This window comes from Puma concolor, chromosome A1 (genome assembly GCF_028749965.1).
Source record: "Puma concolor isolate L17-30 chromosome A1, mPumCon1.1.hap2, whole genome shotgun sequence".
Classification (NCBI taxonomy): domain Eukaryota; kingdom Metazoa; phylum Chordata; class Mammalia; order Carnivora; family Felidae; genus Puma; species Puma concolor.
This window is the reverse complement of record NC_141667.1, coordinates 183,183,900-183,328,078: the sequence shown is the minus strand read 5'-3', so window position 1 is coordinate 183,328,078 and position 144,179 is coordinate 183,183,900.

The window sequence follows — 144,179 nt, the reverse complement described above, 5'->3', positions numbered from 1 at the left end:
GAGAGTAAATATCAATACTCTCTCCCTGCTTCCCTTTCTACCTTCCATCTGGATTTGGAAATGATTTATAAAGAGTGAAACAGAGATAAAAAAAAAATATCAACTTAATTATTCGCAAGGACCTGAGTTGGAGATTATAACTCACATGTAGAAAAGTGACACCCCTGAATTAGGCAAATTTATCCATGTAGTCATTGGCATAGAAGAAAAATTCCAAGTAGCTTCTATCAAGGGGCAGAGGGCAGGCCAAGGTATAAATGCACTCTAGAGACTTGCCTATAACCAAATAAGGATCCAGAAGAGTTTCACCACCAGAAGAATCTCACTCATGTTCAATTCCTTTCCATTGAAGAACAAGATTGTTGTCCAGGAAAATCCTCCCCCCACCCCAAAAACAAAAAAAGAAAACACAAAGAGTGGAATAAAGTAAAAGTGACTTTATATTTTAGTTAGCAGAAAACAGATCCAGCTAGCAGTGTCTATTGTTAATAGCGTTCACTTCCACTCCCTAAAATTCCTTAGTGATCCTGGGAACACATGTCACCTCTTAATATATTAATACTTTTCCTCTTTGCCTTTGGAAAGACTTTTCTCACATGGGTAAAGGATCATTTAATTTGAAAACTATGTATTTTCAATATATACTTGATTCTCATGCAGGAATAAGACTGATTTCAGTGTCAGTTTAAAATATGAGTAGTGTGATCTTTTAAAAATATTTTCAATTACTGTATTGTAAAAAATATATAGAGCAATTAAAATTCTGGAGAAAAAAGTCCTAATACAGAGAAAAATTTGTAAAAGACTAGACAGTATTGACAGTCCCATTACTCACTGTTATTTTAATTAGGTGGTTTCCACTCTTGCCTGTATTTTTCTCTGACTGCTCAGCTCTGCTCTCCAAATTCTCTTTTCTGTTCCCATTTATATCATGAGATATTACCCTCAACAGCTCTTGCTCTCAATTTTGTAAAACTGCCCGAATCCCACAAATCAACATTATATTTTATTCACTTTTCTTTAATGATATAGATAAAAGAAGCTTAGTATGGTAAAACTCAAATTGTGAGAAATTATAATGTTGTACATAAAATTGGCTGCATTAAATTCAAATTGCCTATTTGATTTCCTCACTTCATCAGAATTAGTTATTAGGTATTTTGTATGAGTTATTCAGGTTAACTCATTTAAATTTACTAGACTTGTTTGTTAAATTGCTTACACAGAAATTTTTTTTTACTTATTTTAATAACTAAAAAAATAAACCTTTTAAAACAGGAAAACGTTTCTTTTCGTGTTCATGCATAATTATAAGCTTCTACAAAAAGCATGTTTTTCTACAATGCAGAAAAGCTCTGACATACAGGCCATAATTTTCCTTCAATGAACTTCTTTACTTTTTATATATTGTCAGAAATATTTAATTCTTTAATGATACATTTTATATTCACTGGTTTTTCCCTTTTAATCATTTATATTGCATGCAAGTTGATCATGTTCCTTTGAACTGTGGATTATATGAGATGTTTCTTTAAGAATAAAAGCACAATAGCTTCAGATTTTTAGTGTTTTAAAGATATTCATCATCTCAAAACATACATTTTCAAGAATGTAAATTTTTGAGGACACAATACAATGATCAAAAGAGACATAATTTTTCTTTAGTGTTCATAATAATATACTGTACTTCCTAGAAAAAGTATTATATCTCTGAATTATATACAAAAAGAAAATGAAAAATAACTACTCATTGAAAATTACATTTACTTACTTGAATATTTTGCCAATAAGTAGAAGTGATATTTCTTCAAACACGTAACACATAAAATGACCATGCCCAGATCAATTACTGACAACTCCATAAGAAAAATAGTATTAATATTTGTTTTTTATAGCTCAATTTTTAAGTGCAAAATCATCGTGGTGCAGGTTGTTAACTATTTTCCCATATTGATTTTTATTTTCTCCCTTAATGTTATAACCTTCAAATTTTAGCTGATGTCATGGTCTCCAGAATAAATAGTACACTTCACACTCTCCCAGAAGAATAACCATGTGACCAAATTCTGACCAATGTGAATGAATGAAGAGATATAGCTTCCAGAGTCTTATCTTTGAAGGGAATAGACATACTCTCTATTTTCCTTTAATTAGAGCACAAATGTCATAGGGGAACTTAACAGATATCTTAAATCCAAAGGTAGAGCCAGTCTGTAAGAAATACTTCAGGATCTACATAGCTTTCATTTAAGTAGTTGTGAAAGAAGAAAGAAAGAAAGAAAGAAAGAAAGAAAGAAAGAAAGAAAGAAAGAAAGAAAGAAAGAAAGAAAGAAAGAAAGAAAGAAAGAAAGGAAGGGGAAGGAAAGGGAAGGGAAGGGAAGGGAAGGGAAGGGAAGGGAAGGGAAGGGAAGGGAAGCGAAGGAAAAAGAAATAGCTCCCGTAGGAAACACATGGAACATCAATTTCCATATTCTCAATCACCTCTCTTAAAAAATATACTATTTATCAAAGGAAGGGAAATCTTTACCATGAGGGCCAGCCTGGTACAATAGCATCTCAATTTCCTTTCTCTCTCCTTCTTCACCAGAGTCAAGTTTCTTCTTTCCCAGTTTGTGAACTACATTAAGAAAAACAGCTACATGAGGTGATGACTAACCTCCACTATAAAGTTCAAATCATATATTTGCACTTGCCATCTTCAACATATTCTCCACAATCCCAGGTCCCAATCAATCACCACATAATGCAAACTGAGAATTGATGAGTCATGTGTGGAGCCTAAGAAATCAACAACAAAATTGAAGAGTTCTGCCCTGACACCCGTCTAGATTCTACCATGAGAGAATGGCATGATGAACATTCACAACATTATAAAGACAGAAATGAACTTGTCCAACTCATTATTATGGCCTGTATTAGAGCAGCCTAACAATAACAAAGCAACACAAAAAGAGTAAATATCAACTATATTTACAAACTTGCAATTATTATTCATGAAAATATTGTACATTCATTTATATCTATATACTTTATTTACATATGCATTTATCCTTATATTCCAATTTTACATAATCATAATTTCGCTATTGGAAGTTGTTCTTTCTAAAAAATTGCAATTAAAGTAATTTGAATATTCATGTTTTGAAGTAAATTTCAGGGTTTCAACATAATTTTCTATGAACATATTCATTTATCCTAAATGAAACTTTCATTAGCGAATAGATACCATGTGTTGTAACTAACTACTATTGTAAATGTTGTGTTGTGTATCCATCATGAGATATATAAGTGTTTCCCAAAATAACTAAAATTGAGAAGTTTATGTTTGGGTACCTGCCATTATCAATCTAATTCTGTATTGTGTGTGTGTGTGTGTGTGTGTGTGTGTGTGTGTGTGTATTGTTAAAGTAAAAAAAAATACATTAAATATGTGAAACATGAAGTCATAATCTGTACTATGTCTTGGTCTGAAAAACAAAGTTTTATTTATCTTTTTTTTTCCATATCACTTTAAACTTATCTTATGTTTCACATTTTGTGAAAGCCACATACAAGAAAGACATGGCCAGAGCTATGAGGATAAAGTGAATAGGCAAAGAAAAAATGTTCCATGTCTATTTTCAGGCACCACTTTGTTCCCTTAGTTTTCCTTTGAACTTTATGCTGGATAAAACATGCAGGCCATAGTGATATAGAGCTCTATATATTCCCTGCAGAAAAAGCAGTACTTTAGCCTTCAAAACATTGTTAAACTAAGTTATAAACCAGAAACTATTTGCTTGAAGTCTATTTTGAAATAAAACACATTTATGCCTCAATTAAATAATAAGTACAGTCACAATAATAACTATTTATTATCTCTCTGCTCTAGTCGGAACACCTTATTTGATTCAGCCATCAACATTATGAAAGAAGAGTTGTCATTAATCCTTTAGTTTCCAAAATGAAACCCAGCACATTTACATAATTTTCCCAATCCATTCATAATTTCAAATCTCAAGCAGGGGTGCCTGGGTGGCTTAGTCAGTTAAGCGTCAGACTAAGGCTCAGGTCATGATCTCACATTTCCTAAACCCCACATTGGGCTCTGTGCTGACAGCTCAGAGCCTGGAGCCTGCTTCAGATTCTGTGTCTCCCACTCTCTCTCTGCCCCTCCTCCCACTCACACTCTCAGTGTGTATGTCTTTCTCTTTCTCAAAAACAAATAAACATTCATCGCTTACATACAACAGCCAGTGCTCATCCCAACAAGTGCTTGCTGTATGTAAGTGATGAATCACAGGAATCTACCCCCGAAACCAAGAGCACATTGTATACAATGTATGTTAGCCAAAGTGACAATAAATTATATTTAAAAAATAATAAATAAACAGATCCCATATTTAAAAAATAAAAATAAAGATAAAAATAAAATTTTTAAAAACAAAGAATTGGGGCGCCTGGGTGGCGCAGTCGGTTAAGCGTCCAACTTCAGCCAGGTCACGATCTCACGGTCCGTGAGTTCGAGCCCCACGTCAGGCTCTGGGCTGATGGCTCAGAGCCTGGAGCCTGTTTCCGATTCTGAGTCTCCCTCTCTCTCTGACCCTCTCCCGTTCATGCTCTTTCTCTCTCTGTCCCAAAAATAAATAAACGTTGAAAAAAAAAAACTTAAAAAAAATAAATAAATAAAAACAAAGAATAATAAATAAATAAACAAACAAACAAACAAACAAACATTAAAAACAATTAAAAAATAATCTCAAGCAATAAGACCCTAGGACCGTCGTTTTTAGTTAACAAATTATATTAGCATCTAAAACATTGGCATTTGGTTTTGCAAAATGAATAAATTAAGGAGTCATTAGTTACATCATAATTACTTTGTTTTTAAAACCATTGGCATCAAATTTCAATTAAATAGAGTTATCTTTAAGCTAATAAAATGTTGAAATACTTCCCAAAATACCTCTGCTCTCTTTCAGCCTTCAAACAATTACATACATTGTCACTGATTTTGTGTCAACAGTATATGGTTAATCTTGCTATTATTCATATTAAGTAATATCCTAAACATTCTGGACTGAAATTCCTTTTCAATCCTTTTTTTCCTTTCTTTCTTTTCCTATTTTTAATCTGATGTATTCAATGCCCCCTGATCCAAAGCACGGACATCAGTGGCATCCATCCTACTTGCCAATCACAATGTATTCTACCTTACTACTCTAAACAAATTATATACCAGAGGGTGGCAAATCCTGTCTATAAAGGACTATAGAGTAGGGGCACCTGGGTAGTTCAGCTGGTTAAGCGACCGACTTTGGCTCAGATCATGATCTCACAGTTCTTGGGTTTGAGCCCCGAATTGGAGTCTGTGCTGATGGCTTGGAGGCTGGAGCCTGCTTTGGGTTCTGTATCTCCCTCTCTCTCTCCCCTGCTCATGCTCTGTTTCTGTCTCAAAAATAAACATTAAAAAAATTGGGGGGGAAGGGACACCTGGGTGACTCAGTCGGTTAAGCATCCAACTTCAGCTCAGGTCAGGATCTCACAGCTCATGAGTTCTAGCCCCATGTCAGGCTCTGTGCTGGGAGCTCAGAGCCTGGAGCCTGCTTCAGATTCTTTGTCTCCCTCTCTCTCTGTCCCTTCCCCACTCATGCTCTTTCTCTCAAAAATGAATAAACGTTAAAAAAAATTCATTTTATTTTTTTTTTAATTTTTTTTTTCAACATTTATTTATTTTTGGGACAGAGAGAGACAGAGCATGAACGGGGGAGGGGCAGAGAGAGAGGGAGACACAGAATCGGAAACAGGCTCCAGGCTCTGAGCCATCAGCCCAGAGCCTGACGCGGGGCTCGAACTCCCGGACCGCGAGATCGTGACCTGGCTGAAGTCGGACGCTTAACCGACTGCGCCACCCAGGCGCCCCAAAAATTCATTTTAAATAAAAAGAATTATTTTAATTAAAACAAAAAGACCGGATAGTAAATATCTGTGGCTTTGTAGGTTAACGAGGTAATGCTAAAGTAGCCATAGGCAATAAGTAAACAAAAAGCAAACTAATAAGTGTGTATACACATACCTATATACAAAAATATGCAGAAGTCAAATTTGGTCAATAGGCCAGTGTTTGCCTACTCTGTTCATACATTTTGTACCTTAAATGCCATTCAAATTCACATATTCTTATTAAGAAGCCCTGGTTATTTTTAACTTTCAAAACAAATCTGTTTCTCCATTAGGCCTCCCCCGCTCTCCTTTCTGTCTGCTCTGCCATATCAACCCCTCTCTGATACGGTTGCATTATGAAATTGCACTTTTTTTAATATTACAAATTATAGTAGGCCAATAATCTTAGTTACTTGTGCATGTGTGCGATTACTTTTTGTTTTCAACTACGGTTATTCAGCATGATATACTCTACAATACCAAGTAAGCATAATGCATTATTCAAGTGAAGAGTTTAATACACACACACATTTGTTACATTTAAGTGAATTATTTTTTAAAAAAAACATCTCTACCATTGTGCAGATCTGGGAATTTTGTACAGGAAGTAAAGTTGCATGCTGAGGTTGTATCCACACAATGCCAAAACATCTAGATTAAAAGCAAAACATTCGGTCAACCATGACATTGTTTCCAAGTATCTACATGCTTGGCATTGGGAAAGGAAAATGTTTAGATGATGGATGTTACTTTTTATTTTCCATCTGGCTATTTTGGCTTCATGTAGACAGAGCCTCTGACAGTCAACATTGATGACAAAACAATTTCAGGTTTTAGATTTGGTTTTAAGCCCACCCACATGGAGGTAAACAGATTAGCTTGAAGAAAAGAAACTGTTGAACGTCTAATCACATCTATGCTTTCAGCCAAGAGAAATCTCTGAAGAATGATGATCTGCATTTACATCTCCCCAGCCTGTAATTCAACCCTGTTTCATAGAAGAGAGTTTGCTTGGAAAAATCCCCAGCTCAATTACCCAGACATATCAGGAATCTCCAATAAGAGTCATGTCAGTCTGGGGCCCCACATCCAGTGAACAGAAAGAAATAATTCTCCCCACTGTGATCAAAACTGAGAAGGATGGAATATAAGGAGACATGTTTTTTTTTTTTGGATCATTCTAAAAAGGCTTTGAATTCTGCTTTGTGTAGAAGCCAATAGAGATAAGAAGTAAAATATCAAGGTACTACATATTAATTGTGAAATAAATCCACTTAAAATATCTATAAAACTGAAGAAAATATTTGAACTGGCTTCAGAGTGATTCTATGCAGCAGAGAATTACCAGAGTGAACTGACAGTGAACTGTCAGTCAACTGTAGGATATTTAAAAAACTTTGATGAAATACTCACCCTCTGCCCCTCACTCATCATGTGCATACACACGCACACACACACACACACACACACACACACACACGCACACACGAAGGTAAAATTTATACATACTAGAATATTTGTACATACACACACATAAACTTTTGTACATACATAATTCTATCACAATTGGGTTATCTTAAATGAGAAACAGTTTAATCTTTAGTATTTATTTGCATATAATCTTCTATCAAATAGCAGAAACATTATTGACATTAATCATGATGCTAATCCTAAAACCATATATCTTTAAACAATATTTAACAGTAAAACACTTTGGGATTAGTGATTTGATCATCAGATGAGGATATTAAAAGTATGCAATTTTTATCCTTGCTAATAGAAATATGGGATTCAGCTATTTTTAGCCTTCCTAACCAGTCTTAATCTTTTGTCTCATACATCCAGAGAGTCATAAACAAGAAGCTCCTATCTAGATTTATATAGCCAAGATTATTATCTAACTGAAAAATGTATGTGGTTGAACTGATAACAGTGCTAATAATATCTCACAAGTTAGATATGTGTAATTGGCCCTAATAAATAGTAATAACTTTGTTCATTTTTAAAAAAAATGTTTCTTTCTTTATTTATTTTAGAGAGAGCGAGAGAACACAAGCAAGAGAGGGACAGAAAGAGAGAGAGGGAAACACAGAATCTGAAGCAGGCTCCAGACTCTGAGTTGTCAGCACAGAGCCCAATGAGAGGCTCAAACCCAGGAATGGTGAGATCATGACTTGAGCCAAAGTCAGATGTTCCACTGAATTGAGCCACCCAGGTGCCCCATAAATTGTCGATTTTAATGTAGGTAATTGTGTAATTGGATTATGCAAATACTAGTGAATATTATATACAATATTTTTCTAAAACTTAATTTATTTGCTATCTTATTTGCAGCATGTTATTTCATATAGGTAAGTAGGTAGAGGGAGAAAAAGAGAGAGATGATAAATAGATAGATGTCAGACGCTTCATATTTGTAGGTCATAAATAATAAGGTTACTCAAAACACTTAACATGAATATTTGGAACTATTTTAAAAATGAGGGCTGGCTTTAAACTCTACTGTCTATTATAGTTATGATACATAAATTTAGAATAATATTAAGCCACTTGCTTTTTAAGTTAATTTATAATTCTAAACTTTTTACTGTTCTTAATACATGCAGTAGTGTAAGTGTACTCAATTATCAATTATCAGTTTTTGCATGGGATAACACCATGTGTCATATTCTCCTCATGTTAGTGTGCTTGTGGTAGCAAATAACATACAACACAACTGTTGGTGACTTAAGTTCTATGGATATTTAGTATCTCATATGACAGAAATTTTGAGATAAGGCAGTGGGTTAATCCAGCAGCTTGAAGAGACATTCAAAGACATAGGTTTTTGTTTTTGTTTTTGTTTTATAAGCTCCTCATATCTTTCTGTTATCCATTCTCCTAGTTGGCTAGCTTCTCTCCTGAGCTACACTCTAGATATCACTTCCTCACATATCAATACTCAGAGATTTGAAGATTATGCAAAGTTAGACAGCAACAAGCCCTATGTTGGACTATGATCTGTAAAGCATAATTTCCTCATCCACTGTTGTATATCCCTGTCTTTGGAGGCAATGTCCCATGAAAGATGATGGGATTATGGGATCCTTGAAACTTGTAGTAGGTGACTTGAAAAGATGAGTCTCTCTACAGTTCAGTCCCTTTGTCTGAAAAAGAAACAAAATAAGTGCCTCCTCCATAGAGTTATCCTATCCTACTTGGTTTATTAGGTAGATGTTGGGAGATGAAAGAAATTCCAGTAAGATTGGCAGGCAGAATTTAAAATACCACAACTCAAACTCGGGGAAACAATATGAGACTATAAAGTCAAATGTTAAGAGATTATTTTCATATACTGACATTTAAAAGTGTTTATTACTCAGAGCACCTGGGTGGCTCAGTCAGTTAAGTGTCTGATTTAGGCTAAGGTCATGATCTCACAGTTCGTGAGTTCAAGCCCTGGGTAGGGCTCTGTGCTGACAGCTCAGAGCCTGGAGCTTGCTTCGGATTCCGTGTCTCCCTCTCTCTCTGTTTCTCCCTCACTTGCACTCTCTCTGTCTCTCTCTGTCTCTTTCTCTCTCTCTCAAAAATAAATAGTAAAACAAAAAACAATTTTTTAATTGTTTATTACTCCTAAAATTCATTACCTTATATTTTTGAGGTTTGTGTCTCATGGCCTTGAATCCCAAACAGCTTTTTCACCCTCATTTTACCTTACAAATGTAACATTACAAAAATGTTTAAAGTATCTTCAAAGTTAATCTCATTTATTAGTTTTAATAAGAAACAGAATGTCTAAAAGACATAGAGATATTTACATTTACATAAGTTTAATGCAGTGTTCATTTAACCTGCCTTGGGAAAGTGGTTCAGTTTTGTTTTATTTTAGTCTTTATCAGATTACTCTGGAATATGTGTAATAGGAAAATTTAATACTAAGCATGCATACATTAAAGTATTCAAATTATGCTGATATATAATCAGTCTGAATTGATAAATGGGTACTTTCTGGAAATGGATTATACATTTGGTAACCTTTAAATCTTTCTACCCATTAGCAGGCAATTTTCATTTCCCCTAAAGAAATCCCTCTAGGATCCTCTGTTCTCTTCCTGATGAGTGAAATGTATACACAATAACTGTAAAGCAAGAGTCTAAAATGAAATACCTGCTAGGACATTCAACTAACCCTAATGAGTTAAGTACGCCAGGTGAGGATTGCGTGAATCATGAAAACAACATGTTTTTACTAAAAGGGGGATGCAATATTCAGTTCCAGGGAGCTTTGGCTTTTAAAAATGCAAAACAGGATGACATAGAGAATGTCAAATATGTCAGTTTTTTCAAGGGAAACCGAAAATCTAGAGTGACCTTCAAGCTTGATTATACTGCTTAAAATTGACAAAGGAACTCACTCACATGAAAAAAAAAAATTATATATCTGTGTGTATATAGATATATATACATAAATATTTAAATGGTGTTTGTGGCACTCCTTTCTCTCCATTATGACCTTTTTGAAGAGCTTAAATGCTTTATATTCTATCCAAATAAATAGAGTTAAAGAATCACATGTCAATCACATGTACAACTCTCTTACCTGTTCCATTTAGTCTCAGTGGAGCTTAACTACAAATCTCAGGAATATAATATATTTATAAACTGAGATCTAATAAAATGCACATGCCACCTGCAATATGTGTCCTTATGTTCCCCACATATGTCTGATCAGGACAATCCACCTATGCTGCTTATTTAAAATCTTTATTCAAAGGTCCCAGGGATTGATTCAATTAGTCTAAAAACCTATCGCTCTCCAGCTCCAGCTAAATCCAGACCATGGTGTTTTTTGTAGTTTTAAAATACAATAAATACTCATCATCTTCCCTATTTTGTGTGGCCACTGTCTTATCTCAGTGGCAATGTGGAGTATTTGCGAAAGAGATTATATGGCCCACAGTGTGGAAAATATTTATTATCTGGCACTTTACAGAAAATGTTTGCTGAACCCTGGTCTAGAGCAAGATCCAGAAATTTAAATATCTTAGGAAGATTCTTCCTAAGTGACTATTATAATCAAACTACTTTGACTTTTTCTATTTATTTTGTATGCCAAGTTATTTATCACAGTGCTTTGAAACACTTAGGTTGCTGTTGAATGATATGAGATAGATCAAATTTAAGAATACTTACCTATCAATGGTACTCTTTTAAGAAACTGATCTTTTCCCTGTGAACTTTTAGGAGAATTCTATTAAAACAGTCTAGAATCTAAGTGTACTAAAATTAGTACTGAGTGTACTCATATCATTTTGTTCATTTTCTATTTATACCCAGTTTTCAATGTATGAAGAACAATAGTGGAACAGGAGCAATTACCCTATGTTCATAAATGCAAAAGAGTACAATAGAAAATTTATATACATAGCTCAAAGTTTCAGTAATAGGCTTTAAAATCACTTATATTTTATTTTTTTTATTTTTACACGAATACATACATACATACCCAAAAACCCACAATTGTAGGGAAAAGGAGGTAAGTAAAAAAATCACATTCCAGAAAAAGATATTTCAAAAGCATCATATTTTAAAATATAATTATCAGTAAAATTATAGAATATAAAATTCAGATAACTCCTTAGTGTTTATTTTAAACTCCCATTCAATGAAAGGAATAGTTTCTATTTTCTATACTTTTTAAATTTTGTGATTTATTTTTCAATATTTTTACTCACATATTGGTTTAAGAAAAATTTACATAAGTTTTATTCAACTTTCCTTCCACAGAGTAACAAAATTATAATAATGGCTAGCATGTACAAAGTCCATACTACGTGGCTGGCAGTTTTCTAAATTTTTCTCATGGCACAATCCATTTATTATTAGCTTAGTAGATAGATTTTATTACTATACTTATTTTACAGCTTTGGTAATTAAAGTTTAGGAAAATTATATTACTTACCCAGAGTGATAGCAATTAAGTTAGAATCAAGGAAGCTTGACATCAGAATGCAAGTTCTTAGATATTCTCCGTTGGTTTTTCTTGAATGAGAAATCTTCTGTTGAATCACTCTTCCTATCTCTTTAATCAGATTAGAATCTTGACCTGTTCTTAATAGTATCTGTAAATTCTACTTTCTGGGCCATCTCTATTCTTGCCCCTACTTACAACATTAAAATGGCTGGGTCTTACGTCAACCTCACTAAAATAGTAGTGCTTATAAGTCTCTCAGGATCTTTGCGAGCTTAAGATAACAGAGTAAGTTGATATTTTGGAGAATTCATAATTAAATGACTAAGGTAAATTACTTTATACATTCAGTAATACAAATGTATTTCTGTTAGTGGTATCTGCATACTCTGTAGAAGATATTTATGGTATTATGCTCAACATACACTAACCTTAGTTCGGGAACTCTCCATCCAGATGGATACACAGAAGTCGCCATTACTGTGGCATGATTTTGGCCCTCGAGTTACAATTAATTAGTTTATATGTGAATATAAGACAAAAAACAGACCATTTAAAAGTTTTCTCCATTTATGATTTGGAATCTCAGTAAATGAATCAGAATATTTCTCTTAGTTAAAGCTTTAACATATAAATTTTGTTTGCTGATAGTGCCCATATTTTCTTACTTGAAGAAAAGGTGTAAAAACAATCAGTGAGGGAGAGAGAAAATGGCAGGGCGTTGGGGGAGAAAGAGAGGATCCAGCTACCTCATGCGAAGTTGTGGTTTCAGTTTTTCTTGAGGCCCTTGAAGTGTACAACTTAATTGTTCCTTAAGTTATCCAACATCCTTATAAGTAATATAGTAGCAGACTAAATTTAGAATTCATATATTTTGTCTTGTACTTCCCAAAAGAACTATCTATCCCTTTGAAAGAAGTGAATAAAAAAGAGTTCTATTAGCGCAACTTTGAAGAAAATAGAGTCCTCTACCTGTTGTTCTCTAGTTTTCTGTCCAAACCAAGATAGAGCTCTCCTTTCTCCCTACAGAATCTAAATAAAGGAAATAGAAATGCGAGAATGGGTTTTATTTCAGATAGCTTGTTTTGCTGTTCAAGTCAAATCTTAAAAAAGAAAAGAAAAGAAAGAAATTGTATCTGGGCCAGAGAAAATGTTAAGTATGCAATAATGCTAGAATATAACAATGATGCTTTAAGTATTAAAATCTAAAAACATCCTGTTCTTTCTGGGATTAAAGAATCTACTTTTACTTTATATATATTTTGTTAGTCCCTCCCCCAACCAGGAACTCTAATAAACACAACAAACTATTCACCAATTTTATCATTTTATGTTCTTAATTTGTAGGGCTTTAGCCTCTCTTACACTAAGTGTTTAAGAATATTTTCCTTTTTCATAAGTAAAATTTTTAACTTACTAAATCCTTCAATTTGCTTTTTTAAAATTCTTCTCTGAAGCAGTAGTATTTCAATTATGGCATTATCCAATGAAAATCTTAAACCTATCCTGAACAAATTGACTGAAAGAAATGTCTGAGATCCATCAATATAATAATTTCATCTGAGCATTACTTTGGCAGAGAGTCTTTTATCACGAGTCACGTCAATCAGTTTGAAAACTAGTGAGCTTCCTTGGCAGGTAACCATTTGAGAATTATTTACGAACCACCAGTACTATTAGATGAAATAGTAAACCCTGAAAGTTCACGAAAATGTAGGAAAACCTACCACACACAGTCTTAATGGAAATTTCCTTTACTTCTCTCAGACCCATCTGAGAGTGGGACCAGCTGTACATATCTTTGAAGTATATAGTCTATGCACTATTACACTTTTATCTTTATGTACCACAGGAAGATTCAACTATTAAGACATGAAATGCCTTAAACAGTATATTCACTTAATAGCTGCAGCTGTTTTTTTTTATTTTGTCACTCAAAAACAATTTTATATGTATATTTTCCTCACAAATTTTAAAGCATAAATATATGAATTTTATTGGCACTCAAATAATCTGAATAACTCTTCAGTAATTATTTCTAATGAATCAATAAAAATCAATGCTATGAAGGAGATAATTGTTGCACAAGAGGTGCTAATAAGATATTGAATGTTTCTATATTTCTATTGACATGTTAACACACCTACTCAAAAATTGTGTGTCTGTCTGTTAAAAACAATTTGCTTAAGAACACATTGACGTTTCTTTTATTTACTTTTTTCTTCCTTTTTATTAGCCCCTTGGTTATTTTGCTATTGTTAATCAACTGTAACTTTTCAACCATCCAATAGAAAAATATGAATAAGACAACCTAAAAATGATCAGCCTCTAGTGATACCAATTACAACACTTGGAACCAACTCAGTCTATGTGGTGTTTCAATATTTACAAGCAGTGACATTTGCATTTGTGAGCAAGACCTTTTACGGTAATCCTTGATTGACAGTATTTACTATAGAAAGACTTAGAATTAAATGGATAAACATATCCAAAAGAGTCTGTCTTTGGCAAACCCCTAGATTAGGCTGTTTGTTAGATTAGATGTTTGTCTAGGGCCACAATTTTCAATCACTGCTTTTTCCATAAGCTGCTGTTAATCAACTCCTGTTGCTTTCCCAGTGCAGCATATTTTAGGTAGCAGTCTCTCTCCCAGTAGGATTGATTCTGACATTAAATGTGTTACATTTATTTAGCACTTACTATATGCCTAGGACTGCACTATACTATTACCTCATTTGATTCTCACGCAATCCAACTGGTCAATCATCTCTTTCCTTCTTTGGCCTCATATCCTTGAACCTTGAATCTTGTTTATTTGTATTGTAACATGCTGGACTTCTTTTGAATCCTAGAATACACAGGCTTTTTGTGGCCTTAGCACTTTTCTCTGCTGGAATATTCTTACATCAGATTTCAGTGATTAAATATGCCTCTACATAAAATGGTGCTCCTATACCTATCCCCTCCACTGTTACTTTACTTCATGCTTCACCCCACCACTATATGACATATATATGCATTTTTTATTATCTGTTTCATCATTTTACTCATTTGAATAGAAGCACCAAGAAAGATAGGATATGATTTATTATCCCCTCATAAATCCTTGACGAAGAGGAGAAACCTGAGAGATACTATTTTAAAATAATACAGAATGAATAAGTTAACATCTATCTGAGATGATCATAGTTGGGTAACCATTGTACAGAGTAAGGAATTGTGCTGTAGAGGAAAGGTTAATTTTTCCACATTCATGTAGCAAGTAAGTGGCAGAACTAAGAAATTAGACCCCAGGTCTGACACCAAATTTCCTATTGTTATTACTCTTTTTCTTGGCTGTGGGTTTACCCATTATCCTAAGGCAGTAGCAAAGATTGCATGAGCCAGGAAAGTTTTTTCTTATACTCACAAAGTAATGTATGAGAGAAGGATAGTACTTACTCCTGAGCTATCATCATATTTTACCTGGAATCATAATTTATTCAATTCTGTCTTTAATATATTTTTCCAAATTTTTAGAATATTAATTTACTTAAAAACATTTCAGCATGTGTAATGTTTATGTGTGTGCTTTTCAGGTTGAACTATAACCTAGGTGCTGATAACTGTCTAATCAAGGATGCATAGTCAGTGGTGAACTTCTGGCATTGCATTAGAATGTTCACACTCCACAGGCAGCTTTCTGAGAAGCTCTCCTACTAGCATTTGTTCAACCTTTACTTACTGAATCTCTTTTTTTTTTTTTTTTAATTTTTTTTTCAACGTTTATTTATTTTTGGGACAGAGAGAGACAGAGCATGAACGGGGGAGGGGCAGAGAGAGAGGGAGACACAGAATCGGAAACAGGCTCCAGGCTCCGAGCCATCAGCCCAGAGCCTGACGCGGGGCTCGAACTCACGGACCGCGAGATCGTGACCTGGCTGAAGTCGGACGCTTAACCGACTGCGCCACCCAGGCGCCCCAACTGAATCTCTTAATAAATGTCACAAATATTTTTATAAGGGAAAATAGTATCCGTTATCTAGTATGATGCATATTAGTTATGGATAGTATTGGGAGCATTCTTTACCCTCTAATATGTGACTATTTTATGAATGCAACCTTCCATGATTTAAAAAAAAAAAGTAGTGCTATTGTTTCGTCAAAAGCAAAGTACATGAAGCATTTTGGGAATTGAATGCATTTGATGCCAGATTAATTTAATTTGGGACTTTATTCTTTGTTTTCTTCAAATCTTTGAGGCACCTCTTGGTAAACAATAAATTAATCTTCTCTTGCTTACTGAAACTAATTGCAAAATTCTTATATGACTATTTGGCACATATATCTCACTACTTGGATTTTCTTTCTTCTTTCTTTCTTTCTTTCTTTCTTTCTTTCTTTCTTTCTTTCTTTCTTTCTTTCTTCCTCTTTTTTTCTTGACAAATTCCAAAATGTCAGGATCTCCTGAGCACATGGTTGGGATAATATAGCCAAAAGTGTTTTGTAAATTGCAAAATATAAGCAAATATTCATATACTAAGGAAAAAATACAAAGCTCTTTCTTTTTTCAGTTTCAAAATAAACTGTCAGGCAAGACATTAAGAATATAAAAACTAGTACGGCTGAATTCCTCCTCTCAAGAACCAAAAATAAACAGCATATTATAGTACCATACAGTGATGCCTATCATAGAGTTTAAGCCCAAGATAAAATAGAAACACATATGAAGACCCCTGTAGTCTAAACTTTGGGAAATTTTTTAAAAGAGAAAAAAACAACTAAACAAACCTCACAAACCCTTTAAATCAAGACAGAGACAAACCTAAATTTTCTTGCCAAACATCATTTATAAATTGCAAAATTATCTTCTTGACTCCTACAAAATTTTTTTAAAGCCAAAAATGATGATAGGAGTGGTTACACATTAAAAGTTTATTTTATTTCTGTCTTTTCCAACTTAACTATTCAGCAAAGGATTTTACTTAGGGCATCCAGGGATATTACCTAGGGAAATCAATTTCTCAAATGTGTTTGCTTAGGCTCTTTAGAGTATGCCAGTTAATAAAAGTTGTGATTGCCAGAGCTCGGTGTTTTATTATATAAAAGCCTTTTTATCCATTCCTTTGGGTCAGCTTTATAATGATGAACTGAGCTTTTTCTTAGAAGCTCAACTGTCAAGTGGAGTTGGGTTAATTTAGATTATATGAAAAGAAGCAGGTACTAGTAAATGGAATATAAAATTCTTAATGGATTCCAGAAATGGAATCAGACTCTAGAAGGAGAAGAAGTGATATTGAGAAGAATAAGAATTAAAGTAGAACGACAGGTGATTTATCCTGCCTTTTGGGGCAAGGTGTCCTGCATTCAGGTAAATTACCCCAACGCGTAACACAAGATGTTCTCCTGATATGTGCTTCTTCTTAATACATTTGCACCATAAAGATTATTTTAAATTATACTTTAAAGATGACCCAAAGCAAACTAGGAACATGACACTTCTTAAATTATTGTTATATCTGAGGTGGAGATGAAGAACCTGAAAAATAAATGTAATCATTATAGCACTTTGACCACATATTTCAAAAAAGTCAGTCATTTGTGCTCAAGTAGTTAGGTTTTCTTCATTCCTTTAGTTTTCTCAGAAATAAGGAATTTGAAGGAGACACTAAATATTTGCACACTTTTGATAGAATTAGACTCCACTTAATTTGAGCCTAATATTAACGTATATGACTGCATATACATTAGAGTCAAGAGACAGACTAAAGCAACACTTAGATTGTCAGCGACAGCAGTTTAAATTATGCAAATGACCACAAAAGCATCCTGGCAGCTGACAGTAAAGGAGGAGATAATGAAATGTCTGGACACAAACTTGCAACTGAGAATAAACCTACTCAGTTGAGGTTAATGGACTCTGGGACTTGCATCCACATGTTTCTTTGCCAGCTCTTAGAAGCTCTTCAGCACTCCTGCACTGTTGATGTAAATATGAAGAGCCATAAAGTAAACAATAGCTCTTTTGCTTAGAAAATGTAAAAGTGGTAAGGATTAGTTGAATTATTTACAATCTTTAAACTACCTTAGGAAGCATCTGATTCTTAGTCCTTCTTTTACAGAGAAAGTTGGCAAGACTAAATGATTTAACTAAAGTCATACATCTAGTTGATTGCTGAGTATTAATAACAAGGGCGTCCTCATTCTTTTTGTCATGATGCTAATAGGCATTGTGAGCATCTATGCCATATTATCAACTGAAACATGTAACCATAATTTAGGAACTGTGGTGGAGAAGAGAAGGGATTATGTAATGTTTATTATTTTTCTGCAACACAAACATTGAAAAATTGAAATAATGCTGATTCTATGTATATGTTAATTTGTTTACAGATTCTAAGCAAACTCTTTAACATCTTTCCTTCTCTAAATTTTTCTTTCCCCCCTCACAGAGACATTCTAAGTGTATATTGGTAGGTTCGGGAATATTTATAAACATAAAAGATGATTAAGTTTGCACAAAAATAAATAATTAAACGTCAAGATTGCAAAAATATATTTTCTAAATGGAACATTAATCCATGGAGTTGATGAGATTAATCAACAAACATACATAAAAAGGATCCAAGATGAACATCAATTTTTTTTTTTTTTTTCAACGTTTTTTTAATTTATTTTTGGGACAGAGAGAGACAGAGCATGAATGGGGTAGGGGCAGAGAGAGAGGGAGACACAGAATCAGAAACAGGCTCCAGGCTCTGAGCCATCAGCCCAGATCCTGACGCGGGGCTCGAACTCACGGACCGCGAGATCGTGACCTGGCTGAAGTCGGACGCTTAACCGACTGCGCCACCCAGGCGCCCCGATGAACATCAATTTTAAAATAAATGAGGAGAAGGAGTACCTGGCTGGCTCAGTGGGTTAAGCGTCCGACTTCGGCTTAGGTCATGATCATGCAATTTGTGAGTTCCAGCCCTGCAAAGGGCTCTGTTCTGACAGCTTAGAGTCTGGAGCCTGTTTCAGATTTCGTTTCTCCCTCTCTCTCTCTCTCTCTGCCCCTCCCCCACTCACGTCTGTCTCTCTCTCTCTCTCCCTCAAAAATAAACATTAAAACATTTGATGGGGCGCCTGGGTGGCGCAGTCGGTTAAGCGTCCGACTTCAACCAGGTCACGATCTCACGGTCCGTGAGTTCGAGCCCTGCGTCAGGCTCTGGGCTGATGGCTCAGAGCCTGGAGCCTGTTTCCGATTCTGTGTCTCCCTCTCTCTCTGCCCCTACCCCATTCATGCTCTGTCTCTCTCTGTCCCAAAAATGAATAAACGTTGGAAAAAAAAAATAATTAAAAAAATAAATAAAAAAATAAACATTAAAACATTTGAAAAAAAAATAAATGAGAAATAACAATGACATTGAAAGAAAGTGAAATTATGCATGTGGACAGAAATGTAGGGAATTACCGGGGAGTGTAAAGGAGTGGAAGATAAAAGAGAAGGTATTTCAAGGAAGAGAGAGTTGTCCATAGTTTCAGATGAGGAACAAAAATGCAATGAGAGTCATAAAGGGTACATTGTAAATAGTAACAAAACAGTAGTGCTGTGTTATTTTTTTCCATGGTTATCAGAGAAATTTTAATGAAGTTTTCTGATGATTATTGAAGAAATAAAGCTGATTGAAACCAGATTTGGTGTGTTGAGGAATAAAGGGATTACTGATAGATAGCAGAGTAAGCTTATTTTCAAGAGAGTCCCTTATGACATGGAGGGGAGATGAATTGCATAGCTGAAGGAGAGGATGGGTCTGGAGGGATGCATGGTTCCAGAAAGAAGTTTTTTTTTTTTTTTTCTTGTTTTGTTCCAAAATGGGTAAACTTGAACACAGTTAAATGCTGCATGAGAACACACAGTAGAAAAAAAGTGGTTAGAGAGGTTATATTGTACAGGTAATAAAACATTGGTGGGGGGGAGAAATTCAGTGTTTTGAGAAAATAATGCCAGTCGTATGTCAGGAAATGGTCTTGACATACAAAAACTTACTCTCATGTATAGAGGGCACAAATTAGGAAATGATTTGTGTATACTGAAAAAGATACAGTGGTTGAGAGGGGGAAATGCCAAGCAATTAAGGTCTATTAGTTTCTATTTTGTCTGTGAAGTGGAAAAGGAAATTATGATCGAGAGTGATGGGATGATCCCCCAAGGAACTTTAAAAATAAAGTGGAAGGGCTTTAAATATCCACTGCCCAGGAAGCAGAGTGCATTGACTAAGGATACATTGAAGGACTGACTGATGGCTGAAGAATAAGAATTAATAGTGTTACTGGGAGGCAGAACTATAGCATTTTCTCAAGTAATTCTTCCTAGGTGGATGAATGAGCTAAAGAAGCAAATATCTGACCTAATTCTAGGTGTGTTTTTCCTTGTGTGGGCACGACAGAACAATAATGATACAAAGAGTTGAAAACATAAAAATTGTGGATCATGAAATATATACTGGATAGGCAAATAAATGAGAAGGGACCAGGATACTTAATGTACTTTAATGCTGTCACAATGAAAAAACAATAAATAAACACCAAATAGCATGGCAGTAACACTTCTTCAAAAAAAAAAAAAAATGGTTTACTCTGTACAGGATAACATCACTAGTGTTGGCTTAATTTTAGCAACAATCTCTTCCACTTTTGATATTTGGTTTTGAAGGCTCTTATTTCTGTGTTAACTGTATTTCTGTTTTTACTCATCTTTGCAATTCACAATTTTAATATTTATTGAGGGACACTTTCCACCACCAAATGGATCAGATATTTAATAAATATTTAATAATAATAATAATTTAATAATAATAATAATATTTAATAAATCAGATTTATTAAAACTCTGTTCTTTTTAAAATTGTTTAGGAATATTAAAATTCCTAAATCAACCCTTTGATATTTTACCTTGTTGATAAATCAATAAATGTCTTCTTTGCTGGCATACCCTTATGATAGCCTGGTAGGTCTGAGTAAGATATATAAGCTGTAATAGTTCATTTTCACTTGAAAGTTTTTCACTTGATAACAGAGAGCTTAACTCAGTGAAAGAAAATCACTAACAGTGCATGTTTTCTAATATTCACTTCAGTAGCTTTAGTACAATTTATTAACTCTCATATTTATAATACTTTTCAACATTTTAATATAAATTATAAGTGCTGTGAAGACAAGGATCTCAGCTAGCGTATATACAGTGTCTCTGGCATATAATCCAGTCAGCACTTGATAAATTTATTGAAAATTAAACCTTTTTACAATTACTGGATTCCCATTATATTCAGGCCTTGCTAATACCATAGTGATTTCAACTTACTGTAAACTTTTCAGTTCTTGAATCAGAAACAAAGTTTCAAATGTGATTTTTCCCTAAGTTACCAAGTTAAAGGCACAGACTATAACAACCTTCAAAAATTTCTTAGTAAAATCTTGACAAAAGAACGTGGCAAAGAAGAGTGCTATTCATGCAGAGAGCTGAGGACACGTCAAGATTTCGATAGAATAGGTATGAAAGATGGAACGTGTATTAGTATGGTTCAGAAAAGAAAACTTACGAAATACACTGGCAATTCAAAAAAGTAAAACAAATACGTATTAAATAATGATCTGATTGTTCATTACTAAGGTGGGGACAACTATGAATCTTACCTTTGTACCAGAGATGAGTAACAAAATCTACATTCAAATAGTTACGGTTTACTTATGAATTGCTGGAGTAGTAAATATTTTGTCAGGTTATCAGTTAAACCATGTCTAAGTGCCTGAGTATAAAACCTGGAGATGGTGGTGGATGATCCCCAATCTATGGCACTTTTGTCTCTGGAAAATTGGAGAGATATGAATTGTCAGTTCTGAGTTTTGCCAAATAAAGTAGAACCTAAGAAGAATAAGGAAAAAAAAAAACCATATAAGTAATTATTTTTACATTACTACAGGACATTATTCTTTTTTTTTTTTTTATTCTATGATATTCAAAGCAGATATTTTCCTGCAGAGTATCATTTGTAAAAAGGATTTTAAAAGTATATTATACTTTGGCCCATTTCTGCTGTACCTTGACAATGAAGCATATCTAGAACCTTTGTACTTTTTGTCATTTCTGATATCAGAAAATGAAATCATGATTTGTCACTTTTCTAGTCCATTTTCAACAACAAAATATAAGTTATAACCACAAATGACAATTTGAACTTTGAGAAATGTGATGGAAGAGAACCACACTATTTTTGGGTCTTTTTTTCATTTTCTTGACTTTAGAGTCAAAATACATCTTACTGAACTTTTAGATCTATAGAAAGGGCTCTTTTTTTTTGTCAACCCACTATGCATTTATGAAAAATAAAATTTAGACTTATTTATCCAAACCCTGGAGTTACAACATATGCAATTTTAGTAAATATGTAAATTTATTAACCCTCTGATAAACATAGTTTTTAATCAGAACAGATTTCATCCCAAATTTACCGCTACACATTTTTTTCTTATTAATAAACCATTAAGCATCATCTTTTCTAGGCTAGTGTTATTACCTAGCTCATTTTAACCTGACAACGTCCTTTGATTAAGAGTAAAAAGCTTAAATCAGTTTAAGAAAAATCACTTAACATCACATATTCTTATAATATTTTAAGAAGAAAATTTAGTGCTGAAATAAAACATTATATAAAACATAAAACTTGATAAGCAGAGAAAATAGTTAAAAGAAAAAATTTCAACAATAATAAATGGATGCATTTTTTGATAGAGATCTGAGAATAAGTGTTTGGGGTAGAAATGGGTCTCAGCTCCAACATCCTTGTAATTTCTTCCAAGTTTTTGGTAGTACTTACTATTATTAAAATTATTTCTCTGATTGAGATACAGCTTTTACCAGGGAAGATATGACTTATTAGGAAGTAATTTTCTTGGGTGTCTTGGTGGCTCTGTCCGTTAACCATCCAACTCTTGATTTTTGGCTCAGGTCATGATCTCACAATTCATGAGATGGAGCCTCACATAGGGCTCTGACAGAGCCTGTTTGGGATTTTGTCTCTCCCTCTCTCTCTGTTCCTCCCCAACTCACACTCTCTTTTCCTCTCTCTCTCTCTCTCTCTCTCTCTCTCTCTCTCTCTCAAAATAAATAAATAAATAAATAAAAGAAAATAATTTTCCTATCTAACTTTCTAGTAGACCCTAGTAAACTTCTAGCTCTCATTAAACTCAGTTACTATAGCTCACAATGAAAGCTGAAGGTTAGTGATTTTTATTTGAAACAAACAAACAAACAAAAAAGAGACCAGTTTTGCATTTACAACATCAGAACTTCAGGCCATCGGTCCATTTGCTTCCTGTGCTCTGGCTTTAGCCACTCTGAATTTTCTTTTCCCCTCTGAATTGTCAAGACCTTAGAAGTTCCTGTAGGTTCACTCATAACTTCTGTCTTGCTCAAGATCTACTTCACTTCTACCCTTCTTTCTGGATTAAAGCAACTTTACAACATATGTTACAGGTTTTAGTACCATCTATGTATTATTTCTTACTCACTGCTCTTGTCAAGCCTCATAGGGCCTATCACTAATCTTATTTACTTTGCCACTGACAGTAGATCTGTAGGGTCACCCTCTTCCTCCTCATGCCAATGTCTTAGAATCATATCTAAGAACCACACTAAAGGATTTTCTCTAATAGATCCTCCTCAGATAACAGCAACAACAATAATCGGATTCTGAGGAGCTGACATATAAAACAGGAATATTGGATTACTAAACTTTAATTTTATAATGATATGCTTTCCAGAAATAATGTGACAAGAATTCAAATTAGATAAAGTCATATAATGCTCATAGGAACTAGAACTTAGAAAAAAATAATGTGTAATGACTAATTAGCTAAAGTAAAATATCACTTCTTTTTCTTTGGAGATGTTACTAATTATCTTACCTGAAATAAATATGTTTGAAACAAAGACAACATTAAGTGAACGATAGTTCGTTTTAATATGGTAAAGAGGGGAAAGTTTTGAACTTTCTCTTTTTGTTTTTGTTTTTTTTTCATTTTATTTATTTCAGAGAGAGAGAGAGAGAGAGAGAAAGAGAGAATGAGAGAGAGCAGTAGCAGTGGAAGGGCACTGGGAGATAGAGAGAGAGAATCTTAAGCAAGCTCCATGTTCAATGCAGACACCAACATGGGGCCCAATCCCATGATCCTGGGATCATGACCTGAGCAGAAATCAAGAGTTATACACACTCAACCAAATGAGCCACAAGCGCCCCTGAAAAGTTTTGAACTTTCATTTGGGATGTGGCTTTTCTATAATTAGGCACCGTCCCAAACAACAGTGTTGCTTGTTCTCAACTGTTTAGTTCTGGGTTATCCATGAGTGATTCTTGGTGGTAGTGAAATGTGACCACCTTCCAAAAAAATTGCCTGATCCTTTGGTTGCAGAGAACTGAAGAATATAATTACTAACAAAGTCTCTCTCTCTCTCACTTGTCATCTCATTCATCATCCACCTATGTATCTCCATTCCTGAGGAACTAATCATATGCACATCTATACATGTATAGCACTGTATTTATATATCACTGCACATATATTTCATTTAGTGTATACATATATTATTTTAAGATAAAATGATAGCTTTCTTGGGGCACCAGGGTGGCTCAGTCATTTGAACATCAGATTCTTGATTTTGGCTCAGGTCATGATCCCAGGTGGTGGGATCAAACCCCATATCGGGCTCACTCTATGCATGGAGCCTACTTAAGATTCTCCTTCTCTCTCTATCTCCACCTCTACCCCTGTCCCTCACTTGCTTTCTATCTCTAAGATAAAAAATTTAAAAAAAATGATAGATTTCTTCTATGAGAAAATATTTAAAATCAATTTCAAAGTCCCATTTTTTGTCTTAAGAAAATCAATAACTAAATTTATACCATTACATTAAAGAATATGTTTCCTTTGACCCAGAGCCACATTATAATATATTGAAGTTTCTAAAAGTTTGTTTTTAACGTAGGTTATAACGTTATTTTTCTGTGGAATTAAACCAGATTTCCTTTGTGCTTATTTTTTTTTTTTAAAGAGCAAATTGCAACTCAGTCAACAAATCTACATGCATTCAATACCTACTATAGGTTCAGCATTTTATTAACATCATTGGTATTTCCAAAGAGCTTAGAGATTCTTTAGAAAAGATTGACATGTCTAAAATAAGGAAGCAGTGTAAAGGTAAAAAAAAAAAAAAAAAGAAACAACTAAGTCTGACTTTTTATTGTGATTTCATCACATCAACTCATGGCCAATCAGGCATGTGCTTCTGTACAAGATATTTTACATACCTGAGATTCAATTTCCCCAATTATAATACTGAGAATATCAGTTATTCTGAAATACATTTAATCCCAAAATTCTGATTCTGAAGAAAGAACAGTAGACTAGAGTGTAGAATCAAGAACTGGGTCAAATGGGCAAAACATATAAGATCTTTTGAAATTTACAGGAGAGAAAATTTGATATGAATTGCAGAGATGAACTCAGTAGAAGATCTGAAAACAGAAAAGGAATAATTTCAGGTTCTAATATCTCCTAAAACCCAGACATAAAGCTGATGGGTGCACATTTTACTGTAGAATCTATTTCAGCGAAGGTAAACTACACAATTTTCTTCTCTTTTTAGCCTACTAAGTCATAACTAATAATATTTTTAATCGTAAAATTGGAACAGATTGACACAGACAGGCTTCTCAGTATAGATTCTACTAGTGACATATTTTAACAATTCTTTATAAGACAAATTGAAAAAAGAAAGTAATCTAACAAAAGATATTTATGTTCAACACTTAGATTCATAAACTTTAAAATTGTGATGGCCATATACCAACATCCTGCTCATTAGATAGATAGAAAGATAGATAGATAGATAGATAGATAGATAGATATTATATACATTATATGGATATTTATGTGTATATGCATATACACATATATGAGTCTATATATATGTGAGAGAGAGAGAAAATAATTTCTATTGACAGCAAAATCAGAATACAAAAAACATTTAATGATTATTTCATCTAATTGGTAAAATTTAACAGAGCTTATTATATTTTTAAATACTTTGACCAAATATTTTTAATTGATGGGGCACCTGGGTGGCTCAGTTGGTTAAGTGTCTGACTCTTGATTTCAGCTCAAGTCGTGATCTCATAGATTATGAGTTCCAGACCCATGTGACCCTGTGCTGACAGTGTGGAGCCTGCTTGGAATTCTCCTTTTCTCCCTCTCCCTCTGCCCCTTCGTTGCTCGTTCTCTCTGTCTCTCAAAATAAATAAATAAACTTAAAAAAATATTTTTAATTGATATCAAACCCTTTTTGATACTAATGCTTTTGGCATTTTTCCTATTGTGAATTTCCTTCATTCATTTTTCCAATCAAATGCCTCTGAATGTTTTCTAGTTAACCACTAGCCCTCTTGCACAGAATGCTCATAATGAACCACAATATTACTATACAGTCTGTTGTTATTTTAACATGGTGTAAAATTATATTCAGCTTACACAATATTCTATCTACCTGGATTTATAATGATGTTTTGGTCAACCAAATGTAGTACACACTTATGTGAACTATTGTACAAGCCTTATTTCCAAAAACCTGCTTCTGTTTGATTGAATATTTGAACTTAGAAACACTATTTTACATTTATTATTACAGAAGTTTATCATTTTCACTTCAGACATCTATTTTAGCCTAATGTGATTACTTGAATTGAAAAAAATAAGATTTATTGCTTCATCTCTTGTACATTTGTGTCTTCTTCAAATATAATATATGGTATTACATTTGTATCTTCTTCAAATATAATATATGGATTTTTATTTAATAATTCATTTAAGGGGCGCCTGGGTGGCGCAGTCGGTTAGGCGTCCGACTTCAGCCAGGTCACGATCTCGCGGTCCCGGAGTTCGAGCCCCGCGTAGGGCTCTGGGCTGATGGCTCAGAGCCTGGAGCCTGTTTCCGATTCTGTGTCTCCCTCTCTCTCTGCCCCTCCCCCGTTCATGCTCTGTCTCTCTCTGTCCCAAAAATAAATAAAACGTTGGAAAAAAAAATTAAAAAAAAAAAATAATTCATTTAAAATAAGAAGACTGGCGACAGGGAAAGTCTAAGAGGAAGTCCAGACTGACCCAGACCATCAAAATTATTTGCATTTATTGGCTAACTGATTTTCAATCCATTTTGTAACCCTGCCATTGGGTCCACACTTAAAAATGGCAGTTTTTTTCTCACATGTTTTGTAGAAACCAAACTAAATTATGTGTATAGTATGACCCTCATCTTTGAATTTAGCAACTCAAGAAAAAAAAATTTTTTAGGGGGAAAAAAAAGAGAAAGAAACCAATAAAATTTGGCATGAGTTGAATTATTTTGGCCCCGAATCATCACTCAAATTGCCTATGCAATATTTACTCTGTATATTGCTAAAATTATTTCTATGGTTACTTGTTTACAGAGTATAGAATCAACCTTTCTCAACTTTGGAAAAAGAGATTAGTCTGCTATTTGTGTTTTTGACTCTCTTCTAATCTTCTACTTCTCATTGATGAAAAACAGGCTCCACAATCATTTGGGGGTATATTTTGTGTGGGTTTTGATATTGAACTTACTTTAAATGCCTATAGAAGTTTCAATTACATTAATAATCCTTCCTTTACTGACATCCATACTTGTCAGCTTACTCTTCCAAACTCAGCTAAAATGCCATTTCATACATGAAGTTTTTTGAATTTGAACCTCATTTGATAATGAACATCTTATCCTCTCCCTGTTTCACCTGAAATACTTTTATAGAGTTTAATTCCACTATGAACTTTTTATTTATTTATTACATCTATGTTTTCTATGTTGAATATTTTAAAAATACATTCTTTCTTTTAAATTCTTTTCAGCCAATTCTAATACCTCCCATCGTTATCGGTCTGTTTCTATGGTCTATTTTTCTCTTGTTTTTTGGACCTGTTGTCCTTTCTTCTGCATGCCAAATAACTTTTTATGTATGGTATTTTTGAAGTGTGTGTGTCAATTGGCAATTGTGTGAGCCGAGGCTGGTTTCAAAACCTAATAATGTTAGGTCAACCTGCCTTTCATGCCTCTCACTTCAGGACCTTCAACAGCAAAAGAGAAGTCCTGAAATATTCATTGCATCAGAACATCCAGAACTTTTTATCTTAGTCTCTTCTTAAGACTGCCAAATATCCCTGAGCTTCTCTCTTCAGATTCTTAGCCCCAGCACTTCTCATTGTCTCAACACTGTCTGAAGCCTCCGAACATACAGTCCCTGTATTTTATGCAGACATTTTTAAAAGGGATTTTTGGTGTAGTAAAAGCTAACCTACCCTGTCCAACTCAGGAGCCGAAGCTTCTGAACTAATTGATATTTTTTATGTATTTATTCCCTGACATATTTATATTCTGTCTTTCTCTCCCTTTATCTCTATCTCTATGAATGTTTATATATCTATATCTATGCACATGCCATACATGACTTCGTGGGGTACTGATATTTGAGCTACATATATCTAATTAAGGGCACAGAGATAGTTGGATTGATTTTTATATCAGTGATGTTTTCTATTCATTTGAAACTCAAAAATGAATAAATTAGGGGCCTGGGGTAATTGTTCTTTGGTGGGATATCTGAGATTATCTTTCACAAATTAACTAGTTTCAATTGGGCTAACTTGTGTGATGTCTTCTTTTCATTACTTGCCATACTCTCTCACTTACTCAGATTTTTAGAAACTTACGTTCTTTTTATTTTACTCATATTTACTGAATTATTTATTCCAGCTATGATCTACTAGCTCTTTTTAAAACTAATTATTCCTTAACTATTAACTCTTTCACTTTCAAAAAAGTAGTCAAGATTTTACTTTCAGAATAAAGACTTCACACTCATGAAAGAAGAGAATATATTACCACATAATCTACAGATTATTTCAACTGTTCAACTAGATCTAATTCAAGTTTCTAAGAGAAGAAGCAGTTCTTATAAATTCTTCCTGGTAACTGTCAAACGAAATGTCTATTTACGTTTAGTCTGGAGATCTGGGCAACTAACTGCCAGTCAATTCACTTATACCAGTATTTGGAAAGTAACCTATACCATTTCCAACATTCACAAAACCTAACTGGATTCTTGTCAAGAACATCTTTTACCAGAAATTTGGTAGATGAGCAAAACTAAAAATGAGATGTTCTAATTATCTTACTTACGTCTTTTTAACTTTAATTTTGCTGTTTCATAAGCACAAAAGAACTAGTGTCCTTAATTCCTTTTTCCAAAATTCACAATCCAAGAATTTTTTCTCTTATTATTTAAAATGCCACAGGGCACCTTCATGGCTCAGTTGGTTAAAGGACCAGACTCTTGATTTTGGCTCTGCTTATGATCTCATTGTTCCTGAGTTTGAAACCTGTCTTTGGCTCCACACTGACAGCGCAGAGCCTGCTTGAGATTCTCTTGTCTCCCTCTCTTTCCGCCCCTCCCCCACTTGCATGCACGCGTTCTCTCTTTTGAAATAAAAAATTTTTAAAAATTAAAAAAATAATAATAAAATGCCTGCTTGAGCTCCAACCATCACATCTACCATCCAACCAGCAGAATTTTTAAGTGAAAAAAAGACACTTTTAAAATGACATTCCCATTAACCAGGGCACATATATTTTATTTCTCTTATTCTAGAATTTACACATATAAATTGCTGGGAGATATGTTAGTTTAGACCATTAAGTGTCACCTGGAAATCTCTGATGTTACTTCAAAGAGAGAAAGGAATATTCTATGATGGGGTAAGGAACAGGCAGTCTCTGTCACAATTACCCATTTGAAGAGGGTCTCCTAATCCTTTTTGAATTATTTATTTCAATGAGAATTTTATCTTTATTGTCACTGACCATATCCAGGAGTAACAAAATGACTTTTTAGAAAGCATTACATTTTACAACTTTTTAAATAAAGCAGATTGATGGTTTCAGTGCTCAAATGCTATGGGCTCATTTTATATATAGCATTATTTCATAAATTGCTGAATCAGTTTACTTTTTTAACAGAATCCTGCTACCCCAGAACAACCTGGCCTTAGTTTAGATGAGATAATTTTACTCAAGAGAATAACCTTTTATGATATTCCCTAGCTTTTCTGTCATTAAGAAACTGTATGATGAATAAAAATATCAATTTGTCAAGTGCAATCTTAAATGGACAATGAGTAAGTTTTAGTGACTGATCATTATAGCAGGTTGTCCATTTACCTATAGTGGAATATTTTAGCAAATCATCCTAGAAATTAAACCTATAAGTCTCTTTAACACTACTTCAGACACTACCATTAAAATGTGTTTTGGGGCGCCTGGGTAGCGCAGTCGGTTAAGCGTCCGACTTCAGCCAGGTCACGATCTCGCGGTCCGTGAGTTCGAGCCCCGCGTCAGGCTCTGGGCTGATGGCTCAGAGCCTGGAGCCTGTTTCCGATTCTGTGTCTCCCTCTCTCTCTCTGCCCCTCCCCCGTTCATGCTCTGTCTCTCTCTGTCCCAAAAATAAATAAAAAACATTGAAAAAAAAATTAAAAAAAAAAATGTTTTAATGAAATGGCTCTGTTGAGGATGTCACTTACATGAATTATTTTTCAAAAGAGCTACTTAAAATTATTTTTAAAAATGTTTACAATTATCTATTGTTTGTTGAAATGTCCTTGTTTTAGAAAATCAGAAAATTACTTTAATGGATTCATTATGTGACTAACTGAACAAACAACTATGTATACATATCCCAATTTTTCAGAATTTTACCAAGTGCTAGTCCCAGAAATGGCCTTTTATGATATTTAGTCTCTGCTTTGTATATTGCCAAAAATTATATTTTAATTCAGAAAAGGCATATTATATTGCCTTGTATTATAGACAAGAATAAATAATAAGTTGTCATATTGGCACAGTAGAAACTATTGTTGTGATAGTAATTTTTTTCACTATCACAATTAATATAGATGATAGTATAATACTTTGAAGTCACTTTTAGGGAAAAAATAACATATCATTGCATGGTGAAATAGAAAAAAGTCTTGTAAATTCAAACAGGTACAAACAAATTCCTCACTCATATGTATGTGTGATTTCTAAAAGTCCTTATGATTGCAAATATTTGCTTTCAAACAAAAATACCCAAAGTTATAAGGAAAAAGGCAATTTTCTTTTATGATTTTACTAATTAATGGAGAAGTGATGAAAATTTTCAACCCAATGTATTTTTTCTTTGACATTATACAAGAAAACTCAAATAAAACTTGGGAATGTCATTCTGAATTTATATATCTACGAATCTAGAGCCCTATTCTTCAGTTTTTTGACACTGTTGCACTTAACTAGACTTACCAAGGAGTTTGAAGTAACAAGTCATTTTATCTTTAGAATTTGGATGAGTTCTGTATTAAATTGGCCTGTAAAAACGTCAAAATCAGTGACTGTGATTAATGAAAAAAGCATTTGAACTGAGGATAAAATTAAAATAAAATGTATTTCAGAATATTTAAATAAATCATTATTCTACCTTTTTTATTGCTGTGTTTATATTGTTTATTTCCAAACGGATATATATTCACATATATCATCAGAATTAAAAACACATACATTTGTGTATTTATAATAATTTAAATATATGTAACAGTCATCGTGCCATCAAGAAATAGACATACAAAAGACGTAGTTGAAGATATTTTAATAAGGAGAATATTTGCAAAAGTGTAGGGAAGAATAATAGAAATCAACTGAGAATAGTGAAACACCCTGATGTAGCAAAAGAAAAAAATGCCATTATCACCTGTAAGCTGGAAGTAGTAAGGTAGATCAGTAGTAACCACATACAGGAGAGCTCTAGACTTCCACCCAAGAGAAGGTTGTCTGACAGGAAGGATTGTTTTATGAAGACAGATGGATGGTGAGGAAAGATCCAGCACATCTCTCCCTTCAGTTGGTTGATTCCAATGTCCGATTCTAATCAAGACAGCTTGATTGTGGTCTACAACACAAGGAAATGCAAAATAGAAAATGTTGGGGAGTGGATCTGAGGATGAGAATTTATCGGCTATATTCTTTTACATTAACATTGGGGTATTTTCAGAAGCGAGAGAAAGAAATGCCTAGACTAGCTTAAGAAAAGAATATCTTGGATTCCTGGCATATCAGTTTGGGAATTTTTATTACGTTAGGATAAGTTTAAGAAACAAATACTAAATTCTAGAGAGAAAGATATTGGGTTTCTGAAATTGGGGTTAGCTCCACTAAGACTCTCCATCCATCCATCCATCCATCCATCCATCCTTGTATCCATCTCTATTTGTCATTTTTTTTCATCTTTCCTATTGACAGAATATCTTCATGTGGTTAAGATAATAGTGACAGTTTGCATACTCTTGTCAATTTAATGACCCCAATAGGAAAAATATTATTTTCCCCATTTCTACCTATTTTATTTAAAATAATAGGAGCACCTGGGTGACTCAGTCAGTTAAAACTGTCAAAATCATTTTCTGATGTTTTTACAGGCCAGTTTCATACAGAGCTCATCCAAATTTCAAACCGTATGACTCTGAGTTTGGGTTTATGTCATAATTCTATGGTTGGTGAGGTCAAGCCCAACATCAGGCTATGTGCTAACAGCATGGAGTCTGCTTGAGATTCTTTCTCCCTCTCTCTCTCTCTCTCTCTCTCTGCCCTTTCCGTGCTCACTCCCTTTCTCTTTCAAAAAAAGTAAATAAATAGCAATAAAAAATTAAAAGAATAATGCCGATAGCCTTATTTAGCAAATGCATACAGAATAATATGGTTGGAGAGATGTGCATCATTTAAATTACAGGTGAACAAACACATTTTGCAGAAATTCATGTACATGAATTTACATCAAAAGAGGTACCTGGCTGCTAGGTTCCTTGATCTCCTTATCTCCTTTCCTTTGCTCCACTTCAACTACTGTGTCCATTATCAAGTTCTGACACTAGCTATAATCAGTCAGAGCTCATGTTATTTATGAAACAATCCAAAAATATAATTTAGTTAAAAAAAGCATTCTAATTTCCAGCTACCAATTCTTATCCTTCTGGTTCACTTAATTAAGTTCTCTTAATATAGTAGTTCTTTAACCTCTAAGAGATCTAAAACACATGTAATCTTCCATGTTTTAAATATTCTTCAGATACCTTCTGACTTCTGCTTTAGATAGTCTGATTTAGTCATCTTTCATTCATTCCTTTATGCTTTATCATTCTTATCTATGCTATTATCTAAGCATTTTCTCTGTCATTGTTATTTTATATCCATGATCTCCTTAAACCTTTACAATAATATTCAAGAGACAATTGTTATTATCTTCACTTTTCAGATGAGAAAACTGAGACCCAGGATTAATCTGTTCAATAACTTGTAGCTGAAATCAAGAGCAGATTTGCACAGCTCCAGACTCCATAGTTTCCACATGAAATGGAATTATTAATCTATACAAAATCACAGAAAAAAACAAAACAAACGATGAATGATCAGGAAAATGTATTTATAATTTTAAAGTTTAAAAAATGTATTCGTATTCTCCTAATGGAAATATCTATGTTGTAAGGGAGTACAAACTATTTTATTACATTTTTTAAATATGTGGTTTAAAATATACCTTTGTTGTTTCTCAGATTCAAATCATAAGATCAACTTTAAAAATAGCTATGACTGTGCTGCTATGAATTTAGGGGATCAGAAACAGAAGACTATAAAGTAACTTAGATGCATGAGACTACTCTTTATAGCTAAAATGTATTCTTGCCTGAAGAGAGCCATTTGTATATTCCTTTTCTAGGACCAATCACTTCAAATAATCATGTTTTTCTTTCATTTTTACAACTATACATGAAATTACAATAGATACTTAGAAGGGTAGATGAGTTAGAGACAAAGTGCTTATACAACAGATAGTGTGACATAAAATAATGTTCATAGTCTTTATATAAATCTGAAAGTTCATTGCTCACCCTGCTGTTTCCTAGCAGTGAAAAAATTACTTAAGCTCTTCAATTATAATTTACTTCATCTGCAAAATAATAACAGTATATATCTAGGCATTCAATAAATAATCTTGGTAATGATAAATCAATACTTAAGAACACCGAGGATGGAGATTGACAAAAATTGGTAATCAGTAAAATATAATACTAAAATATGAGATAAGTAACATTGAAGTATTTTTTCATGTTTCAAAAATTTTCAGGGAACTATATCTTACTGGAAAAAAAAATACTGTGATTTGCTTGACCTGCTGATTTAAGAAACTTTCCTGTCAAACCAATTTTATTTCTTATGACTGCATTTATGTTCCAAGACAATTAGGATTTGAAAATGCTTTTAAATCCTGGAAGTTAGTCCATCTTCTTTCAGACTTTTTTCTAGCCAAGAGTTGTTGGCTTAGTTGGGGATAAAGGCTTCCAACTACCAAGAATGAGTTTTTTTTATTTTATTTTTAAAACATTATTTGAATCCTGATGCTTTCTACATATATCTTCTATAAATTAATCATTGCTTTTACAAATGCAAATTGATACCACAAAAAGAAAAACCTTGCAAAATGTGTTAGTTAAGTTATCTGGAGTTTTATAAGTGCTTTAAGATTAATGGAAAATGTAGGCACCAAAGTAAAATTCCTTCAATTATCACATTTAAACAGAAGAAAATTCAAAAGGAGAGAAGGTCATATTTTATATTCAACTAGCAAAATATCAAGGATTTTTCTGTCATATTTGTTGAGATTTCTAAGTCCCTTGATATGTAATGCTCTCTAGAATACACAGCTAAAAAGAGAAAGAAATGAGATTAATTAAAATCTAGTTTATTTGGACCTACTGATAATGAAATGCAGCTTTTAAAGAAGGAGATAGAGAAAGCTCTTGGCTTAACAAAGTTAGACAGTAGTTAATTCAAATTTCAGTTACAACAAACCCCTTAATACTTTTCAGGTAGTCAGAGGACTTCATTTTAAATCCCTTTGAGTAGCTTAAGAATTTATCATTTTAGCAGCCACATTGGAAAAATAAGCAACACAAAGGAAACTTCTATTTACTAAGAAAAGGGCTTGTCACAGCTTTAACATGCAAATGAAAACAAATTTAAAGTAAAATACTCCCAACAACAACAACAACAACAACAACAACAACAAAAAAAACAAAGTAGAACTATAAAAGCCAACAGAGAAAAAAAAATCATTTTATCTGCTTTTATATTTCCTATTACTCTGGTGATATTGATCAGTTCAAGTAAAAAGAAAGAAATGCATAAATATATTTTTAAATTATTTATTTCAATTTAACTGTTTGTCCCTCAAGGGTTAAATAAGACTTTTACAACTTTTCAAAAAACAGAATCTACCCAACACAATATAGGTTTGGTGAAGGTTTTCTCAGAAGGGAGAGTAAAAGTAGTCTTGGAAATTTTTTCTTTCACTTTTACTAAAGTTCCCATAGCTGATGCCCTCAGGGCTTTGTTTTGTTGTTGTTGTTTTGTTTTGTTTGTCTCTAGTTTATGGCCAGATTTGCAGTTAAAAATGTGGAATGCTCAATTAAATTTGCAGTTAGTTAATATTCAGCCTAAGAATGCATGATGTAATATTTGAGACATGCTTCTACCAAAAATATACCCATCTATCTGATTTTCAAATTTAATTCATTTTCTATTTTATTTGGCAACATTAGTCCAGTCATGCTAAATTCTTAGTAAGTTAAGATCCTTTCTAGTGTTCAGGGAAGGCTGCTCCTTTAATTTTCACTGACTTTACAAGATAAAGGGCTAAGGCATATCCTTAGCAGGTAGGCAAAGTAAAATAGTGAAGTTACGTTTAGATGGAATAAATACAACTCAGTCATTAGGCCTGTGTTTTAGCTCTTACTTCTTAGTAAGTTTCTTAGTTGATTTCTTCTTATTATCACACATCAATTTTAGGCACATAGTATTCCAAGCTGACTTACAATATTTATCACTTAACCTTTTTATTTTTCCTTTGAAAGAAGAAATTCTTAAATTGGAACACAATTTTGTTCATATTTGCCTTGATTTTTAAGTTTTCTCTGTATTAGAGTAGAAATGGAAATATATAAATAAAAAGAACAGTAAAATGTAGTGTTAGGCTTTAAGGCATGTGGAAATTCTATAGTAGTTTCTTGTTCATTTGCTTTTTATCATTTTTCCTTTTGTTTTAATTAATTTATATAATTAGGAACCTAAGAATCCTATATACAGTATGTTTGCTCCTGAGCAAAAAAAAGTAAATATGGACAATTATTCCTTTTTATTTCATTTCTGATATAGAAGGAATAAATTTTTCTCAGTATTTCTGTTGACATTATACTATTTAATTCCACTTTATTAAATTCACAAAGGACCAAATTCCTGGGTAGAAAGAAGTAACAAGTAACTCCTTTGTAACAAGGCATGATTCCTATCAGGTTCTCTCTTCCTCAGGAAAAGAAAAAAAAAAAGATACATTTATTTATTCTGCAAATATTTATTGAGTGCCTACTGTGTACTAAGTGTTATGTTTTAATATGTTACTAAAAGAGCATTGGGGGTGCATTGTTTTTATTCTAGGAGCAAATTGTCTGAAAATTAAGCTGAAAACTCACCATCAATTGCCAGGATAAAGTTAGCCCTAAGCCTTCTTCTCCCAATAAGAGAAAATAAAGCCATGTTTTGTTTTTTATGAGGGCCATGGCTTTCTCTCTTCACACAGGGGGAATGTAACATCCCCAAATCTCCCAAACTCCAGCTATCCCAGCATCTCCAGTGCTGGGCACTAGCTTTCCACATAACTTTAGAAGCGTTGACATCCATGCCTAGACTTGCGGGTACAAAGCACCTTGCATATTTCTACATTGACAGGACCTTTTCCTCCTGTTGCTTTATTGGAGGAAGATGCATAGAGAGGAGAGTTTTCTCTACAACTAAACTCTCGCATACCCAACAGAAATCCTGACCTGAAACCTATTTCCACAAAATAATGTGGAGCATGAGAACCCAGATGCATCTCTACACTGATGAGCTTCCTTTTTGTTTCTCTCCAGTAAAACTCATTTCTTAATCTAATTTGGTGAAATCTATTTAAACCAACATGTACCAGTGTCAGTCCTAAACACACCTGCCTTTTATGAGAGGTTTTTAGCATCATATTCTTATTTAATTTGTATAAACATTCAATATATAATTAAACTTCCTTTAGATTGTAAGTATGCTATTTCTTTTCTGCTTTTTGATTTGATTTTTTACATTGATTTTTATGTAAGCTAATAAAACCTGTATCTCTCTAGAGAAATAAAACGCAAAATAATGTAAAGCAGAGAGTGTAGCAATCTGTTTTTAACGTGCACGGACTTAAAAACTTGCAGAAACTAGGGGCCCCTTGGTGACTAGGACGCTTGAGCGTCTGACTTCATATCAGGTCATGATCTCAGGGTTCCTGGGTTCCAGCCCTACATCAGGCTCTGCGCAGACAGCTCAGAGAGGGGATTCTGTGTCTCCCTCTCTCTATGCCCTTCCCCCTCTCATTCTCTATCTCTCTCAAAAATAAATAAAGCATTAAAAAAAATGTAAAAAAAAAACACTTGCAGAAACTAAAAGTTTAGTGAAGCAAAATTGAACATATTTTATTATTCTATGTAATGTGATTATACCTTTTTACTGAACCATATTGCACACACAAAACTTCACAAATCACAAATGTACAACTCAAATTGTATAAACTATTCATTAGTTTATTAATAAATGGTTTGTTAAAGTTTTTAAATGATGGATATTTAATTTTATTAAGTTTTATATGTTGATAAAAATGATTATATGATTTTTAAATTCTGTTAACATAATGAATTAAATCGATTGAAGCTTGAAGGTTAAGCTATTATCACATTCCCCTTCAATGAATCCTGTTTAGTTGCATTATAAAATCTTGTATAACATTGATGTCAGTTATTTAATTAAATATTTGGTAGGATTCACTACTGAAGTCATTTGATCCTGAATTTTAATTTGTGGGAAGGCATTGTTAAATGTATAAATTTAATATATATATTAATATATACAAATATACACTATAAATTAAGTATACAAAATATTTATATATTACAAATTTAACATATATATTAATATATAAATTTTTTAATATATTCTGAATATACATCTGAATTCTTTATATATTCTGAATATACATCTTTTATCAGATACTTGATTTACAACCATTTTCTCCATTTTGTGGGTTGTATTTTCACTTTCTCAACAGTGTCCTTTGGACCACATAGGTGTCTGAATTTCAGAAGATAAACTAAAAGTAATAATAAGTATAAAAGCAAAAAATAATAAAATATGTTTTAAAACCTCTATTAAAGGAGACCACCAAAGCTAAAAGTGGTTCTTTGAAAAGAGAATCAGAAAAAAAGAGAGAGAGAAGAACCAATACCAAGAATAAAAAAGCAGACATTACTACAAATCCCACAAATTAATAAAAATAGTAAGAAGATATTGAAAACACCTTTAAATAATTCAATTTGGTTTAGCTTGTTTAAAATAAATTATTAAGATTGACCTCAGACACTAGTCTCCTGTTCTTTTGGTTAGCTTATAATTGGTTAATATTTATTATTCTATTTTCCCCTGTATTATCTTGGTAGCTACACATTATTTATATTTGTTTACTGAAAATTCTTTTAGAAGATAAGTAAGATTTTATGACAAGTTTTCCTTGGCATATCAAATTCTTACGGTAAGTAAATTACTTTTACTTCTCTTTGGATAATACAGAAACATTTTAGAATTTAGATCACTTCAACTTCTTTTACCTTCTCCAATCATGTTATTTTATGTACTTTAAATATATATCTTTAGCTACACGAGATATGAAAATATTGTCTAGTACGACTCCATTCATTATACATAGCTAGGTTTATACCTATCATGTTATTCATTAATGTGAAATTCTGAGGGTCCTAGTGTACCTGTGAAATCATCTTCCCATTGTCTAAAAAAAATCCTTTAGTATTTCTTTCATCATAGGTTTGCAGGTGACAAATTCTATCAAATTTTCATTACCTGAAAATGAATGCATTAAATATTCATTTATTCATTTTTGAAGGATGTTTTCACTTGGCATTGAATTCTAGATTTGCAATTATTTTCTTTCAGCTTGTCAAAGATGTCATCCCATTATCTTTTGGCATTTTTTCTTTTTCCTTTTTCTTTTTTTTCTTTTTATTTATTTATTTTTTTTTGATAAGTCAGCTATCTATCTTATGGGTGCTCCTTTGAAATAAGTTCTTCACTTCCTTGACTCCTACTTTGGCTGATTTTTAAAAGATCTTTTTTTAATTTGTATAACTTTCTACTTTATTCTGTTTGGGGTTCAGAAAGGCTTTTGGCATTGTGGCTTGTCATTTTTTAATTTAATTTAATTGTATTAATTTTATTTTATTACTTTATTTTGTAATAGAAGTCTCTGTTGCTTTTCAAAGTTTATCTGTGTTGTAATTTCCAACTTACATTCTATTGTGAAAATTATTTTCCTGTTATCTCACTTTTCCTGGGTGCCTTAGGAATAGGCTGTGACCGTGAACCTACCAATTAGTATCCGTCCTCAGTGCTTCTGGAAAGTCTTAGATGGACAGTAAGAAATATCAAGTTGAAATTCAGATTCTTTCATCTTCCACTTTCATCAAAATCTTGGAGAATGGCCACTTGCAATATGGTTTGTCAAGTTGGATTAAGAAAAATTTTCTCAAGATTTTTCTCCTAAGAAATGTATACTGTAACTTGACCTAGATCCGAATATCTGAAATAGCTGAACTATCTCCCAGGTGAACAGTGAATTACAAATAATATGTGGCCCTCTCTGTTGGAAAATACATTGAATTATGTCTTTTTATGTCTTTTAAAAATAAGTTTATTTTATCTCATCATGATAAGTGAACTTTTTAATCCCTATCTCCTATTTACCCCCACCCCCTTCCACCTACCTCCTCTCTGGTAGCTATCAGTTTGTTCTTTATAGTTAATTTCCTGGTTTCTCTCTCTCTCTCTCTCTCTCTCTCTCTCTCTCTCTCTTTTCCCCTTTGCTCATTTGTTTTGTTTCTTAAATTCCACATATGAATGAGATCATATGCTATATATCTTTCTCTGACTGACTTATTTCACTTACATTATACTCTCTAGCTCTATCCATCTTGTTGTAAATGGCAAGATTTCATTGTTTTTTATGGCTGAATAATATTCCATGGTATGTATATACTACTGCTTCTTTATCCATTCATTTATCAATAGACAATTAGGCTGCTTCTGTAGTTTGGCTACTGTAAATAATGTTGCAATAAATATAGGGTGCATTTGAATTAATGTTTTTGTATTTTGGGGGTAATTATGCAGGAGAGCAATTCCTGTATCATAGGGTAGTTCTATTTTTAATTTGTTGAGGAAGCTTCATACTGTTCTCCACAATGGCTGTACCAATTGGCATTCCCACCAACAGTGCAAGAGGGTTCCTTTTTCTACACATCCTTACCAACACCTGTTTTTTCTTATGTTTTTTATTTTATCCATTATGATAGGTGTGAGGTGCTATGTCATTGTAGTTTTGATTTGTATTTCCCTAGTGATTAGTGATGTGAAGCAACTTTTCATGTGTTTGTTGCCCATCTGTGTACCTTCTTTGCACAAATGTCTATTCATTCCTTCTGCCAATTTTTTAATTGGATTATTTGTTCTTTGGGAATTAAGTTGTATCAGTTCTTTATGTATTTTGGATATTAATCCTTTATTGGTGTCTTTTTACATTTTATTTAAAAGAGTCAGCCATTATATCTTTTATATCTCTTAGGTATTATATCTTGGATATCATTATCTCTTAGAATTCTTAGATTTTAATTATATGATTGTTGTACCTTTTAACTATATCCCTTGTCTCATGTTTTTTTTTTTTTTTTTTTTGTATATTAATCATTTCTTTTTTGTTTGCTTTATTCTGAATACACACACACACACACACACACACACACACACACATACACATACACACACCTCAGGTCAAAATTTTCCCTTCAAATGTAGTTAATATGCCAGGAAACACATATGCAAGATCATTAATTTCAGTTATAGTACTTTAATTTTTATTTCCAATAGGTGATTTCCTTATTTCCTTTTTTTTGTTTGTTTTTTTTTGTTTGTTTGTTTTTAGTTCTCTGCCAAAACATGTCTTGCATTCCCTTACCTGAAAGTTATTTTTAAGCCCATGTTTGATAGCTCTGTTATATTTCCCCATAGGCCTGTTATTTTCTGTTATTTCTTTGTTTTTTACATCAGTTGTGTCTTGTTTAGTAATGTGCCTGATACTGTTTCATTGTATGAAAGGTATCATACATAAAAAACTGTATCCATACTTTAAAGTTTAGAATAAAGCTTTTTTGTCAGAGATTAATTATAATTATTAGTAAGGTTATTGATTGTTTAGTCCTTAAATTGTTGCAAAGATAGCATTAAAAGAGTTGGATAGACACAGAATTAATTGAGACAAAATTCTGTTTGTTTGTTTTTTCCCACCTCACATATATTACTGAAGAAGTCCCAACATATTAACATTTTTTCAGATTATTTTTGTTAAAATTTTGGTTCTGAAGTGCAATGTGTTCTTTAAAAAATTTAAGATAGTGCATTTAATTGTTGCTAAATAATATCGTACTCTAAGTTGCAATTTTCTCTTAAAAAATTAAGCTAGTGCATTTAAAGTTTTGCTAATATTTCTGGAGCTTTCTTTTCAGAATTAAAGAAAATATACAAGGCCACGCTATAGCAAGTATTACATATGTATATTTATATACATTTTGAGTAAAATTACATAGTTTAGCTCTAAATATCTGTAACTCCTTAAAAAATCAGAACTATATTCATGTATTTTGTTTCCATTCACCCTGGCTCAGTGTATTATCAGACATTTGGGACAATTTTGTAACATTTAACTGTCCTCTCTGCCTCTGATTTTAAACTATTCTATTCTATTCTACATTTAATTCATCCTAAACTACCTCCTTTAAAATACTTTTTTTTTTTCTGACAATCTTTTTGTTGCTTTTGTTTGACTATAGGTTAATGCACATACTCCTTTGCAGACCAAGCATAATAGCTTGCAATTACTAAATCTCTTCCATGGCAGTTGAAAACACATATGTAGCATTCCATACACTTAATCCCTGAAATTTATTCTTTATCCCTATTTTATAGTTGAAGACAGTTATTAAGGTAAATTAATAGTAATTTATACTATTTATTTATACTATTATCAATTAATAGTTTTTAATCACACCAAGCTCATTGACTGAACCAACATCACTGCATCATATCAAGGTATCTGACCCTAACTTTAATGTTTCTCATTTAGTTTTCAACCACAGAATATTGTGATGGGCACTTAAGACATTTTAGCTCTTTAGTTTACTTTAAAGTTCTGTGCAGAAAAAAGAGCTTCAAAGTCAAGCTGACCTAAGCAACCTGGATAGTATCAATCTTTTAGTTCTATTATGATGGAAATAAATGGCTATAAAATAAGTATTTAGAAGAAACTCTGGTCTTCATTACCTCTGCTTCACCCCCAAGTAAATACTAAGGAAAATGACCATTATGTTTTTATAAATGCATTGTGGTTTAGTGGTATTTCTCTGATGTATTTTAAAGGGCACTATAAAGATTCTTTACACTTAAAAAATCTTGGCAAATGTTTGTTGCTCTTTAAAGCTTCTTAATGTAATAATGTATCCCAGGATATTGATTTATCTAATTATCTGTTTGACAGGCATCCATTTATTTCCTTGTGTTTTTATATTATACATATTAACTTGTATTTACTGATTTCAGCATTCATGCATCTGTATCAAAATATTAGATTAGATGTTAAATCAGGGAACACACATTCAATTGTGTTTCTTGTAATGAGATAGCTGTTGCTGAAATAATAATTCAAGGCATTATTCCTGACAGTGGAATATTTACTTTTTTTTCTTTTTGCCAAAATATTAAATGAAACTTTGAGAATTTAGGTAATAATATAACATGCAAAATTGTGTTGTTTACAAACTTAATCCGAGAGAAAAGTGTTATTTTACAGATCAATTTCCTTTATTTATTTCAAAGGCTTAGTTAGTTCCAGATTCAACTGAATCCATGTGACCATGAAATGAACAATACACTTGAGAATACAGTTAAAAGTTTTAGCATCCACATAAAAATGTGTAAACACCAGAAAATCTAGCTTCATCTCTGCACTTCAGAACTACTAATCTCAGTGTTGTTTAAAAAATTAAATCTAATATAAATTTCACCTTTAATTTTGCACGACTTAACTTTTTCTTTATTACAAAGATCAATAAACAGATAATTCATCAAAATGGATACTCAATTTTCAAAAGTATATAAAAAACCATAATCTAAACTAATATGAAAAAAATCTTCACACTGAGTGAAACTATACATATGCATGTATAGTTGATGTGGCAGTTCCATAAATTAGAGATTATTTGAAGGTGATTGGTAAAATCATGAGTGATATTCTCCTTCTCTTGAGATTTCATAATTACTTCAAATCAGTGACATCTGTGTCTTTAATTTGTCCTTTCTCCTAATGAGAAGGGAAGTTTTGACCCTATAACATGATTACATATTGGGCCTATAAGTTTGGAATAGAGGACAGAAAACAATTTTAGTACATATGTCTGTGTACCAAAGGGAACTCCAAGACTTGATAAAGTTCTTACATCATGCAGAGAGCCTAAACTTTGAGCTAGACAAAATGACTGAGTGGGACTCACATTGTCTCCCTGAGGGATAGTTAAGTATGTTCTATATTTGGGAAGGATATCATTATGTTAGATGAAGAAAACAGTCTTTGACAAAGAAAGCAAGGATGTAAAAATTCACATGTTCTGCCACAATTTATGAGTATCTTTTTTTCCCAAATCCCTACCAAGAATTCAAACTCTGAGCCACTTGACTACACAGCATTTTAATTAAGGAAGGGCAATGTTCTTAAAATCCAAGAACTCTGAGAATGAGACATTCCTTGAGTAACTGATATCATGGGGACCCCAATTAAGGAAAGATAAATCAAGACCATTATAGGGAATAGGCAACATGTTCAAAGAACAACAAAGAGACAGTAAGATACTGCCACCAGCAAAAAATGATAGCAGACCCTGTATTTTAATCAGTATAAACATAAATGAACCAAATGCAGAGTCTTTTGCAGTTGACTCCATAGGCCAAGCATAAGGAAAAAGTATAATGAAAGACATCTGATACCCTCTAGTAATTCAGATGAAGAATAATTTACTAATTGCTTAGTAAGGAGAGGTAATTAAATGAGCACAGTTCTTTTACCATCTTATTATTTGTAATATATGGAAATTAACTATCAAATAATGGGATATAAAGGATGTGGCATTGAATGATCGTGTCATGAGAGACAAACAGTTGTTATCATGATTTTGGAGGAAGGAGACATCTTTATAGGTTTTAAGCTTCAAAGAGAACTCAAGGTTTTTGTTTTGTTTTGTTTTTTAGAGGAATCATATAGACACATAGATGCATGGACAAAAGGTAGGGTAGTATAAAGTAGGGCATTATAAGTATAAAACACTTTTAGGAAATAATAATTAGATTTTTCTTAATAGCTGTAAGATTTAATATAATGACTCAGCAAAAGTCTTTCTTTTGACTTGTCTCCAGCATACAAAGAGTCTGGGATGGGTTGGTTTGGTTCGGAGATACAAAAAGACTGGATGCAGACTGTGGTGAGTCTTAATAGAGTTGACATTGGATACCTGGGTCTAATCAAGGCAGCCCTATTTCCAAAGGGACAGAATAGGGCTGGATCAGTGTTTTCAGTGTCAGCAATTTGCCAGTCTTGCAGGTGAAGCTACAGAGGGAATGGTTGAATAAAATGGATGTTTTAATAATGTTCTTTACATAAAGACCCTTTATTCTGGCTATCTACAGGATAAAAATTTCTGCTTTTACAAGACCTTTGTGGACTCTTCCCGGCAGAGTAAAAACTAGTTATTCAGCCTCAAGCAATGAATGACAACTTCTACCTGGAAGTCAACATATGCTGCTGGGAATGTTCACTCAGCTAAGAATTCTTGACCTAAAAATTGGTAAATATAAATTAGTAAATAAAATTTACTAATTTAGTAAATAAAATTTACTAAATTAGTAAATAAATTTTACTAAATTAGTAAATAAAATTTATATATAAGTGAGACATTATAAAATGACTGTGGGAAATTTCAGTTCAACCTTAATGAATTCATAATGTGTTTCATATCAAGCTACCACCCCTAACTCAAAGATGGAAATAATCTACCCATTTTCTGGTTTTTCAGAGGCAATGGAAACACTGTGAGATTTAGCATAAGACAAATCTGGTTTGATTCAGAGTTCCTCTGCTCGGCAGCCACTGTATGATATTCATTTATTCAGTATCATTACAATAATGCATTCCTACTAGAAAACATAATTAATTGCTTACTGAATGCCAAACACTGAAATGGCTGAAGATAGAGTGACTGGGTGATCTCTTTTAGCATTATTTATTAAGTGCACACTCTGAGCTCAGAACTGTTAAAAATTCTGGTGATAATGCCATTTACTGACAAAACAGCCTTTGCTTATGCAGCTTACGTTCTCTCCTCATCAAGGAATTGGTGGCATCTTAAAGAAAAGAGACCAATAAAAGTTATTGTAAAGTAAAGGAGCCATAAAAAGAGCTATTGCAAAATCACTTTTCTTAGTATCCAACACTGGTAGTTGTGAAGCCCTAAACTTTTGAATAACTACTAATCTATCTCAATCTGTCATATGTTCAAAACAAAAACCAAAAAACAAGTCTTATTACGTTCCCTAAAAAAGCACCTAAAGTCAAAAATAATTAAAACTGTGTCAGATAATTGTTTCTTCCTTAATTTTTTTATCCAAAATAGTAATTGCGTAATTAGGAAACTGGAAAGAGTCCTGTAATATAAGAAATTCAAATATAATTTGAATAATTATCATTTGAATAATTTGAATATTTTTTGAGGCATATTTTGGGGAAAAAAACCTTACCATACTTTCATATTTTGGGGACTTATATGGTACATGGTATTGACAATCTCAAGAATAAGTATCTTAGTCTGACATGCTTTATAGAGGAGGTGATACTTGACTTGGAACTTAAAGAATGAATATAGAAAACCAAACCTAGGAAAAATGTGCTCAGAGACATGATTGTGCACAATCAGATCAAAAACTACAACTCACTTGGTAAGAAGGAACATCAGATTCCGGGGGAAGAGCTGCAGGGGAGAAGTTCAGTGGAACAGGAGAATGCAGCTCAAAGAAGGCTTAGTGTATCCTGCAGAGAACATTTGTCACGTCCTCACACAATAGGGAATCCCTGAAAGATTTTATACAGAGAAGTAACAAGAGCAGACCTTACTGATATGTGGGAAAGAGAGGGGAAATATTTAAACCTGGAGGCATAGAATTAACTAGGAGTAGTCCAGGTGAAAGGTTGTAAGAGCTGATGTCAGTGTCTGAGAGGAGGCATGGGAAAGGGAGATGAGAGACTAGATTTTTAGGGTACTGTATAGATACTAAGTAATATGATGTATATATAGAATAAGGTATATTGAGGTAGAATTATATCTTAGCCTCTACTAACTTAAGTTTTTTTTTCTGTTATCTATAAAATGATTATGTTGATTTCACAATGTTTTTTTTTTTTTTTAAGTTTTTAAATGTTTATTTATACTTGAGAGAGAGAGACAGAGCGTGAGTGGGGAAGGGGCAGAGAGAGAGGGAGACAGAATCTGAAGCAGGCTCCAGGCTCTGAGCTATCAGCACAGAGCCTGACACGGGGCTCGAATCCACAAACTGTGAGATCATGACCTGAGCCAAAGTCAGAAGCTTAACCAACTGAGCCATCCAGGTGCCCGTTGACCTCACAATGTTTAGGGAAAATCAAGTAAGACTGAGCCTGTGTATGTTAAAAATCAAGCAAAAAAAGTGTCATAGATGGTAGTTATTCAGTAAATGTTACTTTCCAGAAAGATTTAAACTTTATTACCATCCTTATTACATTCTACTCTGTATCACTATCATTTGACCAAATATCATTTTTCTCTACTCTGTTATGTACATGTTTAGAGGCTCACCATGACTCCATGCTTTGTAGAGTAAATGCACTAACCCTGAATGGAAAATATATTATTGATTAATGTGCAATTAGATGTACTGGAGAAGGACAATTTATGGAATGGAGGTTACACCTGATAGACTGCAATAATCATTCAGAATTCACTTCGTTCAAATAACACAAAGTTCATTAAAAGGAATGTTCATCTAAGTGTGTCTGGGTGGCTCAGTAGTTTAAACGTCAATTTTTAAAGTTTCAGCTCAAGTCATGATCTCATGGTCGTGGGATCCAGCCCCACATAGGGCTTTGTACTCAGCACGGAGCCTGCTTGAGATTCTTTCTCCTGCTCCTTCTACCCCAACCCCACTTGTGCATGTGCACTCTCTCTCTTTCTCAAAATAAAAAAAATAAATTTTAAAGATAGATAGATAGATAGATAGATAGATAGATAGATAGATAGATAGATAAAGAATGTTCATCTGGACATAGTTCATCATATGCTACATCTGCTTGGAGAATGAAAATTGCATTAGGTACTTTTCCGAAATAGAAAAACATACCAGGGTCAAAAGTCTCTCAATACCATATTAAAATATTGTCTGTGAAGTAGCTCCTCATTAGAAATCTGCACTTGTGCCATGTATAGTTCAAAACATAGGTACACATAGTCCTAGTATGAGGACAATGTACAATATTAAGTTTTCTTAGTTACCAGAAAATACTGCTTCTATTTGTCCCTCTCTTAAGTCTTAATTACAAATCTAATGATTGCACGTTGTCTTATTCTATTAGTGAGTGTGTTTGAATTAACAAAACATCCCCACTTTAGAATCCTGAAAGAGAAGTTCAGTCATTATCAGACTAAAACTGCCTCCTCTTTCATCTGTAAAAACATTACATTTATTTCTTCTTCAGTGAACATTTATTAAACTGGCATATTCAATGCCAGTTGTATTTTTGTATTATTTTGTTATGTTTTATATTTATAAATATAAATATATAAATATTATCTCATCTCTCTCCGCAACAATATTATAAAGTTCATAGTGTCTCTGCACATAAAGCTAAAAGACAGTGGTGAAAAACATGAATAAATGTTCCCAAACTGCTAAGGGGACAGCCTTGTTGACCCTTTGTCCCTGAATGTGTCTAACCAATCCACCTGGACCTGAATTCTGCATGCTTAAAAGATCAATAGATGTTTTCATTCAGACACTCAAATACTGAGTAGTAATTGTTGCTTACTTAACAATGATTAATATAAAATCATATATTCTACATATAATATAGAATTATAAGGAAAATTCTAAGAGAAGTACCACAGTTGTTTGCATATTAACTAATAAATTCTCTTTTTCTCATTTTTTAATTAGTCACACTATTTCACTTGAAACCATGTGAAATTATAAATATAAGTAATTTCATTATGATTTAACTATCCATAAACTTTCCATGACTTTTCATTTGAAATTTTAAAGTTCACATATTTATACCAAGGGTTTCTTTGTTTTATCAACTTATCTGTTTTAGCAGATTGAGTTATTATCTAAGATCATTTGCTGACTTTTTTAAATTGTTGTTTCAAAACCTCAGGAACACTGATTGTCACAATTAATATTTGTCCTACACTTTACTTCTGTATCTGTCCCCACTTTCCATACCACAGGAAGCAGATGTCATAAACAAAGAAAATTGGTGGCAATCAAAGTTCTACCAATGTTCTATGTTGGACATCAAATGCCTGACATCTCTGAATATGACCTTGTTATCTGTGCAAACACTTTATTTTTACCTCTCCCAGAATTATAAAAGGTCTAGTAGGAACACTTTAGCTGAATCAAGACTATTTTGTCTTTCATTATCTGGATCAAATTTGGTATTAAGTATAGCTGAATAATGTAAGAATAATATTTAACTATCCTCACCTCCCTGACTTTAAAATGAGCTTCCTAAAAGCCCATTTATTCTAATATAACTAAGGTATCTTTTAAAGTGCATTACAATAGTTGATAATTTTGTTATATAGTGTTCTCCAAAATATAATGGCATTTCCAAAGAAGTATAATTTGCAAATTGGAGAACATTATTAGACGTAAGTCATGCACTCAAAAGCATTTAGTAATTGCATGCTGTTTATGAAACTCTAGTAAAAAATAAGTTGTGATGCCAGTCTTATTGCTATGTTTTTAATCTATTTTTCTATTTATTGTATGTATCCTCCACTTTATTATACACTCCTTGAAGTCAGGGACACTTTGGTTCATTATTATATCTTCAAAGCCAAGGACTTACTATGCCTGGGGCATAGTTGACATTCGATATTGTTAAATTTTTTATGTTTTTAGGAACAGGATTGAAAATTGCCCTGTCATCATAGCTTATCCTTCTTCATTACTGTATCATAACTTACAGATCTGTATTATAATAGCTTAAAACTTTGTATCAAACTCTCAAAATCTTTGTACACCAATGACAGCTGTGCACTAATAGGAAATAGATTGTCAGCCTTCTCGCCATAAAAATACCTACTATATTTGTTATATAAGTAATTACTATTTCCAGTAGTAACAGTGAATGGTAATGTAGAGAACTGGAAGTGTTGGGAGAAAATTAGAAAGGAGTTCTTGAAATATTGAACCTAAATTAAAATGAATTAGTTAGGCTCTGAGGTAATGCAACCAAATATGAAAACTACAAATTCAAAATTGGATCAATGACTATTTTGGTCTTTAAAAAAAGTTGATGTTTGGGGCACCTGGGTGGGTTAGTCAGTTAAGTGTCCGACTCTTGGTTTTGGCTCAAGTCAGGATCTCATGGTTTTGGGTTCGAGCCTTGCATCAGGCTCTGTGCTAGCAATGCAGGGTCTGCTTGGGATTCTCTCTCTCCCTCTCTCTCTGCTTGTACTCTCTCTTTCAAAATAAATAAATATTAAAAAAATAAAAAATAAATAAAAAAGGTTGATGTTTGAAGGATTGTAACAGTAACATGATATAATGAATATAAATAGCCATGGAGTGCCTGAAATATAAGGAAAAATTTTTTAAAAGTTTAGCTTTCATAATGAAGAAAAAACACAAACAAACAAAAAAGCAACCAAAAAGCACCTATTCCAGTTTTGGTGTAATTATTATATTTGTGCATCTCATTGAGTAGAGAAATTTATTGCCTTTATACTGAAACCAGCACATTGATTTTCAGCTTCTAGTCAAATATATGTGAAGGCTGTTTGTAAATTCATAACACCAAGTACGTGATGCTACTTCCAAAGAAGTACTAGAACATTTTTTAAATGAGTCGTTTGTTTCCAAATCTATGATTTACCTAAATCTAATAGCTACTTTCTCAATTTAAATTTCTTGTGTGAATTTTTAAGAGATATGACTTATGAGTAAATAAATTTGATCATCATCTTCTGATTATAATTCTCAAAATTTCTGGGGCGCCTGGGTGGCGCAGTCGGTTGAGCGTCCGACTTCAGCCAGGTCACGATCTCGCGGTCCGTGAGTTCGAGCCCCGCGTCAGGCTCTGGGCTGATGGCTCAGAACCTGGAGCCTGTTTCCGATTCTGTGTCTCCCTCTCTCTCTGCCCCTCCCCCGTTCATGCTCTGTCTCTCTCTGTCCCAAAAATAAATAAACGTTGAAAAAAAAATTAAAAAAAAAAAATTTCTCTGTACTTTGCAAATGAATGTGGACTACCTAGGAATCCGCAATTCCCACTAAATGACTACTTCTGTTCTTAACGTAAAACTCCAGAAATAATATTAAACTTGCTATTTCCAAGTCATATCACACTATTATGGCATCTGCATATTCTACCCTTATTTTTGGAATTTCATCAACTACTTTTGTATTTCAGTTCTTTTTTTCACATTTAAATCCTATGAGATTTTTTGTTTAAAAAAAACTTTTAAAATTATAGTTAACACAATATGTTACATTAGTTTCAGGTGCACAACATAGTATACAACTGCATATGTTGTGCTAAGCTTACCACAAGTATAGCTATCACCATCTATCACCATGCAACAGTATTACAATACCGTTGATTGTATTTCCTATGCTGTACTTTAATCCCTATAATTTCTTCATTCCAAAACTGAAAGCTTGGAATCCACCACTCCCCTTCATTCATTTTGCCCATCCCTCAATCTCCTCCCCTGTGACAACATCAGTTTGTTCTCTGTATTTATGGGATTTTTCTGCTTTTTGGTGTTTTCTTTTTTAGATTCTACATATAAGTGAAACCTTACAGTGTTTGCCCCTCTCTGTCTTACTTACTCCACATAGCATAATACCATCTAGGTCTATGCATGTTGTCACAAATGGCAAGGACTTATTCTTTTTTATGGCTGAGTAATATTTCATTGTATACATATACCACTTCTTTAACCATTTATTTATTGATGAACACAGGTTTCTTCTATATTTTGGCTATTATAAATGATTATAGAATAAACATAAATGCTTATGTATAAGTTTCACTCTACTGCTGTCCAGTAGGTGAAGCTTACTTCAAATTCTAAGTTAACTGAACCCCAACCCTTCTCATGTCTCACATTGCACATTGCAGATAGCTCCACTCTGCAAACTCTTGTAACGTGTGTACTATGAATGCCTTTAACTGGTCCATCTTCACATCCCCTTCTAAGAATATTGCCCACAACCATACCTTTTGAGGATTATGACTATACTATAGAACTGATCCTATTGGATCCATGAACCTCAGACCACTGACATAATCTTACCTCCATCAGGAATATGGATTTATTTACTTGATTGTGAAGAGCTGAATTAATATCATGCATGATTGAAGCTAGACCTAACCAATTGCAATTCAAAGTTATAAGGCAGCAGGGCACCTGGGTGGCTCAGTCAGTTTAGCACACAACTCTTGGTTTCAGCTTAGGTCATTATCTCACAGTTTGTGAGTTCAAACCTCACATTAGTCTCTGCACTGACAGCTCAGAGCCTGCTTGCGACTCTCTCTCTCTTCCTCTCTCTTTGCCCCTCCCCCACTTGTTCTCTCTCTCTCTCTCTCTCTCTCTCTCTCTCTCTTTCTCTCTCTCAAAACAAACAAAACAACATTTTAAAATTTTTTTAAAAGTTATGAGGTGGCAAAGATGCCATGATTGAGCAGAGAAGTCAACGTACAATATTTGAAAAAAAGGAGCATAATTTTGGAAAGCAAAATTAAACAGGTTTGTAGCATGGTATGTGTTCTACTAAACTGATAAATGCCTCCAGAATGTGTCTTCATATATTTGCAATTTTACAACTAAATATTTTGCCTAGATGAATATTAAATTTCTATTACATTTTAAATCATATCGGAACTAAAAATCAGTGATGTTTTGATATAATTAATATTGATAATTCCTATGTACATATTGTAATGAATTCATTTTATAAAATCAAAATTATATGGATCCTTTAAATTTAATCTTCATCAGATAATTAGATCAAACATAAAAGATCCCTTTAAAGGAATTTCAAGGAAAAAAAAGAAAGTAAGTTTACAAAAGATGAAATCATAGTGTCACAGCAAGAGAAAATGTTAAAGCCTGAGTGTCACTGGAAATTCCCTCTCAAGATGTTCAAACTGATAGTCTTTGTTTGAATTTTTATATGCTTTGCTTTCTAATGTAAAAAAAAAAAAAAAAAAAAAAAAGGAGATCTGCCAAACATTTTCTGCAGAGAGAAAGCATCAGTGGTCTTTACAATATTTTTCATATTTTCACATTTTGGTTTCAGGGAGGCTGTCAGAAAGCATATTACAAAAGCAAAAACAAGCTAACAAAAAACTTGCATTCAAATATTACTTCAACCTCATAGTAGAAGAATAATTAAAGTTGTAGAAGATATTAAGGTCATAAAACCATGAAGGAAAGGAATGCAGTTAAAGAAATCAGCAATATGCTAAAGATGAAAGGCATTTATTGAATCATAACTGACATAGCAGCTTAAACATATCTACCTACTGGGGGACGATGTTACTGAGAATGAGTCAGTTTAAATTATAGAAGTCCAGAAAGACTCAGCAACATTGGCACTTATTATTCTAAAGTCAAAGATATGGGACAGACTGAAAATACGTGTATTTTTCAATTGTTTGTATAAGAAAACTTTTTTTCCCTCAGACTTCACAGTCAGATGCTTACTTTCAAACTTGCCTTTTAAAAAGATAGGAGGATCACATTTTAAGAAACAAAAGAGGCTTTGTACCCAGTGGCACCAGATAGAGATGGTGGTGCAGGTGACTTGCCATAGCAAAGCTGCTTTCTCCGACACAGATCACAGATTAGCTACCACAATTATTGTAATCTTACAAACATAGAGGGGGAAACTCTCTAAAATGGACTGCCCACGAAGTGAGAAAACATGGGCTCCAGAAAGCAAGTCATGTGACATAGAAGACACGTCCTGTTTACTAGTCAGGCTCAGCTCTATGGGCGTATAATTAATACAATTGCAAAGGGTCTGAAGTTCAGGAAGGCCCTGAATTTGCTCTCATGTGTTGCTGTGCCTTCTTGAAATACTTAATTTATTTCTGAACTTGTGATTTGTAAGTGAAATCCAATGGGCCAATAACACAAGTGTATAGGCAGAGGTGACATTTATAATATTTGCATCCTGTGTTCTGTGCCAACCCTTTTACATGTAGCTTCTGTGATGCTCCAGGAGCACCAAATTCCAAAGGACTCACAATGCACAGTAAGTTCAGCAAAACAGCAAGGGAGTACAAAATGAGTGTGTTATGTCTATGGCTGAGTGAATGGGATACCAACAGCTCTCCAAGAGACGTGTTTTCTGTTAGAACCCAAACTCGCTTCAAATGCAGAAAGACGGCAGTTTCATTCGAGGAAACACAGACCCTCCAAGAGACTCTCTCATATCTTTTCCTACTCATGTTACCTCCCTAGCCAACAACTTCAATTGAAAATATTGTCCTAGAAGGAGGGGAAAAGATAGAGCAACTGACATTCTTTCTCCTCTCAGTCCATTACTGAGCCAAAGTTATAGTGTTACAGTGTATAGAATGTACACATATCAGTAAGTGAAGTAAAAACTGTTGATTTATTTCCATATTGTGCTTCCACTGTTCAGGTAAGAGAGAAATGTATATGCATGTGCAAGCTATGAAATACAACTGGCATAATTTCAGTTATTGCAGATGAGTTAAATGCTCTTATAGTCACATAAAAAAATCTGGCATGATATAAAGATAAACAGTAAACATATGCTAATAACATAAAATTGCATTTTTCTTTACTTAGAAGGGCATTAAATAGCAAATAAAAACACCACAACAACTTGAGAGAGACTTTAGAAGAATCGAAAACTTGGGGCATCTAGGTGGCTCAATCAATTAAACGTCTGATCTGACTTCTGCCCAGGTCATGATCTCACGGTTTGTGAGTTTGAGCCCTGCATCTGGCTCTGTGCTGACAGCTCAGAGCCTGGAGCCTGCTTTGGATTCTGTGTCTCCCTCTGTTTCTAATATCTCCCGCTTGCACTGTGACTCTCTCTCTCTCTCTCAAAAATAAATGAAAATTAAAAACAAATTAAAAAAAAAGAAGAGTTGAAAACTTTATATTAATCATACCACTTTAAAATACTTTATGCTCAGGGGGCCCAATGTTTTCATTTTCTTTACTGGGACCTACAAATTATGTAGCTGACACTTGCTGGAAAGTACAAATGGACAAAGCAATGGTAGAATTCTTACTTTTTCCAGTATAACCTTTGAGCCAGTTGGCCTTTCCTTGAGTAGTTTCCCTATAATTGTGAGACTATGCATTGGCTTGACTTACTAAGAGAGAAACAATAATAGAATATGTTGGGAGAAAAAGATGTTCAGTGCATCATCCCGAAAAAAATATCATCGTTTTATTGGTATTTTACATCATTTTTGTTCTGATTTTATGGATATAGATGCCTTCATAAAAATTCAACAATGCTAAAGACATTTTGCCAAAGACAAATGTGTAATTCGACTCTCCAAGCAATATAAAGGTCAACAGAAGGAGATGCAATTAACTAGAGAACAAGGAATGCCAACGAACTCATGACAGTTGTTTGGAAATCTTATGAATACTATATTTAAAGTAAATGCTCAAGATTAAAGTAAATGCTTTGGAACTAATGCTCCTTTTTTTATGCCCCTCTTCTTATCCCATGTAACTAGTCATATTCAGAGAAACATGAGTAGCAGAAAAATTTGCCTGTGTATACACAAAATCACATATACTTCAACATCCTTCCATCATATATGGAAAATTACTCAGGGTTTTGCATAACTCCTTTAAAAACTGGGTGTTTACTCACGAACAAGTCATGTCTAGTGTTGAATTCCTTTAGGAATGAATTAAATGAATTGGAAAAGAAATGACTGTAGGAAAGAATGTGAATATGTTGTAAAAAATAAAATAGGCATGTCTCCATCTCCAGGCATGTTGAAGAAAAACAAAAGAAAAAGCAGTCAGACAGAAAGAAATGCAAAATTATTTCATTAAAAAAACTCCCATTAAATTTAAATCCCTTTAGGGGTGAGTGATCCCATATGGAAGAAATATGAATGTGTCTCCTTCTATAAGGGTTCTCCTGGAGGATTTTAACAACTGCTTATACTTGACTGCTGGAGCACCTTTAATTTTAAAGTGTCCTGGTTTACAGTAAAGTTAGGATCTTACAGCATAATTTTGATTTATGATAATATTTACTAAGAAGGAGAAATATTAAAATATGTAAGATGGTCCATGGAGGTTAAAAATATATGACAGGGTCTGCATACACTTCCTAAAAAAATAATTTTTCCTTATTTCCAAGTGTCTAAGATTTTATTCAAAGCTAAAGTAAAATATTGCCTGCCTTGTTGGAACATGAAAAATGTGATTAGCCAAGATACAGAAGGAAATATTGCTAGTAAGTTTATTCATGGTAAAGCTAGTCATATGCCTATGCTTATAACAGATAAATTATTTCTCCCTTCTACAAAATAGTCAGGAAATCCAAGGAAAGAAAAACTGTGTATCTCTGTCTGTGTTATGTCTCTTTCCTTAAACATCTATACTTAAAGTTTAAAAAAGAAATAATTTCTGAAATAGTTTGAGAGAGTCAGAATTTAAAGATAGTAAGCAATTTTTTGTCAAACTGATATATGAGAGACCTTTCTAAGAAAGTCAACTAAACTAATATCAGTGTGCTTTATCTAGTAAAGTTAATAAAGTTTGTTTACCTCAGTTTGCTAAATTAGATTTAGCGTTTCTAACCTAACAAAAAAGAATCCTAAAATATGGTTATAAATGCCTGATAAAATGTATCTCCTATAAAGAGAAAGAATCACATTCTATTGACAACACACTCACCAAAAAACTCACTTAAAAGCAGACACATCTCTTACAAAATGCATTGATTCAGATACTGCCTTCACAAACTTTTTATATAATCACTGTATATTCTGGACATTTTAGTACCATTTACAATTTTTTCATTTGATAATTGTTTACAGTTGTTTCATTATTACACTCTCACATTTTAGCTCTTTTATATTTAAACCAATAACTTTTTTTAGAGTTTAATATTTTTTTATTTTTAATTTTTTTTAGGTTTTTAAATTTATTTTTGAGAGAGAGCTCAAGTAGGGAGAGACAGAGAGAGTTGGGGACACAGAATCCAAAGCAGGCTCCAGGCTCTGAGCTGTCAGCATAGAGCCCCATGTGGGGCTCAAACTCATAAATCCCGAGATCATGACTTGAGCTGAAGTCAGATGCCTAACGGACTGAGCCACCCAGGTTCCCCTAAACCAATAACCTTTCTAAAGTATTGGATGCATGGGATATAAATGGCAAAAGTCTATACATCATTTAAGGTTACAGTAGTTTTGTTTTCTTAATTCGTGGTTTGAGTGGAAGTCTGGCTTCTGGTCAAGATGGAGGCATCCAGAAGAGTGAAAGAAAAGTGCTAACTAGGGAGATCCAAGGCAGTTTTCTAACTTTGACATAGTTACCTCCTTACCTTGTTATTTATTTTTAAAATACCTGAAACTTTACTACTATTAGATATTTCAATACTAAATGCAAAAAACATGCTTCAGCACTGCCTCAACAATCCCATGCTATCCTGGGTACTGAGGATTAGCTCTGATTTAGAGGAGATTTGGAAATTTAAGACTTTAGATAAATAAAATCAATGTTCAAACACAAATTTATGTGAAGATATTCTAGTAATAAAAAATTAACATGTGTCTAATACTTTAGTATATTTAGAGGATAACCTAAATTATAAAAAATATTTGGAAAATAACCAAAGAATAAAATATATCATGAACATTTTTAGGATTACAATCAGTATTTAATTAACATTAAATTTAGGTTAATAATCAGAATAAACAATAAACAGAAAACTGCCTCATCTACAAAGATATAGCAAATCAAAATTGCATACTCTGACAGAAGTGAGAGATGTACAAATAGGTAAGCTGCCTGTCACTACAATTCTAGACATCTGTTTAAGGCCATAATGAAAATTCTGAAAATAATCTTAACAGCGTGTACCTTTACTGGGAAGTAATCAAATGGGCTAAGAAAATGAGAAAACATTAATGAAAATATAATTTAGGTGCTGGGACCTGGAAACCTGATTTTCATACCACTTCCTTCGTACTTTATGCAAAATAAGAGAACCTACTTTGTTTTCCAAAAGCATATATAAGGTGAGATATGAAAATGACGTTTTCCAGGTGTCTGGTGAAAAACAAAGTTTAGCAAATGGAATGTCACTAGCTAGGGACAGGTAAAGACATTTACTAAAGCCTGAGTACATAATCCATATTTATAATATGACTATATTATATATATGTCATATATAATACATGCTATATATATGATGCATGTTATATATAAGATATATGTTATATATGATATATATATATATATATATATATATATACACACAGTGAGAGACACAGATAAAATATAAAAATTTAATAAATTGTGGTAAAGCATATATGTAAGGTTGGCATTATACTGTTACACTCTTCTGTTTAGTTATTTTGTATGTTTTAAAGATTTATGTGAGGGAAAAGGGGAAGGTGTTATAGTAAGCAAAATAATTGGCTAATGAAAAAGCAAAAATTTTGCTTTGGACTTAGACTGGAAATTTCTTTGGAACTCAAAATTCTTTGGTCTCCTAAGGTTCCAGTGACTTGATTTGTTACAAGACGTAAGTCTTTCAAAAAAGTTTGTTCGGAAGGGAGTTTGCTATGTAATTCCAAAATCTTTGTTAAACTTAGTTTATTAAAATTATTTTTAACCACCCATTAAAACCTGTGTTAATGATATATACTGCTGTTGCTGATAAACTTCAGCAACATCACTGTAGCATCAGGATAGGCAGCATTGGTTAAGGAAGGTTTCAGAAAACACCTGGAGCAGATTAAATAACCACGTAGGTTGAATGTCTTTGAAATACTAAGTTCTTCATGAAAAGTCTCATGACACAAATTATTGGACTGCAATATTACTGACTTATCCAAATATAGTGTGCTGGTCAGTAATAAAATCAATGTCCATGATCTCAGGTAAACCCCCTATTTTTATTAATTTGAATTGCAACTAAGTATATTGGAAATGTTCTTCATCCAAATATGTATGAAATAGCTCCAGTCATATGCTCAAAGAGGTGTTTTGAAGAGGCTACTACTGGTCAAAGTTGAGACTACTTATATATTAAAAAAATAATGGCAATAATGAATTATAACACACTGACTTTCAAGAAATAAAGGAAGAGACAAAAACAAATACAAAAGCTTTAGAGAAAATTGCTGGCTAAATGTAGAAAATGTTGAATTAGAAAAGGACCATTTTCCAATCCCAGGTAATAAAATTGAATCTAGCCAGAATCATCAGTAGATGCTAAAACCATTAGAGAAAATGTTGTAAGGGAAATAAGTTATTCTTGTGGTTTTAAGGATATCCTTTGAGTGATTAGTTATTAATATCAGGGGTAGAATACACCTTCAGAATGAAGAGACCTGCTACTCAACCTCTCGTCTAAGTGACCATGTTTGTCAATAATAATGGTAAAGCCTGGCACTGTGTGCCTCATAAAATGTCCTTGCCGCCCAAAATTTTTCAGCCTGTATCTCATCATAAAGAAACAATCTGACACATTCTGAATATGGAATATACTTCAAGATACCTGGTCTGGCCTCTTTAATAGATTAATATTATTTATAAGTAGAAGGCTAGGGAACTAATCTATATCAAAAGGCATTAAAGATAAATAAAGCCAGTGCAATGGGCAGCTTTGTTTGGTTCATGCGTTAAAAAAAATAGAGTGAGAAAGAGGAAGAGGATGAGGATGAAAAAGAGGAGCAACAGGTGCTGCTATAAAAGGCATTTTAGATGCCCAGCACCATTGTTAATTTTTTATAGAATTACAGATAATTTTCTTACATAGCGTATGCTACTATGGCTGTTTAAGAAAATAGTCTCATGGTTAAAAAACTCATACTGAAGTATTCACGGTTTAAGGTCATAAATTCTACAATTTACTTTTAAATTATATATCTATGTATATAAATTACATATATGTATATAATTATATATGTACATATGTAATTACACATATAAATATAGAGCCTGAATTATCAAAAAGTTGTGTGTGTGTCTGTGTGTTTATGTGTGTATTTTGTGTAGAGACTATGAAAAACTATTAAAATTTAGTAAATTTGGTGAAGCATAGAGATGATAGATGTTCAATAATCTATAAGTCTGAAATACATTCAACTTAAACTTGATGAAATTTTAATTTAATAGGGGATAATTATGTAATTATTATAAAATAAAATAAATTATAAAAATAAATTATAATAAAACATAGTTACTTTAGTATGTGTATTTGAAATGGAGAAAAAGTATAACAATTGCTTTTTAATCCTTTCAACATTGTTACATATCAGCAACTTTGGTACTAAAATACTATTCCCTGTTTCTTCTATATTTTATGATACACACATAAGTTAGTTAAGTCCAATAATTGAGCACTTATATGTCATTTGCTGTGCAGAATTTCTGTAAAGTTCCTAAAAAGAGAGATTTACAAGAGTTGAAATAGTATATGTTAATCAGAGATTGTGCATTTTTATGGTACTCAATTAAAAAAGTAGTTATTTAACATTGTAAGTAGTTGGTTTGACTTTCTTTTTCTTTTTTTTAAAATATAATTTATTGTCAAATTGGTCCATACAACACCAAGTGCTCATCCCAACAAGTGCCCTCCTCAATGCCCATCACCTACTTTTCTCTCTCCCACATCCCTCATCAACCCTCAGTTTGTTTTCAGTATCCAAAAAGTAACTTTTTCCCCCTCCCTCTCCCCCATGGTCTTCTGTTAAGTTTCTCAAGATCCATATATGAGTTAAAACATACGGTATCTGTCTTTCTCAGTATGACTCATCCTCCAGTTCCATCCACGTTGCTACACATGGCCATATTTCATTCTTTCTCATTACCAGGTAGTATTCCATTGTATATATAAACCACATCTTCTTTATCCATTTGTCAGTTGATGGACATTTAGGCTCTTTTCATAATTTGGCTACTGTTGAAAGTGCTGCTATAAACATTGGGGTACAAGTGTCCCTATGCATCAGCATTCCTGTATCCCTTGGGTAAATTCCTAGCAGTGCTATTCTGGGTCATAGGGTAGATCTATTTTGAATTTTTTGAGGAACCTCCACACTGTTTTCCAGAGCAGCTGCACCAGTTTGCATTCCCACTAACAGTGCAAGAGGGTTCCCGTTTCTCCGCATCCTCTCCAGCATTTATAGTCTCCTGATTTGTTCATTTTAACCACTCTAACTGGCATGAGGTGGTATCTCAGTGTTGTTTTGATTTGTATTTCCCTGATGATGAGTGACATTAAGCATTTTTTCATGTGTCTGTTGGCCATCTGGATGTCTTCTCTGGAGAAGGGTCTATTCATGTCTTCTGCCCATTTCTTCACTGGATTATTTGTTTTTTGGGTATGGAGTTTGGTGAGTTCTTTATAGATTCTGGATACTAGCCTTTATCCCATATGTCATTTGCAAATATCTTTTCCCATTCCATTGGTTGCCTTTTAGTTTTGTTGTTTCCTTTGTAGTGCAGAAGCTTTTTATCTTTATGAGGTGCCAATAGTTCATTTTTGTTTTTAATCCCCTTTCCTTTGGAGATGTGGGTTTGACTTTCTTTTTTAAAGACCATGTTTCTTTCTATTAATCATTGTGAAGTAAAGGAAAAAGGTATTAAGAAAGTAGAGAAAGTAATAGCAAATGAAAATCAAAGAATATAGAAAGGAATCTATATAAGGTAACATAGACATTTTATGTATTATCAGAATTGAATAGTGACCTAGTCAAACCTCCAAAGAATGTACAGACCTAATATGTGAATAGAATTCCAAGTTAATGTAGCTAGTTATCAGTCTAGAATGACAGATATATGTAGATATTTTATTGTTTATATACACTATCTGTGCCAATAAGACAAACATGTTTTGTCTTTTAGGGATTACAAGTTTCTTATTTATTTTAAAAACTCTCCTTGAAAAATTCCCCCGAAGCAATGTCTATTCTTTATAAAATTTCTGAAATTATTTCCTCTGTGACAACCTCCCAGTACATAATTATCAAGGCCATACATGAAAAAGCTTGTAGGCTTTGCAAGTGTTGATTTCCAACTATAGTGCACTCTGTATTGTCACTCTGAAATCTTTTCTATTCTCCAATCTTTTCATAGTCTACAGGGGTCTATATTTTAATTCTTTTTTTTTTTTTTAAGTTTGTGTATTTACTTTTAGAGAGATCAGATGCATGCATGCAAGAGTGGGGGAGGGGAAGAGACAGAAGTAGAGAAAGAGTCCCAAGTAGGCCCAGTGCTCTCAGCACTGAGCCTGATGCAGGGCTCAATCTCAAACTGTGAGATCATGACCTGTGTGGAAATCAGGAGTTGGTAACTTAACCGACTGAGCCACCCAGGCACCCTATTTTAATTCTTTTTTTTTTTTTTTTTTTTTGTAAATAGTAATATAATTTATTTCCTCAGCCACCACTGGGTTGATGTTTCTAAAACTCCTCCTCATCATGTCACATTTTCTGATTTCAATATGTACCAGCACCTTATTACCTACTGTATAAAAGCAATGGGTTTCTTAACCTGGTATTCCAGGGCCCACACAATTGATTGCTATTTAGATACACCTCATCTTGTTCTTTTAAATTTTTCATTCCATTCAGTTATCTTTATTCCTGTCTGATATTCACTCTCAACACACTCCTGCATATTTCTACATATATTTGGAAATACAGGCATACTTCTGACACATTGACTGCTTGGTTCCAGACCACTGACATTAAACAAACACTGTAATAAAATGAGTCAAATAACTTTTTGGTTTGCCAGTGCATATAAAAGTTATGCTTGCACTATTGTGGGGAATAAGTTTAGGAATTCTCTGGGCTTGCACCTATGGGTTAACAAGGCATAAAGAATTGCAAAGCCGGGGTGCCTGGGTGGCTCAGTCAGTTAAGTGTCCGATTTTGGCTCAGGTCTTGATCTCGCAGTTTTTGAGTTCCAGCCCCGCATTGGGCTTTGCGTTGGCAGCTAGGAGCCTGGAGCCTGGTTAGGATTCTGTGTCTCCTCCTCTCCCTGCCCCCCGCCCCCATGCTCATGCTCTGTCTCTCAATAATAAATAAACGTTAAAAATTTTAAATAAATAAATAAAAGAATTACAAAGCCATAGGATGCTCACACCCAACTTTGGGTAAATAAGATCAGTTAAATAGGTATTGAGAGGGCAGGGCAAAGGCCCCAGTATAGAGAGGGTGGGGCAAAGGCCCCAATACTAAGGCATATGAGGTAAAGAAGATTAGGTATTCAGGGCAAAAACACCCCCCAATTTAGTACTATAGCAGAAAGCTGCTTTCACAGGAAGGAAGGACCAATTAAGTAAACAGGTAAGTAGGGCTGTGGACTGCTGCAGGGTGAAGTTGCCCAGAGCAGAGCTAGTTAGCAAAAGAAAGGTGCCTGGTTGACCCTGAGGTAGCATGCTTTATCTTTCTTATCCCCTAGGCTAGCTAAGATAAACAGACAGGGGGCCTCCTGTCTGCTGTTAACAACCATCTGCCCAGCACCAGGATTTTGTTTTACATTGACCCAAATCCCTAACACCATATATCTTCAAAACCCCCTTTCCCTCACACCCATAAGTTAATGTTCACAGATTTATTGTCTCTTTGTGCACATTCGTCACCATGTTTGTAAGCCTTCTGATCCTAATAAAAACGGAGCAAGGACCCTTAATTGGGGCTCTTGTCTTCTCCCTGACATTAGTCAACTCTCCCATTTTAATTCTGTATCCCGCTTTCTCGTTGGACAAGAAAGAACTCTAGACCCATGGTCTACAACACACTATTCTGTAGCTTATTAAGTGTGCAATATCATTATGTCTTAAAAAAACAATGCACATATCTTAATTAAAAATACTTTATTGGTAAACACTATCATATGAGCTTTCAGTGAGTCATAATTATTGATCATAGATAACCATAAAAAATATAGTAATGATAAAAAGGTTTGAAATACTGTGAAATTATGAAAACGTGTCACAGAGACACAAAGTGAGCAAATGATGTTGGAAAAATAGAGCCAATAGACTGGATGCTTGGTTGCCGCAAACAGTCGTGTTCCAAAAAATGCAGTATCTGTGAAGCACAATAAAGTGAAAAATAGTAAAATGAGGTATGCCTGTAGCTAATGTCCTCTTGATCTCACTTCTTAGTAGAAAAACCAGCCCATTTTCCCATTTTGTGAAAATTTCTCTAAATATCCAAAGCCCAAATTGTATATTTTCACCAACGCTAATCATTTAGAACTTGTTTTAATTGTAAGTACTGTTCTTATTCATATACTTATTATCAGGATGCTCATAATATGATTAGGAAAGTATTTTTTAGCTTAATCACAAAAATACCCTCCCATTTTATTTATTTTATTATTTTTTTAATCTATCTATCTACCTATCTTTATATATATATATATATATATATATATATATATATACACACATATATATATTTTTTTTTTCTGGAATAGAATGTAGTGATTTATTACTTACATATAATACCCAGGGCCCATCCCAACTGGTGTCCTCCTTAATGCTCCTCACCCCTTTAGCCCTTACCCCCACCAACACCCACCAGCAATCCTCAGTTTGTCTTCTGTATTTAGGAGTCTCTTATGGTTTGTCTTCCTCTCTGTTTTTACATTAATTTTGCTTCCCTTCCCTTATTTTCACCAGTTTTGTATCTTAAATTCCACATATGAGTGAACTCATATGATATTTGCTTTCTCTGACTGACATATTTCACTTAGCATAATATACTCTAGTTCCATCCACATTGTTGCAAATGGCAAGCTTTCATTCTTTTTCATTGCTGAGTAATATCCATTGGATATCCAGTGGATGACATTTGAATACCCTCCCATTTAAAACTAAATTCTCCATTGCTTATGAATTTAGGTATATTCACTCTCCTACCTCTCGGTCCATTTTATAAATACCTCATTTATTGTTTAAATGATAATGTATTGAAAATATTCCTTCAGAATATACTTCCAGGAACAGTGACCATTCCTTTCATTAAACGTATTCTTTGTTTTTGCATGCTATTTAGCACAAAATACATGCTAAAACAAAGGAACAAACAAATAAATCTGGAAGAATATTCTGTTCCCATCCCTAGTAGCACTATCTTTTAATACTAGAGGAAGAAAATTGAGTCATATGATATTGGTATATATAGTTTAAATTTTTCTACATTATTTATTATAGCACTTCAAATGAGTTGATTTTTGGAATAATAGCATGGGCACTAAAATCATCATTACTTCAGAAAGCAGTATATCTTTAATTATGGTGAAACTTAACCTTTCTATTCATATTCAGAAGGGCCACAAATAAAAGTAATTTCCATGTGAACACTTTACTAGTAAACTTGTCATTATTTATGTCCAGACTGAACAATATTTTTCCCAATAGAAATATATAAAAAGCTATAATCATTCTGTAATGAATAGATGAATTTTCATTGCATGTGATACGATCACATAATTATTCATGTCTATAAATATAAAAGATGGATGATACCATCACACTTTTATGTAAAAATGCTGATCTCATTTTATAAATGCATGCAAAGTTGTGATTATAATCCAATCATTATTTAACTGTCCATATTTATATCATTACAGTCCTCTTACTAGGGTAAATTTAAAGTCATATTCTGGATTATGCTAAAATCTAAGATCTTTCCTAGTTCTAAATAGCCTTATTATTTCCTAGAAAGAGTAGGGGATCTTTGTTTTAGTGTAACTACATTCAGTTAGTCTATAAGAATTAATGACCTGTCTCAAAGATATAATTTAAGTTTTAAAATTATTTGGCTTAACTCACATCCACACATTTAATCATAGACACTTTGCAAACTCTTGTAGGTAATTGCATGAATATTAATAAAGCATACGTACCTACTAAAATTTTTATCTTTTTTCTCGTTATAGATAGTACTATCAAATATTTTACTTAAATAAATTAGTCTATAACTTGACTTTTACATTTTGTACAATTTTCTTCTGCTCTAACAGTGACATCAGTATTATATTTAGAGTAAAAATGGTGAACATGAATATAGCCATACAAATGATCTTAATTGTGAAAATTGAATATTAAAACTAACTTGCAATAATTATTTTAATATTGAAAAAGTATGCTTTTATCATTTTAGCTTTTCATTATATTAATAATTTATTTTTCCTTTTTTAAATTTTCATGTTCTTTTTCCATTTTCCTTTTTAAGGAATAAAAAAAGGTAATTGTAGAGTTGATTGAAATATTGGTTGTCAGAATCTTTATTCTATCTTATTTATCCTGCATCTACAACAATTCAGGTTATGAAAGATACAGATAGGTAGATAGATAGATAGATTTAAGAATGTCTGAACCACTTCATAGACTCAGAGAGGCTGACCAGAGAATTAAGTCTAAACATTGTGTTTATTATTGTGACATCATTCATCCCTCAATCTCTAATTTCTTCTTCCACCCCATCCAAATCCAGTCACTCCAACTAAACCTAATGTAGTTGTGACCTCTAGGTTGCCAATAGGCTAACTTTCATCTTATTTGATTGTTAGCAGTATTCTACATATTTAAGAATTTCATCCTTCTTTAACTCTTTAACTTCCTTAAACTTAAGCTTCCATGGTATAACACATGTATTTTTTTTAAATGTTTTTGTTTTGTTTTGTCTTTTTTGGCTCTCTGGCTTCTTATTTCCTCTTTTGTTGGCTTTTCCTCTTCTACCTGGCTGATGAATGTCTCCCTGTTTGTAGATCTATCTTCTCTTTTTATCTAAGAAGCTTTTTTTGAGGATCTCATGCATTTCTGGGGCTTAACTACTAACTTTGTGCTAACAAATCTAATTATTTATATCAGTGTTGAGAAGCATTGAATTGATAGCTAATTAGTCACTGTTTTCTATCATGTTAACTATACAGAATATAGACTGTTTGTCATTTTTACTATTATCTTTAAAAATCATTGGTCCCATGGACAATATTTCCAATCGACTCTAGAATTATTTTTGCTATCAAAAAATCATTTAAAAAAAAGAAAAAGAAAATTTTTAAAAAGCAAAAATATATGATTAACATAATGAAAAGCTACTATGAAAAGTGTATAATTTTTAAATTGCTATATTTAAAATATAATAAGTTAGTTTTAATATTCTGTTTTCACAGGTAGGATCATTTGTGTGGCTATATTCATAATCACTATCCTTCCTCTAAATAAAACACTGATGTCACTTCTTAAGTATTACAAAAGGTCCATTGTATCTGGTCCAAGAGGTACATGTCTTCTGCCAGTATCCATGAAATTGTGACAGACTAGTTTATTAACCTGTAAATTGGTTTAATTTTCAAACCCTTCCTAGTTTTTGAGAATAGTGATAAATATTGTCATACACACACACACACACACACACACACACACACCACACCTCTTTTTAGCTAAAGGATCAGAATACAATACAGGGTCTAAATCAAATATAAATTATACATTTTATCTTTCTTATATAAATATATTTCATTTTTTATTCAAATATTACTTAATAATATTCTCTTATTTGAATTCAGTTTTACTTTAAAAAAAAAAAAAAAAGCTCTGGGGCACCTGAGTGGCTCAGTTGTTTGAACATCCCACTCTTGATTTTGGCTCAGGCCATAACCTCACAATTCTGGGATCAAGCCCCGTGTCATGCTCTGCGATGGGTATAGAGCTTGCCTGAGATTCTCTTTCTCCATTTCTCTCTGCCCCTTTCCCATTTGTATACTCTCTCTAAGGAAAAAAAAGTAAAAATTAAAAAATTAAACATAAGCTCTTTCAAATTGGGTTGTGGAAATTGCTCTTTATGCTTGTGAAAATCAACTGGACATATCTTTTGCGAATTCTACATTTAGCGACATCACAAAATCAGCTTGCAATCCATCGTGTTCATGGCAGTAATGATATAAGAGAGGTATTAACTAACACTATGGTGGTAATAATTTTTCAATATATAAGTGTATCAAGTGGACACATTAAACTTATACAATATTGTATCTCAATAAAGATGCGGAAACAAATTCTAGCAATGGCCCAGGACCAAAGATAACTATCTTCAAATCATTAATAACTAGGATGAAAAACAGGAATCATTGTAAATATGATCATATTTTTTAAGCTAATGAGAATAACTGGCTTTAATCAAGTGATCCAGCCTACCACCACCAATATTGAGAATGTCTGATGTGATACAGTGAGGAGTTGATGTGTACAATTGGAACACGTGTACACACACAAAACATATTCACACACAAACACCTGTATATATATAGATGTAGATATAGATATATCACATTATATGAAGATTATATTTATTATAGAAAAATATGGGAATTTTGGAAGGGTGATTGCATCCAAAGTATGCTTGCATATACATGTAATTAAGTTTCTGAAATAGAATGCAGTATGTGTAATATTATAAATTTATTTTCCATTGTATAGACCCATAGAGTTATAAAGTCTTAGAGCTAAATGAAAGTTTGGATATTAGTATCACTGAGGAATTAACATTCCAAAGCTCTCTCTCTAGGTAGAATATGCTAGTAACTACCGTACGGATGGGGATGAGATAAATTAAAAAAAAAAAAAAAAACAAAAAAAAACCAGAACAGCTTAATCCATATGCTTGAGAAAATTAGATTCTTGGAAAGATATGACATATTGCTTTTGTAAAAGCTATGACTTTCATTTCCACAAACATCTTTAAAACTCTATTGGAAGATTATTAGACTCCTGGAATAATCCAAACAAAAAGGCCATGTGAAATCTTTGAAAGACTAAGTTATTGACCTTTTAGTTCCAGTGCCCAAGGGTTTGATGAAATGCTGCAGAGAAACCCCACAAGAAGATGAAATGCTTTAACTTTGGAGGGCCTCCACACTGGAAATGTGACAACTCAGAGAGAGAAAAGAAGTACTTAGAGGCTAGGAGTCTTCAGACCTAGGCCAGATCCCAATTCTGCAATGTTCTGGGTATATTACATGGGAAACATTATGTAGCATCTCTGAGCCTCAGCTTTCATTGTACAACAATGTCCACGATGATATTGACACAGGCTCTTGAAAATGGCTGAAATATGTGAAAGTCTTTGTCATCAATTCAGCACTATGCAAATATTAGGCAAGAAGAGTTGAAGGAAGTTTTGAGGGTTGATTTCTGGGCACTCAGTCTTGCTACCTATACCTTTCCCTTTCTTCCTAGTTTCTATCTCCTTTCACTCAAAATAGATTTAAAGTTTTGGGATAATATTCAGGAAAGCAGCACTTCTAGAGGCTACAACAGGAGAGGTGGATGCTACCACATCAAACATGGCTTTGATAAGAACAAAGTACAAACCCAAACTAAATTCAACTTACACACGGAACTACTTTTGTTCTGGCAGGTTGCAAGGACCATCTTGTATTAGGCATTTTCAAAAAAGTCAAGAAGTGTTTCTTTTCTTTTTTTTTTTTTAATTTTTTTTAATGTTTATTTATTTTTGAGACAGAGAGAGACAGAGCATGAATGGGGGAGGGGCAGAGAGAGAGGGAGACACAGAATCGGAAGCAGGCTCCAGGCTCTGAGCCATCAGCCCAGAGCCTGACGCGGGGCTCGAACCCACGAACCATGAGATCGTGACCTGAGCCGAAGTCGGACGCTCAACCGACTGAGCCACCCAGGCGCCCCAAGAAGTGTTTCTTAAATTGATGAAGCATATTGCTATAAATTTTCTGGAAAATAAAATAAATAATAATGCAATTAAATTAAAACTAAAAAATGGTAATAATTTGCTTGTCTTCACATTCAATGTAAGTGGAAAATCTTGCTTATTTTGTTTGTAACTTTCTTATATGTAACAAAAGCTGCTTGCATTGCTTTTTTTGCTTCTTTATATTTTCATTTAATATTATAAAATATAAAAATTGTTTAAATGTCATTAGTTAATAGACTATTTTTACTTAAAAAAATCTTTTCACTACATTGCCTTTTAGTACGTAAACTTTAATGACTCCTTTAAAAATTACATAGAGAGGATGAAATGTGTAACAGAATAAGTTTTAACGCTTGCCAATTATTTTTTCATGAATACGTTTTATTTTAGGTAAAGATATTTAACACATTTAGTGCAAAGCAGAGTATGTTATTTTATATTCTAAGAAGCAGATGTATATTTTCCAAAATAATATCAATACCAGTAGGGAGCTATCCATTTGAGAAAGAATGTATCATTATGCCTAAAACAGATAAAAGCATTTTCTTTCATGAAGTCAATGCCTTTGGAAGAAGGCCAAGAGTATGACATATCTAGAAATGAATATTTGAACCTCTGACACCGTAGTGTCTGCATTCACTATATAGAATTTCCTGCCCAGAAATTTGTAAATTACAAGAAACTGATCTGTAAAAATAGCTTGTATATAGATGTTTCCTTGTAGAAATTTAAAATGGAAGAGATTTCTTGTTGAATGGAACACGGGTACTTTGAAATTAAGCACAATGGATGGACTGTAGCTCTAATTCTGATTCTCCAATGTAGGATTGACTAATATTTAAATAGCCTTTGACAAAGGGAAGATGTCATTCTCAAGATTAAAGATAAATGAAGGGTCTGACTTAGTGGGCACTGCTTTAAAAACCATGATACTGGGGCGCCTGGGTGGCTCCGTCGGTTAAGCGTCTGACTTCGGCTCAGGTCACGATCTCGCGGTCCGTGAGTTCGAGCCCCGCATCGGGCTCTGGGCTGATGGCTCAGAGCCTGGAGCCTGCTTCCGATTTTGTGTCTCCCTCTCTCTCTGACCCCCCCCCCCCCGTTCATGCTTTGTCTCTCTCTGTCTCAAAAATAAATAAACGTTAAAAAAATTTTAAAAAACAAAAACAAAAAAACCATGATACTAACAGTGACAGACTTTCAAGCACCCTTTTATTATAATATTATAATAGAGTATATCAATTAATATAAAATTATCTTATTATATCTTATTATTAGAAGAGATTATTCTTTGCATCATTTTACACATTTTCTTACAGAATACATTTCTTTATTTGGAAGTATGTTAACCTAGGAGATTCTTTATAGAAAAAGAAATACATTCCAGCTAGTATCAATGCCTCGTCCCATGTATATTCTCTTATTGCTGAGTCTTAACAGAGTATGGCTTCTTTTGTTATCTTGCAACTTTAGCAGTAAAACCCCATGGGTCATTACTATAAAATATCTTCACAAAAGTGGCTAATATCTAACTGAAACTGACCTCTTGTATTATTCTAAAAGATTAAGGATGAAAATAAATGATGGTTGTGAAAGACATCGTTATTCTGCCATCTTGGAAATGCAAGATTAGTGAGCCACAGAGGGTTAATTTACAAAGAGAAAAGATCACTGATTCATTTTTACTCCTTATATGTTTGCTTTTGGGTTTAAAACAGTCTTCTCAATAAGTTATAAAGTTGATAATTTAATAAGAACCTGCCACTCTCACCAGGAGAATACGATTCAATTCCAAAGAGTGAAGCCACACTCAGGGAATGTCTGCTCAGCAGACAGGTCTGGCACTTTCCTCATTCCATGGTTCCTGTACTGAATTAGTTTTCTGTATGCAAAGCAATATGGAAAATGATAATGGACTCCAGCTCTCCTTAATACCTTTCTATCTGTGCAAATACCTTTCAACTTATATCTATATTCTGATATATGGTCTCATTGGTACATTTATCTTTCTCCTTTGGAGTTGTAACCATAATAATTGTTTCAGTGTAAGTAACACATCAAAAATACATTTGCCTCATCTACTCACATATTGCCAACATTTAAAAAATACATATATAAATATTACTTTAAAATTTATTATAAATATATTGTTTTAATGTATTATATTAATTACATTGTATATTATACTGTATTATATTGTATGATGTATTGTATAAATTATAAATATTATGTTAATATTTCTTTAGTTGTAAATAACCAAAAATTATTTCAAATAGGCTAAAGTATTTTACAGAAAATTATAAGACTTTCTTTCTAGGCACAGAAGTAGGACATGCATCAGAGGCTGGAAAGTCAATGGGAATACAAAGGATTCTGAATTTTCTATGTCTCTGTCTCTCATTTTTCTTTCCTTATTCTCTCCCTTTCCTTTTTTCTCCTTTTCTTTTCCTTATCAAATCTGATACTATAAACATAGAATTCTAATGTATTAAGAATTAGAATCAACAGCAACTTTCATTGAAATAGCATAGAATTTGACACAAATTTTAAGCCAGAAACCTGTAGGAATATATAACATTGGTTGATACAAACCTTACTGCATAAAACAAGTTAGTTTCTTGATCACAATAAAATTTTCTTTATAAATAATTATTTTCATAATTGCAGAAGTCACATTTTGCCTATTTTATGTAACGTAAAAAAAGATATCTAAAAGTTTTACTTTATTTCTAATTTATCCTCTTTCTTAATGTCTAAAAGTCAGAAATTGCCTAGTGTAAATCAGTTGAATGGATTAATGACAGAATGTGTGTGGTTTTTTTTAATAAGGCATTAGCATGATTTCAGTATTATGGATCTTTCAGATCTTTATGATGATATATTCCTTTATCATGGAGGAAATTAAAATAAGAAAGTTTGCATAAGGCCACACTACAAAGTAAAACTCAAAATTAAAACAATTTTATGTATTAATATCAGGACACTTTCTATAATCTACTACATATTAGAAAACCTGTTTTATATTAGCTATGTAACATATTCTAGAAAACAAATTATACAGTTGTGAGCAATTAGCACTTTCATTTGGATACAGCTTGAAAAATGCATAATCTTCTTTTCTCATAATGAGAGCTAAATCTTAGACATTACCATGAGTGCCACTAATTTGTCAAGTTTTCATGAAAAAGTCAGTGCTTTGATGTGTCATTTCTCTAAAAATATAGCTGAAATAAAACAACACATCAGCCATTCATGAATTAATGTAAATCATTTAAAAGAACAGAAGAAACAAGTATACCACAGTTAAATTCTAAATTAGCAAAAATGTTCTTTTCTGATTTATATGCTTGCTGTTGCTCTTTTTCATATAGAATTGCTGCCTTCATTACATTTACTGATAAGTCCCAAAGCTTAAAACTATAGTTGTAAAAGTTAAAAGCCAATTTTATTCTGATTAAAATACTGGAAATATTACTTTGTGCTTCTATGAAAGTATTTCTCATCAGAGGTAAAAGAATGGGTAGTGTATGATTGATAGTGGAAGATATTCCTGATAAATCATTGAAAATTAGAAACCAAAGCCAAAGTGAAATCCACACATATTTTTAATATAGGCAGTATTTGCATGCATTCCCTATTATTCAAGACTTCATTCATGTACCTACTGATATATGCAAGTAGGCAACAGCTAAATGACAATAAAACGCTAAGCTTTATTACTGGGCCAGAGAATTGTGCAGTAAATCCCATATTATAGGGAAACTTGAAAAACTACAGTGGAAAATAAAGGGGCGCCTGAGTGGCTCAGTCCATTAAAGTGTCTGATTCCTGATTTCGGTTCAGGTCATGATCTCATGGTTGTTACTGAGCTCCACACTAACTGTCTCTCTGTCTCTCTCTGTGTCTCTCAAAATAAATAAATAAAAATTTTAAAAAGTAAAGTGGAAAATACAGAATATTTTTTTTTTAATTTTTTTTCAACGTTTATTTATTTTTGGGACAGAGAGAGACAGAGCATGAACGGGGGAGGGGCAGAGAGAGAGGGAGACACAGAATCGGAAACAGGCTCCAGGCTCTGAGCCATCAGCCCAGAGCCCGACGCGGGGCTCGAACTCACGGACTGCGAGATCGTGACCTGGCTGAAGTCGGACGATCAACCGACTGCGCCACCCAGGCGCTCCAATACAGAATATTTTTAATTGCTTTCTTTTTAACTGCAGCTCACTGAAAACAACTGAGTAGACTTACCAAAGAGCATATGATACCCTTTATGGGTCTACCAAAGATGGGTCCTGCCTGATTTGCTTCATCCATGGAGACAAATAGCAGGAAGACGAGTCTCAGGGAAAGAGATATCTCAAGAAGGCAGGAGAGAGTCTGCAAGCACAGGCAATTGCATTTAAGACAGTGACCAAACCCACTGGTAAAACAAGTGAATGGTTATTGGAAATGGTGATGCAAGAGTTTTGCTCATCAGATTAGTAACATCCTTAGGGAACAGTGAGCCAGGCTTGGAGGCAGCTGCAAGTTCCTGCCCAGCACTTTCATAGAATGGTAATAGAACCTACCTCTGTAAATGAAGTCAAAGAATCCCTTTTATACACATTTTTTAACTTCAATAAATTTTGTCTTTCACTCTTACTTTTTATCATTAAAAAGTAGTGTCTTAATTACCATTGTATGACACTTAATAAAGAGGGAACGCATTACCTCAAATGTAACTTAAAAAAACTGTTAGAGGGGCATCTGGGTTGGCTCATCAGTTAAGTGTCCAGCTCTTGATTTTGGCTCAGGTCATGATCTCACTGTTCGTGAGTTCGAGCCTTGCATTTGGCTCTGTGCTGACAGTACGGAGCCTGCTTGGGATTTTCTCTCTCCTTTTCTCTCTGCCTCTCTCCTGCTCTCTCTCTCTCTCTCTCTCAAAATAAATAAATAAAATAAAAACTGTTAGAAATTTTACAAACCTGAATTAAAATAAGTATCTATTAATATGGTATTCAAGAACAATGTATTCTAATCCATTTATACTATTGGGACATGGATAAGATATAAGATCAAGTCACGTAAACAACAACAAAAGGATCAAGTCACATGAATTAGTATAGTTATTTTGACATTAGATCTCCATTATAAACTAAAGCCATTAAAATATTAAACATTGTTTATGTTTTTTCCAAATTTCTAGACTAGAAGCTTAGTCTCAATTTAAATACATGTTTTAAGGGATCTGTAAATCTTACATTTTATAATGTAATTTACATTGCTTATTTCTGTAATCCCCTTAAAATTGTGCCAGCAAATACTATTGTAGAGAATATGTTTTGTATGTATGCATGAACTATGCCTTACTATACTACTGGAAAGCTAAAATCAACATTTTCAGCATCATTAAATCTACTGAATTCTAGATATGATATAAATTCCTTCGATCAAATGAACTCTAGCTGCATTTAGAAGGCAACAGTGAGACACAAGGCATACTTGTTCCAACTCTGATATATCCACTGGAAAGCACTATCACAGGGCTTCCTTTTGCTGCAGGTGATTCTAGCAGGTGAGGTATACTTCTGTCTCCAGCAATGAGAGTGTCTTCATCATGACATATTTCTCTTAGTAGTAGTTCCTGACTATAGAAGTGGGGATGGGATCATGGACCCGGCAGCAAAAGTAGTAGCAGACTGCTTGATAACCTGGTTCTGCAGTGCTGTTTGTTTATTCTGTTTCATATTTTGAGTCAACTCTGAAAGATCAAAGTAATATTTATTTTCAACCTTCTAAATTATTCTGAAAGGCATTTAATTTATAGAATGCAAATGTTTTGTACTCTGGTTAAAATAAATCCGTAAAAAAATGAGCACCCAGAATAACTATAGGTAATAAGTATCAATAAAAAAAAGAAACTAATTTTGATGATCTGATCTGTTTCAATGTGAGGTATTAATAATCTACTCAGGAGTAAAAAGTGGGACACTCGGATCCCATGGAATGTGGTGGTACACTTTTAGGTGTGCTTCTGGAACCTATTGCTGAATAACATGTAAAGCTGCCAAGGGCCTCCTGACTTTCCATCAACAAAAGGTACTATTATCTAGTTGGTCTCTGCTGCAAGGCAAGGAGCATTGCAACCTTCTTTATAACCTCCTGGTCATAATCATGATCTTTCCTCAGATCAAGATAATATTTATCTTGGGGAATATTGGAGAATATGTCAAGTATCAATAGGAAAAAAAACATTGCAGGCACCCAGGCTTTTGGAGGAGATCCATATACACTTTAGGAAATAATTCTCACAGAAATAGATCTTGGCTTGCTACTGAGATCTAACACAAGTTTAATATTTGAACTTAGGACATCAAATGACTATGATTACTAAAACATTGTCATAAACTGGGTATTGTCTGATCTACCTTCTGTCGGACAATAGCACTTAGTTGGAAAGTGCTAGTTGGAAGTTGGAAAACTTCTAAAACATTAGATCCTTCAAAAATTAGATCCTTCAAGCAGGTTCTGAAAGCGCAAATAATTATTTGAGCTGGTGACTCATTTCCCAGTGCTCCTGCTGTTCACTGAACTGTCACTTTTGCCTCTATTCACATTAACAGCTTGTGGGTTATTCTCAATATCCAGCTCATTGAATAACAAAATTTTGAGCATGATTTAAAGGTAATTCTGAATGTTATATTGACAACAGGCAATAAAGGGCTCCTGTAAATTATAGCTCAGTGCAGGGTGGTCAGTGCACTGGAAACAATGTTCTATACCTGATATAGCATCTATATGATAATAGTGTATAATACATTCCATTGGACCATATGCATCGTGGTGTATATGACAATATGTCTTCACTGGAATAAATGCTTGTACTGGAGATGGATATACTATCTCTGCCCACCATACTTTTGACATTAGCATCACCATGAAATCCCAGAATATCTTCTTAATTTCCATTGAGTACCATGAGTTTTGTTTCTGAACAATAAATTCATTTTGCAGAAAAGGATCCCACACAATGAAATGATCTCATGAGAAGATTAATTGATTTTGTCGTATTTCTCATGGAAAAGTAACAACAGGTCTCAGAGCGAATGGAATGGACACTACAAGACTCAGGGAGCCAGCTGGGAGACAAAGTTTGCAACTTTAAACGGCTGTACCATAGGATTTGGTATATGCTTTGATGTATTAAACATTTCTTAGTGCTGTTTCTCCCATTGCTATAACATGTGGGTCCAGAAACTAAAGAGTAAAAGGTAGAAGTGGGAGTGTTACTTCTCATAACTACAAACTTGCAAAATCTTTATTTCCATCCTCTATTCCTCTATACCTTGAGCCTTTGTCTAGAATCTTGATTTCTAAAAGAAAAGTTTCTACTAGGGGGCTTAACAACATTTTCAATATATTGTACATTTCAAAATGTCACCTAGCCATTTTGGGCTTCCTATGATCCAGAACAAACAAGAAAAAAAAAAAGGAATTATTATATGAACTAGATCACAATTTTAAAAGGGAAAAAAGAGCTGGTGCAAAACAGTATTGGTCAGAAGGTGTATGTGTTCACTGACCCCTGAGAACACTTTTTAGGACTGCTTTCATAGTGATAATTCTGAAACAACATAATATAGGAAGGTAATGAAGGGTCGGTTATTTCAAGAAAAAAGATTGGTGCTGTACCATGGTAAAGAACCTTATCCAGAGGAGAAGGAAATATGAAGTGTATAATGAGGGAGGAAAATGCAACTTCTATAAATCTTTATATACTTAAGTTAGGTTAAAAATTGTACAGGGCAATAATCAACAGGACTAAAAGAATAAGTAAACAAATTATAAAGCATAGTAGACAACTTTAACATACCTCTCTCTCAAAAGCCAAAAGAACAAGTATATAAAAATAAATTTCGAGTTAATATAAATGACAAAATAAATATGACATAATAGATGCAATGCAGCATTCAACAACTGCAGAGTACATGTTCAAGAATGCCTTCAATATTCATAAAGTTCTAGTTCATACATCAAGTAGGAAACAAGTTAAAAATGATTAAAATTAGTAAGAATATATTCTCTGACCATAGTAACATTAATATTAAATAATAAAATAAAGCTAGAAAAATGTTAACAATTTGAAAACGAAGTAACACATTTCTAAAAACCCAAGGTCAAAGACAAGATCATACTAGAAATATCATATTTTAGCTGAGAGATAAGGAAGACATGGCATATCAATTCTTATGAAATATAGCTAAAGTAGTGTATAGAGGGGTGCCTGGGTGGGTGGCTCAGTCAGTTAAGCGTCTGACTTTGGGCTCAGGCCATGATCTCATGGTTCATGGGTTCAAGCTCAGCATCCGACTCTGTGCTGACAGCTCAGAGTCTAGATCTTGCTTGCTTCAGATTCTGTCTCCCTCTCTCTACCCCTCCCCTGCTCCCTTGCTCTGTCTCTCTCTCTCTCCTAAAAATAAATGAACATCAAAAAAAAATTTTTAAGTAGTGTTTAGAAGAAAATGTTTAGCCCTAAATGAACATAGTAAAAGGAAGAGCAGCTAAAATTCAATGATTTAAGCTGCCATTATTATGAGTACAAAGAAAAAAAAGGGAAAAAAAAGAATGAAAGAAAGAAAAATAAAATAAAACTTAAAAGACATTAAAAATATATATGATAAAGAGTAACAGAATAATTCTATCATATGGAGAACCAAGATACACTAAAGAAATCAAAATTTAAATGTTGGTATTTTGAAAAATTAACAAAATTCATAAACCACGTGAGATCATTTTCATCGTATGGGATCCTTTTCTGTAAAATGAATTTATGAAGTTTAGCTAGAACTTATGCAAAAAAAGAAAAGAGAGAGAGAGAGAGAATACAAATTACTAATATTAGAAATAGAGAAGAATATATCAACATAGATCACAGAGGTATCAAAAATGTTAACGCTATATGGGGCGCCTGGGTGGCTCGGTCGGTTGGGTGTCCGACTTAGGCTCAGGTTATGATCTCACAGTCCGTGAGTTCAAGCCCCGCGTCAGGCTCTGTGCTGACTGCTCAGAGCCTGGAGCCTGTTTCAGATTCTGTGTCTCCCTCTCTCTCTGCCCCTCCCCTGTTCATGCTCTGTCTCTCTCTGTCTTAAAAATAAATAAACGTTTAAAATAAAATGTTAATGCTATAAAACTTTATTGAATCAATAAATTTGATATGTTCGGTAAAATAAACCAAAGCCTAAAAATAGTACCACTTAACACAGCTGATCAAAAGAGAAGGAAAAAGTCTCGTTTACAATTTTAGGTGTCAGGATAGTAGTTAGTCTTGCAGAGGATAGTACCTAGATGGGATTATCACAGGAACTACTGGAATGTTAGTTATGTTCTGTTTCTTAATATTATGGGTTCTTGGACTCAGTTCCAACATGTGTGTGTGTGGTGGATGGGTGGGGGTGGGGTGGAGGGAGTGGATGCCATGCAACACCAAACAATTCTTGGATACCAGCAGGGTGTTCAAGAATTCACTTGAATTCTGACACTATCTACAGAAGGACAGCATCATACAGGTTCTGGGCTCAGTCCTACAAGACTGCTTACCACTCAACTTCGGATGCCAGTCTGAGGCTCAGCCTGTTAGGTGTGCTTCTGTTCCCATGACGTCCTCCTTGTGTAGATTAATTTGCTACAGTGGCTCACAGAACTCAGAAATGTTTTACTAACTATATTTTCAGTTTAGCATAAAAGGACCAGTTAGGAAGAGCCAGATGGAAGAGATGCATAGGGCATAGTGTAGGGAAAGAGTGGTAGAGCTTCTGTGCCTTCTCCATGGCACCATTCTCCTAGCACCTCCATGAGTTCACCAACCTGGAAACTTTCCAAACTCAGTTTTTGTTTTGTTTTGTTTTTGTTTTTTGTTTTTTTATGGAGGCTGTATTACATAGGCATGACAGATTTAATCATTGAGTGCTGGTGATTGACTCAACCTTCAACCCCTTTCCTTCCCCAGAAGTCAGGGGTGAGACAGAAAGTTCCAACCCTCTAATCACAGGGGTTAGCTCTTCCAGTGTGCTTACCTCCTGAGGTGGGGCATTCACATAACAGAAACACCATTACCACTCTCCTCACTTAGGAAATTCCAAGTTTTAGGAACTGTGTGCCAGAAAAGGGGACAGAGACCAAATAATACCATTATTTTCAGAAGTTTCTTCATATTCACTGGTTCTTTCCTTCGTTGTTTCAAATCTACTGATGTGCCTATTGAAAGTATTCCTCGTTTTGTCACTTTGTTTTTTATTCTGAGCAGTTGTCTTCTATTCTTTCTTAAACTTTCCATGTCTTTAGATTATCTCTTGCATATTGTCTGCTATTTCCATCAGAGCCCGTTAACATATTAATCACAGTCCTTTAAACTTCTCTGATCTAATATCTGTGTAATATCTGAGTGTACTTCTCATGATTTGTCTCCTCAAACTATGGTTTTTCCTGCCTTTTATGACATATATATATATATATATATATATATATATATATATATATATATATATATCCCGATGGGGTTTTGGAGTGATGGTGGGGGTTCAGAGCTGACAACCAAGAAAGAATTCTTGAGGATGTCTTTGGTACAAAAAGGTGATTTTATTAAAGCACAGGGATAGGATCTATGGACAGAAAGAGCTGCACTGGGGTTGTGAAAAGTGACTGCTTATATACGTGGAGTTGGGGGAGGTAAAGTCAAGAGGAAGTTTCTTAAAGGGATTTCCATATGCTAAAGAAGACTCACAGATTAGATAACTGGTGGCCCAACTATTGTCAAGCTAAGGTTGTTTTTCCCTCTAACAAAGCTTTATCATTAAGACAGTAGGGAGTTCCTGGAGATTAAGCTATTGATAAGATTGCCCTTTTCTTGTAATAATACTAAGATATTTGTAAAGTGATGGAGACCCTATCAGTTCAACCATTTGTTTTCTGTCCTTTCCTTTGTTCTTGGGAAGCCTGAGGAAGATCACATATATCCCACGAGGGGGTTGGGGGTGGGGAATGGGGTTGTGCTGTATTGTGCTTGGCCCTCAGCTTGCCTTATGGTCCTTCATCTGGTTCTAGGAACTAAATGTGAGGATTTATCTTAATCTGGATAGAAATTCAACTGTGATTAATATTTTTGTCTCTACTTTTGACTTTACGCTTCTGTTAATTACTCTTCTTCAGAGAAAGTCTGCCTTGCAACTCAGCTATAATTCTTGTTATTATATTGGCACCCTGTTGGTGTGGTGGTAAAATCAGGACCAAAGGGAGCATTCTATAATCTTCAGATTGAATTTATAAGTGATAATATATTACAATAAATAAGCCACAGCATTGTTGTTATGCTGTTGGAAAAAAATGCATAAAATATAACCATTAAAATATGACAGCTTGCAAATCTGACATGCTTCTCTAGTCTAGATAAGCACTATTAAATTTTTGAAAAAGAAGAGCTCAGTGTACCTTGGAATAATCAAGGAAGACTAAATAATGTTAAAGAATCTGAAGGATGAATAGAAATGAAACAAGCAGAGGGAGAGCATTCTGCATGGTCTGGAAAGGAAATGTATAAGGAATGTTGGTTGAACTGCATCTAGTGAGTTCAGCTTGGTTGAAAGGCTCATAAAAAAGAAAATGTGCTCTTTAAAAATATGACATTGAGCCAGTTATTGGGACATTCAAACACATGTTAGAGAAATTTTACTCTTTCAGGAAGCACTAATCTTTGAAGATATTTGAGCAAGTGAGTGCCAACATGAAAGCTATATGTAAAGCTAAATAAACACATTTGCCTCCAAAGATAATTTTGAGATTTTCAGAAAAGAATACTGACCCCAAGAAGATTTCAGAGTCCTTTAAAAGATAACAATTAATCTGAAAACTTTGTTAAAACATGAAATCTCCCTTGGAAATTTTTAGATTGCTGCTTCTCACGCAAGCCTGTTCTCCCTTCCATAAGCTTCACCTTTTAATATTTTGTTTAAAAATACATGGCCAACTGTTCTACATTTTCTTTCACAGACCTTTACTTTGATATATCCAACACCTACTAGAGATCTAGGTACCTACAGACCCCAGATTTTATTCTGTCACTAATTTTATCACTCTGCCTTCTTAAAGTTTTCACACTCTCCCATACAATAACTGCCACCATGTTATTTCTCTCTCCATTGTATTCCTCTTTCCTTCTATAGCTTACTCGGATTTCCTCCCCCACATTCACTAAGGACTATCACCATCATATCTTTTCTGTAATTATTGGGCACCTTACTGGACATATATTTTTCAATTCAAAGAGTGTATCCTATTGTTTATTTAGCTTTCCAGAACTGCTCTATGATGATGACATCTTTACAATAATAATTTCACAAATTTTTTTCAGTAAACTTTATGATATTTCTCTTCTTGGTTATTTAACACTGGGTTGGTATATGAAAAATACAGTTGGCTGGATATTTTCAATCTGAAAAAAATATGTGTAACTTCTAATTGGAGAAAATTGTTATGGCAATTATATATTACAATTATTATTATTATTATTATTGTTATTACTCTGTCATCAACCAAGAACACATAATAGAGTCAAAAGTCTTTGGTGATATACTGTTTAGTACTTTATTTTTGGCTAGTGAAAGAATGGAAAAAACCCTAAACCCTTCCTGTTTTATGAGGACTTATATACAGCATAAAACTGGTATTTGAACAAATAAACTGTGAAATAGGTTTTAATTAAATCAGCATGATAAGTAATGTCACAATGTAGTACAAAAATTTGTCTTCCAGGATTAAATTATTAACTTGTTTTATAAACCTTACATGATTTATACAATGCTAATCGAAGTGTAATGGAGTAATGTCATCAAAATATGACCAATGTTTTCATTTCAAAAGCAGCTTATAGAAGTTCCATTTCATAAAATTACATAAGTAAATTATTTCTAGGTAGTACTCACATAGGGTATGCACGTTAGGATTAATGAGAAATATTTACATGGGATTTAAACATTGCACCTTATTAAAATTATATTTAACTCTGAATCAATTTGGACTGTGGCTCTTATCTATTTTTTCTCTATAAATACCTTAGTAAGAGAATTTCTTTTTGACCTAAGGAATCAGTTTACATTCACTTACATAAAACACTGCATGCTTTGCAAAGATACAATTATTACTGATCTACTATGCTTGAAGGGAAGGAAACTGTAGTAAGCTAGCTGACATGAAATTCAGGAACATTGATCCAAAACTTCAAAAGTGAAAAATAAAAAAATGTAAATGACTGATGGCTGAGGAATAAAATATAAAGCATCTAATCCTTTCTAGTGTTACTAGTAGGTTTCTTTTTTCATTATGTTTTGTCTACCAAAATATGAGTTATGATTACCTTAATTCTTCATAAAAAACCACCCTCTCAGAGTCAGTAAATGTTGCCATTATTATTTCTTCCAAGATATTCATAAGTTTACCTAAAAAGCTTGTTAAATTGTATCTATCTTTTCTAAAAAAAAAAAAGTGAGTGTTGGCTTTTAGTTGTGATGAGTTTTAATATAGTTCACTCTTCTTAGACTCATTTAAAGTATTTAATCTGGGAGTGAACATAATTCCATACAACATGTAAATTTAATTAAATTCAAAAAATTTTACACATCTCCTTCAAATTTGTTGTATAATTTGGAATGCCATCTTTCTGTTCCTTATCTGTACTAATTAGCCAAAGAAGAGAGGAATTAGAAACATCATTTGCTAAAGTGTGTCTCTAGATCATTCATCTTGAGAAAAATTTTCTGCTTCACCTTCTATGACAGTCACAGTCACTTTAGAACAAAAAAGGCTTTAGAAATGTTGACTTCATAACTCTGAATTTTTCATAACTCTAAACTTTTTCCACCATGAAATAAATATCTTTGAAATAACTCAAACATCTTAGGCATCATTGCTCCCCCCTAGAACACTATTTTGTGGCCTTAAGATCTAAGAATCTATAGAAATATCAGTGATAATATACTCTAATCCCTTTATCATATGTGAAAGAAACAAATAATTGCCAACAAGTAAAGTAACTTGCTTGAGTTTAGAAGCAGAATCAAGAAAAAAAGATTTTGCTTCTGTTTCCCACTCCACTGCTTCTGTTTCCCACTTCAGGATATTATATTACTGGCTTAAAATGATAATAAAAAATCACTATATGTATTTTACATTCATCTGATCAATTGCTATTTTGTGGATGTGTGTTATTAATGAATACTTATTCAGACATAATCTTTATGCATTCTGTAGTTATCTAAAATACTTTTAAATAGCAAAAAAGTTTTAAAAATATAACAATAATGAAAATAACTTGATACAAGGTTTTAAAATATTTGATTAGTTTAGACTAAAATTGGTAGCATCCTCATATTAAGTATTTAATAAATGTTGATTGGGTCACTACATAGATTTTGACTCTATTCTACCTGAATACTTTATCATTTTGACTCAGTATTCTATACCTCAGTAACCTACAAATTCTTAAACAAGGCTTACAGCTTCAAAGTCTGATTTTGTTTAGATTCTTGCTCTTATTTGGGGAGAAAACTTTCTAAAATGTAGTTTTTTGTTTTTAATATAGGGATAATGATATCTCTCTTACAGTTTGTAATGAAGCTTAAATTAAGTAATGTATGTGAAACACTTGGCTTATGCTCCAGAAATGGTGTCTATTATCATAATAATGAAATTACAAGACTAAAATACTTTTACTACCATCTGATTTGGTCCTTCATTTTATAGATGTGGAAACTGTTTTAAGAAGCTAGGGTGGGGATGCCTGGGTGGCTCAGTCGGTTAAGCGGTTAAGCATCAGACTTTGACTCAGGTCACGAACTCTCTGTTGGTGAGTTTGAGCCCCATGTCAGGCTCTATGCTGACAGTTCAGAGCCTGGAGCCTGCTTTATATTATGTCTCCTTCTCTGTTCCTCCCCAGCTCACATTCTCTCTCCCCCCCTCTCTCTCTCTCTGTCAAAAATAAATAAAGATTTAAAAAAAATAATAAAGAAGCTAGGGTGATTAAGATTGCAAAGCAAATGTTCTGGATTGTTGGGTCTTTGTGATTTTTTGACTGTTATGCCATTTGTTTACTCATAGTTATTAATCCTCCTTTAAGTACATTTTGAATCTTTATGAAACTCAAAGAGATCAAGAAAGCTTCACAAATAACAGAAAAACTCTAATTATAGAATTGAAGATACAAGATATATATTTGGTTATCTCAGAATTCTCTAACACATCTCAAAATTTAAAACTGCCCAGACTATAAATTCAGCTGTGCAAATACACAATTATTTTCTATAAGCTGGTGTCATCTAAGAGTTCTCCATTATCTTTCCACCACAACACACACCTAGTTACAGAGTCTTTCAAGTTGGTAATTTGTGTGTGGAGGGTCGGTGAGGGGCAGTGGGATTTGGGGATCTTGGAAGAAAGTGTGCTTAAACTATACCAGGTTCACAGAATGAAAGCATGTGGCTTTTAATTGCTCACATGGGGCTTTGTCCATTTTTTTTCTTGGATATGGTTGTAGTCGTTTTTTTGTTTGCTTGTTTTGCTTTTAGATATAATTAGGGCAAAGGAAGTATTATGTGGTTAATATACAAGATGCTAAGAAGAGAAAAAAACAACTCCTTCAATTTACTTACATTTTCCTCAGGTGACTCTTGTTAGTCTTTAAATAATTTTTAGAAATTGATTTTAATTTACCTAAGGAATTTTTACTTTACCACTTTGTATTATTTGTTTTACTGGTTGTTTTAGAAACTACAATTTACATTCTTAACTTTTCACAATCTACTCAGTTATTTTTGTACTACTTTGCCTAAAATGCAGAAAACCTACAACTGTTTAAGTCTGTTACCCCTCTACCTTTATGCTATAATTACTGTTATGAATTTTATCATTATAAATCTACAAGGTAGTAAACTTTTTCTTTTAAATGGCCACATGCATTTAAAAGATTAAAAGTAAGACAAAATAGATTTTACCGAAATATTTACCATTTATAAGCTTTTTAATCTTTCCCTAATATCTTAATTTTCATATACTATCATTTGACATGATAATACATTTTGTAGTTCTACTGGCTACAGATTCTCTTAATTTTTGTTTTTCATTTTTTGTTTAGTTGCAAAGTCTTTATTTCTCTTGTATTTTTTAAGGATGTTTTTACTAGCTATAGAACTCTAGGTTAACAGTAGTATTTTTCCTTTCATAACTTTAAAAGTGTTGTTCCAACTTTTTGATGAGAAGAAGTTTGTGGTCATAAAAATCAGGCTCTGACTAGAAAACGTCGTTTCTCTAATAGCTCATTTTTCTTTGTGGCGGTTTGCCTACAATGTTCTTAATCATGATTTATTTTGTAATTTTCCTACTTGAAATTCACTGAACATCTTTAAATCTTAAAATTATGTTTTAGGTCCATTCTGAGGAATTTTAAACTATTATTATTATTTAAGTGTATCCTTTATATTTTCACCCCCTTGCCTTCTTTCATTTGTAAATTTAGTAAAGTTGAAAAATTGATTAAAATTTGATTGCTAAATCTAGATTGTGTCCCCTTACTAAGTGTATAATGAATATGAAATGATTGTTATGAAAGTGGCCTTCATAAGACAACCATACCAAAACAATATTTTATGTGGTTGAATATTATTTCAAAACCATACATATATGAATGACATGTATGGTGACATTTTAAAAACAATGATTTTTTTTCCTTCCTTTTGTCTAAATTTATATTTTCTTCATCTAATGCCTATTGTATGAATAATTTTCAATAACCACTTATTGCATAGACAGTTCAACTACATGTGGAAAGGTTCAAATATATGAATCTTCTAAAATTTAATTTTAGTCTTTTTTTCCCTCAAATATGTTTTTTGTAATGTAGTTTTAATCAAAGTATACAGATGATTTTTTTATTTTTTAAAGTTTATTTATTTTGAGAGGGAGAGAGAGAAAGAGAAAAGGGAGGGGAGACAGAAAGCACTGTCAGCGCAGAGCCTGATGCAGGTTTTGAACAATTCATGAGATCATAAACTAAGCCAAAATCAAGAGTTGGATGCTAACCTGACTGTACCACTCAGGTGTATGTTAAAGTATACAATGATTTTGTGTTTTGTACCCTATTATAATGAAAATTGGTTTTGGGCTAGTAGTTATAGTAAAACTTCGGCAATATGTCAGAACAAGATGACATTTAAGTAAAATTAAAAATCCTCCAAATTTGTTTCTCTGCCTCTTTTTACTATCCTAAATAATTTCGGTAACAACTAGTCATCCAGACTTGTAATCCTGAGAGTTGTTGTTAAATTTATCATTTTCTTTGCTCTCCATAGTAAGTCCTATGATTGCACTTCGCAAATGTAGTTCATATTCAAATGGGAGATATATTAACTAATTATGGCAATAGATTATCTTAAGTACTATGATTGAGATATATATATGTTATATATATGAGTGCCCACACATATAAAAATATAGCACCTAATAATGGTTGGCATAAAGATACAATGATAAACAAATGTGAAAACAATCAATTATAAATGAAATTTTGATCAAGGATACCAGAATACAGAATACAGTCTGTTCTCACTATAAGTGACAAAATATCTAGATGGAGATATAGTCTATGCATCTATGAGTCTGTAAAAAGATCCATATTTGATATTCTGTAGGTAGTTGTTAGAGAAATATATGCTTAGATTAATCTTTCAGTGAGTAAGAAAGCATGTAATTAGATTAGTGGATGCACCCTAACTATAGACGTTCATTCCAGTTTGAAGAGACACCAGCATGTGCAAAAGTCTGGGTCATGGAATAGGATATTTCATTTAGTTAAGTCTACATAATTTGTTACGACAAACAGAATGGTTAACAACAGGCTCTGTGTTTGAAATGATATGATGGAGAAAGTCATATTGCTCCTATAAAATTATATGAGATGAAATATTACTCAAATGTTAGAATAATTTAGTAAAATGCTTTTATCAGATTTTTAAATGTTTGGATCCACAGAGTATAAGGCAGGTTAGAAGGGGCTTCTAATATTGGCAACAAGACAATTTAGGAGAGAATATTTAGGAGAATACTGACAGAATATATAAAAAATATAAGATAGAGGTAGGCCATGTTTAATGTTAGCATTATTTTCATGGTGTTAGTAATAAAAATTTTAAAATATAGGACAGCAAGATGGTGGTGAGGAAGATGTAGGTGTCTGTTTTTATTAGACTGAATTCAGGGGCTATGCCAGTCATTCTAGTGCAAGTGTAAATTACAGAGTTTATAATAAAACAACTATCAGATTAACAAGAGTAGCAAGCCTTCCACTGTGTCACTTTTGACAAATTACTTGATTTTTCTGTCTGAAGTTCCAACCAATGTAAAATGGGACCATAATGTTACTTACTGATTAGTTGATTTGAGGGTTAAATAATATAAGAAAGGTGGTGTTTAGAATAGCACCAGATCTTTGAGAAACATTGGTTAACATTGAATAATATTATTATTTGCCAAAGGCACATTCCAATAGCTAACTCTGTGTGGTTGGGTAAATACACAGGATTATGGTTTGAAGCTGTCATACTCCCCCGGCATGTAACATTTTGTACAAATATCTGCTCTCACTAGTGACAAAATATCTAGACGGAGATACAGTGGTCATGAGTCTATAAAAAGATCCATGGTAGAAGTATACAGTTGATATTCTATAGGTAGTTGTTAGAGACAGATATGGTTAGATGAATCTTTCAGTGAGTAAGAAAGCATGTGAGTCAAAGGCAGAATCCTGAGTAAAGATCAAACATTTAAGGGAAACAGAGCAAATGTATCTGGTGGAAAACAAAACAAAACAAAACAAAACCAAAAACTGGCTATTAGGAAGTTAGCATAGTGAGTACTTGGATAAAAAGAAAATATTAAATACAACGTTTCTAAAAGAAACATAAGAAAGAATATCAGAAAAAAGTACTTATCTTTGAGATGGTCGGTTTTCTGTCTACTTTAAATCATATAATCTTAACAAGGTGTTGTATATTTGAAAGACAGAACTATTTTTTTTTCGAAGTTACTATCAGTAAGAAATGTCTATATTCAAAATGTCAAGGTGAAGAAGTGAAACTTTTATAACCTTTGCTTTTGTAACAGCTTAAAAATAGTTCAGTGTGTATTTACTTTCAGGAAAAGAAAGGAGGTGTAACTAAAATTTTACTCCATTTAATCCTTGGTTCCAAATAGTCATTTGATTGCCAAGAAAATGAGTTCATTTTTCTTCCTTGTGACTTTGTGCCTCTCCTTTTCTCTGGAAACATTTCGACAGTAGAACCTTTTTTGCTAGCAAGAACTTTTGGCCATATTTCCCCTGAATCTAATGAAGCAAATATTAAAAGTATAAAACTTTAAGCTTAGTAGTACCAGAAAATAACTTACACAAATTTCTACAAGTTATCTTTGGATTATGGAAAGTCCTTTGTGAACAGTATGACAGCTTATAGAGGCGAAAATGTGTTTTTATTTATTTGATATGAAAGGATTGCCTTGTACAGTTGTAGTTGAAAAACAAAAGACAAATCATTCCTTTGAATACCCAAATAAGACAGGTAATAGGAGTAAACAAGAATAATTCACAGAATTTCACTCCATTTTATAGAAATTGTGGCCATTATAGACAAATATTATAGAAATTAAATTTACTATAAGTTTTGGGGAAATAGTTGGGGTGGAGGTTAGAGTAGAACATATGTGCCCATGATTTAGGTCTATGCTATCTCAGGGTACACAATAATAATAAAATAATCTACTTATTATTTCAATGCATATATCCAAATACTTTACTTATAATCTTTAAGATTTTTTTTTAATTTTTAACATTTATTTATTTTTGAGAGAGAGTGGGACAGAACGCAAGTGGGGGAGAGGGAGAGAGAGAGAGAGGGACACTCAGAATCTGAAGCAGGTTCCAGGCTCTGAGCTGTCAGCACAGAGCCTGAAGAGGGGCTTGAACTCAAACTGTGAGATCATGACCTGAGCCAAAGTTGGTCGCCCAACCAACTGAGCCACCCAGGCACCCCAAAGATTGTTTTCTGATGCACTACATGTACTATATTTGACTTCATTGTTCAATATATCTTCCAATTGTGAGTGTGTGATGTTATCTGTTTTTTGTTTTTTTTTTTTTTTAAGTTTAGCAAAATGATAGTAATTGTTAAGAAATTGATTATTTGGAGAATTGATTTTGGTTTTGTTTGCTTTAAAGTTTGAACTATGCACATTTATAACAGGGGAAATCCCACTGGTTGCTTTTTTGAAGGAAGTTTCATTGCAGCTTAGGTCCCAATATCATATGTTATTGAAAAACTTTTGAGGGCGCCTGGGTGGCTTCGTCGGTTAGGCGTCCGACTTCGGCTCAGGTCATGATCGTACGGTCTGTGAGTTCGAGCCCCGCGTCGGGCTCTGTGCTGACAGCTCAGGGCCTGGAGCCTGTTTCAGATTCTGTGTCTCCCTCTCTCTCTGTTACTCCCCAGTTCATGCTCTGTCTCTCTCTGTCTCAAAAAAAATAAATAAAAAAAAGTTAAAAAAAAAAAAAAGAAAAACTTTTGGTTCTATGTACACCTGGATTGATTGCCATGAGAAATGTTAGAAATTAAGTCACCGCCCTAATAGTGGTTTTTATTTTCAAAATTCTTCACAGTTTCTGAATGGAGCTTTATTTTCTTAAAATATGACCATCACTAGAATTAATTTTATGGAACAACAAATGTTATGAAAACCTGTCACACCATTTATAAAACAAACATGAAAGTGATGTGAGATATGTCAATGTACAAAGCACAGATGGTGACTGAGTGCCAAAATTTGAACTGATCCTTTTCAGTTGATCATGCATAATTTAATGTGTCAGTCAATTGAGGCCCTCAATAGGAAAAAAAGCACCCAAAAAACAAAAAGCAAAAAAACAAACAACTTGTGGGAGGTAATTGGAAATGAACTTCTTTGAGCCAGCATTAACAATAAGTAGACCTTACAACACAGCAGTTAAAAAATACTATAGAATGACTTTTCTGTAGATTTTGACATTCTGGATATTTTTCCATTCCAAAGCACCACAGAATTCAAAGAATATTAGGTGAATTTTATTTCTTTTGATGAAAGGTGACTTTTGAGATTAAAGTATTTTCATAGTTATTAAATTCATAGATATAAAATTTTTAAAGTAAAAAAAAAATTGTTTTTAAAGAGCACATAAACATTTTATTGATGAAAATACTAATGCACATGTGTGAAGTGAAAGTTTAGAAAATCTGTAGACATAGATAAGCATTCCTTTATGAATAACTATTATGATTTTTTTGTTTGTTTCAAGCAATGCAATTCAAATAATTTTAAAGTTAAGTAAGTGAGATATGGACATTATAGTAAACATAGTGTTCTTTAAAATTCTATATTATGAAGGTCCTTTAGATTTTTAAAAATTAAATTCACCTACTCTATTTATTGCTTTGCCAAACTGGCAGATATCTGCTGACATAGCTTTGCTTCTCTATCTAGGTTAATTCTACCATAAAGATAGTGTAATATACTAGTGATATATAAGTTTACATTTGTTTAATTGTTTTTGAAAATTTTGAAACAGGAAAGAACCAGAGACTGCACTGCAGCCACTTTACTTAGTAAGCCAATAAAGTAGTTCTTCCATAAATACTTAAAAATATTAAATTAAAATTTTAAAACTATAGAAAATGCTTTATTAGCTCTATTAGATGAAGCAATTAGCTAAAAGCAGCACAAAAATGCAGTGTAAGAAGTGTGCATATGTAGATGGAAAAACACAGAAAGAAAAGGAGACTCTTGAAAGCAGAGAACATTTAAATTCTCCCCAACCCCATCCCAGGCAAATCTTCTGGAGGTGTTTGTAGCTGGAGGCCTGGGATAGCTCTGGTCATTATTAGTAACTGTAAACCAAGTGTTATCAATGCCATTTGTAGAAAATGCTAAATTCCCTTGTCTTGGCCCATATATGCTATGTCCTAGCTGCCTGTCATCTTTCCTATATTTAATACATTAATTTAAGTATAAGACCCTCAATTAATGCCTTTAAGATGTAAATAAAATAATTAGCTTCCTCCTCTCCCACAGATCCATGCAGATGCTAAATATAAAGATGAACTATAAGAATGAAAGGGTAGGGGTGCCTGGGTGGGTTAAGTGTCAGACTCGTGATTTCAGCTCAGGTCATGATCTCAGGGTTCATGAGTTCAAGCCCTGAGTTGAACTCTGCATTGACATTACAGAGCCTGCTTGGGATTCTCTCTCTCCCTCTCCCTCTGCCCCTCCCCTGCATGCCAGTGCACTCTCTCTCTTAAAATAAATAAATAAACTTAAACAAAAAAGAATGAAAGAGTATGTGAACTTACATAGGCAACATTTAGATGTGGGAAATAATGAAATTTGGGGATTTGTAACATGATTTGAACAATATGAATTTCCGCTGCAAACATGATATATTAAGGTTTTATTGATACTTCAACAAACATGTAATATGGCATTTCATATTTAGCGTAAACAATTACATTAAAAGATACAAGGGTGATGGGGCATCTGGATGGCTCAGTCGGTTAAGAATCTGACTGTTGGTTTCGGCTCAGGTCATGATTTCTCAGTTCGTGAGTTTGAGCTCTGCATCAAGCTCTGCGTTGATGTGGAGCCTGCTTGGGATTTTCTCTCTTTCTCTCTCTCTCTCTCTCTCTCTCTCTCTCTCTCTCTCTCTCTCTCCCTCTGCTCCTCCCCTGCTCATGCTCTCTGTCTCTCTCTCAAAATAAATAAACTTTAAAAAATTTAAAAATATAAAACAAAAAGATTCAGGAATGATAAAGTCAAACCAGAGGTTGAAAGCTGAACAGAAAGAGTATGGGACTCCCATAATATACATTTTTTCACTTTTCAGTAGCTTCAGAACTGCCTTTGAAAAATAGCACAAATGCCAACTAAGCAGCGAGAAAGGCTGAGGAAAGCACAGAAGCATCCTGGCTTCCTCTTTCCTTCTTTCATTTTTTCCCTTATTTTGTCAAGAAGCCACAAGAAGGAAAGACAAAGCAGAAAGCTCAAGGTGGGTGGTGCTAGAGAAATTTTGAGGACAAATATGCAAAGTACATGTTCTCATGACTTTTCAAAAATGCTGATCTTTTATTATAGTCATATGAGGGTGGCACAAATAAACGGACCATATCCAGAGTTTATGATTTGAAATCATACACAATAAATATCAACATTTTAAAAAATTCTCAATCTCTTTGGAATAGTATAGTACATATTCTTATACAGAATTAAATATATACTATGGTAAAAACTAACTTAATGGTGATATATTTATATGTATATCAATATATATACCCTCTCTAAAAAATCAAAAACCAGCATATTAAAAGTGATGAAAAAAACCTTACAATTAAGAAAATTGCTTAAATTTGTTTTACTCATTGATTTACATGTATCTCTGACTGATTTTATTTTTATTTTTTCACTCAGACAGCTAGCTATTACAATCTCAGTAAGATTCACTTGTGAAGTTAAAGTAAAAATATTTATAATTAGTTTACTTTTGTAGATGCATATTTGATTATAAAATATTTTGTACTTTTAGTGTGTCTGTGTAGACCCCTGGCTCTAAGAAGTTGAAAGTTATTATAAGAAACCTCTGTGTTCTCAGTAATTTTTTCTGCTCTCTAGTATTAAGGATAATTAAAATTCAAATATAATTATTTATGTTGAATAATAAGTACCATGCAAAACTAACTGGGAATATTTTCTCAATGACTTTCATTCTCTTTGGCGAGCATACAAGCTACACATCCTTTTTACATTACAGTGTATTTATATCACGCCTGCCATGTTTATATATATTTTCTCAAACTAAGAATGCTTGATTAAAGGGAACTTGCTATACAGCCATAGAAAAATCTGGCTTTTTTCTTATGGGCAGCTATCTAGTATTTGATACCACAGTTTCCATGGCTGCCTTGTTTGTCCATTCTGTGGGCCACACCTATAAGAAAAAATATGTCCTAACCACAGGTCACATTTCACGTGTGACATTATCACAGGCTCTCTAAAAGCTCCAAAAATCTAGTCTATAAACTGCCCGACTTTTGGGCAATTGTTATTAGGATATGCCTCCATGCATCCTTTTATTTTATCTTATTTTATTTTGATTTTATTATTTTATTTATTTTTTATTTTATTATTTATTTATTTACTTATTTATTTTTTAAAGAGAGAGAGAGAGCATGCACACAGGAGAGGGGCAGAGGGAGAAAGAGAGAGAATCTTAAGCAGACTCCGCACTCAGCATGGAGCCTGATGCAGGGCTCTATCTCATGACCGTGGAATCATGACCTGAGCCGAAATCAAGAGTCTGTTGCTTAACTGGCTGAGTTACAAAGCACCCCTCCATGCATCCTTTTAAAAAAGAAAATGTAGTATTATTAATTAGTAGTAGTGTTATGTGCATATTACACAAACTCAATATGTGCATATTGAGTTGTGTATAGCAACTCAATTGGTTAGGCCTTGAACTCTTAATCTCAGCTCAGGTGAAGATCTCACAGTTCATGAATTGGAGCCCTGCATGGGGCTCTGTGCTGACAGTGCAGAGCCTGCTTGGGATTCTCTCTTTTACCCTCTCTCTCTGCCTCAACCTGCTTGCATGCTCTCTCTCACTCTCTCTCTCTTCCTCCCTCTCTCTCAAAAAAACAAGAAAACAAACAAAAAAAATGTAAAAATAAAATAGAGTTTCTACTCTAGTAAGTGGAAAAAAGCTGTTAGAAATAATAAAGCATGATAACAGCTGAGAAGAATTTTTGAGCTGCGAATTTTGAAATAAATAAGATCTAATTTCTTTGTTTAAGAAAAGATACTATAATGAGAGGTTTTATGACATGCTCATAATCACACAATGGCAAATATATTAGAACTGATATATGAATTAGAACTAATATTAACTGACCTATATCTGCTGTGGAATAAACAGGACCTGTTCTCTGTTCTTAGAGTTATAGTCACTCAGTATTTTACTTACTCTATTGGAGTAGTAGTAACTCTTGTGGTGAAAATGCTGTAGGTATTGCTTTGCATTCAGCTTCTAATACACGCCGTGAGGATATTTAATAAAATTGAAAGGATAGGAATCAAAAGTAAAAATATGTGGGGCACCTGGGTGGCTCAGTTGGTTGAGCGACAGATAACCTGATTTCAGCTTAGGTCATGATCTCGTGGTCATGAGATCCAGCCCCTTATTGAGCTCTGCACTGAGAGTGGAGACTGCTTGGGATTCATTCTCTCTCTCTCTCTCTCTCTCTCTCTCTCTCTGTCTCTGCCCCTCCACCCTAAAAATAAATAAATAAATTTTTTTAAAAAAAGAGTAAAAAATGTGTGCAGAGGGAGGAGAACCAAAGACCATATTCTTTTCTTACATAATTTTATGGCAATCTTAGCCTGTTTGTTGACAAAAGCAACATATATTATAGAATATGGTCACACTGTCTGATAGTTTAGTAGATTTGTTTATATGTACTTCTAATTGTGACTGTTTTTCCTGTTGGAAACTGAAGGTAGAGTTGACTTTCCTTTCCTAACGAAGCCCTTCCTGTATCCTGAATAGTTAGAGGATTACACATAAAATAGATCATGCATATTTCATAACATAGGAATTGCACATGGCAAATAATCAAATGAAAAATAAAGCCCTGTAAGTGTGAGAAAATAATTTAGGACAAATACTAACAATTGTTACCAGCAGAAATGCATTGTTTAAAAAATCTTCTAGATAAGGGATCCATAGACTATGAGTACCAGTCAAAAAATAATACAGGTGAGGAAAAGCGTAACTAGTGGATGGGTTCTACGTTAAACTTTCTCTTTTTTTCACTCAGGAGAATTGAAGAAATTCTCTCAGAAGAGGCAGTGTAAATACCCACTTCATTCTTTATGCTTTCTTTTCTCTTTCAGTAACCAACATTGAGGCCTTGTGGTGGCATGGTAGAACAGTCTGCAATCACTGATTGCCACATGAATTAAATAGCTCTTAAATACTGCAGAGTTCATTGTTAGATACACATAAGCAGGAAACAGACTTCTGTGGTGTTAAATGAGTAAGAGCGAGATTGTTTGTTGCTATAGCTTACCACATGAGAATACAGTGAACTTAACCATATTTAAGTGCCTGACAAAAGTAAATAAAAATTTATAGCAAGTTATGCTAGACATGAACAAATAGTCTTTCTCAGAGGGCGTTTGTTTCTTTGGTTGAAAGTAGGAGTAAACACAAACACTGAATAGATTTTAGCAGCCCTGCCTGGTACTAGATTATAGCTCCTTTATAGGCCAAAACAGAAACTTATTTTTACTGGAAACATTCTACTCTGAATGGAGAAAAACCAACCAACCAACCAAACAAACAAACAAAAAACAGAATTCTGAGTCCAGCTCTCAATATCCAGAAGGAGCTGATTTTAAGTTGATCCTGTATCTTCCAATGAAAATTATAATCATTGCCTAGATTAAGAAGGAGACCCAGAGGATTTACAGTTACTTAAGGCAGGATTTTGCCAAAACATTCCAAAGAAAAAGTATTCTACAAGATGCCAAGATGCCTCCAATAAGATATCTGTGGGCAAATACATTTGGTAAATCATGCATATTATCAGAGAAATTCAGAAAACATATTAGCACATTAAAGTCTCTAAGAAGTTCCAAGTTAAAGAAATCTGGTAATTTTGCTGAATGTGAGTTCCTTTTTTAAAATGTATTTGTTCATTGAATTCTTTTCCTGTAAGCTTAGTTAATATCACGAGTTTCTGGAATTTCCAGAACACCATTTAAGAATAAAACTAATATAGAGAACTCACAGAATAATGCAGTTATAACCATGTCTGGAGAAAAACATTGAGAAAAAGGAAATACATTACATCAAAAAGAACAGAAGTCAGAACAGAATCATTTCATACCAATTACCAGGTTGTATGAGTCCCACCACACTGAAGGAGAAACCAGGCAATCAACTTAACCCTGGGAGCAGTGGTGATCTCAGTAACCAAGGTTTGATCCCATCATGGCCTGAATACCATTACTCTACTTTCAGACACAGCAAATAATGTGAAATCTCTGGACCTTGGGTCACTTTTTTAAGTTATTTATTTTGTGTGTTATTAACATCTCATGTTGATTTCTTTGTCATTTATTAAAAGTCCCATTTGAAATATTGAGGTCAGCTTATTTTCAAGAAGGAAATTGGGATGAACCATTTTGATGATGTACACTTTTATGTATGGGGTCTCAAGACAATAGCAAAGTACATTTTGCTAATGATAATTGTTTTTTTTTTCTGAATGATAATGTTGATGCTTCATGATACAAGTATCCCTTAAACGAAGATTAAAAGGTTTATCCCCAAAAAAAGGAAGAGAAACAATGTAGTAGAGAACTAATGCCAAGTACCCCTGGTTTAGTTACTAATTTTGTTTCCAAAAATGTTATTATTTCTAAGAAGACAACATGAATCTAACTTTCAAGTGTTCTTAGGTTTTTTGTGGTTGTGTGTGTGTGTGTGTGTGTGTGTGTGTGTGTGTGTTTAGCTATTTATAGACAGTGAAATGCTTTCTCAGAAAAGAGTGGCATACAACTTTTAACAATATATTTGGGAAGGCTCACAGAAAAATGATGATATGGATTTTCTGCCAATGGTAATAATAGCAATTACTTCTTTTCTATTTTAATCACATAGATAGTAATAAAGAATTGAGAATAAAATGACAAAATATAAATAATGATTGTCCTTGTGTGAGGAAAATTTTGATTAATTTATTTTCTATAGATTTGTACTTTTTACTATCCCTTTTTTACAAGATATTTATTATTTTACCAGTTATATAAAGTAGAAAACTTGTCTTTATCAAAATAATTTAAAGAAAAAGAAAGACTTAAAGTAGGGCTACAAAAATACAGAGTGTTTTGACAACACTAGATACCAATAATGTCAGACCAGATGGATCTAGACAGTTAATGCCATTATGTTATTTATTGTTTGGGAATAAACACATGTTATTTATCATTTGGGAGTAAATAGTGAGGTATCCAGCTATGCCTGTGGGAAAAGGCCTTGACAACCTGCACTCATTCACCTTCCCAAACATAAGTCTGTTTTTCCTCAGGTTACCACATAATCAATTTCAAACTTAGTCACCACTAATGACTGGGCCACCTGCTATTTCCTTGACTGGTTTATAATGTCTTCAGTCCTTTATAAACTTCTTTTCCTTTAGCAGCCAGTGTTATTGCCAAATTCCTTAAGATATTTCCTTAAGAATTACTGTGCAGCAATATGCAGTAGTAAATGCACAATTTTAGGAATGCTTTAGGTGAACTATCTGCCTTGAAGACATCCTAGGCATTATCCACTATTAATGAAGATCCAATACCAATTAAAACAGGGGTCTGAAAATTCTCAGCCAAAATTGATTATGAAAGTATATTAGTTGAGCAAAACACCAATCAAATGGTGTGCTGAGAGATGATCTAGAGAAGTTAATGAGGACAAGTGAGCACATCTTTGGCACACTAACAGATAGCATATTGTCCTGTGGCTTTCAGCTCATACTTTCCATTTAAAATCAAATTCTCAAACAATTCCTCAGTTGTAATACACTGTGAGCCTAGTGGCGATCGAGTCACACTCATTACAATTCAGCTTTATGGGGCTAGCCTGCCATACTGGGTGAATGACAAGCAGCCAAACCACATACTGACTGATGGTTCCAAGCAGGGTGATCACAAACAAGTCAGGCAGAGAAAACATCACAAAACCCCATTATTTGGCAAGTTGAAGCACTGTGAAACATTGCTGATGGCTGAGAAGTGACAGCAGGGAAAGAAGGAAAAAAAAAAAAAACAACTATACTAGCATGTGAGCTGCTGAATAGGGAAAGCTCCATTTGTGCAAAAATGTCATGTAGTCCTTGGGGCAGAGGCAGAACCCCGTACAATGACAGGTCCTGCAAGCAGTGGTCATAGCTGGTGACTAACAGTTTACAGATATCCTCCATGGATTGCATTGCAACTAAGAAGTTTGTTTTCTTTAAAAATTTTTTTTTCAACGTTTATTTATTAAGAAGTTTGTTTTCAACCAAAATCCTAGAAAAACATTGACATTGAATCTTTTGAAAGATAGCCCTCCAAAAATGTCTTTTGCTGAGTCACATAGCTTAGTAATGAATTACAGAGTAATCACTTAAATTGTAAATTATAGTTTGCTTAGTATAATCACTAAATTGTAATTATGCACAATTAGTGAGATTTAGCACCTTTAATTGTTGAAATATGCAAATGAAATTCATTCATTTTCCATCCAGGTGTACTTCTATGAGACATTTCAGAACAGCTATCAAATTTGCAGACAGTAAAATGAAAGAAGGGAGGAAAGAGACTGGGCTGACGTTACTCTTGTCTTTTTCTTTCACTGAGATGCACACAGATATGAGACATCTCCATTCCTGAAAACAGTTTTAATAACTTCCCAGAACTGACCTTTGCTGAAATCTGTCTCCAAGAAGTTTCTCTTCCAGAACTGCTGTAATGGCCAGTGAGATATCCTTGAGCATTGGCACATTGAGAAACCAGAATGGACAGGGTTTACTAAGTAAGAGGAACTGAGGCAGAGAAAAAAAAGGAGAATTTTAGAAAAACTCCCAAGATTTGGTACTTAGGCAAATGTTTAGATGGTGAATCCAAACTATATATGGTGAAGAATTCACTATATATGGTGAATCCAAATATAGATGCAGGATGACTATAATATATCATTTCAAACCTCCCATACCAGTAGCCTGTTCCTCCCCCAAACCAGCCTACTACCTTTGAATATTCAAAAGAGAATTTGATAGAACTCTATGGGATCCAACCAATGTTAGGATGTGACTACATTTTACATAAATATCTCTTTCAACAGTTTGAAATAATTGTGAAAAACCAGATTATACAAATTTAAGCTCTTTATGTAAGATATTTCAAAGGCTTCTATGTCGATGTTCATTATGTATCTTTAAGGAACTGATAATGGGATTCAGCCTTTTGATATGTCCAAAACTTATATGATTGCAGAACTTTTCTATGATCTTTTTCACAAACGAAAAGTTAAGTGAAGCAGGCTTTAACCAATTGTTTTCTGCTTTATAATTTGGAAGTCTCACTTATCTGAACGTGTATGTCTCAGTTTTGCTAGACTACAGGTTATTTTAGGGGATGAGTGGGATATTGTTCATCTTTATATTGCTGAAGCAAAGCAATTTTTTTGTTATAATTGGAACCCAATCAATGGTTGTAGAATTAACAAGCAAATAATGATGATTATGTTACAGTAATTCAAAAGCTTGACAAATCCCTTATAATAGATGTGATGCTAAAGTTTACCAGTCTTCATTGAATTGGGTATAATCTGATGAATCTTGGAAATAACAGCAATATCGAGGCACTTGGTAGAAAGTTCTAAACCACATTATTCCCCTACAATCTTTGATTTTTGTGTTATTTTCTATTCATACCACTTAAAAAATAATTTGTCTAGATTTACCATCTCTAAGTATAGTTGATAATGTACTATCAAACCATATGCTTTCTTGGGCAGGTAAATTATAGAACCTTGCTAAGTAAATTATAGAATCTTCAGTATAGTAGACACCCTTAGGTTGACCTTAAATGAAACACACCCTTGTGTAATCTCCTTACCTTGAATGTGGGCAGAACTGTGACTGTAGAAACCCAGTATACATGGTGAAGGTGATGGGATATTCTGTTAGATTATATGACAAAGGTGAAGAGATTTTTCCAATGGTAATTAAGGTCCCTAATCAGTTGACATTGACCTAATCAATGGAGAGATTATGCTAGGTAGGTCTGATGAAATCATCTGAACCTTTAAAAAAGTAACTAGACCTTTCCTGAAGGCAGTGAATCAACACAATGGAGAATTTTATATCCATTTCTGGTTTTGAAGAAGCAGGCAATCACAAACTATACAATCTAAAGAAATTAAATGTACTGAGCAACCTGCAGAAATTTGGAAGTGAATCCTTCTTTAATTGAGCTTCCAGATGAGACTACAACCCAGGTGACCCCTTGATTTCAAGCTTATGTGACTCTGAGGAAAAAACCCAGCTGTAGATCAGAAGTTCTTTGACATGTGACCAACAGAAATTGTAGGATAATAAGTTAGTAATTTTTTAAGATACTAAATGTGTAGTAATTTATTATGCAGCATGGAAAATATATACACCCATTCAAATTTAAGTTTGAGAAAAAAATGTTTTCTAATAAGTCTAATATGTTTCAAGTATGTCCCACAAAATATTTGGAGGATATTTACATAAAATAATTACTTGCTTGGAGCCTGGGTGGCTCAGTCAGTTAAGTGTCCAACTCTTGATTTTGGCTCAGGTCATGATTCCAGGGTCATGGGATTGAGCCCCATGTCAAGCTCCATGCTGAGTGCAGAAACTGCTGGGGTGTCTCTCTCTCTCTCTCTCTCTCTCTCTCTTTCTCCCTTCCCCTCTGCCCCTCTACTCCAGCTCCAGCTTGCATGTTCTTTCTAAAATAAATTTTACAAATACATACATACATACATACATACATACATAATTCTTTCTTATTTTATTTAAAAATGTTTTCTTAATGTTTATTTTTGAGAGAGAGAGAGTATGAGCAGGGGAGGGGCAGAGAGAAAGAGAGACACAGAATCTGAAGCAGGCTCCAGGCTCCAAGCTGTCAGCCCAGCACAGAGCCCGACGCAGGGCTCGAACTCACAAGTCATGAGATCATGACTTGAGCTGAAGTCGGACACTTAACCAACTGAGCCACCCGGGCGCCCCAATAAATACATATTTCTTAATCTCAAATTTGAATTTACTGGGTATACTGAATCTATGTATGTATATATGTATGTGTATGTGTGTGTATGTATGTATTGCTAAATCTGGCAACCTTACTCTTGGGAAATTCTTCTCACAGCCTGTACCTGTTTCCTAACCCCCTAGATGAGTCACTAGTACTTTCTATATTATATTTTAGTTTGAAAGCAATGCTAAATCTCACAAAAGTGCTTCTGAGAACAAAACTAAGGCCACCAAATAAGGCATGTTTAAATTTGTGTAGTGTAGAAAATTTGTTTTGCTTTATGATTTCATCATAGCCACACCCCACATACAAATAATTCAGAGTATTTTGTCACCTTCAAAAACGCACATACATGCACAAGCACGCATTATCCATAAACATATTCCTGAAACCACATGCTATTCAATAGCTTATTTTTACTTAAAGGATGTTTTATTGAATTTTCCTTTTAATAAAAACCAGAACAATCAAAATATTTTTAAAGTTTATGTTTAATTTCCAGATTTCTCTTTATATCACAAGAATCCAGGTATACTAGTTGTAAAGTAGTCAATACCACGTTTTTGGATTCTAATCATAACCTCTTTAAACATGGTATCTGCTATTAAATTCTTTAGAAGTTGTAAGAATTTTCCTATAATGAGACCATTGTGTTTGAATTTAGATGGCCTTTAAATAAAAAAAAAAAAAAAAAAGAAAAAAACAAGCATTTTAAATAAAAATTGTCCAGAGTTTGATGTAAGTGATTCTGGTTTTCATCTCTATTTGAACACTTATTAACTCTTTCCCTCTGGATAAGACATCCAACATTTCACAGCCTCAAATTTTTCATCTGTGCACTGGCAATGTGACATGTACCTGGTGGGTGCTGAAGACACACTCAGTGATAATTATAATTTAATGACAAGCATTTTAAATATAGTAATTTATTTATCATATCAATGATAAATTTTTTTATACTTTTTACAAATGAAGAGATAGAGACTACAGGATATTAATTAACTTGTTGAAAATCATGCAATAAAATGTGCCTGAATCAGGGTTCAAATCCAGGCTGTTCTTCAATCTCATGTTCTACAGTTTCTTCTAAATAAAATTTACTTTGTATATATTCAGTTGAGTTGTTTACGTCAACTATCTTTCAGTAGAACTCTCACTGTTAAGGGAGCCGGGTGGCTCAATCAGTTAAGCATCCCACTCAGTTTCAGCTCAGATCATAATCTCAGTTTGTGAGTTCGAGCCCTCATTGGGCTCTGTGCTGGCAGTCCAGAGTCTGCTTGGGATTCTTTCTCTCTCTTGCTCTCTCTCTGCCCCTCTGAAACTTGTGCATGCTCTCTCTATCAAAATAAATGAACCTAAAAAAAAAAAAAAAGGAATCTTCATTGTTAGGAAAAGAAACAGGCACAAAAGTATGGTGGCCATGAGAAATGTATATGATCTCATACTCTCTGTTAAATGTTTTCACCTGTATCATCTCTTCTTATTTTCCCAAAAATGCTATGAGGCAAGTAGGGAAGATGTTTTTATCTTTGCTTTCAGAAGAAAAATTTGAAACTTGGAAAAGTTAAGTAACTTTTGAGTTCAATTGGTACTTGAACCTATAGCTTCATATAAATTATTTTTGTTCTGCTTTATTTTATATCAATTACATATGCTGAAAGCATCTCCATGGAGATTATAAAGTTCCTTTCTTTGTGTGAGGCAAATAGAAAAGAAGAAAATAAAAGGCAAAGATTACACATTCATAAATTCTGGTCCATAAAGTTTCACTGATGAATAGGAATTCATGGATAGGGTTGAAAGGGCTAGTTTTGCTCTTCTGCATTCTTACCCCAAATAACACAGCATCTATCCTTTTCCACCCTCTTGTCTGCATTCAAATGTTGAGTGGAAGAAACTTAAAAAAAAAAAAAAAAAGCTAATATCCTGTACATCACCAGGGAATGAGTTCTGATCTTTGTTTTCATTCCTTCTTCTTTGTAGTATGGCTGGGAGATCTTAGATATCTGGCTGTCAGAGAGGAAGTGAAAAGGGGGCCAGGGAAGGACTTTTCATTCTGAGCATTAAGTCATCTTTTCCATGTGAAGGTTTGATAAATGCCAAGTGAGCCGCGCCTGTTTTGTTTTTAGGTACATGAGAATAAATCCTTACCCATATTCCCATTCAAATCCCATTCTTTATGTTCTCAAAAAATATGATAAAATTACTTTATCCTTATAGACAGACTTTGCTTTTTTTTCAAGATCAGAATAGCATTAACACTGGTTTAGAGGATTAAATCACCTCTTTAATAAGGGTTTATTGAAAAGCTCTAATCTGTTTGGGTAGCTCACTCTTTGATGTGTAAATTGTTCCTCAATTACTAAGGCTGCAGAGAGGTTGCTTTACCAAATGTAACCTTTCCATTCATATACAGTAATGAATGCACTTGGACTCTCATTTAAATGTCATTGTCATCCGGATGTTCACATAAGATAGGCAAAAGTAGTTCACAATAAGTGAAACCACTTCAGCCAGTAAATAACCAATGCCTTGTTAAAGTGGAAAGTAATGACTCTTTTTAGCTGTTTTTTTTTAAGACTTTTTTTTTTTTTACACTTTAGGATTTTTTGTTTATTTGTATTCTATCCACTAATCACATACATTTGAAAAAAATGTGGTATGGATTACAAATTGGTTACAAATGTATTCTGAATGAGAAACAATAAAACTTCTACCCCAACCATCATTGTGATTAATTTAAAATTAGAAATTGTTTCTTTTATATTCTGGTTCATTCTGTACACTAATTTAGCAGATGTGTCTTAATTTTGGACCTACCCAGAGATATTTTTTAAAATATTTAAAAAATTTTAATTTAGCTGAATATAAATTTATAAACATATTTTTCATTATAAGGCATTGCATTCCAACATTCAGCCTTTTAAAATGTCACTAATAATCATTAGTTTCTTGAAGATTAGTTTTCTTGAGAGATGACCTAATTTGGAGAATGTGAAATTCACTGGCTTTTAGTTCACATGAGTTTCAGTAACTTCTTTATTTTTATTATTCATCTGAATTGAGCTTTAAGTTATATTTCCTTTAGTTCTTAAGATTTCTTTCGAGTTTTGTATATAACCAAATTACCTCCTACCAAGAGATTATTATACTACATTCCCACAAGGGAATAAAAAATATACTTAAATATTATTTATATTTTTACATGAAGCTAGGATACTATAGAATGGGAGTTTATGATTACTATCATTGCCTGAGTCAAAAATTATTGAATATCAAGTTATCCTATTTTACATATAGATGGTATATTTTTATGATGGCAATGTATTTTGGCAATGAAAGAGTCAGAATCATTTTCTGATCAGTGGCTATGAATTTTTCTTTTTCTTTCTTTCCCCTAATGTTGTGAAGATGTGTTAATATAGGTAGTTTAACTCTTTTATTTCTGGCCCTGTTAAAAATATGGTCTAAAAAAGTCTACCAAAATTATAAAACAGGTATAATTTAGATCATTTACCTGGGAAATGAATAAGTGACTCTAAATCTAGGGAAAGCTTTCTATTCAATTTCTCTTTGTTTTTTCTAAAGAGTTATATAGTGTTTATTATGAGATAGCCACTTTAGAGATACAAACATGTGAAATGTATGTAACAACTTTATAAGAAGGTACCATTACTAACCTATTTTGTAACTAAAGAAATTGCATCACAAAAAGATTAAAAACATATACAACTTTAGGACGGAGTTCAATGGGGAAGAGAGATTAAAGAATGTATTTCTCTAAAATTCTTTATACCAGCTTTTCTGAAATTTCAATTTAGATTTATCATTAAGAATCTTGAACATGCACACGGGTGCACACACGTACACACAAAGACACATAATCATTTGAAAACACTATTTACAGTATGTCCCTATTATTTGGTCAAGGCCCTATTTCATTCACTCAGCAGTAAGTAACATTTAATGAAGACACTGATACTCACTTTACTGGAGTCTGACTGAGGCAGTGCCACTCAGCGCCATAGTCCTAGCATCCCTGTACCACACAATGGTCTTGTCATCTAGTTTGTAAATTGGAGCATGTATCTCAGGCTATAGCAAACTTATACTTAGGGGGATTAAAACGGTTCTCTCCCCGCCTCTAAGAGAACTTTGCCGGCACTCTTCTGAGCAAGGAATTAAATTGATATCATTCCAAATATTCTGCCCACAATTTTCAATAGTCATGCCATTGGATTTTATTGTTTGTCCAAATAAACAGAATCAAAAGTTGTCTTTTTGAAATTTAACTTGTTCTTCCATCAGCAAAGATATAGAAATGTTAAAAGAGGTCATTTGAGTATCAAAAAAATGTTTATTCTGGAACACATCTGCAAGACACAAATTCCACACTATCAAGGGATAAGATGGCCTCCATAATACATGGGCAGTTGGTCCATGTGACACATAAATGTGTGTCCTGGACTGAATTCTATCTACAGTTGGGGTACCTGCCTTCTTCATATTTTGAAATGTGCCAAAACTTTTTAAATTAAGTTTCATATATTTTGTCTACTATGTATAAAATATTCTTCATCTTTCACGAGTAAATGAAATTTTAATATTTCTTTCCTGTAATGGAGATGAGTTTGCTTCAGAATTTATTATGTGATATTCACATATAAGAGATGACTTTCCAGGACTTGAAAAATTCGTAGTAAAACCATCACAACCATCAAAACAACAATAGTGCAGAATTGCATTTTTGTAACTCACTAGCTGGAATGTGGGTAGCACCCTGCATTTTATCAGTGATGACTCTCCTTAATAGTCATTTTATCTAATGAGATCATCTGTCAATTTCTTACTAAGCATTCACTTCTGCTCTAAGTGTTAAAAAAAAAAAAAAAAGAATACTTAAAATGTCATTTCCTTTCTGCTATGCACAGCTTATTCCATTAAAGCTAGGGAATTTTGGAGGTTTGACCTGTTTCAGAAAATTACCCTAAGCTCTTTGACTGAATCCCATTTAGGTTTACATCAGACTAATTCTGGGTAGAGTTTAGTGATCTTTGACATCAACAGAATAATCTTTGGTGTGATGAAATGTAGCCCTATTGACTAAATTACAGCCAATTATATTTAGACCTTTGACCTAAATAATGACCTTGAGATCAAGCAAGGCAATCAAGGCAATAGAATTTCCTTTTGTTCATAGCATGCACTTCTCTACGAATTGAAAATTTTACAGTTGGAAAATTAGTGATACATTGACTTATTCCCCAAATTGAGAAATAAAAATACATTAAAATAGTTTACAAAAAGTTTATCATTTAGAACATACACAATTTAAGAAGTGTAAGATACAAATTGTACAAGATTTTATATAAAGCCAATAAAATAACCACATATCCCTGTCATTAGGAGATAAGAGATTATTAGAATATTAGGATATGTATTAGGAGATAAGATTAGGATAAAATTTAATTTGTTGTTTTCATATTTATTAAGTTTCAAACTCTTTGTCTCCTACTTTATGCCCTATAACTGGACACAAAATTTTAACATGTATCACAAAGATAAGACTTTCTTTAAGTTATCATTATTTTATAAAACATTTTATGTTATTTGTAAAGGATTTGGAGAAAAACTTGTTCTTTTTCCTCAGTGCTATTCTCTTGTTTTACCAACTCAAGACAAGAGGACCAAATTAGAGTTGACAAGTAACAGATTGTCAAGTGAAAAAAATTTTTTTCTTTATGCACTATATAAGAAAAAAAAAACAACTAAGACAATACAGAGGAATCATTTGAGATACAGTGCTCATCTTGGATGTAAAGATATTAGCACCAACATAATAATGTATATTTCTAAGTGTTTGGTTTTTGTTGCAAAATCTTTTTTATACCAGAATAGAATTTTGTCTAACTCTTTATGGAACTGTTTGTTCCATTCATGTTAATTACTACTGAGAAGTATTTCATTCATTCAAGCAACTATATCTGTTAGCAGTGAGCAATAAAGGTTGCCAAGGATTTTAGGCTATGGTCCAATATATATTTAGCTGTAATTTTGAGAAACTCCTGGAAACTAGGTCATTCTCATGTTATGTATATTAACAATTATTTCCCATAGAGGATCCTAGAATAAGATCGCTCCCATGAGTTACACTTAAAAATGTTCCCACATGCAAGATTTACATTACTTAACAAAAATTGAAAATGAATATAAATGGCATCATTCTGAAAGTCACTTCTATAAATCTGTGGATGTGTTAATGATGACACAAATTTTATTAAGTTTAATTGCAAGTTAATTTACAAATAACAGCAGCCTATATAAAAAATTTAGAAATATATTAGCAATCAGATTTTGGAATCAGATTTTGGTAATTTATTTTCCACAACAGAACTTGTACCAATAATCACAATTGTATACTATTTAATACATTACCTATGTAGTGCTTTAGAAATGGTCTTTGCTTATTCAGCTTCACTCTAGACTTATCTAAATTGTTTTTTACTTTTGTCCAACAAAAATTTGTTTGGTATAATTCTATTGTTCTATTATTTTTATATTTTGGCTATATATTTATTTATATTTACATGGAGTTATTATTTTATTATTGTTGCAGTTTTATTTTTATAGCCTCTATGCTTTTGTGCAATTTAGATCTCCTTCCTAAAATGTTCTTTCTTTTTTTGTGTGTTTATGATTCTGGTTTTCAAGGCAAAACTCTAGTTTAACTCTTCCAATTTCTGTATTACATAAATCTATATCAATATCTGTATTCTCTAGAGGCAACCATGCAATTTATTTATTTTACTAGTTAAATAAAGCACTGTATTTTTATCTCTCCATATATATAGTATCCAAAGTATTAATATCTCAAGTACAAAGTCAATTACTAAATAAATAAATAAATAAGATTCCCAGAATTGTAAGAAAGGGAATTTGTGGAAACATTAATGTTTATAAATACTTAATTATGTTCTGGGCACTAAGTATTATTATTTATTGATAATTAATTTTTCAAATTAAGTACACATATTTCTTACTAAGTGTAATTAACCATACACAAACATACAACACCTATGGGCTATGGATTGACATTCAAATGGGGAATCCAGAAAAACCACTTAAATTCACTAAACTTGAGTTTCCCCATCTTTAAGAGAGCAACCAATGCAAATCAATTCACTGAGTTGTACTATCAGGGCTAAGTAAAATATATAGGTACAATTTTTACTAATTGATTTTTTCAACAAATATTTAATGCTTCTATGCACTCCTGTAAGTGCTATGGATAGAAAAGTAAGAGAAAAGCAGTGAAAGGTGCTATCAGAGAAGGAAAGATTAAGAGGGGGCAGAGAGCAGAAGCAACTACTTCCATCGGTGGAAGGAGGAGGGGAAGGCAATGCCATGGGAGTTTTTCCGCAAGAGTTGATGTCTGAACTGGCAGCTGAATAATGACTAATTGGAGTTAGATAGATAAGTGAGGTGAGGTAAACAGGAAAAACATTCCAGGTAGTTACCTCATTTACCATGAAAAATAGCGCAATGATTTTAGGTTAATTTCTCTGTTAGTTATCAGAGCTGCATTTTATCACATGAGTAAACTAAAGCTCACAGAACTTAAAATCTCTATGGCCCCAGGTTCACCTAGCTAATGAGAGAGCCTGCGTTGAACCTGTTCTGACTGTAGCATGGAAAATATTCTTTCCAAAGTGCTACCATGAGAGAACATATAATAGAGACCAAATAAATATTTGATGTTTTACTTGAAAAACCTGGAATAATTAAGCAAGTCTAGAAAATTGGAGCTTCTTATAAATATTTAATCTAAAAAGTTGCATATGTCAATCAAATTAATATCTCTCTATATGAAGTGATAGACATGACTTATTTAAAGCCTTATGTATTTTACAAATATCCACCCAGAAACAGCATATCTCTTAACTCTATCTGATCAACACAATTTCAGAAACATGAGTTCCATGCAAACATACAGCTAGTCATCTAAGCAATTTCATATATATTTCCCTAAAAACAGATCATTTTTGTTGTTATTGTTTCTGCCCTAGAGGAACCCTTGGGTTTCTTGGCTCGGAAAAATTAAGACTCATAGAAAAATTTCAATATGAGTACAGATCATGAATGCCTTCAATATTCACAGAATTATGTCAACACAGATAATATACCAGTGCAATTTTCAAAGAAGAATTTTTAGTTTTGCCTTAAGCTGTCATTCTATAACAGAAAAATTAATAAAAATGTTGACAAAATATCAAGTAATAAAACCTTATTCTGAATATAGTAACCCTGAACTTTTTTATTGGAAGTTCAGTTTTGGTCTTTCAAAATATCACAGGGCACTTAACTATTTTTTTAAATGTTTGTCATTAAAATGTATGATTGTAATCCATAATATATTAAACTTCAAGATTTCATGGGGTATTTTTCATATAAATAAATTAATGGCTAAGTTAAATATTGCCTGAGGCCTGAAATAAACTTTTCATTGAACCACATACACAAAACAAACCAAAAAAAACAAAAAAAGGAAATAAAAGAGAGGAAAAAATATCACTCCCTTTTTACAAGGGCATTTGTTTTTGCTCTTTGCTATGAAGGAAGACAGTTTTCTTATCAGTCTGATAAATTTTACAAAGTCTCTACTTCCTCTGCAGCATCAAAATCACTACTTTTCTACAATTATACTCCTTAGCAAAGAATGTCTGCTTTAGTGCAGAAAATATGGCTATGCAGAATAAAAGCAAAAAAGGCTTTATAGTCTTTATAGTCTTTTTGATTCCAATTCTAATTAATATTAAAAATCATATATACATTTTTCATGAAATTATTTGCGTGTGTGTAAGTTACAGTACTTAAACATATTATTCTACATGCAAAGATTGATTCCTTTAAGTAGTCATTGACTAATATCTTGAGTGGGGTAATAAGTAATTTTCAGCAATTATGGTCATAAAATGTTACTAATTTCTTGATAACTTAATCTCCATTGTTATGAGCAGAATGCTAAGGTGAACCCACAGATTCCTGTTCTTTGGTGTACTACTGACCTTGTGTAATCCCCATCCTTTGTGAGCAGAACATGTGGATATGACAGAAGACCACTCTCATCTTAACATTACATTATATAGGATAACACTCTTCATGTTAACATTACAGAGCAAATATGAAGGAATTTTGCAGGTAAAATTCATGTCCCTAATCAGTTGACTTTGAAGTAATAGAAAGTGAGATTAGCTTCAGCGGGCCCCATCTAACCAAGTGAGCAGTTAAGAAGAAGTCAGAGAGTTTTCACATGAGGAAATTCTCCAGTTAATCTTGAAGAAGCAGACACTGCGAGTTGCCTATGGAGGTGATCTCCTGGCAACCTGCAGGGAAATAGGGTCTTATGACCACACTGAACTGAGGTCTGTCAAGAAATGGTGAGATTGGAAGAGGAGCTGGGACCTTTCTTAGGTAAGATTGTAACCCAAACTAACACCTCAGTTTTAGACTATCCATCCCCTGACTAGGAGATAAAGTTAACCTGGACTTGGCATCTTTACCTCGGGAAAACAGAAGATAATAAGCTTTTGTTGTTTTAAGCAGCTATATTTGTGGTAATCTGTTAGAAAGCAACAGGAAACTGATGCATTCAATAGGGAATATCAGTTGCATTGTATTATGTTTTCCATCAAAAGAATGAATGCTAAACTTAAAAACAATTCCTTAAAAATTTAGCTATCAAGATTAGCTTTTCATAGGGATAAATCTGAAATTTTATAAGAAAAAATGCTTGATTTTGGCCATATGATAACATAATTAAATATATCTTGGTTGACATCCATGTTCTGCTGAGACACACTTATTTACTCTAAGAAGTCTTCTGTGTCGGTCAAAGTGTAATGTAAAACGCCCAGAAACCTCTTTAGGCTTTTCAAGCAGAAAGATATTTATTTCAGGGAGTTTGGTGCTTACAAAATCATCACAAGGGCTGAGAAAGGAACTGTGCTTCAAAATTAGGCTGCCAGATTCTGTTGGCAATGAGATCGACTCACAAGTGTTTCCAAAGACAGAAGAGGGAGTGTAGAAGAAAAGAGCCAGATCAGTTTTTCTAGCCTAGGTTTGTATTTCTATTGCATGCAAGTATACATCTCTCTGTTTTCTCTAACATAATATTTATTATACTATATTCTAATAACCCATTACCGACTAAAATTTTTTGTGTACTTTTGTTTCAGTAATTCTATGTATATTTCCTATTAATGAAATTGCTCGATATGCATACAATTTGTTTCAGTAATATGCAATTAAAAATCTTCAGATTCTTCATATATATGTGTGTGCGCGTGTGTGTGTGTGTATATACATATATATATATATATATATACATATATATAAAACATATATATATGTATATATATGTAGTAAAATTTGATTTTCCTTCCTAGTTTTTCTACTAAGGAATTGATAAGTACTAAAATCCTTTAGAATATTTCTAAAGGAATGTCAAATGTATTAAAACCCAAGTATTGAGTACTAGTATGGCTTGTGATCTAAGTGTGTTTGTATGTGTATGGGCTCTTAGAACTCGGGTTGTATGCTTTATATTTTTGATTTCAGTAAGTGTATGTACCACAATTTAAACACAGTGCAACTTCAAAACATCTCCCCCCTACTATAATGCATTATTTCTTATCCTTGTATCATCAGAAAAGAAAACAGGCATTGTACTTCATAAACTAGCAAATTAATCACTTCAGAAATTATCACACACTTAACAGAATTTATTTTGATTGTGTAGTGTATGTGTATTTTATTTCCATTACTGGAACTTCTCTAGGAATATTATTTGTGACCATATCTCCATCAACCCACATTTTTAGAAGGAAATTTCTGTCTTATAATCTGTTCTATTCAACTGAATGAAGCCTAAGCGTACACAGAACACTAGAGGCTTCTTTGGAGATAACAAAATATGCAATATTTCCTTTAGGCTTCTAAGATCAAATTATAATCTTTTGGGTATACAGATTTAAAATAGGCTTTTCTTTTTTTTGAGAATTTATATGCCTAGTGCCATCTAAAGCATTTTCTTATTAACTTACTCCATGCTCACAAAAACGGCTAATATTCAGCCAGTATACTTCAGTGTTCTCACAACTGATGCTAAAATCTTGAAATAGTTTTATGCTGATACTTCTCCCTTTCCACCCTGGCCATCCCAACCTCTCTATCCTCCATATTCTAGCAACTAAAGGGCTCATAGCTGCCTCAGCAAAAAGCTGCCAAAATTTGCTAAAAATGGCACAGACACTGCTTGCCATACTGGATGTGAAGTGCCTCTGATTACGCTCATTGTTGTAGTTGGGTAAACTGAGGTACAGAGTAATTAAGCAATTCAGCCAGTAATAGCTGGAATTTATACCCAAGCAGTCTGACTCAGAAGTAAACTCTGTATTCAATACTATATAGTCCTACGTATTGTCTTAAATTAAAAAGGAAGATGTTACATGTATACTCCTATTTTGATAAAATTCTAGGGAACCCTAACAGAATGATCAGACCAATTTTACACTTAAGCAGATATTATCTACATATGTACATGTATTACATATGTATTAAGTTTAGTTTAATACATTTTGAAATTAGTTTTCTTTTTACCTTGTATGTTATTATTGACTTATTGAAGTGACAAAAAGTGCATAAATACTGTAAATAAATAAGACACCAGGACAAATATTTAATCTACACATGCACAATTAAGTCAGTTTTAGCAGCAACAGTGCTTTGATTATTATTATTTTATTTATCTTTTTTCCAGGAGAAAACGAAGGTGGGATCAAGGCACCAACCTACTGCCTCAGCTGGCAGGGTCACTTGTGTGTTCCAGGCTTGAGATTCTTTGTATAGCTGCAGGTTAGTGATTGCTGAGCCGGTTTAAGTAGGATTGTTGCAGAGGTGACCTTTCCAGTCTCCTACAATTTATATCATTTACTGGCAATTGGAAAAACAGCTACAATAATATCAGCTACCCGAGAGGCTAGTCCTTCTGCTGGGCCTCCTGGCCAGACAACAGACATCTCAGTAGATCTTAGGCCAAAAAAAAGCGTGCAAGTAGATATAGAAAGGGGTAAAAACAAAATGTCCTGTAAAAGTTCTTACCTGTATAATCAAAGGTAGAAAGAACTCTTTAGATTTGTTGGTATAAGACATTACATAAGGCAATATGTTTACATGAGGCTCAGCCAAAAGCAGGGAATTAGGAAAAAAAAAATTGGAATAGGGATTCCTTCTCCTTCTTTATTTCAAAACTTGTGTAAATAATGCTAACAAGCTTTTGTTCCTGTGCCAGAAAAACAAGGGCATGAATAATTCAGTTGGTCAGTATCACCTTGTACAAAATAGGGTGCCTTCCTCCTAACAAAATCAAAACGTGTTCTAAGTAGATATTGGTTTTGTGATTGAACAGTCCCTTCTTTTTTTTTAAAAAAAAATTTTTTTTTCAACGTTTATTTATTTTTGGGACAGAGAGAGACAGAGCATGAACGGGGGAGGGACAGAGAGAGAGGGAGACACAGAATCGGAAACAGGCTCCAGGCTCTGAGCCATCAGCCCAGAGCCTGACATGGGGCTCGAACTCCCGGACCGCGAGATCGTGACCTGGCTGAAGTCGGACGCTTAACCGACTGCGCCACCCAGGCGCCCCTGAACAGTCCCTTCTGAGGGTAAAATTGAAAAGCTTATTTTATCCATTTTAATAAAATGGTGCTTTAAATAAAGTTCACTTTAACATAGTGAGGGTTTTGTCCTTTCATCTAGTGATTTTGTATTAGGCTCAAACACAATGTCAAACACAGAAATTTTAACATGTATCTGTCATGAAATATATAAAGCAACTGTGAATATAAGAAGACTTCCTATGTCCCTAATGAGACAAACTGGAAACCTGTGGCCAAATAGATACTTGTATTTGATTTATTCATTTGATAGTACATGCTTAAAATTACATATTACATGGACCAATATATTTTATTTTTAGAAATAGAACTGTTTTCTATTGTTACATTTTATGAAAACAAAAGACATTCAAATTAGTGGCATAAATATTCTGTTGCAGATTCTTCGTCATGAATGAGGCCACTTTTTGAATTATTAAACAGTTTTCCAAAGTACACCATCTCACATTTTTCTAAGTGGTCTAAAGTAAAACATCTGTTTATAATCCATGTATGGTGCTGTCATTGAAATTTCATCCCATGTTGGAAGTATCCATTTGCGTAACTAGAACTATCTATTGTGACTATGTGACTACCACTTACCAAGGTGCTTTATAAAGTGATTTTTATGAGTTTTGTTTATGATGATGACATCTAACACAACCATGAAGCCATACCCTCAGGAATTACTAACATTGTGTCAAATATATTTGCCTCCTGTTTACTCTGTTTCTCCAGTGACCTCTATTAGTGTCCGAAGCTTGCATTGACTGAGAGTCATTTCTGTCCTCCAGAGACAATATTGTGTGGCTCAAAATAAAGTAATAGAATGGGCACCACATTATATGGCAGCAATAGGTCATCTAATAGGGTCTCTAACTTAATTCTGGCTAAAATGTAAATTGTCTAAACCTATTTTAGAAATCTAGCTCATACTAATACTAGATGTATTAGCCATACTAATTAGCCCATACTAATACTAGATGTATCATTTACATAAAGAATAAGAATCAATACATGTGCGTGCACATATACGCATGCATACACATGATGACACATTACTAATTACATTATTTAATAATATTAATTTCACACTTTTCAGACAACCATTAAATTAGGATGAAGGCCACAGAAAAGTATTTAAGGTCAACAGTTTGAAATCAGTCATTGTCTTCCAAACCTTGGCTCTGTTTTCTAACCATGCTGTCTTAGACAAGTTGCTTAATATCCGAAGCTTTACTTTACTCATCTCTACATTAGGACTGATAATGGTACTGACATAATAGGACTGATATAAGGGATTTAAGAATTTGCCAGTATGGGGTGGGGGTGCCTAGTGGCTCAGTCAGTTAAGAGTCTGACTTTGGCTCAGGTCATGATCTCCCTGTTCATGGGTTCAAGCCACGTTTTGGGCTCTGTGCTGACAGCTAAGAGCCTGGAGCCTGCTTCAGATTCTGTGTCTCCCTCTCTCTCTGCCCCTCCCCCACTCACATACTCTCTCTCTCTCTCTCTCTCTCTCTCTCAAAACTAAATAAACATTAAAAATTTTTAAAAAAAGAATTTGACAATATGCATGTTAGTGATATGATAGAAAAATATTTAGCAAATGGCCATAATATTTGCAATTATAAAATTCTGTGAAAAAGATAGAATTTGGATTTTACGTGGTGAAAAATAAGCAGAATAAACCAATAGGAAAATTTACATAAAAATTTAAATTTCTGGAACAGAATATATATGTGTATATGTATACAAATATAATATTTCCTATTATATACTTGAAAATATTTTCTATTTATGTACAAATATGTTTTTAAATTTTCACATCATAGATATATATAAATATATATGTATGATATTCCACTGCCCTTTCCTTTATAATTATAAATCAGAAATCTTTACATTTTTAGATACTTCCTGTATAAAGAATTCCTTTTTCTATAAATGAAAGGAAAAGGAAACACCATATGTATAGATATAAGATGGGCTGAGTTTTGCTATTATTGACCTTGAAATCTGACTATAATTTTCCATATAGTCAAACTGAAAATGTCAGGTAAAAATTATTTGGTCTACTATGCACTTAATGCCATGGCACATATAAATAGCATGGTCCACATTCTTAAAGATTTTACAGTTTAATTTGTATATTTTAGAAATGCTTAGACAGATTTCTATTGCCCGTATCTCATATCTAATAGTTTGCTTTTCCACATAGAAAACTTCTAATATGCTCAAGGGATTCTTTGCCTTTTCCTTCAGTAGAAAATTATTAGTAGTGTGTGAATAATAAAGGGCTTCAATTTTCCAAGATCAGCAAACACTAGCAACACTTCTTTTTTTTTTAAATGTTTATTTATTTTTGAGAAACAGAGTATGAGTCGGGGGAGAAGCAGAGAGAGAGAGGGAGACACAGAATCTGAAGCAGGCTCCAGGCTCTGAGCTGTCAGCACAGAGCCCGATGGGGGCCTTGAACTCACAAACCCTGAGATTGTGACATGAGCTGAAGTTGGACGCTTACCGTCTGAGCCACCCAGGCACCCCTAACACTGGCAACACTTCTTACCCACCCATGTGCTCTCATCTAGAGAGACATCTTTTAACAACATGAATAACCCTACTAGTCTATGTTAACTTTGAACAATGAACACACTGAGGAGGAGTCCGGCTCCAGGCCAAAATCCTATGTGTGCTCTCTCAAGCCGGACCATAAGCGATTATGAAGGCTTACCTGGCACATGTCACACCAAGCCAGGTGCACAGCCAGGACACTGTGCTCTGTGAAGGGAGCTCAGGAACCCAGACCCACCTGGCTGGCTATGCTTTGATGCACATGCACATATGCATTCTAGCCTAGGCAGTTCTATTCACCGGCCTCTCTCGAGCACCTCTGCCAAGACTCCTCCATAATTATAGGCATGCTTTAGAGACACTGTTCTCCACTCGACTCAGACTCAGTATGTTTTCACTCCTAACAGCTTCCCCCTCCCTTGCTTGGCCCCTGGGTCAGTAAAAGGGCAGAAGCTTTTAGTTTAGGGCTCCCCAAACACTGAGAAAATACCCACATCTGCACTGAGCCACCAGCCCCTCACTCAGTGCTGTTCCATGGGGAAAAATAGAACACCAAGGGAGCTCATGCTTTCTCCTGTTTATGCTACTTATATTATCACAATAAGTGATTAAAGGCTTGACTGTTACTTTCATTTTGACTGTCTTAACTGACCACTTGACATCTGGCAGCTCAGCACTCTCTAGCTCAGTTCAGCTGTTGACGGTAGGGAGAGAGGGTGATAGATAAAGTTAACTATGGAAGGGTGTTGAGTCAGAAAATGAGCGACATATTGAATGAAATTCATTAAAAGAAGTCGAAAGTAATAAAGTATTTCTGATACCCAATAATATTTTCCTAAATTAACTCTATATATACAAGAAAGAATTGTAAGCTGGGAACTTCAGAGATATTTCCTGTATTTGGTTTCCATGGAACTGTGTGCAGTGATGGTTTGTTTCCAGTATACATGTGTTTTAGTTAAACAGAGTGCACTACAAAGCAGAGATGGTTTCTATCATCTGTGCCATTCCAGGAAAATATTCATAGGTGACATAAGAAAAAAATCAAAGACTAATGCAGCAGTATGATCAGTGCTTATTTTTCTGTAACTGATTTTATGTCATAGCATTTAAATACAGCACACTCTGTATGAGATAGCACCAAAATTTGCAGTACTTACTAAGATAACATCTCCTGTGAGTGGAGACATAACTTTGGCACAATCCTACAGAATAGGTGAAGTAGACGAAGGAAAGCAGAAGACAGTCATTATCAGTGTTTTAATTCCTTGGTTACGTTCACGGAAGTTGATGGCATTAGACATAGTAAATAGGGAGTAAGAGCTTTGACCCCTCAAGGTTCTTTTAAATCCTGAAGGCATTCCACACTCTTGATGGGCTTGGATTCACAGCAATTTGACAACATGTTCCCTTTCTGATTAAAACTGCTGTAGTTAGCTTGAGAGCAGCAGAGAAAGCTGTCAAATTAATAAGCAAGAAAATGCTGCTTAAAGCAAGATTTTAGAGGCTGTTTCTCACCTCATTTGCCAGCTCTACCTCAGAGACCACTTATTTAAACAGTTCTTACATTGAAATACTTTACATTCCTATGTTCATTTTAATTATGAACAGTCCTTACACTAGACTGAATTCCCAACATTAATCATGATGTCTACCACAGATCCCAGTTGTTTCTGGTATCTCAAATACAGGACAACCTTCTTCCTATATGATAGACTAAGATTTATTAAAACCAAAACATTCTTCCCCACCCCATCCCTTCTCTCAAGAAAGAATAGCTAATCACTATTGCAGGACTTGGGATTTTTTAGAAATAAATATATCTTGATTCCACTTTGAAGTATTAAACTAAATAAACCCACCCAATATTGTAACTGAGAAAACCCAAATGCCTAATATCTTTATCCAAATGGAATTATCGCAGTATTGGTATAAGAAACATTATTAAATTATGCTGAGGTTAAATGGTCATATAAATATTCGAGGTCTAGGGATGCCTGGGTGGCTTAGTTGGTTAAGCATCAGAACAGATTTCGGATCAAGTCATGATCTCACGTTTCGTGAGATGGAGACCCATGCTGGGCTCTGCACTAGGGGCTTGGGATTCTTTCTCTCCCTCTCTCTCTGCCCCTCCCCACTTGTACTCTTTCTCTCAAAATAAACATTAAAAAAATAAAATGTTCAAAGTCTAATAACAAATATATGCTTGAAGTAAATGATTTGGAGGGTATTAATTAGTATTTGTTGAACAGTTCTTGAATGCCAGTCACTACCTTTAATGATAGACAATATGTTACCTCAAAACCAACTAAAATAATTTAATGAATGCAGATGAATGAACTAAAGTCCTGAGATGTTCAACAATTTTGTGCAGTCCACATAATTCACTATGTTCCTTCTCTGCTGTTGTAACTCAGCTTTCTTCCATAGGCCATACTCTATTACCCACATGCATAGCCTCCTGAAATTTGCTGAGCATGCTTATGATTATACTTGGTATTGAGGGGGTGAGAAAGAAGCCAAGATAGGTTTCCATATTTGTGAAAATTACCAAACCCAGTTAGATTAAGGCAAAATTACAAGGCAGTATATATTAAAAAGGGAAGAAGAAAAGAAGGAAGGAAGGAAGGAAGGAAGGAAGGAAGGAAGGAAGGAAGGAAGGAAGGAAGGAAAATATGAAGGAGGGGAGGAAGGAAGGAAGAAGGGATGGAAGGAAGGAAGGAAGAAAGGAAGGAAGGACGGAAAGAAAAGGGACGGAAGAAAGGAAGGAAGGTAGAAGGTAGAGAGGGAAGAAATAGCAAGATGTAAAGTTTTTTTATTGTTGAGTGACTCTTGGTAAACTACTTAAACTTGCTGCCCTTCAATTTACTTACCTGCAAATGAGATTATGAATAAGACTTACTTTGTACATTGTTATAAAACATTAGAAAAAAGATTCTTACAATTTATGTAGCATAGAAATTTACAGAGTATAAGCTTAATATATGCTTATCATTATTAGATAAGGAAACAAAAATCTTACATGCTAAGAAGTATGTTAACAGTCATAGTGACAATAGTAATAACAATAACAGTAGAACTAATCACTCTAGGTTATATGAATTAATGCCATTAATCATCTCAAGTATCTTGGCATATTATTATCCACATTTAACAGTGAAGGAAATTACAGTGCAGAAACATTAAGTACATTGTTTAACAGCTCTCCACTACCAAGTGACAGAGAGCCGAGGAGACTGGCTCTTCAGGGTCCTTTGACAATGTGCATGTACTGTGTACATACTGACCATGGTTGTGTAGCTGTTATTATGAGTAAACATGTGCTTCCTAGTCACTGTGAATTCCTGTAGGCAGTATGACATGACAATTCTAGTGACAATAAAAATTGTAACCAGAACGCAAAAGTTAAATCCAGGCTAAAAAGGTAGTTTTCATATTGACATAAAGTCATTATGTTGGAATCTCACAGTGATAGGTTTGGGAGTTCTCAAGGGTATGCTCAGAGCTCCTGCAGCCTGGCAGGATCTTCCCTGGACTACAGGGAACGCCTCAAACGTCAGTACCCAACACCACTGCACTGAGCATAAAAGAACTGGCGCATGCTGACTGACCCCTCTCAGCCGAGTCCATCCTGCCCTCACAGTGCTTCCTAAAATTTTTCCCACCTAAAAGTGCTCAGTTTTCACCAGCATTCTACTTTTCTGGACACAAAATATATGCTTTAGTAAAAATGACCTAGTTTAAGTCTTAAAATCCTAACGAGGGAATAGACTCTTCTCTACAGGGATAGCCAGCAATATTGTACCTGCTTACAGCTCAGTATGGGGTCCTGTGAAAGATCCAGGGCAGTCTGGCAGGAAGGAAGTTCCAGTGGGTATCTGCGTCAGTCAGGAAGCACAAGGCATAGGAATGGACAAGACTTCTTGGAAGACATACTCTACCTTTTCTCTCAGTTCACTGGGCAGGTGGGGGCAGAGAGAAGTTAATTGAAAGCAGAAGGGGAGAAGTTGCTTCAGGCATTTGCACATTCTGAAAGCACTTGGAATCATAATAGAGGAAGACTTTGATTGATTTAATTACTACTCACGTGTAGAGAGGTTGGAGCCCACAGGCATACTCCAAACATCCACAAGTTTCTTTTGTTGGTTAAATTTATGCTGCTGAGAAAGAATAAAGCTGGATGGATAAGAAACAATCTGGTGAGGAGTGTCCCATGAAGAAGAAATCCTTATTTTTTTAGTCCTATCTACGTATGACAAAACTGAATGTACTGGGGGCCATTTTCATCACCAAAAGATGGCACAAGGCATTTCCTCAGGCAGGAAATGCCTGGTAACTGTGTCTTCCCAGTTAATTTTAATGAATGGTTCACACTATCGGGGTAGTTACTTTGTGCCAGACACTGTTATAAAATATATGCTGCATTTGTTCACTTCTAACCCTTACTGCAACCCAGTGTTTAAGGTGGGTACTATTTTGATCTGTATTTTTGAGAATTTTCTATATCTGGAAAACAGTAGAGCCAGGACTGGTACCCAGGAAGCCTGGCTTTATAGTCTATGTTCCTAGGTACTCCAGGATACTGCCCCTAAATTGCAGCATGGCTAATAATCAACAAAGAAGAGATAAGTAATAAAGACCACAGGTGTTACATCTTCGGAAACCTCTATTTCATCAAATATGTCACTAGAATGATGTATGGCAACTAAGGACAGTATTTGCAAACCTACGGAAGATTGGCCAAAACTGATTTGATGAAGTAAAGTTGAATTCCACCAGATTGTATATTTAGCAAGGTAAAGACCCATCTTGGTGGCATTGAGATGGGAAAATCAATACTGAGAAAATGCAGGGGCTCCCCATGATGGTAAAATTTATTAATAAAGTTTGCCAAAAGTTGTTGAAATCATCCCACCCAGCATGAAGTAAAAAGATTGACATTTCTTCAGTCCATAGCTGAGCCCATATTCTTCATATTGGGGACTTTCTGGTGTACCTTCTAAAGTTATTTTAAATGCAATAAAAGAACAGCAAGCCCAGATCCTAGAATGAATTAAAGAAGCCTGGGCTATATAATGCTTGAGAATTTATAATATTATTGTCTTAGTCTCACCCAAATTGAATACAGCTCGTGTAGACTTTAATTAGCTTCTTTTGTTCTATTCCATATTCCCTTATACTCACCAATGTTGTAGAATATTTGAGGAAAAGATCCCAAACTATTTACATGCCATGGTATCCTGGAGGCCACTGAAATAGACATGATGGAACATACTGTCATCTAGAATCCAGAAATACACGTATCAGGATTGACATTGCAGGATAGTGGACTGAACAGAATCAATGTAACAAGATATGTCAATCATCAAACCTCAAATAAAAGTGGTTTATCCAGAAATATGACCAGCTGCTCTACTGGGTTGGTATACTACCTGAAAAGAGAGGATTTGCCATAGTGAAAGAGCCTATGAGTGTCTGGGCCTCCTATTCAGAAGCTCTTGTATCCTGGATATCCAAGTTGAATGTATCTTACATATATGTTTAGCTTAGATTTACTGTCTCAGATAGCTGATATAATTTGTGTAGAAATTGGAAGACAGATGATTTGGTACCATTGACAGCTGACTCGGTCCACCTGCTCAACGTAAGCAGCACTGAATACAGCCTGGATGATGTTCAACAAGGTTTACTGTAATCATATACCTTGGGCAGTTATAGACAAAGGCTTATGAAATTGTAATGGGCTTGGCAGAATGGTCCATCAAAAACTGATTCATTTATGGATCAATATTTTGAAGCGAGGGGCTTTGTTTGAGTAGAAATAGCACAAATCTCCCAACATGCAAAATATAAATACTCATCAAAGGAGAAGTTCTTCACCTGCATTTTCGAATTCCAAAATAGACCTACTTACACAGATGGCTGAAACTGTGCCTGGACTCACACATAGCATGGTTAGGCTGGCTGGATGCTATCCTGTGGGCTGGAAAACACTTGGTGCTACTAACCAAAAATGAAGCAAGCATTCAGACAACCTGTTGGGCCAGCAAGGAAACTCCATAACAATAGCATCAGAAACTGTTCCCCATGGGACATAGGAAGCACATATTTGGTGAATGGACTAACAGGATCTTTACTACTTTTATCATCGCTCAAGGTAAACAATATCCCTTAATCTGCACCAAATTATTTCTCCAGATCTAGAGAGACTATGATTATAGCAACTATAACCATTACCATCCTCATGAATCACATTGAATAGCCATGAGTATATAATTTATAAATAAGTAAAAAGTAAGATTATTCATAACCAAAATGATACCAGTAACCAAGAAAATAATTTTACAGCCACAGTAATGAGGGAACAGGAAAAGAATAGTAGTAAGCCATGGACTTCTCACTTACCTAACCAGCACTAAAAGGTGGAACAATGCCCTGGCCAACTGTAACTCTATATCTAGCTAAAAGAGTCATTGTAACCAACCAATCTAAAACAATCTAGAAAGGGAAGAATGTACATTTAATGTTTCTGTAATGATGGCTATGAGGATGCAGGAGCAAGCATGGTATTAACTGTGCAAAATTTTCCCAGAGTACAAGCAGAATGTCCTCATTCCAGAGGCCACCGCAATGGGGGAAATAGATTGAAAGTTGTCACAATTTACAGATAGCTACAATCCATACTAATACTACAATAAAATTTAAATACTAGTGATTTACCCTACTAAAGTGATATTACTGACTGGCTGACCCATAGGTTTGTATAAAATATTCCCTTTTATTGGAGAAGGGATGACGGTAGTGGCACGTGCCATACCTTGCCACCTTCCACAGCAATTTATCTCAGTAGTTCAGAGAGCTACTGAACCAGTTGGGATCTGCATAGTGTAGGGTATTATCTCTCAAAATATGATCATAAGCTCTCCAGAAATAAGAGAATGGGAATTGAAAAGTATGATTTCTAATATTTTCACCACCGCAGAAACTATTGGTGACATCATTACAAGAAAACAAAAGACATTTCAACAAGAAGTTAGTTGACAGAATTTATGAAATTCTAATACTAAATCACTTGTTCCTCAACTTCCTGTTTGAAGTTTGAAGAATTTATGCACTCTGTGAAATATATTCTGTGTACATAAATCTGTCAGGGATTTCGGAAAAAAAGAAACTTTAAGAGTGCAGGGATGTTTTAGTGTCTGTCTCTTAAAACAAGCCAACTGGAATTGAAATTGGTTCAAAAATAGTTCCAATTGGTGTCTGAGGATGAGAACAGTACACTGTTCACTTATTGAATATAAGACAGTGCACCTTGCAATATTTATTAAGTTAGCAATAACATGTTTCATAACAAGGTAGAAAGAACTACCACATGCACCATGTAGTTCTTGGTTACTAAGTTTGGACAGGAAACAAGAGAGCAGCACTGAAGTCCACAACCAGCGATTGGAATGTGACATGCTTTGGACAGCCCTGCTGGACTATGTTTGTCCCAGTTCTTGTAACCTCATACCCACATACAGATTATACTCTTACAGTTGAATTGGACCCATGCATGCATGATACTCAGTCATCATCATAAAACATGAGAATAATGTAGCAAATTGACCCTGATGAGACAGAAGAAGATATTTTACCCCAACCTGGATTGACGAGGTGAAGCTTGCTAAAGGTAAATGCAGTTGTGATATAAAAGGGGCAGAAGAAATTCTGTAATATCCCACTCAGGGCTTGGCTGCAGAGTACCAATGCCACCTACCTGAGGATTTCCTGAGATAATATGCAGATACTCAGGGTAATCCTCTCACTGAATAACCCTGGCCAGGTACACTATGCATCCCTCTGCTAATAATATATCTTTCCAGCTATTGAAGTAAAATTTTAGTTTTATAAGATTTATGTGTCAAAGTACTCTTTTTTTTTCCCAAGCCTGTAGAGAGATTCGTGTGTCTACTTTAAGAAGTTAAAAACCTGTCACGTTTACATTGTAGACTCCAATAGTATTGCAATGCATACATTTCTTTCTTTAAAGCCTATGCTGGGGCGCCTGGGTGGCTCAGTCGGTTAAGCGTCCGACTTCAGCTCAGGTCACAATCTCGCAGTCCGCGCGCTCGAGCCCCGCGTCGGCCTCTGGACTGATGGCTCAGAGCCTAGAGCCTGCTTCCGATTCTGTGTGTCTCCCTCTCTCTCTCTGCCCCTCCCCCGTTCATGCTCTGTCTCCCTCTCTCTCTGCCCCTCCCCCGTTCATGCTCTGTCTCTGTCTCAAAAATAAATAAACGTTAAAAAAATAAATAAATAAAGCCTATGCTTTCAGAAACTATGCTTTATGGCCACAGGTACCACAAATTAAATGTCAGGATTACATTATTTAAATTGCCACAAAACATGTTTCTTACACTGCATATCTTATAATTTTAAATGATGCCAATTTTTACCAAAACCAATAATAGCCTGAATTCATTTCGGTGTTGACCCTGTCCTCCATTTCCCTACCATATTCAGGTGAGGATTGTATCTCATTAATTATAGCTCCTAAATATAGGAGCTATATCCAGACCCTGGAACTGGTGAATGAGAAGTTCTGGAAGGTGTCCCGGCCACTGGAGCTTTGCTATGCCCCCACCAAGGATCCAAAGTGACCCCACAAGGGGACACCAGACGATGGGGACCAGGGGTGTCCCTGTGTCCTGGCCCACCACCCCAGCTTCTTTGTTCCCCAGTGCCCCCCAGCCCAGCCAGTCAGCAAGAGGACACAAATGAGGACAAGTGGCTTTTATACAAAATGTCTATATCAGATTCTTCTATATTGTACAGAGTGGGGCATGCGCCCCCATCTACTGCCTTTTCTATTGCCCCTCAACCTCCCATCTCTACAAGATGTTGGGGAAGGTGAAGAACCCTCCCCTTCATGCTCCCCTACCAACAACAAATTTGCTTCTTTTCCTCTTTGAAAAAAAAAAAAAAATCTGTCCTCAGACTCTACCTCCAGTGCTAATTTAATCATATCCTATCTCAACTAGGAGCTTTATATAAATAATTTTCCTGGCTCTAGCATTCCTAAAATTAATCTTTGACATTGTGAGCATAGTCTTTCTAGAACATTACCATGATTATGTTAATAACTGCTACAGTGTTTTCCCACATCTTAAATGGTAATAGACAGATCCTTTAAACTAGTCCTTTATGATCCTTTAAGATCCTTTACAGATTCGTTCTACTTTTCAAAATCATGTCTAATGACTATCCATTTCACTCTTTCACAGGTAGTGCCAGTGATTTACAATTGCCAACATTAGCCATGCCATTTCATTCATCCATGACTTTGTTATTATTTCCTAAACCTGGACTTTTCCAGCTTACTAAAATATAGTCATCTTTCAAAATATTCTATGCTTTATGCCTTTATTGGCTTCCAATTATCAATATTTTTTAAACATATTTATTTATTTTGAGAGAAAGAGAGAAGGGGAGAGAGTGTGAGCAGGGGAGGGGCAGAGAGAGAGGGAGAGGGAGAGAGAATCCCAAGTAAGCTCTCTGCTGACAGCACAGACATGGGGCTCGAGCCCACAAACCGTGAGATCGTGACTTGACTCAAAATCAAGAGCCAGATGCTTAAATGACTGTGCCACCCAGACACCCCTATCATTCTTTTTTGTTTAAGCATTGCAACCTCAGCAGCAAGCATAATGACTGGTTCTTAGTAGCAACTCAATAAATATTTATGGAATAAACAGATAAGAAAAGGATGGATGATGAAATTTAATTGTCCAACTTTTCCTCAGGCATCATGTATAGCTGTATGTGGTAGGTGGCCTCTAAGATGGCTCCAATGACCTGCATGTCCTGGTATTCACAAATAGAATATGGCAGAAATTATTGATGTCAACTCTAAGATTATGTTATAAAGTGACTGTGGCTTCTGCCTTGGGTGTTATCTTTTGCTCTCTTTTGGATCACTTGATCTGAAAGAAGCCAGTTGGCATGTCCTGAGGCCACCCTTGGGAGAAATAGCTTTTGTGGCAAGCCATGGCAATGACCACACAAGGTGAGCCTTTCTTCAGATGAGCCTGTATGTGTAGCTGATGTTGGGATACAACTTAATGAGAGACATTGAACCAAAGGCATCCAGCTAAACTGTAAGTGGATCCCTGATCCATTGAGACTGAGAAATAATTTTATTGTTTTAAGATACTATGTTTTGAAATAATTTATTATAAAGCCCTAGATAATTAACCTGCTATACTTTAAATAAGTGTGATAGGGGCGCCTGGGTGGCGCAGTCGGTTAAGCGTCCGACTTCAGCCAGGTCACGATCTCGCGGTCCGTGAGTTCGAGCCCCGCGTCGGGCTCTGGGCTGATGGCTCAGAGCCTGGAGCCTGTTTCTGATTCTGTCTCCCTCTCTCTCTGCCCCTCCCCCGTTCATGCTCTGTCTCTCTCTGTCCCAAAAAAATAAAAAATAAAAAAATAATAATAATAAATAAACGTTAAATAAGTGTGATAAATATACTTTAGATGTTAAAACAAAGGGATAAACAAATTCATTTAAGAATATGAGTGAACTAACATTTTTTGTTGTTAGGTATTTAAACTTAAATTATTCACTAATTAAAACCATGTAGATTTGTGGTTCTATTTTTTTCACTTAAAAAAAGTTTTAAAGGGTGCCTGGGTGGCTCAGCTGGTTAAGTGTCTGGCTCTTGATCTCGGCTCAGGTCATGATCTTGTGGTTAGTGGGATCAACCCTAGGTGGGCTCTGTGTTGACAGCATAGAGTCTGTGTGGGATTTTCTGTCTTCCTCTCCCTCTGCCCCTTCCTCTCTATCCCTCTTTCTCTCTCTCTCTCTCTCTTTCTCAAAATAAATAAGTGAACTTAAAAAAAAAGAGTTTTAATATTGTAGACAAATGGGAAAATGACAAAGATAAGTAACCTAAATAGATGTAGAGTTGTGAAGAAGCAGATAATCTACGCAAAATAGTATGTTTCTTTGTTTGCTCAATATTTTCAGGCTAAAGAAGTGATTGTGAACTTGAAGCCTACTATTTGAATTTGGATTTCACATTTACTTTATTATGACCATCTAGATCTTAAAAAAATAGAATTCTTGAATGTATATGTCTTTTAATTCTGCATGCACTATCTAGTTTTCAACAAACCCTACCGTGTATTTAATACGTTCCTTTGTTTTCAGTATGGACATTTTGTCACATGAGGTTTCTAAAATGAGGTGGGTCTTATTTTTATTTATTTATTTATTTATTTATTTATTTATTTATTTATTTATTAGGGGTGGGAAGGAGAGAGAGGGGGAGAGAAAGAATCCCAAGCAGGCTCCACGTTGTCAGTGTGAGCTGACACAGGGCTCAAGCCCATAAACTGTGATATCATGATTTGAGCCAAAATCAAGAGTTCAACAAACTGAACCACTCAGGTGCCCCCAGACATTGGGTGGGTCTTAAGACTGATGCCATTATTCAAATGTTGTTGGGCAGCATGATTCAAATGGCTACACACACTGGTTGGAATCCTAAGTAGCCTGATAGGACAACTCATATCCTTGATGTTTCAGTCAGCAAAGCTGTTTAAGAGTACTTGAGGAAATAATAGAAGTTTGGTTGTTGTCTGAAATCCTGCTTAGAATTTCTAGAAAGGTCAAAGATGTGATGACATCAAGATTTGCAGAATAGGAAGCAGTGGCTTGGATGAAAATCTCAAGAGACCAGTGTAGAGCACCATTTTAAGATTAAGTTCCATTACCAATATTCTTAATATACAGATGATGATATTGTGCAATAAACTATGGACCTGGGTGACTCCAAGCTGAGAAAAGATTGAGGCATCCTAAATGGGACGATGTTGTAAGAATCTGTATCTACTATTATTTATTTTATTTTTATAAATGAACAAAGGTATTTGATAGAAATACATTTAAATTTGGCTTAATCGTTTTTTAAAAATAAGTATCAAGTATGTACTCTAAATAATGTGTAAGTATTTTATTATAGTTTAATCGGCAGCATGTGTTTTCCTTAATGTAATATAAATATTGTTTGTCTTATAGCCAGGAAGCCTTAGATATGATGAAGCATGGTGTATAAATGGTTACTTTATAGATTGTTATTTATCTTTCCTGGCTCTTAAAGGCATTTGAGTTTGGTCTAAAAGATGTGTGTATTAGCAAAACAACATAACAAATCATTTGTTACATATATGTATTTACAAACTACTTAAAAGAAATTATAAACACATCAATAACAATGGTTTGTAACAAAAATAAACATTAAACATTTTCTTTTAAGATTATCTCCTGAAGCTTTTTGTGACTTCTGTGGTTGGTCAGAGTCTCCTAAAGAGAATGGAGGGTCTAGAATTTAAGAATTCTGTTTCATTGGGTTTGAAGGTTGCCTAAGGAACTAATTTAAGTCTCTTTAATGAAGGTAGCATGTCTGAGCTCTTTCTGACTGGCAAAGAAAGCATTTAGGATATTCCTGTGAGTTTAACTAATGGAAAACAATTCACTTCATGTTTACTTGAGAACAAACCACTCTGTTAAAAGCCTTGGGAACAGTGAAGTTAAACTAGGATATAAATACATGCTTACTGAATGAAATGAAATTAAAAAAAAGAAAGATGAGGTCAGGTAGCTGCAATGAGGCTGATAGATGGAGGAAATTGAATACGAGTGTTTGGTGTTTGGATTTGAACAAGAAGCTGTGGTTGTATTTCAGGGTTGTGGTCTTTCCTGAACTTCTGACTTATAACATTCCCAGAAGACACGTGATACTAGTAATAACAAGAAAACACAAGTAAGTTAGAACCTGCCATTTCAAAACATTCATTTTCTGAGGTTTTCCACATTGGGAAAGATTTAAAAAAAATATTTTTAAATACTTTTCTTCCCCATGTGATCCCTAGTACATCTATTTTGCTGTAAAAACCCTAAGTTCTGCTGGAAACTGTTGGAAAATGTAAAATATAGTTTTGGAATCTGTTTGGGAAAATCTAAAACCCAGAACACATAAACAGATAAAATTACCATGACTTTCTTTATTTAAGATAACAGGAATTTTTGTTACCATTATTGTTTCTGCTACTGTTTTGACCTTCAAGAGTTGAGGATTCAAATATTAATCGGCAGTGAACCCTGTAAGTTCTGGAGGAAACTTTGGAAAAAGAAAGAGGTTTATATCCATGAGAAGGGTTAAAGGGAGTGAGATGAAGGAAAGTAGCAGGGAGGGGTATGTGTGACTTGCTGTCTTCTGTGGAGTCTTGACCACTAACTCCGGAATTTGCTAATACTACAGTCTGTCATTAGTGACTGGACAGGAAAAAAACAATCAAGCAGAATTGTGTAAAGCATAGGGATTGGTTTTTATATAAATATGACAATGAAATGGTCACCCACTATTCGTTGAAATTTAAAAATAGAAGGGCACTTTTTGGGAAGAGCACTGGGTGTCGTATGTAAGAGAGGAGTCCCTGGGTTCTACTCCTGAAGCCAAGACAACACTGTATGTTAACTAACTTGAATCTAAATAAAAAAATAAATTAATTTTAAAAATAGAATATTTAATATTAATTGATTTTTAAACCACTGTTACATTTAATAGAGTGATGGATGTAGTCGGTATCAAAATCACAGAATCCCTCATATTGAATAGCAATTGTCTCTTGTTTCCTTCTTCTCCATCCTTGGTCCCTCTCCTAGATACAACTTTTTAGTGTTTTTGTTTCTAGAGGGTTTTTTTTTTTTATATTTAGCTTTATTACTCTGACATGTTTATGGTTCTATCCTTGGGTTAATAATTGCAGACTATTTTTGACCACCCAATACAAAATGTATGGATCTAGATCGATTGTACCATCCTTTTTGCCACCTCTTCTTTTGTCAACATCTGGTATTTATATTGCTTTTAGGTTTTTCATTGACTGCTTTTCTGACTTGACATAATATACTTAAAACTCAGTTCAGTTTTCCATCTCTTTATTCCCCAAGATATTAGCTTCCCTGTATTTTTTCAAACTTCCTCCCCATTCCACCTTCTTTCAGCTCTACCTTTGATTTTACAGTTACTGAAATTTAGCTATAATGTTATTAACAGCTATATTCTGTAATCATAAAGATATCTTCTGTATTTTGTCTATATGTTTAATTTAAAAATTAAAAAACAATGTTTTTTAACCTGTCCTCAGGTTATCATTGCCATGTAAATATTTTTTTTTTGATACTGAACTAAATTCTGTGTCTTATTAATTTCCTTTTCTTTAAGTCTAATGTAGGATCTCTTGGTTTATCCTGGGCACCAAGTCTCTTACAGCCATTCACTCACTTTAAATATTGACATATTTTCAATCATTTCATAGCTTGATTGTGCCTTTATTGCTTTTTTATTCCCTGCATTTTCCAATGTCATTTGTTGTGTTATATCCTGCATCTTCCTTTTCCCACACTTCTATCCATATCCATATTATAAGATATACATATCATATCATATGGATGGTAAAAACATCTACCTATATCTACATCATCTATGTCTATATCTATATCTACATCTATCTATATCCATATCTATCTATAACATCTATATCTATATCTATCTATATCTATTGATAGATATTTGTTTTTCCTCCTATCAAGTCTCTTTCCTTCCTGGAAAAATCCTTCACCCAGGCCCATCCACTATGGCTAGATTTCCATTTGTTTGTTACTTTTCTGGATTTAGGTAACACTTTCCCCAGATCTTCTATCTTCTCTTCCTTCCCCATTTTCCTGAGGAAATTCTTAACAGAATTGTGCCCTAAGGAAATTCTTAACAGAAGTCTATAGGAGTTAAGCATTCTGAACAGTTTTTATTCTTCATGCACACAATAACATATAGTGCAATCTTTGTTCTAAATCATTTTCTTCAGAATGTCCAAGGAAGTACTCAGTTGTCTCTTGCATCTATTATTGCTGATATCTAATCTAGTTCAATGTCAGTCTGATTCTTATTCCTTTATGTTTTTTCGATATCTAGAAGCATTCAAACCATTATATGTAAGTTATTTTTCATCAGTTCTTGTCACTGAACCCTTTTAAACAGACTCAATTTTTCTCCCATTCTAGAAAATTACTGACCATTATTTTTTCATTATTTCCTGTTTCACACTTTTCTTTTCCTCCTGGACTTATATTATACAAACCTTAGACCTCTCCATTTATTTTTACATGTCTTTTCCCTCATAATTTTCTCTTTATTTTTCATTTTGTTCCATAATCTTGGAGGTTTCTTGATTTTCAATGTATTTAGTCTTTGTGTTGTTATTATATTTCAACGATATTTCAACATAATGCTTTAACATTTAAGAGTTCAGTCTTAATCCTTGATTTTTCCATTTCTGTAGTATTTTCCTTTGTTTAATAACTAAAGTTTATTCACAGATCTCTGAGTATACTAATTATAGAGATTCTTTTTATCTTGTGTTGTTTTAGTTATGTAATATGTATATTCTAGTATGTCCTAGTATTATAATTAGCTTGGTATTCTTTTTATTCTTTTCTGTTTGTTTTCTTTATTAATTTTACCCACGTTGCTGGTTCCCTGCAAATGCTTGGTGGCCCTTTATTGACTTAGGGCACAGAATATTGCTTAGGACACATAATGCTCATAACTTAGATGGGTTTGATCTGACGGTAGGTAAGATTGTTTTATCAGTGGTAAATTTGACTGATTTGGGCCTCTGACAGAGGCCCTCTATTTTAATCTATGGCACAGTCATCCAGAGGAAAATTAGTTTTCTCTGTAAATTGCATCTATGTTCTCTAGAGAAAAATAACATGAAATATGTCTTGGGAACAATAATAGGTGACAGCTTGTTGGCACACATGGACTAGAAAGGGCCAATCAAGTCTTTAGTTTGTTTTAATTTTTGCCATGTTTTGGTTTTAACAGCTTTATTGAGGTAGAATTGAGGTGTCACATACAGCACATATTTAAAGTTAATACATATGTTTTGGTAAGTTTTTACACTTGCATACACCTGTGAAGATAGCACCACAATCAGTATAGTGAACATACTCTCTCTTCTAAAAGTTTTTTGCAAAAGTTACCTTATGACAATCCGTGTAATCTCCATTTCCTCCCTACACAAGCAACCACTGACTTGTTTTCTGTCACTATATTATTAACTTGAATTTTCTAGAATTTTACATCTATTGGAATTACATGATATGTGCTCTCTCTCTCTCTCTCTCTCTCTCTCTCTCTCTCTCCCTCCCTCCTTCTCACTCTCACTCACTCTCTGGTCTGGATTCTTTCACTGAACATAATTATTTTGAGAGGTCTTTTCATATTCTGCATAAAATATAAGTCCATTATCAGATACATGATTTGCCAAAATATTCTCTGAATTGGTAGCTTGAGAATATCTTGGGTGAAATCCAAATATATTTTTTCCATTTATGATCATGCATTTTCAAGCCATTCTCACCTCTTGAACTTCAGTATTTACTCTTGACCTTGGCAATACATGGTCATACGTTTGCCAGGTATTGACCTGGCAATACTTGGTTATACCTTGGAAGCCAGGATATCTCCAATCCCAACCAATAGGTCACTTTCTATCTTCTGTGCAGTTTCCTCTAAATATACCCAGGGATGTGGCTTGTCCATAATCAAGACACTTCAATACTTTTCCATTATCTGAAATGTTAAAATATTCTATTTACTGGTTTAAGCTCCATTTTTTTTTCATCCCTACCCCTTATATATGCTTTTAGGAAAGTATTTGTTCTCCTATAACTTATATTCCTTTTGTATTCTTTTCCATTTGTAGTGCATTTATACTCTTAAATGAATAATATCTCAGAGGTACAAAAGGAGTGCATTTAAGGTTACTTTGAATTTTTACATAAAATTGAAAATACTTGCATGTGTTAACATTTGGTGTGAATTTCTTTCCTAGGCCTTGACTAACAAATCTTCTGCAACCCATTCACACTAAGAGCAATTTGGAGAATGTTTACATTTTCATATTATCACTGTCTAGCAAAATTAGTGGATTTTAATAAAAACTGGGTGAATATGATTTGTCGAAAAGAGATATCTATGATAAATATTATTTGCAATTCATCTAAAACTGAAAAACAATGACTAAATAAGTAACTGAATGAATGAGTAAATGAATGGATGATACTATACACAACATACACCATCGCTTGGCCTTTTTTGTACTGTTTCTTAATTCTTTTCAATTAATATTAAATATGACATTTGTTATTTTTTATTTTTTTTTTCTTTTTTTAATGTTTTATTTTTGAGAGAGAGAGACAGAGTGTGAGCAGGGGAAGGGCAGAAAGAGAGGGAGACACAAAATCTGAAGCAGGCTCTAGGCTCTGAGCTATCAGCACAGAGCCCGATGTAGGGCTTGAACCCACAAACTGTGAGATCATGACCTGAGCTGAAGTTGGACACTTAACCGACTGAACCACCCAGGTGCCCCCATTTTGTTATGTCCTATAACAGTAGTTATATGAGTTCAATGCATATTCAGTTAAACCTTCCTAGATGCCAGGAACTAGGTTACACCCAAGAGTATAGGAAAGGACAAATAATTCCCCATTCTTTGAAGTTCATACTCTATTGAACATGGAAAAGAAAAAAGGAATATTTAAATTAAAGATAGATGTTACTTAAAATAGCTTAAGTGTTAGGAAACCATAAAACACATAGAAAGTGAAAGTGTCTGAAGTTGTCGGACTTTACAAAGAGACTAGGGCAGAGATCTCAACATGGGGTTGAGTTTGGTGTTTGGGAAGTTAAAATGAGGCCAGGAAAACTGTAGGTAGGCTTAGAAGAGTTGGTATCAGTTGTTGCAAATCAACAGGGGCCAGATTATGTAAAACCTGGTCAACTACTTAGTAATTTAGATTATAAATAGAAAGTAACCATAGAGTATCAAGCAACAAGTAATGTGACATGAATGATATTTGAAAAAAAAAATTATCTCCTTGTAAAGTAAAACCTGGGAAACCAATTGAGGGGGTTTGAAAAAACCCAGATAGAAAAAAGAGCTGGAAATAAGGTTGTAGAGGTAAAGATGGGAAGAAATGGGTAGGTCAAGGTATGCTTAAAGTTAGAATTGAGATCTGATGATGGTTTGGATGTGGGTGGTAAATTAAAGTAAAGAGAGAAATAGAAGATGATTCTTACTGTTTTGGCTTGAACGATTTGATGCATATGATTTTCTCATGTGAGGAATATTAGGATTTGGGAGCAAGTTTGCATCTTTACTGGTATAAACTCAAGAGCTCTGTTTTTCACATGTGGGTGATGAAGTCTGCAACTCAGGAGGAGGTGCAGCATTTTCAGTTACTTGTTTTGGGCTTTCAGATGACAAGAACTTTAGACAGTGTTAAATTGTCGCTAATTGCTAAGTTTTGCATCTACATAGACACAGATGTAGACTCACACAGAGACACAGATATTTGCACACAAACACAAAACATACGTGTATCCTCATGGACCTTTCACTCAGTACATGCCAGAACATGTTGACTCCATTAGAAAAAGAAAACTAGGGAAGTACATTTGTAATTTCAGTAAGATTTAACTTGGTTGCTTGTTGCCTAATTTTAATTTAGAAAGGCACATAAAGAATCTTCTTTTCCATATTTCCATACGGTCTTCAGATGCATGGGTGGTATTTTTTCAGCTCTTGGCTCATTTCATCCTCCTGAGGACCAGAGTGTAATTTTCCTTGTTTGTAAATTGATGTAAGCATAAAACATGTTTCATCCTTTTAAAATAATTGTGTCTATTTCTGTATTTCTTTCCTGGCCCCCAGCCTTTTTCTCATGAATTTACCTAACTCCAAAACAATGGAGCATCTCAACTCTTTTCTGTGCTGCTGTATTGGAATTCTGCTCCTCCCATCTTCCATGCATGTAATTTTTTGTGGTCTTTTAGAACAGCAGAACAACTGTCTTTGTCTATTTTTAAGGTTACCTTTTGCATTTTATTGATTTTTTCTACTTTTTGGTTTTATTTTTTAGTGAATTTGACAAGGAAGGAACAATGTTGTTGGGAAGAGATAATAGAGGATTCAGGAAAAGATTTTGAAAAGTGAAAAGTAATATCACCATCATGAATCTTGGTAATTTTAGTCAAGGGAGATTTTAAGATGTTAACATATTTCTCTAAACTAAACATATATGAATTACATTGCACTTTATCTTTTGTGAAGAATTTCATACAATTTTTTAATGTTTATTTTTGAGAGAGAGAAACAGAGAGACAGAGAGACAGAGCATGAGCAGGGGAGGGGCAGAGAAAAAGGGAGACACAGAATCTGAAGCAGGCTCCAGGCTCTGAGCTGTCAGCACAGAACCTGATGCGGGGCTCAAACTCATGGACTGTGAGATCATGACCTGAGAGGAAGTTGGACACTTAACCGACTGAGCCACCCATGCGCCCCAAGAATTTCATATATGTGTGTATATGTATGTGGATATGTAGTCAATCATCATTATTGTCATTATTCATGAATTCTAAATTTCCAAATTTGCCAACACACTAAAATGTATTTTTAATCTGAAAACCAATACTTGTGGCATTTTTGTGGTCACTCGTGGATATGAACATGCACAGAAGAGTGAAAACTTTGAGTTGCCTAGCACACACATTGCCAGATGAGGTCTAACAAGGCATAGCTCTGCCTTTTTGTTTCAGCTCTCATATTGTAAACAAGTATCGTTTTATGGTGTATTTATTGCCATATTTTTCACTTTTCATGCTTTTTGTTGATATCACTGTTTAAAATGATACCTAAGCATAGAGGTAAAATGCTTTTTCCTGTTCCTAAGAGCAAGAAGGCTGTGATATGCTTTACAGACAAAATATTTGTGTTAGATAAGCCTTGCTCAGACATGAGTTATAGTGCTATTGGCTGTTAGTTCAATGTTAACGAGTCAACAGTATATATTTAAAAAGGTGTCTTTAAGCAAATACACATAAAACAAGGTTACTTATTGATCAGTCAACCAAAATGTATGACCAGTGGCTCACAGGAACCTATGTCTATTTTCTCCAAACAGCAATGGCTTTGTGTTCTCTAATTCAGCAGTTTCAGCTACTCCATGGAACATAAGTACCACAAATAATGTGAATCATGTGTGTGCATACACACACACAAAGACCCACAGACACGCACTAGAACCTTGTATGGTTGTAAGAGTGTGGTAAGCAGAATAAGAATGATGTCTGTCTGCCCCAAAAGATGTCTATGCTTTAATTACTAGAAACAGAAAGTATTAATGTTAAAAGGGACTCTATTTGTTCAATTTAAGTAAGAACTTTGAAAAGGGGGAAAATTATGCTAGATTAACTGGGTAAATCCAATGTAATCACAAGGGTCCCTAAAATGGAAGAGAGAGGCAGGTTGAGATATGACTACGAAAGAAATGGTCAAAGAGATGCAATGTTCCTGGCTTTGAAGTTGAAAGGAGGGAACCATAAACCAAAGAATGTGGGCAGTTGCTAGAAGTTGGAAAGGGCAGTGTAATAGATCTCTCCCAAAAGCCTCCAGAAGAAACTCAGCTTGACCAACATTTTGATGTTAGCTCACTGAGAACTATGTGGGACTTCTAATTCATAGAACTGCAAGATAACAAATCTGTGTTGTTATAAACCATTTTGTTTATGGAAATCGTTATAGCAGCAGTCAAAAACTAATGCAAACTCATTTCCCTTGATCATTCTCAATGTCTATTTCTCTAACTCCACGGCTCTATTATTTCAAATCCAGATTTGTCTTTCATTTTCTATCCAGTCCTTAAATGGATAACCTTAGAGTACACTACAGTAAAATTGCAACCTGTACTCTCCAGCATGTGGATGCTGTGTGATCAGATCTCTAACCTTTCTGAGAATGTCCCTCATTTCTGTACTTACTTAGTTTTCTGTCCTCTTACTTAATAAAACCCTGGGATTCATCCTTGGTTCTTTGAGGCTCTTATTCATTTAGTCCTCTCTTTGAGTGACCTAATTTCTCTCTTTTAATTATTGTGGATATGCTAAAGGATCTCTAAATTGCTTCTCTAGCACAGACCCGTCTTCTGAACTCCAAATTCATTATCCAACTACTTATTCAAAATCTTTATCTGTATACATTAGAGACATCTCAAAATCAACATGGCATCTGTACACATTTCCTGGTTACTTATCAGTTGTTACTCTATCTTTGTTTCTAGCAATGTCTTGTAGCCAGTTGCCAACAAAAGCTGATAGTCCTTCCTGGTCTTGTCACCTGCATTACCTGGGCAAATCTCACTGTTTATGTTTCTGAAATAATCCTCAAACATTAATCTTCTGCTCCACTTTTATGACCTCTACCGGTTATTATGTTTCTAACTCAGAAAACTGTCAGAGCATCTTGTTTTTTCCTTGGTACTTTTCAAATCTATCTTGCACTGAATCACCAGAATAGTCTGCCTAAAATTCGACTTTCACATTTACATTACTTGCTTCAAACTCTTCAGTGGCACCAGAGTGCCAATTCAATAGAAATAAAGTTTTTAAATAGGACATGCAACGCTTTCTCTGATCTGATTTCTGCCTACCTTTCAGTCCCTGTTTACTCCTTCACTAATGTTTCCCGTGTCACTAAACTGCTTACATGTTTCCATATGCATTACAGACTTATGGACTCTCTCACCTCTTTGTTTTTCTTATGTCCCTTGGTTTACAATATCTTTTTACCAATATTGTTATTAACAATATTTGAACTTTTTTTAAAAATAATACATTATAGTTTCCTTTGTCTAGAAACCTTTTCTTGACCTCTTCCCACTTCCCATTAGGCTCACCTAGGAGCTTCTTATCTCTGCACTTATCTGCCTGTAAAAATTACTATCATTATAGTTGTCACAACACGACATCATTTTCTGTCCTGTATCTGTCTCACTGATTAAATCATGGACTTTGTAAAAGTAAGGGCTCTAAATGATTCATCCTAGCACAACAGGATCTCAGTTTGTGAGGGAATGAATATGTGATGGTCTTCTGGGGACATATTCTCTGTCTGTTTGATCTGGTGTGTTTGGTATGCCCTGTGTGTTTTAGTACAGAGATTTTACATGTTCTTTCTTCTTTCTACAAGCTGCTGCTTGCTCTACCTCATAACAATCAAACAAATAAAAAACAATGGAATGCAATTAAATAGTAAATTCTCTCATTGGACTTTTGTTAACATAACTTTTTCCTACTATAAATTCAGAAACAAATGATTTTTGTACATCAAAAAATAGAAATACACATGACTAAATATGGTAGAAGCTTCTTGTCTGCATCCTCATTTTTAAACTCATGGGGAATTGAGTTATCTGTGATGCAACCTTATCATTATACATTTCCTCAGAAGTGTGATTATAATGAATACTGGCCAAAGTCTTAGGAATTTAGGTCTCTGTAACTATGAACATGTGTTTTCAATGTTAAAAAAATAAAAATAAAAACTTGTTAGTGTAGCAAAACTAATTAGATTGACAAATATATGTTATAAAATTTCTAAAGAAAATGAGAAAGACTTACATTGAAATAGAGACAGAGGTACATTGGTGGCTAAGTGGGTTAAGCCTCCAACTCTTGGTTTTGATCTCATGGTTCATGAGTTTGAGACCCACATTGGGCCCTATGCTGACAATGAGGAACCTGCTTAGGATTCTCTCTCTCTCCCTGTCTCTCTGCCCCTCCTGCATTCTCTCTCTCTCTTTCAAAATAAATAAACTTAAAAAAATAGAGACAAACACTATTACTCAAATCTAGACATAGCAGTTTATTCCACACTGATAAAGTTAGTTTATAAAATATAAGCATAGTCTAAATTATCCTTTAAAATTTAAATAAATGATGATAACTGTTTCATTTGCTGATTAGAAGTTCTTATGAGGTTTACTTGTTTTGTCCATATTATTTATGTTGTGATTATTAACTCTAGAAAAGTGAGATCATATCTTCTTCCTATAGGAAAATAAGATTTTTCTAATTTTTCTGTTTATAAACTATAACTCAACTTTTTTGGATGCTATTTTTACCCACTTTATTTTTCTGAAACAGTTGTAAGCCTCTCAGTCAATAAAATATTCTGAAAATCACAAATTTGATTGTTGACTTTTAGTCACATACTTCCACAGAACAAATAAAAGCATTTTGACAAGACTCATCAGCTTATATATACCCAAATTATACCCTATTATATATATATATATATATATATATATATATATATATATATATATAATTTAGTTACCATGTCTATGGATGCTGAATTTTCTTAATATTTGTAAATAATATTTCTATTATTATAAATCTGTGCATCTGAATAAATTATATTCATATACTTAATATATGGAAGGTCAACTTTCCTGTTATTGAATTTAAAGGCAGAGCAAAACACATTTTAATATGTCAAAAAGGGTTAAGTGATTTAATACACAAAGTTTTAGGAATGATGTATTTTCTAGAATCAATCTTATGTTAACAATTTCTCAGTTTATCTTTTGTTACATTGTGAATTAAAAAAAAGTGTTCAGAGCATCTTTAGAACATCTTCACACTTCACACAGATACTATCATATTTTACTTAAACATATTTCATCAGGTTTTTTCTTACTCCTGTATAATATAAAGTCACAAAGTAAGAAAAATGTCACTAAATTAAGACTAATCAGGGGATTCAAGTAGCAGTGTTTTAAGAAAAAAGTTCTTTAGCACGGGAATCTTATTAAAGTTTATGCAGTGTAATTCAAGAGTTTTAAGTATGTTTGCAAAAGCAGTGAGAAGGGAATAATAGATGTACATGACAAAACAAAGATAGAGAAGCAGTACAGTACATGAAAATTAGATAAGAGCTGGAGAAGTAGTTCAAACAAGTCTGAAATGTTTAATCTATAACATTAGTAGGATTTTGGTACCTGAAACAGAAATAGAGGCAGAAAAAATTGATATTATTAAGTGATTGGTTTGATTTTGTGAATATTAGATTGGATGTACCAATAACAGTGTTAACCTAGAGAAGTTTGTTTGACGTTATTAACTGATTATGAGATAGAATTGGCTCCATTTTACTGAAGCAGAAAATGCCCCCCAGAGTGGTTAGGTCAATTTCCTCAAGGTTACACAGGTATTTCTATAAAAGCTTGGAATTCAAACCCAGTCCGTCTGACACCATAGGCTGTGCTTTCAACCACTCCTCAATGGAGTGAATAACATTAAAATTAAAAATTAATGAGAAAGAAAATGAGAACAAAGAGCAGAGCTTGGGAATTCCTACCCAAACCTCAAAAAAAGTAGAGAAATTAGTGAGATCCATGGAGAAGAGGCCCAGGAGTATGAGAAGAAATCAGAAAAGAACAATGTAACAAAAAAGAAGGGAGAATTGCCAGAATAAGAGGATGGTCAACTGTATGAAATGTGGCAGTGTGCAATTAAAAGGGAAAGACAAAGTCACGGAAATTAAATTTGGGGCTTGATTTTTATTATTAGTTTTTAAGTAGGTAATTATAAATTGTAATAAACTCCTATACTGTAGGTAAAACTGGGAAAGAAGCAAAAAAATAGACAGTAAGAAAATCAGATCGATAACTATAGACCTCACTTTCACCTGTGCTCTTGACCAGCCACTTTGGTTAAATTTTGCTCTTTTAATTGAAATTTCTTTCTGACTTGACTCCTTCCTCCCTTCTTCCCTTCCTCTCTTCATCCCTTCTTCTCCTTCTCCTCCTCCTCCTCCTCCTCCTCCTCCTCCTCCTCCTTCTCCTTCTCCAATAAAATTTTAATTGGTTGGGGAATACTGATGGTAGGGAGGCACCAATATGGAGTGAGAAGAATAAGATTCTGTCTCCTAACCTACAGATATATGGAGAGAAAGGGACTTCAGGCAGCTAAAGGAGAGATTGTGTCTAAACAGGTTGAAGAGGGGATCCACTTGCACTGTTGGCAGGAATGCAATCCGGCACAGTCACTCCGGAAAACAGTGTGGAGTTTCCTCAAAAAATTAAAACTAGAACTACCCTATGACCCAGCAATAGCACTTCTAGGAATCTACCCAAGGGATACAGGAGTGCTGATGCATAGGAACACTTATACCCCAATGTTTATAGCAGCACTTTCCACAATAGCCAAATTATGAAAAGAGCTTAAATGTCCGTCAACTGATGAGTGGATAAAGAAGATGTGGTTTATATATACATTGATAAACTACTTGACAATGAGAAAGAATGAAATTTTGCACTTGCAACAATGTGGATGGAACTGGAGGGTATTATGTAAGTGAAATAAGTCAGTCAGAGAAAGACAGGTATCATATGTTTTCACTCATATGTGGAATTTGAGAAACTTAACTGAAGACCATGGAGGAGGGGAAGGGGAAAAATAGTTTCAAACAGAGAGGAAGACAAACCATATGAGACTCTTAAATACAGAGAACAAACTGAAGGTTGATGGGGGGGAGCTGGGGAGAAGGGGAAATGGGTGATGGGCATTGTGGACGGCACTTTTTGGAATGAGCACTGGATGTTGTATGTAAGTGATGAATCATGGGAATCTACTCCCAAAGCCAAGAGGACACTGTACACACTGTATGTTAGCTAACTTGACAATAAATTATATTTAAAAAAACATTAAAAAATAAACAAGTTGAAGATACAAGACTGTTTAATTCTCAGTGCTGAGACAAACCAAACTATTTATGAGAACTGAAATCATCTGTACCAAGTGTCACAATTTCGTGTGTGTGTGTGAGTGAGAGAGAGTGAAAGGCTAGATTCTAAATACTTTATAAATTAGAGGCCAAAGAGTCTCTGTTGCAGCTACTCAACTCTACCTTTGTAGTGCAAAAATAACCAAAGACAATGAGTAAATCAGTAGGTGTGTTCTAATAAATCTGTATTGACAAAAAGAGGAGAAGGCCACCTTTTCCCCAGGAACTTTCCAAAAGACCCATGAAATCTTAATTAGAAACTATTAAAGGACAGATTGCATCCCAACACTCCATGGATCCCTTGCATCAAAGCATACCTTCACTGTGTCTCTCAGTCTCAAACTATTATATCATAATTGTTTCCTAATCCTAACTAAACATTGAAAACCACACATCAAATTTCACATTCAAATCTCATAAATATCCTAATTTTGACCTGGAAAAGTACTAAAACAAGACAGTGTTTTCCTTTACTGCTGAAACCAGTAAGCTCAGCTTGCTCTTCTCAACAGAATGTGTCAATAGTATTAGAGGAGCTAACTTTTGGCACCTTCCTTGTGCCAGTTTATTTCTTACTTTGCTCATTCTTTCTTCTTTCTGGAATATATACTTGCCCTATCTCTTCATGGTACTATAGGCCCTTCAAGATGCCATTTGACTAATCTCTTCACTGTGGCTCTGTCCCTTATATTCCCTGATGAAGAGTCATTTCCCCATGACTTGGGGGAGAAAAGATCTGAGGAATTTGGAGTAAGGGAGATCTGGGTTTGAATATTGGGCTTGCCATCCATGAGTGGGGTGGTGTTAGACCTGCTTCTTATCATCTTTCAGCCTCTTTTCCTCTTTTATAAAATGGCATCATTACACTCCACTTTACATGATTGCTTAAGGGCTGAATGATATAGGGAAGTTTGTTCTTTATATATTGTGTTTCAAATGTGTGGCAGACCATTTCTATATAATTTGTTTGTATTTCTAAAGTTTTACCTATTTATAGGTATGAAACACATTTTGGGTTTTTCTCAACAAATTTTATTATATTTAATCCTGTCTAATTTCTTAGACTATTTTATATAACTTTGGATTTTCTATTTGTTATTATGCTTCAGATACTAAATTTGCCTACCCACTGAACCAACTTTGTTAGGCTCATCTTTCATTCTATATAATAATATCTCAAAATATAAACAAAAGTTAATTGTTTAACAATAATGTGAATGTCTTTTCCTGAATTGCCTAATAGAAAAATTCTGTTAACCATTTTCCCCTTTTCTTTTTTTTAGAGAGAGAGCAGAGTGCAGGAGAGGGACAGTGGAGAGAGGGAGAGAATCTCAAGCAGACTGAGGGAGAGAGAGAGAAAGAGAGAGTCTCTCAGACAAGCTCCACCGTCAGCTCAGTGCCTGACACAGGGCTCAATCCCATGACCCTGGGATCATGACCTGAGCTGAAATCAAGAGTTGGACACTCAACCAACGGAGCCACCCAGGCACCCCTAACTCATTTTTCTAAATCTAGATGGTAACTGATGACAAAAAGTAAGCATGTGAACAGCATAAACGTTCACCTTTGAAACTCTGCCATGTCTTATACATTTGCAAACCTAAACCCTTATGTCTGTGAAAGGAGTAGAAACAAGGGATCCTCTGAACCACAGTAAGAAAGTCTCCA